We start from the raw sequence: 115764 nt of genomic DNA on the forward strand, positions 1-115764 counted from the left end.
ACCTCATCCCCAGCACTTCTGCTCCCCACGGGGACCTGCCTGGGAGCGGCTGTGTGGTGGCTGAGCTGCGAGGAAGGTCACATCAGGAGCACAGGGCATGGGAGGGGAGGCAGGAATAGGAGTTTCTGGCAGGAGGGAGCAAGCTGGGACTTGCCACCTTTCCAAGCTCATCCCCAGGGCCGCATCGAAGAGTTGTCCCTCCTGCCCAGCACGTTTCTCTCCCTTTTCCCCCCACTCCTTTGCCTGGCATGACACAGTCCTGGGTTGTCCTCGCTTTCCTGTGTGGCACTCCAGACTGGTGGAACCGATTCATGGTGAAAGATTCACTGGGCACATTCTGGCCCTTCTTTGCTCCTGCAATGTCTGGTTTTAGGGCTGTGCTGTGGCTGCCGTTCTGCATCACTCCCATCCCCAGAGCCCCTGTGACACACCACAGGTGGAGGAATCATTGTTGTGCTCCTCTCTGCAGGTAATTCTGGGTGTGCTGGTGATCCCTAACCCACTAAGTCGAGGCTTTTTAATAACCCAAACTGAGTGGCAGAGGTGGTGATGAGGTGAATTAGATTTCCTTGGTTTTGGTTGCATCAGAGTTCTTCACTTGGGCTGGACAAAGGAAACCATCCAGAATTCAGTTTGTACTTAAGTAATAAGCCACAAGACCGGTGAGGCCACGCCGTGTTTGGGGAGTCATGTGTAGCACGAGAGGGATGGAGGGGGTGTTTTGAACTCTGCTTAGAAATTCTGCTCTATTGGTTGCTGTTGCTGTGTGTCTTCAGGGTGTCATCCTAACGGGGGTGGCCTTGCTGCCACCATCGTGTCTGCCAGGGCTGCGTCTGAGAGGGCAAAAAGAGCAAACTGCAAGCTCAGCTCTTCCCTGGCCCCCCTGTCCTGTTGTTTCCCTGAATCCTTTTTCTTCCCAAAGTGGGAGCAGCCTGGCTCCCAGAGCAGCGCAGTCTGGTTCTTCCTCCCCGGCTGCGAGTCCGAGTGCTCCGAGGTTCCTCAGTGGGAGGGGCTGCTCCGAGGAATGCGACAGTGACGCTGTTGGAGCACAGCCAGCTCGGGCTGTGCCCGTGGTGTCCCTGTGTCACAGCGTCCAAGGGTTGGACATGGAGCAGCTGCTGCGTGCGTGGATCCACAGGTAATCCCTAAAGGCTTTTCCTGTCCTGGAGCTGAGCTGCTTCTCTCCTGACCCCCAAGCTCTTCCTTGGATGAAAGCTTCACAGCTGGGACCGAGTCTTGCTGCTGGAGCTGGATTGACTCTGGGCTGCCCTGGCCAGCCCCTGTGTGGTTTTTGAGCATCACTGCTGTTTCCAGTGGTACGTATTTTCACCTGGGGAGTACGATCTGGGTCCAGACCCTGCTCTTGCTTTCGTCCAGTGAAAGCCAAAGTCTGGCAGCTCAGCCCACCAGACCCTCCTCAAACCCTGGTGTAGCCTAAAGCTGTGTCCCCACAGCCACTGAAGGGAAGTAGGATGCTCTGGTGCTTTAGAAATGGAGTTACATTCAGGACAGATATTCTCCAAATTGAGAATAGGTGCTCCTCATCCCTGGAACTGCAGCATGTTAACTTGAGGCTAGAGAAGAGTGGCTGAGGTGACCCTCAGTCCCATTCAGGGTGGCAGAAGCAGCTGGAGAAAGAGGTGCAGGAGCAGAGGGCTGGGCTGTAAACTGGCTGGAAATGGAGCCCCCCTTCCATTTGTGTCCCAAGGCAGCTGCCAGGCCTCACATGAAAATGCTGCTACTAAACCAGTCAGGACTCCAAGCCCTCCTCATCCACAGCCCCTGGGTTTGTGGCCCCTCTGGATTTTCCCAGTGGGGTCTCCCACTTTCCCCCTCACATCCCTTAACTAAGGTTATACCAGGCAGATCTGCTTCACCAAGTTTTCCCACCAAACAGCAGGCAGGGCAAGAAATGCAGATGACTTCATGTGACAGTTTGGAAGGATTTAGGTGGAAACCTTCAGCTGAACTAAGGTGCCACTTTGGCTGCCACAATATTAACCCCAGGCAGGCAGGAAAAGGGTGGTGGTGCCTGCCTTTTTCTGCCATCAGGGCAGGGGGAAGCTGGTTCTATCCCTCTGTGCCTCCCACCCCAGCAGACCCCCAAGTAAGAAGGAGCAGGCTGTCCAAATTAGCTCTTCCAAAGGGTTGCAAGCCAGGCAGTAAAGTCCCTGTGGAACAGCCCAAATAATCCCTCCTCCATGCAAACAGTAAGGCAGCATGCAAGGAGAGCAATAGCCATGTTGCCCTGCCTGAGTGTTGTCTTCTAGCAAACTTCCAGGGGTTTGCAGCTTTTTTTTTCTCTTTTTCCTCCCTCTCTCTAATAAATGCAGAACTTGGCACAAGCACACGATCCCTGTATTCCCTGCTCACACCAGGACAGGGGCAAGTACTGAAGGCCAGACTGTGTGAAGGAGAGGAACAGGGTGAAGGGGAAAAGGAGAGGAAACAGGAGAGGAAATAGTCCAGGGAGAGTAGCAATGAGGTGGGGAAGGCAGGGCCAAAAGAATGGAAGGAAATCCTTGCAGAAATGGGCTATTTGAAAGCTGTTCCTTCTGTGCCTTCCTCTGTCAGATGCTCTAGATCTGGAGATGTGTGGGGAGGAATCAGCTGTTTTCGGGGGACATGTTGCTTGAAAAAGGGAGAGGGACAGAGGACTAAAAGGGTCCTGCTCCTGAGCCCAGAGCACCTGGCACACCTGGAGTGCCAGAGGATGAGATGTGGAAGTCAGTAGGTGTGCCCAGCCCACTGCCACACGCAGAACCCCTGTGGCTGCTGCGCATGAGGCCTTACAGCTCCTTCCCCCTCCCTGGCCACCTTGTTCTTTGGAGGAGAAGGAAGGGTGGGAGGGAAAACCCATGATCTTGCTGGCCTGCTGCCAGTTGCTAAGGCAGTTTCTTCAAAAGGGAGGGGAGCTGTGGAAGGAGGGAGCTGCCTGGAGAGGAGGCAGATGATGTACGCAGGGACCAGGCAGAGAGAGGAGCCTGCAGCCACCAGTGATGGAGACAAAAGGGACCCGGGGCTGAGTGGGAGCAGGGGGGAAGGAGCCCAGAGGAGAGGGGTGAGGTGGAAAGGGGCAGGGGGAGAAGCAGCTCCTTGCACAGCTCAGCCAGGGATCCAGCATCCCAGCAGACCTGTCTCAGTTGATGGGTGTGCTGTGGTTCACAGCAGCTCTGCGAAGCACTGCCTGTGGCAGGAGGGGATTTCATTCTCCAGTGATTTTTCCCTGCTGTGCTTCCTCTGGTGAGTACGAGATGCGTGTGGTCCAGGGAAGCAAGCTGAGCAGGGCTTGCTCCTAATGCCGGTGCTGGAGGAACACGTGTCCCTCGTGGATGTGCAGGTTGGAGGCAGGGAGAGTTACCTCTCCTGGCTGAGGCCACCAGCAGCCTGCTGCACAAGGGCGCTTTTGCTGTCCCCTCCACACCTCAGTGCTGTGTTTGGGTGTCTTTCTGCCCACACTGCAGAAACAGGAGCAAGGTCCCTGAAAGCTGGTGGCTGCCTGGCCTCAGCTCCCTGATCTTCCAGTTACTTGGGCCCCAAGAGAGGAGCTTGATGTGCCTCTTGGTAGCCGTGGAGTTGCTGCCCTGGCTCATGATACCAAACATCTGCAGAGCTGAGTGCAGACCTAGGCCGATGCTGCTGGAAAGGAACCACTGTGGTGCCTCCTCTGCCTGGAAACGCCATTCCTGGGGCACAGTGGCACCACCCGAGGGAGGGAGGGACTGTCCTTCGGTCCCCAGGGTACCCCAGAGCCCTGTCACCTCGAGAAGCAAGGTAAGCACCTCGCTCCTCTGGTGTGGTGTAGGTGTGAGATACCTCAGACCTGAACCTCATCCAGCCCGTGCCGAACTCCAGCCTGTTTCCCCCTTCCTCCTGCTCCCCTCACAGCGGGCTCAGAGCGAGGGCTGCCTGTGGACAAATGCCTGGAGCTGTCCTCTGCTCGGGGCAGACACTGCGGGGAGATGCTGCTCCCCACAGGGACACCCCATCTTAAAAGCCCAGAGCAATGGTTTGCCCTCGCTGAGGTGGGAAGTTGGAGGGTTGGAGTGGGTGGGAAGCTGCTCCTCTCAGGAGGGGGAAGAAGGGCTCTGTGCAGAGCCTGGATGTTCTGCGCTGGAGGCAGCTCTCGCTGACAAGTCACAAGTGAGGAAATAAACTCTTAAAAGGTAGGCGGCAACAAAACCGGGGCAGCTTCGAGAGTGCAACAGCGGCATCTCCGCTGGCCCTGCCTCGGATCCGTGCACCAGCACCTGGCCGTGTCCGTACGGGAGCGGAGCCCCGGGGCCGCGGAGCCTGGGTGGGAGCCGAGCCCCGGGGAAGGGTTCGCGCCGTGGCCCCGGCTGCGCTTCACCCCTGCGAGCGCAGCGCTTGCTGAGCAGACAGAAATCCAACCCCGGGGCCGGCTTTAATTCTCCCACTTCTCCTTCCTTAGCGATTCTCGCGGCCCGTGTCCCCGCAGCCATCCGGCCCCGGGCGGCAGCTGCTGCAGAGCCCGCGGGCCGTAACACGAGCTCCCCGCGGCCGCGATGCTGCGGGCGGGACGGGGAAAACTCGCCGCTTTCTCCCGCTGGCTCTCGGTTCTCCGGAAAGCCAAAATGGAGCAGTGGCGCTCCCGTGGGCGTGGGAGGCCGGGCGAGGCGTGCGCAGGGGGTGACTCATGAGCTGAGCACCGCAGCCGGGGCCGGCCCAGGGCGCTCCGGGGCTGCGCAGGCACCGCCACAAGAGGCTGGAGCCGAAGGCAGGGAGGAGGAGACCTCCCTCCTGGCTGGGCCTGAAAGCAAACACCAGGCACCTGGAGGAGTGGGGATGGGAGGAGGGCACTGATAAATGAGGCGGTGGATTAAGGTATCAGATGTTTCCTGCCGGGATTTAATGGCCTGGAGGACAGCGCATTCCGTGCATTAGAAGCGGGCAGGTCCCGCTCCGGGCCAGCCTGGCCGCTCCCCGGGAAGCCGCTCACGCCCCCGGGCTGCTCGGAGCTGCAGCTCCCACCTCAGCGGAGCCGAGCATCCCCCGGCACACGTAGGGCAGGAACGGGCACCACGGGCAGCGCTCTGTGCTGGGCAGGACAAAAGCCTCACGGCAGGAAAGGCCTCGCACCAGGCGAAGTTTCCCTTGTTCTGTCAGGTGCAGGCCGGGCTGTCCCTCCCCTGTCCCTTGCCACCTCCCGCGGGTGAACACCTCCCACCCCTCCCCCTGCAGCCCTCATGTGCTCCTGTCTTCCCCTGACCGCCCTCTTTCGTGGAGGGAAAGAACAAAGCCAGAATTTATTTTAATTGTTTATTGTATAATATAAAACTACAAAAGTAAGACTGCTCATTTCCATGTACATTTGTCCAATTGTTTTTATGATTACAGCCCATACCTACATGTGAATACAGTAATCTGGTTTCAGATGTCTGTAATATTGCATAGAAAAGGCACAGCTCTAAGGTCTGTGGGAGGGGAAGGGGAAATACAGCCTTTTTTCTTTTTTTTAAATTTTTTTTCTTTTTTTTCTTTTTTTTTTTCTTATTTTTTTTGACAATAACAAGCCCTGTTCAAACAACCATGCACTGAACATGTCACACTATTTACACCTTTTCCAGAATCTTGGCCTTTGTAGGCACTAGTATGGAGTACGCTCAGAACTAGATAGGAGTTGAGGTTGGGATTTTGTCTGTAATTTGTGTTTTTAAAGAGGTTCCAGAACTTGCATTAGTCTTATTTTCAGAAAAAGAAAAAAAAGTGCTTAAAAAAGAACTAATTTATTTTAAAATGTTCAGTCTCATTAATTAATAGAATATTGAAAGCAACTTACACAGAAGCAGGATACTGAAGCCTGACTGGGGAGTTGGGGGAGAAAAAGAAGAAAAAAAACCCAAACCAAAAGAAACCCTGTAACAAGAACAAAAAGTTCAAAACATGCCAGAATGAATTAAACCGTTTGTCAGACAGGACCCATTGCGATTTACTCAATTTAATAAAGTGTAAACGTGGGATTCAAAATGATCAGTTTTAAAATAACCCAGGCTCTTACCACGCGGCGTTGAGGAAAAGCCGAATCACCTCGCCCAAGGTCTGAACGTCTCCTGCCGGCGATTGCTCCAGCCGCTGCAGCGCGGTGTTGCTCTCCCAGCCGGTGCCGGTGGATGCCCGGACAGACGGCGCTGCCAAGCCGCTCTCTCCAAGAGGGATGTTCCGCTTCCTTCGCTCCCAGGGCTCCGGAGAGGCTGCGGAGCCCCAGGCCCGGCTGGTCGGACACAGAGCCGGGGGTTTGGGCTCTAAGCCGGGCTGTCCTGCCCAGCCCCACCTCCGGGTAAGGAAGTGGCTCTGGCACAACTCCTGGGGCTGGAGGGAACATCCTGCCCCCTCCTATGGGCGTCCAGCCCCAGGGACTTCTGCTGGGCCTCCCATGTGTGTTTAAAAAATAAGGGAAAAAAAAAAAATCACCTTTTCTAAACCTTTCCCAGGCCAGCAGGATGGAGATGATTGCATTTGCTCCTGCCTTCAGTGGCAGATTCCAGTAGCGTGCCAAGGGAGGCCCCTCTCAAGAACCAGTGGGGGGGTAGGAGCCTGATTAGGATTAATTTTGAACGTAAACCTGTCCCTCCTCCATGCCTTTTTTTGCATATTTCAAACAACCAGATCCATATTAGAAAAAGAGTGTAGGGAAAAAATAATCCTGTGATCCATGCATATCCTGACTGGAACTCAATTCATTCTTTCTGAATCTGGCTCCCATACCCTTTTTCATACAGATTTACATTCCTACAAGAGGATACATTCCTACCATACATTCTGTACATGTTACAATCCAGATGTTGTTAGCTTCACAATAAAATAAATATATTTACAGAAGAAAAAAAAAAAGAATAAATAATTTAAGAAAAAAAAAAAAAATCACTTCAAATCCAAAGCTCTCTTATTCTGCTCCCATCTTGTCACTTCATTGCACGTTAATGTCAATCTCCATCCCTGGTGTAGGTCTCAGAGAAATTCCATGCATGGCTGCTGTTGGGACCACAGCACAGGCCCAGCTAGAGACAGTCAGTGACTGTGCAGGGGGACAGCCACAGCTCAGCCTTCCCAACCTTCTGCTGAGTCCCACAAATCAAGTAGGTGTTTGTCCTATGGGAATCCTGTAGGGATTCTGCCACAGGACCTGCACTTCAGCACCAAGGAGCCACAGACACTGCCCGAGTGGCGAAGTGGATTTAGAGCTCGGCTCCTGCTCTCTGGGTACAAAAACTTCAACTGATTCCCCTTAAACAGCACAGATCTCTGAAAAGAGCACTGATGGGAGCATTTGCCTAGATGGTATTTATGCAGGTGTAAATATTTAAGTAATCCCAAAAAACAGGTGGCTCCAGCCATGGTAAGGCAAGCGCCTACCAAGTTGCGGTGTGAACCTGGTGTTGTTCCAGGTTTGTGCGGGATTGTGTTCCCAGATACTCGAGGTGCAGGGACAGAAAGGCTGTGGGTTCTCCTGCAAGTGCTGAGGACTGCTGTGGAACAAGGGCTGGGTGGGAGCTGGAGCGGCCCCCCTCCTCCCCACCCTCCCTTCCCCTGGTCCCTAAAGCTACACTTGGTCAATGGTTCTCCGTTTGAAGCAGTAACTTCCTCTCTCTTCAGTCTGTGTAATGACTGCAAATCCATCAGCATCCCAGTGCTTCATGGAGTTTAGCTTGGGAAAAAGGAGAAAGCAAACCCACCCCCTGGGCCAGTGCTCCCCGCCTCCCCCAGCCCTGTCTCTCCCTGGCAGATGAACTGGGAGCCAGAAGCGCCTTCCGCAGCTGTACATGACGAATTTCATTTCCATTAGGAGTTCCTTCATTGCAAAAATGTATTTGCTCTCATCCTGTGTCTGTGTGCATATCTATGTTACATCTATCTATATACTAATAAATATATATGGCCTGTTTTAAAGTGCCAATTTAAAAAAAGCTGCCTCCTTAAAAGGCAGGCAAGACCCAATTTCATCCATGACAAGAAGAGAGCAGAATTGACTGAATATTGCCAAATGACGTAAAACATAATTTAAAATTTCTTAAATAAATATAAAAGTTATTCCTAAAGAAGCCATAGGCATGTCAACAATATAGGTTGTAACCGGCACTCAACAACTAAAGTACCATTGGAAAACTAAAATGCCATAGCAACTTCAGCAATAGGCATGATACATTGCAAACATTTTTTCTTTTTAAATTAAATGTACACCACAAAGAACTTAGGGAAAAAAAAAATAAAAAAAAGCTATTGGTGCAGTAAGAAGACTTCTCAGGTGTTACGAGGGAGGGGACCATGCATAGAAAGCTGTGTCTGTATATTCCTTGTAAAACGGGTCTATAAAGTGTAAAGCAGGTAACACAGTTGATACAAGAACCCAACTCTATACGAGATGCCAAGTGATGTCACACGACTGGCTCCAGTTTCAACAGCAATGGATATTAAAGCAAGTCCATCCAGTGCAGGTACGAGATGAGCTTCACTGCAGTAATACTGAAGCTGCCTTTTTCAGCACTTAGCACAGTGAGGTGGGAGAGGGAAGGAGAAATGCTCCAAGAAAGGGCGAGCGGACGCTCCCAGCCCCGCTCTCTGCCCGTGCCCGTCAGTCGGGGAGATGCCAGGGAGGCTCTCGGTGGGCTCTGGGCTCGTGGCTCCCCCTCACACCATTCCCAGGAGCTCCGGGTGAGGAGGTGCCGATCTCCGCCGGGTTAAGGCTCCACGTCAGGCGGGATGGGGGCCTGGCAAGGCGGGCGGGCTTGGGGACAGCGGCCGGCCCCGGGGCGGGAGCTGCGGCCGCGGCAGCGCTCAGGACCTCCAGGAGTGAAGTTCCACAACTGTTTCCTGCCAACTGCTTCACATACGTGTTGGAAAAGGACATGGCTCTAAGTTTCAGGAATCACAGTAGTGCGCAGTGGGTACAGCAGGGAGCAAACACTTGTGAAACTCCGACAGAAGCAGCTCCCAGCCCTTTCTTAAAGCACTTTTTTTTTTTGTTTGCATTCAGGGAAACCGACTGCAGGCTTATTTGATCCAATTTTCTCTTTGCACCATACACATATAAAACATTACAACTCTGTATAAAAGTACAAGTGGTTCTTGTACATCTGAATTATGCAGGAACTATGTGAGCAAATCCTATCAAAATAGCTATTTTTTTGTGTGTATAAACAGCATTTGTTTTTAGAAAAAACAATACCATAAACTGCAGAATCTGTACAAAAATATAAAATAAATTTGGGCAGCAGTTTCTAAACAGCCATGTAAATGCAACACTTAAAGAGGAGCAGGTTAATGCCTCCAAAAGGCTGAATTGCTAAAGTCAACCTATACAGGGCTAAAATGGTATTGAGATTATCTAAATAATAAAATTTTTTACCTCTTGCAATAAAACTTATAGAAAAAATAGACAAGTATGCACATGCAATTTACAGCTTTCCCCAACATAATCCTTGTGCTTAGCTTTTACCTTTTTTTTTTTTCCTTTTTTCTTTCTTCTTTTTTTTTTTCTTTTTTTTTTTTTTTTTTTTTTGTAATAACATAACATTGTCTACAATACATATTCTTTCCTATACCAGGATATTCGGTCTTCCTTGAGGAACCACTTTAAAAAAAATACATTAGAAGTGGTCATACATGGATGAAGGCACTCCAACTCTGCTCGAAGCAAAAACTAGTGTGATCCTTTTCTTTTCAAAAAAGGCAAGCAAGGATGCATGCACAGTGCTGTGAATCGGGGCTGGGAGGGACTATGGAAATACTACCGAGTGTATATACTGGTACTTAAAATAAAATAAAAAAAAAAATTCCAACAAAAGAAAAAAAAAGTTGCTATATTTCTAATATTTTTTAAGACCCAACAAGCACCTCCATGATGTGGTCCAGTTCTGTGAGATCCATTTTGAAAGGCTGATTTGGAGTTACTGGTTGACTGCTGTACGGAGCGAGAGTCTTTAGGAGCTCATCTGCTGAGACAGGAGCCATTTTTGAGGCAGCCCCCGTGGCAGACGTGCAGGGGTCAAAATCATACATGGACGTATCAATGTCAGCGAACAGAATGTCATCCAGGGTCAAGTCTGTGAGGAAACCTGTGGAAGCTGTTATCTCAAAGTTGCCAGGCAGGGGGTCCATGAGTTTGGGCTCAGCCGTTCTGCTCTCCGGGAGGCCCTCGGGCTTGTGAATGTTGGACTCGCTGGGCTGGGCTTTAGAGTCGTCGGCTGCTGATTCAGCTGCTACTGCCTCTGCGGAGGTAGGTGCTGGACAAAGCTCCTCGATTTCGTCCAAGGCTGAGGAGAAGCTGTCCTTTACTGGTTGGAGAGCAGGAGGTGGCGGCTTCGTCGGACCATCGTGCTGGACAGCCGGGGAAGTGCAAAAAGTGTCGTCCTCGAGCAAAGAGGCCGGGGTGAGGCAGGACTCCAGGGGCATAGTGCTTACGAAGTCGGCGGGGAGCAGGGGCGGCGAGGCCAGGTGGCTGAACGCCGGCTGCGCCTCGCGGAAGTTGTCGCTGAGAGGGTCGGCAGGCTGCGAAGCGGCCACAAACATGGGCCTCAAGCTGCCTTCTTGTTTGAGTTCTTCCTGGATCCGCCTCAACATGTTGTTAATTAAAACTGTCTTTTGCAAGCTTGGCTCGGTTAATGGCCTGTGGTTATAAAGTTTCATAAGGGAAATGTTGAAGATAGTCTGACGCTGTAAGGTGTAAGACACCTTAGAGGGACCGTCAGTGGGAGACACCACTTTGCCTTCCAACCCATCTTCATGCTCGTCAAACTTCCGCTTTCCTCCTTTCCCCAACATATATCTGCAAGGGAAGAGAGGAGAGTGATGAAGGCAGCAAAGCAGGTGCACATCTGTCCCCATCAACAGCTCGGCCTTGGCCCACGGCAGCGTGCCGAGCAAGCAGCAGCCACCCTAATGCAGGGCTCTGGTCCATCCCTGTTTAGGCATGGCTGTGCTGGTAAATGCCAAGCAGGAATTCAGACAGCATCTATAATACTCAAGACCCGGCATGCTTGGCAGCAAATTCCCTCTTCCTTACATTAAGCAAATACCTGTCCATAGGAGCACAAGCCACGGGCTCTGTACTGAACGTTTCCTTACATTCCCTGACTGAGGCAGTGCTATGCCTGGGAATACACATGTAAAGCACCGAGGTTCTCACAATGAATTTCCTCTTTTTCACGGGGGAAGGGAAGTGAGGCTCAAGCAATTGTGTGCTGAGAGAAACTTCCCCAGCGAGGCTGGGAGATCCAGCCCTTTGGTACACCAGGATATAGACATATGGGTTTATTTAGCTGATCGCCTAAGGACTAAACTATCATCGCAGGAAATGCTGTTATTATTCTCAGAATTAGATAAATTACAGATGAAGAAGAAGATCTGTCAAGTCTTTTAGTCTAATCCCCAAGACCACTCTGCACTACACTCTGCTGCTGATCAGATGGCAGATTTTGAAGGAAACAAAGGGGATTTTATCAAACTCTCCCCGCTTTATAAATAATTTCTGAGCTAAGATTAAGTGGGGCAGTTTAGTCCCCAGTGCCATCTCTTCCAGGATGTTTCAGAGCACCTGGAAATGCTCCTCTACACAGCACAGTCCCAACCTCATTTTGTCACCATTATTTTTGTGACACAGAGATCCCCCCAAACACAGAGGAATGAAGGAGTCACTGAGCTGTGACAGCAGCACGACCTAATGTTATGCTATCTCATTTTCCCAGGTAGAGTGGTGAGGTGCTGGAGCTCTAACCTGCTCACTCTTTCAATATGATCACAAGCAGCTCCCTGTTCATTCCTGTATCCCTCCCTCCGTTTAACAAATTCTTCTGGCACGAAGAATTCTGCCTTGTTTAAAGAGGGGGGGAAAAAAGGTGGAAGAGGCTTTCTAGCCACAGGTATTCAGAAAGGAGTTGCAACAGCCATTCAGATTTTCACCCTAGACCTGACCCTTCTCACATTATGCAGCTATCATCTGGGAGACAAAATTTGCCTTCCTTACTTGAGTACAATTCCCAGTCCTCCTAGTGGGATTAGCACCTGCAAAACGACTGCAACTAGGCAAGTCTAACACAGTTTGACGATCACACACCAGTTCAGCAGACAGACAACGTAGTTAAACATCACCAAAAAATGACTGGCAAACATCTAAGAGCAAAGAAATCCTTGGAAAGCAGAAGAGGGGACAGAAGAAGTCAGGGTTTCAGTGCTACAAGAAAGCATTTGCTTGGTGGTAAATCCAAAACCAGATTGGGTGAAGTGAGCCTCTTCTGGTTAAAAGTAAGTCCCAAATCCAGATAATTTTCTACCATATTATGCAATTAATTAAAGAAGGGTGGGGGGAGGGAGCAGGCTGAGCAGAGCTGAGGAACAGGTAGGCTGCCATCCAAGCTCCTTGGCCAGCTACCAGCAATTCCTGCGCCTGGAATCTCGGGTGAACAAAACCTCTGAAATTTAGCACTACTGCCGAAGTCTGGTTTTTCTCTGCTCCCTAGTGTCACTTCCATGGACTGCTCCAGAGCTGTGCACATGGGTGTGGGGTGCGAGCGGGGGGCTTTGCTATTGCAGTGTTCACAGTAGACACAATTCCTTTCCCTTCAGACAGATGAGAGCAAGAAAGGGAGGATCAGGCTAGTAAGAATTAAAAACCCTGCCCAATTCCAACACGTTTTTAAAGCAGCAAGGGGTTAGGAGGAGAGTTAGCAGCTTTCTGTCCCTTCCTGTTATCTCCTCCCCCTGAAAAGAGACAGACTCTGTCCTAAAGACATACCAGCACTCCTTCCACAGTGCTCTATTTAAAGAAGACATTTTTAAATGGCTTGGGGACTAGAAGAGTTTGAAGTTTGTCAGCCTCTGCCAGGAATGTATAAAAACATTCACTGCACAAAGCAAACCTTTTCCCCCATGATAAAGAAAACAGCCCAGGCTCCGTTCCCTGTGCTGAGTTATTCATCATTGCCAGGTGACGCTGCCAAGCATTTCCACCGGGCCCATTTCCACCCAAAACTGAGGTGCTGGTAGCGAACACATTTTGAAAGCTGATCAGTAAGAACTATGGGATCATCACTGAGTAAATACTATGATAACCTCACTACGTCATTTTCCAGGAAGCTCAGAGATGATTCAAGATTTCCTGTATGTGTGACTGTCAAGCTTTTGCATCTCACTCGATCTTCACATAGCTTGATTCAGAGCTTGCCCTTTTAAAAGACAAAACAGATCAGGCAACTCCAAATCTCACCTACTGTCTTTTCAGCACAGCTTTCAGTTTCCTTTTTCCCCACTAATACCCTCTGAAGAGGGTTTAACCCCTAAAACACCAAAGCAGGATGTCAGCCTAAGCACAGGAGTTTTATTCCACCAAGGAGAGGGCTCAAATAGGCACTGCTAGACTTTCAGCTTTATAAAGTTTTATTTTATCCCCTTCTCCTCTGGCATGCCAACGGGAATTGTAAAGAATGTTTTCCTCCAGGTTCCATAAATCACTTCATTCATGCCAAGCGAAGCAAGGAGGTGATATCTTTTTAGACCAGCTGATAAGAGTTGGTAAAACCAGACATGCTTGGGGGCTTGAAAGTCTTTCTCTGGCTCTTCATAAAGGAATTTCATAGTTTCTGACCACTGAAGCTTAAGACAATGTTGCCTGCTTGTTCTTTACAGCTCAAGCCATCTCTACCCTCCTTCAACCAACCCGTTTCATGCCTGCATTACAGGGATCAGTATTGTATGTCTTAAGACACTGAATAACATTTAAAAAAATAAAAAAGGATGCTGTACAATACCAGCATTTGATCTGAATCAGTTCCGTTCATCTCAAAAGCTTTGCTCCTAGCCTTTCCAGCCAAACCTCCTGCTGGAAAAACAGAAATTCCAAACTTAAAAGATCAGCTTGACCAAAGATCCCTACAAAATGAGACAAACACCTTTCCAGGTGTCAAAAGAGAGTTGTCCATCCAAGTCATACCGCTGTGACAGGGGCAGCCAGACCAACACCAAGCCACCCAAATGTGGCACTGCACAGGCAGAGATGAAGGGTAACGCTCATGGAAGGTCTTTCATGCATCTGTTTTGGCCGAGCAGCAACCTCAGCCAGACGTATTTCTGCTGCATTTTCACCCATTTGCTGAGCATAATTTTGAGTCTGGGTGTTAAGAGTTGAGACTGGACATCACTTTGTTGTTGTTGTAATAAAGGGTGTTGCAGGTTTTGGCCTGCAAGTGAGTTTTCAATGTTTCTTAGGTATGTGGAACCAAAAAGTGTAGAAAGACAATGGAAAATCTGCATCTTTCTGGGGGTTGGGGCAGAGGGAGTTACTTGGAGATCTTCCCCAATATTATCTACCAGTTGGCTCCAGCTCTGGAAGACCTAGAACCAAAAGCTAAACCATTGTTGCTGAGAAAGATTCTACTTGCTTTTTTGCCCATTTAGGGCGATCGCACGCGCCTCAGCGCCAGAGAAACCCTAGCATTGTTTGGGAGTTGTCTTTTCTTAATTGAAAAACAAAAGTAGTATATTTTTTTTTTTTTTCTCATTTGCTGTCATTTAGCTTTCTTTTATTGGCTCTGCATGCTCTTCAGACAGAACTGGAAAAAAATGCAGTTGGGGCTCAGTGGAAGAGATAATCAGCCTGGAGCGGATGGTTCTCTGGAGTCAACCCTCATCGATTAAACACAGAAGAGCTTGTGCAATGCCTGTGTCTCTGAGCCCACTTAGCAATGAATCCTTTGCTCTCTGGAGGACAGAGATATGTGTAGATTGTGAGAGGAGCACTGTGTTTATTGACTCTGCTTCGGACACTTCGACACCGCTGGACTATTTCTGAAGTCTTTAATAATCGGCGTTTCAGCATAGAAAAGTACCAGATAAGTAAAAACTGAGAGGAAAAGTGATTTTTCTCACCCAATAATAAAAAATAACCTTTAATTTTAATTCCTGAGGACTTTTAACAATTAGGTTTAAAATACCTCTGAAGACTGAAGGCTCATCTTGGAAATCAATTCTACAACCCACTAGGCCCTCCCTGCTCATTGAGACAGACAGGAGGGGAAAAAAAGGAGGAGGAACTGAGCCCCAAGAGGAATAGCGGAAAAAGGTTTTGAAGAAGTCACATCTCCACTCACAGATTTATGCCATCCCCTCAGTCAGTCTAGAGGATGAACAGCTTATTAGAGTTGAGGTTACTTTTAGAACAAACACCACATTGCTCAAAAAGGTAAAAGCATCAAATCCCTGAGTCCACAGGCAACCATTCCTCTCCAGGCAGCCGAACACCGAAACACAGGTGTGAACCACAGGGGCTTGTGCCAGAAGAGGAGTTTAAAGCAGGACCAGTTACTTTCTGAAATCTTAGGTAATTAAAACTACAGGGAGTAAAAAAGGAGAAAGAAAGAAAAAGGCAACCTGGGGGAATTAAAATAAAATGCTACTTCATACATGTGCATGAAAAAGCCCAACAAAACCCCACAACACAAAAGCTCCCCATAAGAGCCCCCCAAAGTGCAATGAGAGCACTGAATTTATACACTTCATTCCCCTAAGTTTCACAAACCTCAGATGTAAGTGATCCTCACCAGGTTTTCTTGGAGAACCTATCCAGTGAATTATGGAAGTGCTTTCTCTGTCACTTCTGGCACATGAAATATAATTTTCCTCTCCTCCATCCTTCACTCCTCATCCTTGAGGGTTCCATTGGTTGTATCCTGGCCCAACGGCAGTCAATGGGTGTTTTGTTACTGACTTCAGCAGAATCAGGATTTGGCACAGATAGCTGCAGGACCAAAATAAAAAGGCCTTTTATGCCAACTGGGTTCAACTGGCAAGACAAGGGCCAGATCCTCTGAGCTAACAGAGGCAGGTTGAGCTGCTGTGAGGTATTTTAGTGCTGCTGGACCCAGCCTGAGGGACCACCTGAACTTGTAACCAGTCTCCACAGCTTCAAAGTATCTGTCCCTTAGAGCTACAAAGGCAAACCAGTAAACTTCCCTCTCCTTATGCGTTTCCACATCCTCTAAGGCCACAGCAGAGAAAGAGAGTGGTGACATCTGTAGAAGACCCCTTGGGGCAGGACCGTGGGCTCACCCACTACAGAACGATGCTCCTTGGCCTGGAGGATCCTGGCAAAGCACAGCAAACCTACCCCAGCAGGTGGAAACACAGACATCTGAGAGCACTGGCACCCTCCTCCCATTCAAAGTGACAAAGGAAAAGCAGAGGGGAAGGCCAGTATAAACCTGGCAGCTTCTCCCAGCCTCACTCACAACAAGGGGGAAAGCTGAACAGCCCAGGTGTCGAGGTTTAACTCCAGGGCTGGAGCAAATAAGCAGCATGGACTTTCAGAGACAACAGCCAGAGCTTGATGGAAATTGCCCCTCCTTGGGGATTTCATCTGCTGACACCAGAGTGTTTAAAGCCTGGCACGGCAGCATCCCCGGGAGCTGGGACAGCCTGTTCCATGCAGAGCTGCACGGCCACGCTCCCTCTGTGCTGCAGCTGGCCTGCAGGGTGTGAACCGACCAGTAGGGACGGGGGAGTGTTCTTTTTTATTTATTTTATTTTTTTTTTTCCCCACAAGGCTGCTTTCTCTGGATCTGAGGCACTTTTTACATGTTGGAGTGCATTGCATCCATGTTGCCTGGATAAAGAGGACTCCTGACAACGCTGCCTGGTAAGAACTGTGTCTCATGTCACATGTGGGTTAGGAAACAAATCCCACAACCCCCAAAGAGAGGTAGAGGGAATGGAGCTGTGCAGGAGTTTCTGCCCTCTCCAGAGCCAGTGCTCAGACATTCCGTATTTACAAGGTTTGTTTTCCCCGACACATTTTACATTAATTCTGGCTGCCCTTTTTTATATTTTTTATTTTTTTTTTAACTGAGTGATGTTTAATAAGCACTTACAAAACTCTCCTTTAGAGAATATTAAAAAAATTGGCCTCCTGGGCAGCTCTCTGCTTCCAGAGAGTACAGGGGATTGTTTTTATGTTTGCAAGTCTTCACTGCAAGGCTGTCAGTGCCAGCAGTAACTGTAAGTGGCAGGTATTTCTCACACACATTTTACAGGGACCTAACTCTTCCCCATCTCCTGTGGTGGATGGGTAAACCTCAGCTCTTCCAGAAGAAACAGAGAAGCAAGTAAAGCTCCGCAGAACTCCACTCCTGCGTTTAGCAAGAAAGGCAGCTTCTCTCCCCCTACAGAAACACAGCCTTTGCCCTCTGCTTTAGCCACTTCACACAGAGTGAAGAGTGAGTCAAGAGCAGCTAGCAGGCTGAGTGACAGGGGTCTTTTCTCCTCTCCAGTTAAAATCAAAATAAGAAGGAAAACCATAGGTGGGTGACTGTTAGAGGCTAATCTAAGTAGAAGTTAGTTAGGGACTGTGCAAGGAAACCTCTGGCAAACAGGAGACAACAGAGGAAGCTCAGACTCTCATTTGAGAAGCATCTGAAGTCGTGCAGGTCTCACAGGGTTTGCCTTTGATACTCGGAGCCTGGAGTCCCCAGATCCCCAAAGGAGTGTCCATGTTAATCAGAAAGTAAGGTGAAGCCTTCCCTAGCAAATAAGCAATGCAATTATAAAGCCAGTCAATAGTGTAACGCCAGCCAACGTGTTCCAGCGATATTTTGAAACTGTAATCTGATCCTACTGTTTCCATCCTCGTGCCTTGCCTGCTCTCCCTTGTTGCATACTGTACTATTTGAGGCCCAGAGGGCAAAGCAAGCTCTTGCTGTTTGTTCATGATCAGAAACTGCATTTGGAGCGAGAGCTCTGTGTGCGCCGCCCACACCACTTTCTTGAGAGTTTCTTAAACTTGCAGCCCGCCGAAGCCCTGCTAGAAGGATCTCTGCAAAACAACCAAAAACACAAACTCCACTTCTGCCTTCATTTTGCAGCTCCTTTTCACCGCGCTAAAAAAAGGCAAAGCCGCAGTCTAAGGCAATCTCTGACTCTGCAGTGTGTTAAGCCTTGCAGGAAACATATGCTTCTATTAAATTGGAAACAGTTTCTAATGCTGTCAGTTTGCTAAATGTAACATGTTCCCCTGGAAGAAGTGGAGCAGTTTCAATGTTTTTGACTAACTGCACACATCCAAACAGAGTACGTCTGATAAAGCTGGAATGGGCTCCAATAAATATAGCTTAGAATAAATTACTGCCTCATTAAGTAATTGTTTGGAAAAAGGACAGCAGGTTTTCTAGATTACAGCCATGTTATTAAGGGTGTTTATAATATTAGGAATTCTATCAGGGTAACAGAAGTTAATGCAAGTTTAAATCAGAGGAGCACTTGTTAGCTTGTTAAAGCATTAAAGACTGCCCTGGCAGAACCAGAAGGTGGACAAGACCACACAGGTTCTGAGCATGGAAAGCCAGGAAGGCACTCAGCAAACCACTGCAAGGCTGAGGGCAAGAGCAAAAGCCCTGAGCAACTCTGACAACTCCTTTTCAGGAGGCATGAGGGAAGATATACCTGGGTAACACACCAAGGTTGAAAAACATTTATTCGATATTCACATACAGGAAGGCAGTTGTCTTTACTGGAAAAAAACAGAACAGGTTTGGATAGCCCAGCAGAACTAATTTCTGTCTCAAAGATGTCAAAGCCAAAATGCCAATCCTCACATGTTCTGCTTCAGACAGGACTTCCCATGTGCTTCCTTATAAAACAGTGCCCAGAAGATGCAAACAAGCCCCCAACCTGCCCTTTTTTGGTCTCGTCCTTAACTGGAAGCTTTAGCAATCACACTCTCTACAGCTGCCAACCCTGCCACAGCCCTTCACAGGCCTGGTGCAAACATAGCCCTGCTGACCACCAACCACCTGCTTTGAGCCACATCAGGATGGAGTCTTCCCTTCCCACTACCAGGAGATGCTTTGTTAGGGTTACCTATTGAGGGCAGAGAGATTTTCCAGAAGCTGGCAAAGCTACCCTCATCTCAGGTCACCTCTGTACCAAATCTCCTTTACATCCTTTCCCAGGATGGCTGCACACACCAGCCACTTGCAACAGTGCCTGAGCCACCCCCAGGAGCTTCCTCCCTGGGGTTCAGCTTAGCTGGGCTCTGTGCCTCAAAGAGCCACCGAAAAGAGCTGGGCTGAGGCTATTTTGAAATTTGGGTCTCCATGTGGCAGTGTTAAGGAAGCAGCCAGTGTGAATTGAGTTCTGTCGTGCTGTGAACACACGGGCTCAGCACTCTGCTGAAGGACCAGTAGCTGCTTTATACACCCGGGCATCAGCAGCAGGAAATCAGAACTGCAGTGAAGCAAACCAGGCACAGCATCAGGCCAGATCCTCTGACTTTACTGATTATTCAGCAGACTCTGCTTGTTGTCACCCAAAAAATATGCGAGGGCTTCTACACACAAGCCTCCCTGGGATCAGCCAAGAAGCTCTTCTTGCTCCACACCACAGTTTCTTCCCACAAGTGCAGCACTCCAGGCCTCCTTGCAAGGAAGCAGGAGGTGCCGGTCCCACAGGCAGGACACCATGAATTCCCGTGTCAGCGGGCACGGAGCCATGCTGGAGCCAGTGCACACAGCTCCATGCTGGGAGAACCAGAGCCATCTCCTCAAGAGGTGGAGCAGCAGCAATTAAGATGGCTGTGTACTGCTCCAGGGCCCAGTTCAGCCAAGACTGCCTTCCATTCCTTCCCACTGCAGAGCCAGCAGGCACCGGCAGAGCGCAAGTGCTGTCTAAAAAGAGACACCTCGCTTGTAAATGAAATTCAAAACAATCTGAAAGACCTAGAACAGCTACCAGAAAGTGACACAGGGAAACACACACACACACACACACACACACACTCCCTTTTCACTGCTAAAATTACACGCCTGTAATGACAAGATGCTACTGGTCAGGCTCTAAGGGAGAATGATGAAATAGCCAGGCTGGCTGTGCATCCCTCCTCCCCTGCACTGGCGCACAGAACAATGGATTACGGCAACGTTGTGTTGTACTGTACAAGACATCTCTATTGGCACGCACGTGTCATGGGCTGCCTGGTATTTTTAGTGTATGTAGGGAGTGAGCACTGCAGACCCATCTCCACTGGACCTGTGCAATTCCTGCAAAGGTTAATGAGAATTGTGCGTGCACCCACGAGAGACGAGACCCCTTCGTGTATAATAAAGGAGGGAGTTTTTCTCACCTATGTATAATTACTTTGTTTGAATCCTATCATAGCATCTTTTCCCCGAAGAGACCTTGTTTTTCCCCCTTGTCACAGACCCTTAATAAACATGTGGAGGGGGGAGAAAACCCCCACACTACTGAAAGAACTGAATGGTTTGCCAAAAAGTAGGTTATTGCTCTGAAAACAGTGTTGAATAAATTATCACAGTCAAACTGAAAAGCAACGAATGGCAGTAGGGAAGAAGAGGAGAAAGGACAAAAAAAAACCCTCTGAAGAAATATATACTGCAAATGCACCATACAAATCCCAGCAATGACAAGTCATTTTCGTTTCAGGCTTGCAGATTTTATTTGCTAACCAGTTTCACACTACTGAGAGTTAGAAAAAAGAAAGGTGTTTCCCTAGCATTTTTTAAAGTAGCTTAAACACCACAAGAGTTATTTTAAACACTTTTGTTTAAATGAAATGAACACAACCCTGCAAACAAAAACATTCTATGAAAAAGAACCCACTCACCCTGCAAGTTTCTCTTAAAGAGGTGAAAAGTTGTTGGGTATTTCTCCACCACCACCAGTGAAAACAAAACAAATACAAAAAAAAAAGTAGTTAAAATTTGACACGAAAGTTTGCTCAGATGATGTTAAATGATGTTGGACAAGACGATAACTGCTGGCCTTTCAGTCCAGTGCACTAAAGCTCTTGCATTTGTTGAAATACAGCATATGTTTCCATGTCCTACAAAGGAGCCTTCTGAAAACAGATTAAAGGGAACTTTGGCCAGCCTTGAACTATTCTCAACCTGTAAGAGCTATGAGTTAGAGACCAAAGAGATTCCATTTTTCAAGGCACCTGCTTGATTTCACAATATAAAGTACTACACCGAAGAGATGTTCTTTAAAACATGGGACCCACGTCTCTTCTATGTGGAGTAATTTAAACATTTTCAAGTAAATAATTTAAACTTAGATGGAGACACCCTTTTAACAGCATATTTTGACAACATGTGTATTAAGTCTGTATTTTGAGGCATGTTTAGGACAGGTTAATTAACACAGAACAAAGAAACTTAACCACAAATTAAGATTTTGGAAATTGGGAGTGGAAAATGCAGAAGGAGAACAGCTCAGGAAACTTTCAGGAATGTCTGAAACTTTATTTCATATTCAGTCAGGCACAACCCATTCACCTCACCCATGATAGTGTTATACTGATTTCCCCACAATTAGAAGTCCCCATCCAAGCATACATATATCACGTGTGTCCCTCTGCCAGCAAGGGGAAGCAGAGCAGCGACAGGAAGCTTGACACTGTGTGTCACACACACAGAAAATATTCTCTCTCTTGTATTCATTCACAAGCTATTTGTGGAACACTTTAGTTAGGGAAGGAAAGTGGAAGGGTTGTTTAGAAGAGCCAGTTTCGCCAAGCAGATGGAACAGGAAGGGCTAAGGGGGAGCCAGGTCCCAGCAGGGTAACCCAAGCAGGTTATTGGACCCCTGGGAGAGCCAGCATGGAAGTAGCCCAGTCAAAATCCCTTCGACCGCAGCTCAGGCTCCTAAAGCCTAAGGCACTGTTCCGCCTCAGGGCCAGGAGCAGGCACAAGACCTGACCCACAGCAAATCAGGCCATGCCAAAAGTGCTGAAATAGAGTGGCTTGTCTCACACAAGGCCCACAGAGCAGTGAGAAAGCAAAATGTAACCACTGCTGTTCAAAGAAAACACTGTGGTTTGCACACAAACGCTGGTCTCCTATCTTAATGAAATGTATATTTGAAAAATATGCAAATGATATGCATGCACGTGGATGGGTACCTACGAAAGGCTTTTTTCCAAGGGAGAAAGAACGCCTGCAAAAACACATGAAAAGTAAAGTTTGCGGTGGCACCGGAAGATGATGATGATGTATTTCTGAATTAGGATTGAAAACTTCATTTTGCAGCTACCTGAAGTTAAGACAAAGCTGCCTTTAGGCATTTCAAACTAGTCAGACCTGCTATAGCAGTTGCACAGTCTGCTTCAAATATGCCCTCCACGCTCCTTTCAACCTCCACCCCAACATATATCCGCATAGTTTACCTCCAATCAAGGGTGGTTCTTGCTATAGCGCAGTTCACTCAACCTTATTGCCTGCCTGGCACGACAGGAGGGTTTCTTAAGACTGATGTTACTGGCTACTATAAGAAATGGTTTGAAAAGAGCCAATAATTGTCACATTTCCATTAAAGGTGAGTGTGGTTCAAACAGTATAAGGGTTTCTGGGGTGGGGTGGAAAATCTGGCATCAAGAAAACAGTTTTAATTGTTACATCTGAGGAAGTATTAGGGCAAGTTTAGATCTTTCCACCACTTCAGGGCTCCTTGAAAAAGGGAACTTCTTTTTTCTGCTACTTCCATAAGCTGCCCAGTTGTCAAAATAACATTAAAAGAAAACAACCCATGTTTGAACTTTTCCCTCTGTATTCTACCATATTAAGAATTCAATTTTTATTCTAACTTCACTGGAAACAAACTGTCAGATGAAATCCAACACACCTTACTGGTGTGAAAGCAAATAGGTTTTGGCTCCTAATAATTACACAGACTGAGACTCATGTCATTCAATGCCACATAAAACTCAGTTCCAGAGTGATATTAAGGAGAAATGTTTCTTTAAAATCACTGGTACTCAAAACACTGATCATATTATACAGGCTGGGAACTTCAGACATTCTATGGCAACATCTCTGATTTTATGTACCCAGCTGAAGAGGTGTAGTGACTTAACCAGCACAGGAGGGTACCAAACCTGGCCCCTCATTTGAAGAACAGTGGTCTGACCTCACCTAACAGAGGGCTCTGAGCAGGGTTTTAATTTCGATGCAGCAGCCTGAATCCAGTGTCACTCTGATTTGGTGGTGGCTGCTGTCTCACCTGAGCTAGATGAGCCTCCACCCTCAAAGAAAGGACACATGAAAACCAAAAACTTGCTCTCTGGTGACTTGACATTTCCTTCGGCCCTTTGAAGCCTTCCTGCCCCTAGTCACAGCTTAAAGCCCTTTCTGAAGGCCGGTAAGGCTGCACTCAACGCCCCTGGAGACTGCCCCAACTCTCCCTTGGAAATGCCCCTCGAATCACATCTCCCCCACCCTGAAAATCCCCTTTTCGCCAGAGGAATGTCCCAGCCAGCACATCTTCACAGCTCCTCCCGGCCACTTGGCAATCAATGACACCCAGCATCTGACATGCTCACCAGGAGCCATCGGTGAGGCAAGCATGGTGGCAGCACGGTTTCTGCCCTGCACAGTGACACACAGTTTAACACCCACACAGCCAAGAGACAGGGCAGGGACCCCGCTGTGACACACACAAGACTTTTTCCCCACTAAACCTCGGCTGTCTCTCAGCCACACGTTTGCTTTGGACCTCAGTTTGGGCTTCACTTCAGCACACCCAAGAGCAACGTTAGCACGGCATTTACAGGCCTTGCCTTCCTCACTCGTGTTGAACAGCCAAGCATTGTTATCTTATTTTTGTTATAGTGTTTGCATTGGTAATGCTGAACAAACCTGAAGCCTCCACTACAGCAAACACAAAAATTGACTCTGTTTATAAAAGAATAAAAGAACTAACACATGTTGAGAGTCTCTCTCCATTTATAGAAAACAGGCACCTCTTCATGACAGCAGTTTCTCTGACCAGTGAAAAGTTTAGAAATCAAAAGAAGTGGCAGAAAACATGCAGTTATATACCCCTGAAGAAAATGAGCGCTGTGCTCAGATTGACAAATTTCATCTTCCACAAACCATTAATTAGCAAAAGATTCATCAAGACTAAAGATCTGTGCTTAGTGCCAACCTGCTTACATTGAAGCTGGACCTTGCTCTCTCCTTTGAAACACTCCTGATCTTTGGACTTGGTAACTGAAAGCTGCTATTTCTGGCACTGATTCGTGTGCATGTTAAGGAACCACTGCAACTGGAGCTGTCTCCTTGTGAGCCAGTTACACTAAAGAGCTGAGTTAAAAGAAGGTGCCTCTCTTGCTACCTGGCCCTTATAAGAAATAGATCACCAGAAGACTACTTGCACTTTCAAAGTACTGCATTCTCCTTGTTTGACAGATTACACTTTAAGATGTTACATAAAAGCAAAAATAGTCACAAATACTTTGGATCACCTGTCTAGTGTTAGCACTGCCAGAGATGAACTGTGCTTTACATCAATGTGAAGAAAGTCAGAGTTCCTAAAAAAAATGTTTTCCCAATGAAATATTTATTGAAAAAATAAAAGCAGCTTGTGTGAACGATGGCAAAATCCTTCAAACTAGATACTGCACAAAACCTGCTGTACTTCATGGAAGCTAAAAAAATAAATTTTGAATATGAAGTTTGAGTGTTTCCTTGCTATTAGGACATTATCTCAAAGTCCTTGATGCCTCTCAGGCAGACAATCTGAGCACTTGGTATATTTATGTTATTATTTCCCCTGTGAAACTATTTCATCTTTCCCATTAAAAAGAGCAGGTGTATAAAGGAACACAATTACAACTCTTAATAAATCAGCACCTACAGATGTATTTAATGCTCTTTAAGACTGCTTCATCTACAGACAAAACCTGAAGGACCTATGGCTATCAAGTTTCTTTTTGTTTGTTTTCAATCAACTTCAGAGAAAAAGAAATGAGCCTGACACAAAAATCAAAGCAGTGTTTTAATATGCACAAAGTCTAGCTTCGTTCCTTAGCAGTCCAATCCAGTTCCTGCAGAAAAGGAGTGGGTGGTTGCTGCTACCAACTTAAATGGAAGCAGGATCAGTCACGAGAGGAGGAATATCTGGAGCTGTTACACTGGATGCTGCAATACTTGCCTGAACAATGGAAGTATTCCGAAGGACATGCTCCCGGATACCTGTCCAGCAGCACAAACTCCTAATCCTCCTCCTGCCTCTGCCACCACCACTAGTTCATCATGTTAAATCAGAGCCCAAAGATACCATCCTATAATGTAAAAATGCATGTACTTTAACTTCAGCCAGAAAGGGCTACTTTGAATTTACCCTGCTAAATTAGTTGGCTAATTTCTATAGCAATCATTTTAAAGAAAACACAATTCATTTTTATAGTTTGTTTTACCATGTGAAAGCTTCCTGTGCCCTTAGATGCAAACTGAGGTGCCTCTGTCAATTTTGTACCCTGTGAGAAGTCCATAAGGACACAGGAACCTTCACTTGTGCAGATGCATGTCTAAAATTATCCGAATTAGATAGAAAAGGTAGAAAGCGTTGTTTGAACTCACACACGTAAGAAATGTTCACTCATTTGAGCACAAGCACAAAACTGGTGTTCAGGGCAGCCAAGCCCTCTCCCACCCGTTTGAGCAATAATTCTAGAGTGGCCAAATCCAGCACCCACTGACGGCAGCGAGAGTCGCCCTGATGACTGCACCAGGCAGCAGATGAAAAAGCCTGGATTTCCCTGCTCCCGAGAGCCTTGGATCTGTCTGAGCACACGCCGCCACACGCAACAGCTCTGGCGTGCAGCACTGAAGTTCGGGTAAAGAAGCTGACACGGCCCCCCCCCCGCCCCCCCCCGCCCCCCCCGATGGAGATAAAATGGGAAAATTCGCTTTATTTTACACCAGCAGCTGACCCACAGCTGTAAATCCGCCACCAAGGGGGCCCACTGGACAGCACACAAGCCCCTCCATAGATTTCCAACTAAAGTGGCCCTGGGATTTCCAGCTATGTTTCACAAAATGCAAGAAATTACAGCAGGTAACTGTACTCCTATTTTCATGCTTAGGAAGAACTTATTTTTCCAGATCCTGATGTGAGTAAAGCTGCCAACGCTCTAAATCAAAGTGGCACCGCAAAAGGATTTTTTTCAAGCGTTCATCCACCCCGAAGAAAATCCTAATAAATACTCGTTTTTGCCGTCGCTTCCAAAAGATGAACCACCTTACTCACAAAATCCCCCCCAGACGCCTGTCTCTCCGTGCTGGCGGTGCTCCCAAGGAAGACCCATGCGCGCTATTGCTCAGGGAAAAGACAGGCTAATCCCCTGCCCTAACACCAACCCCTGAAAAGGGCCAGGCAGCGGGGCCAGCCGGGTCCTGCCCAGCCATATGTCAGCTTTGCTACAGCGGAGTGAAAGTCTCCCCCAGGCCCTTTTAGCTCTCCCGGCACTACAGCATGCACTTTTCGGGGTTCCCTGAAGCCCTCGCTCTCACTGAGAGAACGGAGCCAGGATGCAGCCCCCGGCTCCAGGGGCTCCCCGGCGCACACGCGAACTTACCGGGGTGGCGCGGCTTTCCTGGCGTCGGAGGGAGCCCGGCTCCGGAGAGCACAACCGGCCGCACGACCGGGGCCAGCACAACCACCTCGATAAAAAAGTATATTCCAGCTACCCGCACCTGCTTCGGCTCGGGATCCCCCCGCATCGGCGGGGGAGGGGGCGTATTTTAAGGTCAACTCCGCCGCTCTCCCTCCTCTGCTCATCTCAGCACGAATCCCTCCCTCCCCCCCCGGAGGAGAGGGGGAGGATCCCCGCCCCGGGCTCCTCTGCCCGGGCACCAATTTAAAGGTAGGGATAAAACAAGCCCCGATGACTCGCAAAGCCAGAGGGGGTGGGGGACTGTCGCCGCCCCCTGCCTCCCCCCCCGATGCCCAGCAGCCCCCCCAGCCCCACTCACCACATGCAGCTCCACCTGAGAACTAAAGCATGGAGAGGGGGAGGTCGGAAACTCTCGCCCTAGAGCAGCTCCATATGTCGCTCCTCGCCGCGCCGCTCCGGGGAGGGGCCGGGTGGGATGCGGAGGAGGAGGAAAGGAGGAGGAGGAAAAGAGGAGGAGGAGGAGGCAGGAGCAGGCGGCGTGAGGATTTAAGCCTCAGCTCTGCCCCGGCGGCTGCGATCACGCAGCATTATACAATGGAGGAGGAGGAGAGGAAGGAGGAGAAGGAGGAGGCACCACCAGCCCCGGCTCCCAGCACTTGCCGCCAGCACTGACGACAGGGGCGGCTCCGGCGAGCTCCTCACCCTCCGGCCCGCGTCAAAGCTCCGCCTCGGCCCCGGCCTTCCTCCCCCGCCCCCCCCGGCCCCCGCGGCTGCTGCTGCTCCTCCTCCTCCCCCGCTCCGGCTCCCCGCGCTGCCCACGCGTGCCCCGGCCCCGGGCGGGTGGCGCGGCCCCCGCAGCCGCCGCGGCTTCCCCGGGGAGCGCCGGGCCGGCACAAAGGCGGGTGCCAGCGCGCCCCGACCGCAAATATGACAAGTATCCCTGCTATCCGGTGGCGGGGACCCGGCCGGGGCACGGGGCTCTGCCAGCCCTGCTCCCCCCTCCCCTCCTCCCCAGATTGTCCCGCTACAACCCAAAATTCTCCCCCCGCACCTCCGGTCAGCCCCCGGCCTGGCCAAGCAGAGCGGGGGCGAGGGGGCGATGTGGAGAAAGCCCGGAGCGCTGCCGGCCGCCCCCCGCCCCGGGACCTCACCTGGGAGCCGAGGGAGGCGGCGGCCCCCGTCCGTGGAATCCTCGCTGCTAATTTGGGCTGTGCAGATACCACCGAAGCACAAAAATGAGGCCAAACGGAGATGTTCGAGCGCGCGAAGACTTGGGGGAAGGAGGGAAGCGCTCGCCACCGGGCGCTATCTGGAAAGAAGATGATTATTTTAAGTCACCTCAATGACTGTGTTTCCAAAGGGGCTGTAATCCCAGCCGGCGCTGTTAAAGCGATTCAAACACCTTATAGTTTTGGCTGTAGCCCCAGCAGGCATCTCGGATCGTTCCGGCCTTTCATGTTCCACTAAACCGGTTGTACTTCGGGACAATAAAGCTTTAACACCTAATATAAAGGCGATTATTAGCCATTAATACCACAACTCGTTTAGGTATTACGCTCAAACGTTCTGTAATGATTTGTGATCAATCAAGATGATGGTCTTGCTAGAAACTAAGTTCCATTTTCAGTTAGAAAACCGAAAAGGAAAATAAGGATACTTCTAGAAGAAAGGTTTCCTTATCCTGGAAACTGTATCTGACAAAAATCCACAAAGCAAAAAACACCACCAAGTAATTAGAATAGTGAATCTGCCAAAATAAAAGGAGACTAAAGTGCTGATTTTATGGATTCTTAAAATTAGAATCGAAAAGGCCCCATCTAATTGATGTTTAAACACCAGGACTAGCACTTGAGCACTCTGCTGAACTCACTAAAAAGGGAGACAAGGGCATCAGATCTAAAAACTGACATTTTATTTTGCCGGTTTGGAGGCCTCAGCACACCTTTCCCTTTCCATCCGTGCTATCAGCCATTCCTTCGAGGAGATCCAAGCTCTCTCATCCCGTATGGGTGGCACAGAGTTAGCCCTAAACCAATCTGCAAAGCAATTCACGGACCGCTTACTAGATTTTGACGAGTGATTCGCGAATTTCCCAGGAGCTGGCAAACATTAAAACCAGAATCTCCCTGGCTGGATACTTTCCAGCAGCAAGGCACTGAAATTTGGTTCTTCCGCCTGGGGAAACAAGTCTCTCCCTGAAATTACCAGCATCACAATAAAATCACTAAGTAAAAGGTTCAGCTTCTTTAGGGCTTGAGTGATACCTGTTCAGTGGGCTTCTGCCTACTCAAAGGCCACACAGAATATCTGTAATACTTGCACATTGTTGGCTGGGTTGTTTGGGTGTTTTGTTTTTTTTTTGCATGCCAGATTCACTGAATTTCAGGGCCTCATTCCGCCCTCCTTTACACCAGATTTGTAACACAGCGGGATCTGGCCTTGCGCAATTGCGCCGTGGATGCGCCCAGCCGAGCAGCGCCCGCCTTCCGGAGCTCAAAGTCCGCAGCAGGTTTACAGTCCCCGTGCCTGGGTGTGTGCACGCTATCACCGGCACCAGAGGCAGAACCACAAACATTTGCTAAATAAGCAGCTGGGCTCCAGCCCGATATGCACAGCCCTGATCTTGCCATGTTACACTCGGCAGTAAAAAGCCTGAGCCTGTGTCATTCGAGTTTTAAATGCTTCTGACTTCGCTCGGTTGCTCCAATTTTACACCAGCATAAGAAAAAGCTCACCGCCCCTTCTGTTTCCTACTGTAACTCTCCCGAGTCTTTCTTGGCAGGAGTTTATAGTCACGCTGTAACTCAGATTGTGCCTCTGAACACAGCTAGTACAACCTGCATGCACACTCAGAAGCACTCCCAGCTGAGCATAGGTCACCATACGAATCGATATGAATAGAGCTCCTTCCTGTGCTTCATGCACAGCACAGGCTCCGGCGCGGCGGGACGAGGTTGGGCTACACAAGGAGAGTAATCCCGCTACCGACTGCTCCTCACATGGCCTCACACCTGATTGAGAGAGACCTTTCTGGCCAGGAAAGTCTGCTGTGGAGCTCTGGAGCGGCCTGACCAGAAGGTGTTTGCAAGACCCAAATGCAGTTTGCCCGAACACGTCAGTAAGCGTGGAGAAGCAGCCTGCAACGGAGCCACAAAATGCTGTGCTAGGAAGTGTGTCGGCAGAGCTTTCCAGAGCCTGTGGGAGCAGGAGGGGGGAAAAGCCTGAGTGTCTGCAAGGAGGAGCCACCCAAAATGCATCCCATTTCAGAACCAGGCACACATGGGCTTCCCAGGGAGCAGTAGCACAGGTTTAGTTGTGCAGCCATAGCCTTGCCACAGGCCCTTGAGCTGCTCACATGTGAAGATGACACAGTAGAAGAGAAGGAGCTGAGCTGTGCCTTTCTGCAGCAGTACCTGACGTGGGCTGCAGGCACAGCCTGAGTGCAGCCCTGGCTTCGAGCAAGGATGGTCAAAGCCTGACTGGTTGAGGCCCGGTCTCATGAAGATCATTCAAAAACCACCCCTGCATTGAAGATAAATAAATGAACAAGGCAATAAATGAACAAACAGAAATCAAAGATTGGGGAGGGGGAAACACACACTGAGCTTCATAAATCAATTCATTAGGAACACTACAGACTGCCAGGTAATCTGCCCATCAACACGTGTGCTAATTAGGAAAGAGTGGCAAAGTTTGGTGTGCTGGAATGTTGGCATCCCTTGCATTTTTCAAAAATAGAGGGAGCGAACTGCTTCCTATGCTTCTAATTGCATCCTTGGCCTTTTCCTCTCTGATTGCAGTACATATGAATACTATGAGATTTCATCAGTTAATTGTTCAACACAACTTCATTTTCTCCATGGACGTCTTTGCTTAGGTGCATGCAGGAGCTGGCAGGCAAACACCTAATACTGCCCCCCAGAGCAGACAACTTTTTGCAGATAAAGACCCCCTCAGCACTCAGCTTGGGAAAAGCTAAACAAAGGGCCTACCTACAGCCAGAGCTGCTCGTTCCACTCGAGCAGTGCTTCTCACAGAGCAGACAGGCTCTCCTGGGTAAGGAGAAAGCACACTGCAAGCAAAGGCACGATTAAACACTGCTCACACCTTGCACTGTCTCTATTCAGGCTCAGCGCTGACCTCCCAGAGTAGGGCCCTTCTTGTGCGAGGCTCAGCCACGAATAAAAACAAGTTCCTCAGTAAAAAATTGGGGTGCTGCATTACTGCAGTCTGTACATGAGCAGAGAGGGAGCTGCACCTGGGAGCCAGGCTGCTTTCCTTGGGATTTCAATGGCTTTTTCCTCTTTTTTTTTTGCCGGTGAAACTCTTGTACTCTAACAAGGCTGTCTCATGTGTCCCAAGGCACAGGAGCCAGTAAAAACCAAAGGAAGGAATGCTCCACCCCTTCTCACTCCAGTTTTAGCTCTTTTTTCCCCCATCATTTTCTGCTTTAGTTCATATTTTTCTCCTTTAATGTTTTTGTAGCAGTAGGAGAAACACCATTCCCTAGAATGCATAATATGCTTAATTACCATTCTGAGTTAGTTCTCCAGGAAAAAAAAAAAAAACCCTACAGGAGAAATCAGTTTAATTAATGAGTATGACCAAATGCAGCCTTAGTTCTAATGCAGTATCATATATTATATGTCCAGTTGGGCAGTTGATCTTCTTTGGGTAAAATGAACAGCGATGCAAAAAACGAGGGAGCTCATGAATCAATATTCTGAGTGCAAGTAACCCCTTTTGTACAGTTATTCTAAGCTTCCTACAGATTTTGATGACAATGTCAGTTCCCAAATACCGCTTTTGGCTTTGGTAACGCAGGATCAGGCCTGTTCAGTCTAGTAATAGGAAGCTATTGCTTGGCAGTAACAAGGGTTGTGCCACATGGTAAATTTGTTAAGTAATTAAGAAAAGAAAAAAACAACCCTTAACTCCAGGATATCTCTCACACAGTCATACCAAATAAAAATCCCCAGTGTGTGCGAACGATGGGAGTAGCAAGGTTTCATCTGAAAGTAAGATTTGGTGATTTAGATGCTTTTTAGAAGGGCTACTCTTCACATACTAAATTATTAAGGAAATATTATGGAACAGGATTATCAGGAAAGAAAAAAAAAAAGGCAGTGTGCATTAGCTGGCTTAGTCAGAGGAGGTTTTGCTGCATTCCTCATGCACAGAGATGACTCCCTTCCTCTGTAATTCCCTGTGCACTCCCAGTCCTCTGGAGACTGTTGGTGTGCATCATCCTTGCTCCAGCTGAAAGACTGTCCTCTGACAGAAGTTCAGGCTGCCTATCATTGCTGTATTTCTCCTCATATCTTTCTGCCTTTTTATAAAAATCTGTGCTCCTTTCCAAATCCCATTCAGGCTGCATCCCCTACAAGATATGCTTCATTCCTGGCCCAGGCCAGACTGTTCACACTGGCACTGCCTGTACGGCACACAGGTTCCTAAAACAGCCTCCCCTTCCCAATCCTGCCTCTTGTGACACAGTGAATTGTACTCGGCACTGAGCTGAGTTTTAAACAATTTCAGGCTGCTTTTCTTTCCCTTTCAATGCTCACTCTGCAGTCTCTATCAAAAGCACAAGTCATTCTTTTCGGGAACACTTGGTTACTTTTTTGAAGAGAGGCTATGCTGATGTCCTGATATTCATCTCATACCATGGCCAGTGGATCAAGAGGGAAAAAAATCTGCAGATAAAACCAAAGCCTGTTTTAGAGCTGAGGAGGGAATACTTCTAATCAAGAAAAACCACAGAAACGGTGGTGAAAAATAGAGAGATGTCCAGTCTTCAGGCCTAATTAACCACTGGTGTAAACAGATGTCGCTGCAATCAAGCCAGAAGACTTCAGGCCACCCACCAGTCTTGAGCACAAACCCAACACGAGCCTGAAAATCTTAACAACGTGGGGCTGTCAAACATGCAAGCCACACACATCTCAGCACAAAGCTTGCCACCACGTCCCCAATGCTGAGGGACCACCTGCTCCTTGTTCACCAGGGGAGAGCAGCTCCACTGCTCTGGCTTACCCTGAGCATTGCACAGGCTACAACCCTTTCCCTGAAGCAAAGCTACTCCTACAAAGCTCTCTGTGGAGCCACACATTTCTGGAGCACAGATGCCTCCTCCCCACTTTTCCAAAGCACTCTTGAAACCTGAAGGAGGCCTGGGTGCATAGGCAGGTTGGAATATGTTTAGCACTGCTCAACCCTGCTCAGATGCCAAATGCTTGATAGACCAAAATGGGGCCACAAGTGGGGTGACCAGAGGCTTTTAGAAGTGGATCTTCCTGCTCAGATTTGTTGCATTAAAGCATTATACAACAGTTATAACGAGTTTGAGGCTGGGAGGGCACAATCAAAATGGTGTTGTGGCTACAGTGCTGATGTAGAATGTTACATAGCATTTCAGTATGTTATGCAGGACTTAAACCATGTCACTGGAGTTAAACGTCTTTGTGCTCAGATGCATTACCAGAAAAAAAAAAAAACAACCAAAACCCAAGCCAACAACAAGCTATTTCAATCCTTATTTACATGAAAACATGAGTTAATACATGGACATCCAATGCACTCACCTATAGCTGCTTCTTCTGGCTGGAATACAAGCTGTAAAGCACATTAATGCTTCTGCGAAGATTTAGCGGCCTGGGCCCTATTGTTTAAAACTAGCTTCTACAGCTTCTTAGAACCTCTAGATTCAAAGAATGCTTACCAAGATAGAGGCATATTCAAAGTAATTCAAATTTGCAATGGTAAATCCTTTCTCTGACTGTCCCAGGTGCAAAATTCTTTAGAGACGATGTTTATCTGTACTCCTTTTAGACAAAGGTTTCTGAGGGTCTAATTTTAAGTAAACAGTGAGTGACCTACACCACTTCTTAAAAAAAAAAAAAAAAAAAAGCAAAAAGCCAAAACCGACAAACCCCAATAAAACAGAAGTTGAATCTGTAGGGCCAAATTCAGAAGAGGAAGAAAAAAAAAAGGAGCTGGCAGAAAACCTAGCACAAGAACATCAAATGTAGCAGCATTAACTCCCACTGCCATTCTGTTCCTCTACAAATAATTGAAGATCATATAGAACTGAACTCATTGAGTCAGTGCAGTGAATGCACAAATCTTTCTCTTTTAACCCTTCACAAAATGTGCAACTTCTTAGATTATGTGCAAAGAGGCTATTAAAAAAAAAAAAAAAAAAAAGACGGAATGAGTACATCAGATGCTTTTAGTGACTATGCCTGTGGTAATGATTCATTTTGTCTTTCTACATTCCCTAGTGCTAGCACGGCTAAGAGTCAGCAGAAGCTCATACTGTATATGCAGGTAAACAGACTGTGGGTGATGTCTGCATTTCTTAACTCTACCTAAAACCACCCCGTAACCATCAGAAATGCATTGTATCTTTCTGAAGAAAAAGGGAACTGCACAAATTTATTTAGGTTCTCCTCTAGCCTTTTTTTTTTTAATGTTCTTTCACTTTAAAAGAAGCTGCTCGTTTATAGTGACCATTAGCCAAAGGCTAAAAGAGGTTTACACCTAATTAGTATTCCCAAGCAAGGATGAAACACTAAATCACTGCAAACCCACCCAGCATTTAGGTCCTACCAACAGGCCAAAGAAAAAAAGCTGGAAATCCACCATTTATCATCAGAGTCCCCTTCCTTTCACACCTCTTAATGGTTTCTTTCTTCCTCCCACTGGCTCTGAGGTGCTAATGTCCTTGAAATGTGGCAAGGGTCTGGAACAGGGGAGGGGCAACTCTCCTGCCTGGTCACACCCATATGACATAGCATGTGTGGGCATTTCCAGGGGTGCAAAAGAAAATACCAGGAAAAAGAAATAAAAGCAAGTAAAAAGATGTCCTGAGCAGGGATGGCACGGAGGTAGGGAAGAAGGTGCTGCACGTGGCATACGGCTCCCTAAAGCCTATGGTGGTTTTCTGTGACCGCCATAAGCAGGTTGCTCAAACGGTAATAATTGTCCCCTTTTATTTTTATTTTAGCCTTGGTGAGGGGGCAAAACAGAGACATAATTGGACACAGAGGGGAACAAATCAAGGGAAAGGAGCGGACCCATGAAACAAGGAGGGAAGAGCTGCATTCCCATTGATGGTGCTCCTACCAAGTCCAGGGTCTTCCCTTGCTTGACCTCTGAACAGCAGGCAGGAGAAGAAAATAACACGAGGAGTATCACTGAGGCTTTCCCTGCTTCTTCTCCCAGCCACAAACTTTCCCAGCACACGTGGGATGGGCAGAAGGCTCCCAAATCCCTCTCTCACAGAGATCGGCTTTCCTACAGAGGTTAAACTTTACAAACCAGTTTCTATCGGATTCATTTGTAGAAGGGAAGGTGCCAACGACTGAGCCATAGCTGCAGTCTGCAGAGTGAAGTACCTGCCCACCCAGAGCAGCCAGCCCCAGGTAGAGCAGAGAGAGGCACCAGCCCTTTAGGAAGAGCCGGGCAGAAAGAGGCACCCTCTGCCAGAGGCTCACAGCAAGGGACCGAGCAAGCCAAGGAGGGATGATTGTCCATCTGCTATCACTCGTGCCCCAGTGCATTTTCTAATCATCCACACACAGGAGACATTCCTGGTGTGTTTCCTGCTAAGCAAAAAAGTCGGAATAAACCCCAGTTACTTTGCTTGCTTACTTACTACCTACAGTAGAGTTAACCTTCACGTTAAATATTTTTCTTTTTTCCTCTCAATCTGCTCTTCTGCTAACTTTATTGTACTCTTGCTGGATGTTCAGCCCCTGCCACAAGAGCAAAAGAAGTTAGGCAGATGTCAAAGTGTTGATAATTTGACTCAGCAGACATACTCAAATACTATTGCCAAGCAGGTCAGCATACAGAAACTTTTTTTTGCTGGCAGTGCTTTTCAAAGGAAACTCTTCCTTCTCTGAGCAGCTGGGAAAGTGCAAGTGCCTGCTCCTTACTTGATTTGTGGGGTTCATAGGAAGACCTGGTCCCAAGAACATCTGTGCATTAGTCCTGCCAGCAAAAAGGGACGCCTGGCATTTGATGGGCTGGTTTCTGTTTTAAAACCAGAACAACCTACGCCAAATCACCTCTGTTAGAGAAACATTGTCATCCATGAGATATTCAGGTGAAAGACCTCAGCCTCCTAAGATCTTTTTGCTAGCTGCTGCAGCTGATGTGGGCACAATAATGAGAAGGAAATGCACTTGTTGTTTTGAACTTCACTTTCTTTCATTTAGCAAAGATTCCCCTTAAATAAATGGAAGTGAGGAGATCTTGGAATAAGCCTTAGCAAGTTTTAATCACACTTTTTCTTCTTGCAATCGAGCCGTCATTCAGTAGCTAGGTGGTTCTAAATAAAGAACTCTAGTCAACAACAGGAAATAACTCCCACAGAAAAAAAAGGGCAGAATACAAACTCGCAGCAACTCTCGTACATAGCTCACAACGGCCTTTTGTTCCATGCGCATTAAGTCCAAAATCTTTACTTTTCAGAACATGTTCTTACTCCAAGTAATTAAAACTTATTTTTAACTTGTCGCAAGTACAGATCCTTTCCTTGCCTTCCTCCCAAAAATATCATGTTAAGAGTCAGAAAATCACAAACTATTCCCATTTTCCCTCTTTCATTTAGTAAGTATGGACATTCTAGGAATGCCACATGATGACCAGGATTTTAAAATCTACTGATGGTGGGGATTTTATCTTCCTTCTCCCCCCCCCCCCTTTTTTTTTTTGCCAATGGGAGGTGCACTGTTGTGCTCTCAGCTGCAGTTTACATCCTTCACAATGTTCAAAAACCACTGCATGTTCAGAAAGTACAAAGCACCTGGTCTGTGGGAGGGGGATAGAGGAGAAACCACACATCCATAACCACTTATTAAAAACTCTGGCTAGTATCTACAATAATCAGCTTTTAAATTATACAACACATCACACATAACGGGCCAATGACTGAGCACAGGCACCAAGCACAACATCGAAAAACGCACAACCAAAATCCCTTAAAGAATACACTGGTTGATTCCATCTGGCTTTGAAAAAGTGTGGTTTTAGTGTGCCAAGGGGGGAATTTTAAGATGGCTGCTGCTTGTTGGCTGCTATGGATAGGTCTCTGCAGGAGGTGGGAGAGCTTCTTTAGGAACGTTGCTATCACTTGTGGCAAGTATCTTCTGGAACACAAACACAGATATAGCAGATTTTAGTGGCCAGCTGATTCCATCATCTCTCCATCAAATCACCTGACATGGCTCTGTCACACTGCAACTGAACTGCAAAAACAATTTCCATTCTAGAAATAGAATGAATTCTAGAAATAGAATAGAATTGAATTATACAGCTGCAAGAACCAGGGTTACAGTTCCAGGCTGGATTTTTGTCTCTGGAATATGTGCACTGGCTCAGTGTGCATGTGTGTGTACTGTGTGTTCATGGGCACATGCAGCCATCAAAAGTTTACACAAAGAGCAAATCACATTTGCTTCCTAATGTGCAATAAACACACAGGCTAAAGCAACTCCACATTCAAATCTAGCCCCAAATGGGTGGTTGTGTTTTGAAGTCCTCAACAGTGGGTTCAAATCTAATCTTGCAATTATAGCCTTTTCTTGTTTAGAAAATAGATGTCACTGCTGACAAATTCAGACTCCTTCTGAACCTTCAGAAAGGAATAAAAATTGACAAGGTAAAGTATCCCAGAGCAGCTGTCCCACTGTTTCCCAGCTCTCACCCATGAGGTTAAATACTACAGCGATTTCACTGGGACCAGCACACTTTAAAAGATGTAGTCTCTGTCTTTTTCTCTCTCTCGCTGAATGATATTTCTGCCCACATGCACTGACACATACCGTGTCTAACAAGGCTGTGATTCATTTTCAGTTCTAGTCATGCTCACAAGTGATGCAGTGCACTAGCTGTGCCTTCAGGATCTGCGTAATTTAGCTTCATTTTCTCTGCCCCCACCCTGCATTAAGTGAAGTTCCAACAAAGCCAAGTCATCACCCACCAACTCCCCCTCCCACCTGCTTGGGGGATGTGTACAGCAGGAATCTGAATAATAATAACAATAAAATTAAATTAGTTTTTTTAGAAAGAGAGAGGAGGGGATGAGAGCTTGAGAAATATCATGAATTGTTAGAAAGCTTTCTAACAGTGAATAATGTGAGTGAATAATGATAATGGGATGTATACTACCAGATCACTGAAGCAGCTGTATCAGTCCTGAATCATCTCCCCATACACGTTAAAAGCAGCACTGTGTCTTGCATCGTGAATATCCTGCAAGTTCATGCTAAAAAGTGATTGACAGTAAACCTGAATCTCTGATTTATTAAGGCAGGCACCTCCTCAGCCTCTCCCACGGTAGCCTCGTGGTGACCATTCGCTGGTCCCCTGCCCCTTGCAGTCACTTGGACCAGACGCGAATGTCAGCGGGAGCCGTCAGCACGTCCCAACTGCAAACCTCCTGCACTCAGTGGCCACCATCCATCACGAATTACACACGGTGGTTTTGTGATACAAATTACAAGCTGCTTCTGAGCTAAACTCCATGTATTTGAGGCATGAGGCCAAGCTTGAACAAAGTGAAAGACAGGCTTTTTATTTGATAAATCTCATTATCTCGCTGGCATTCAAAATTCATCTCAGACACAGAAATGCATCACAAAGTAGTTCTCTAGTTACTTGGAAGAGCCAAAACGCTTTAACATGTAAGTTAAAAGGTGTTTACACACCCACTACACTAACATTCCTAGCTCTCCTCCACCTTCAACCTGGAACTATGTTTTGATGCAACAGAAAACTTGATTTTCTAAAGAAAAACAAGTAAATAACATTTTTTCAGCAAAGATCCCTAGACAAAAGTGAGTCACTGAAGACTCCTTCAAGCAGATCTTAGTGATCTGCATGATTTCCTTAATCCCTGGCCAATGACACAGGATAAAAGGATTTAGCACCAAAAGCTAGAAGGCACTTCAGCACTACAGGTGTAATACTGAGATGGTCCTTGTCACCACAGATTTACAATTAACTAAATGAACACATATCACCTTTCTTCCTTTACATCTGTGTGGTGGGAGCTTTGCGTAGGTCAGGCAGAACCTTCCAAGCTAAGCAGCCTTTCCTATTGCTGACCCCCTCCATCCATGACCAACGTGAGCATGCCAGAGTTGAGATTAAATTCCCTACTTGCTGTAGAGATCCATCTCCCTCCGTTCCTCGCTCCCCAAATGCTGACTCAGTTTGACCGTGCAGCTCACCAGCCCACTTGCTGGCACATCCCACTTCAGGTCCTGAGAAAGAATCCAAGAGGGCACAGAATTTTGGGCTACCAAAGGCTTGTCCAAGCCTAATGGTTGGGAGAGATAGATTTCATCTCTCTGCCTTCCCATCAACATCCTCTTTTCTGCCAGGACTAGCCTGGGCTGATCAGGAGCTGAAGAAATACATTTCCTCATAGTAATTTGTTCCCGATCCATTCTCCACCTCAGAAGCCCCCAACTATACCAAAGGAATGAAGGAGTGACAGCCAGAGAAGGGCTGATCTACATTTCTGATATGTAACACATATGACTATGAAGGAACCAGGTCATCCCATGAGGCTGGTATCATGAAGGGCTCTGGGAGCTCTGAAACATTTGGAGGATAATTCCTGAGGCTGGATACTCGTTGGGAGTAACGGGTCAGGCAAAGAAAGGAGCGGACTGTCATTTCAGCAGAAGGGCTACTGCCTCATTTTGCAAATTGAAGAAATGAAGCACAGAGAAACTATGGCCTGGCTTATTGTGGAATTGAAAGCCAAGGCCGTGTGTTTTGATTTCCTGAGCTCTCCACACAAGTCCAGCCTTCCTCATCCACGAATTCATGCTGTAAACATCCTCAGGGCAGGGCCTACACCTCTCATTTGCTTTATGTTTGTGGCTTCCAATCTTCCACAGTTTGCAGATCCCTTCACGCTTTCCAATAGGGCTGTGCACTTAAACCTGCTGACAACAGGCTTGGCTTCCCTGGCTTTCCTGCACATCTTGCACGTAGCTCGTGGATCCTCGTGAGTCTGTTCTCTGTGGCCCTCTGCAGATTCCTGGACCCCTCTCTTCCTACCAGTCCCTACACACCACAAGAACCAGCAGCAGGCATTTTCAAAGTGGCCCTAACTTCATCTAGCTGCCCTAATTTGAGACAAAAGCACAGAGCTTCCCTGTCATTTCAGCATTTCCCATCTCAAGGTATGGGAGCTGTTGATCTCCCACATGAAAATGCATTATGCTGTCAGCCCAGCCTAAGGGCTGTTATTTAATTTACTTGAGGAGGTAAGTGAAAGCCCCTTCATGCAAATGCTTACAATGTGATCTGGAAAACAGCAGGCGTAATTAGATAAAATGGCAGCAAAGCCCACCAGGGAAATAATGTTAATTCATGAGGATTTTCCTCTCTACCTCCCTCTCAGCAAGGTTTGAAGCCAAGGAGGGGAAGAAAAAAATAAAAGAAAAAGCCAGAATGCTCCTCAATGATCTATCAAGTAGGAAAACAGGACAGCAACCAGTGGGGTCATCTAGAAGATGCCTCTGCATGACACTCCTAGCAGGACTGGCAGCTTATGCTCCTAAGTGATGCAGCACTGAAAGCAAAAATTGCTCTGTCACTCTCATAAATTAATCTGAGTAGAGACATAACGAGCCATCACCCCTAAATTTCACATCATCTCCTGACCAAGGCCTAGCTAGGCCATGGAGATTTGTCACATGGGAACATCACTGCAGTCCCCTGCCCCCACTAACAATAACAGAACTCTTTTGCAAGTCTTGAAAGAAGATCTGGCATTTCCAACCCACTCATGAATTCTTTCCCTCAAAAATATCCAGGAAATGGTTCTGACCAAATTGTCACAGCATTGGTGGTAGAGGGGATCATGAGGACACCCCGATGCCAGCACATGTGACACTGATCCAATGGAGAGAAGCTCTCCCAGTGACCTCAGGAAACCACAGCTCTGTGTTTCTGCTGCTGCTGCCTTCTCCCTCCCACCTAGAAGCCAGCCAGGAAAGCCACCTCCTGATTGCTGACCTGCCACTACCAAAATGGATTCCAATTAGCCAACTCACTCACGGCTATTAGGAAAGAGAGACATTTTTTGTTGTTGAGTAATTACTCCTCATGAAATGGCTTACATCCCTAGTTGATTAGGTCACAACACACTGTGAACAAATTGATGTAACAGAGATATCTTTAACCTGATAAATTAAGGCATACTTTCTCAATATAGAAAGCTTAATTGAAGCCATGCATGGGGTATTTACCAAAGGCATCTAGAAAAAGAATTGTAAGATGCACAAACAAACAATGGTTGAGATCCAAATACAGCAGCCCCTACACATCCAACTGGCATTTTTATTGGTGGGGGGGGAAAGCCAGTTTGTCTGCTTACTGTGAAGATAGTAAATGACTCAAAGTGAACAGAGTAGTTTGACATCAGCAGTTAAGTAAAGGCAAAATTCAGGTAGCACATGTGAAAGAAAAGAGATTTTGTTTGTTTGCTTCCTTACATACCTTCCCCCATCTATGAGCGGAGAAACCCTTTTTTTTTTATTTCTAGTCACAAATTTACTTGCTGAAGCAATTAGAGATACACAAAATATATAGAAAGCCTGAATAACTACATAGTAAACGTGCCACAGCAAGGGTTCCCAAAATACAGCCCATGAAGTACCTCCAGAAGAATCTTCAAGTCCGCCTGGGTTGTATTGCAAATAAGTTTGATTATATTTTCTCTCCCTTTCACCTAGTCTTAATCTTTAGTGTTCCTTCACAAATAAAACTTCATCTGCCTGGATGGAGAACAGCAGCCCCTCCACCATTTCTATCAAGTCATCCATTGTAGTACACTGGTTTATTTAAAACCAAACCCAATTGCCCAAGCCTGTAAATACCAACTGCTTCCTGAATTTGGGACTTGCCCATCTATTAAAAAGGAAGCCGTTCACTTTACAGACTGTGGCCCTAATCTTTCAAGCAGTTTCACCCGTGCTTAGCAGGAGCACGAGAGCACTTCGGTCCAATGTAAGCATTTGCTGAAGTGAGGCCAATGTTTCCTGTTGTAGTTAAAAGCACATTATACAGCGAGGATGGAAAAATATGTCTGCGACACAAAATCAACCCTTCTCTTCCCATTTCAGGATGAGGGGGTCGGGAAAGCACTCCCAATGTAAATGTATGTGACAAGGGCCTGGGTAGAGTGAGTGCCATGAACAGCTTTATACTGTGCTGGCTTTCTAAGTTGGGAAACCAACTGGGTGTCATTTAATCTCCCAGATTAAAATCACTTAGCGAATATTGTATTGTTTCAGTGCTCTCGCTGTCAGAGCAGCGTTGGGGGCCTCGCTGGCGCTCTGCTGCTCGCTAACTCACCACTAATGAAACCTCGCGCGGGAGCAGCTGCCGGAATCTGTGTCAAACTGCATCTGGCACCCATCTATCTTCCAGCCATCTAAATTCACCTCTGAAATCATACAAAAGCAGCCGCAGAGCTCCCTGCAGCCACTCCAACACACCAGGCTTTGTCTCATCAAGCCTGTTAAGCAATTTAAAGCAATTTATTTTTTTAATTTGCCTTGTGTTTTACAGCAGCAGCTTTCACAAAAGCAGTGAAGAAGTTAAGAAAAAAATTGGGGGGGGAGGAAAAAGGTGCACCCTTTTCTTTTTTTTTTTTTTTTTCTTTTTTTTTAAAAGAGGAAAAAAAAAAAAGGGCCTCAGTAGACTATCATTAAACCAGTTTTGGCTGAAACTGTATGTTTAGGGGTTTTCCAATGGAGACACTCTGGTGCCTGCAACACTCAGACAGGGAGGGGAAGCTTCTATACAATTGTTGAATTGTTGTCATGGCTATTAAATATGCTGTAGCACAAATACCCAACAGAGCTGAAGGTTTGTCGTGTATTGGCTCTGGAGAGGTATCAAAAATACTGGTATTAACTAGCAGATAACTGAGTTATACAAACACCAAATAAAAGATTCAGTCTAAAGTTTTAAAAGGTTTATTAACTTCACTCCAAACCCTTCCCCCCACCTCCTCCCAACTGGGGCTTACAGTACTCTGTAAATTAAAAATATTTTACATTTACTGTAGCAGCAATTTAACCGAGTCTCCTCTAATGTTTGGGGTAAAACAGTCTCTTCTCTCTGCATTTTCTGCAGAGGACAGGAGTTTTGCTCCAGAGTCTCGTTAGGCTCATGAGTGGCAGTTTGAGAGAGTGGCACAGTAAAGCCACGACTTGCTGACTAAAACAGGTCAATGAAAAACAGGCTAGTGACTGAAATTGAAACTTCTCATTTCTCTCAAGAAAAGGGTGTATTGTCAAGATAGAGTCTAGCATGTCTATTAAGCAACTTTCAGCTGTGCTCAGCACAGCAGCACCACCACAAGCTCCCCAGTGCGAGAGGAGGGGACGCGGCCCCTGGCACAGGCCCTGCCGGGACAGACGCCGTCCTCTCCACGCCACAGCCAGAGCCCAGCCAGCTGCCGGGAAGGAGCATTAAAGAACACGGAGCACAGAGGGCAGGGGATGTGCTGGGCTCCCCTCCCAGGCTGAAGTTGTCCATCCAGCCAAACAGGTCATGATGCAGGTCTCAGTGACACCCAGCCATACAGCATGGAGGACTCTAGGTGAGTGTGCCAGGCCTTCTGTAAAGGCAGTGGTGGGTGAGTTTGGGAGGCGTTTCCTAGACTGAATGCAGCAAACTGCGGAAGGAGCAGGAGAATCAGGATCTGTCAATCCATCTAATTAAGGAGCATTTTCCCCACGCAGATTCATACACATCTCTCCGGGCTATAGGGCCCTCATTTCTTGCCTCAGCCCAAAACAGACTGACTGTATTTTGCATTTCTATGACAATTTGTTCTCAGCATTTCTCAGGAAGAAGCACAATGTACATGTCCTATGGAAATGATCACATGCTTGTAGATACCTCTGTCTCTGCTGCTAATTCCATTGCGCCCATCCACTGTGCAGCTAACCTTTTGCAGCAACTGAAAGAATCTGAAAAAAAAAATGGAAGCATGCTCCTTTCCTGTGAGCTTCCCAAAGTAACCACTGAGACAAGAAATCACATTTTTGAGCAAAGGCTACTACTCCAACTGCAGACATTGCTGCTCCTCTACCCACTAACTAAAAAGGAGATTTAGATACGCCCTGCATAGGGTCACTTTAAAGGGATGTCCAGAATGAAACCAGCATTGCTAAGAGGCTGAGCGATTATCCTGGGCAGACCCCCTCCAGCCCTCAGCTGAGCTCAACAGCAGGACTGACAACAGCCCCAGGATTGTGGCCACCAGGAAAAGCCACAGAGATCGACAATTCATTTTTTACAGGCCAATGGGTTGACCTCTGGGCAGCAGTGGAACAAGTCAGCATAAAGGTGACAAAGCTCTGTATACCATTATAAATCATCCAAACCAACCAGCAGAAAATCCGTGTGCTGATCATATTAGCTTCTACCTCTCCTCTTTATTTTTTCCCCTGTGTAAACAGCATCCTCTCCCCCATCAGCTCCCAAGGCCCATCTGGAGGAATCATGAGGGGCGTTCTCACATCCTGCTCCCTGAAGAAGCTGGTCCTGCTCGCCGAGTGCTCACCAACGTCACGCCAAGCAATGACGCAAGCCATGACTGCTGTCCAGGTGGTGGGGTGTGACCTATTTCTGGGCTACAGGGGTTTGGTTTGGGAGGAATGTGCAATGTCTGGTGATGGAGGTGGGAAGAGGAGAAAATTGTTGTAAGAAAGTCAGGAATTGATCATATTCTGTGTCTTGGCTCTGTGTTTTTAGAGGGAAGTAAGAGGCCAAAGCAAAAGCAGTGCCCCAGCCTCAGGATCTTAACATCAATCTGTAGTGGAATTAAGAAGGAGAAAGCATCCCCACGTAGGAAGCAGAAATTTCTCCTGCTTACAGAGCTAACATGTTCCCCAAATCTGGTTTCCTTGATAGTATATGGCATCAAAAGGAGAAATACTTTAAAGACACAAAGACACTTCACGCCTCCCCTGCCTTCCAACAAGCACATTCATTCAAAAACAACCTGTGCAGCACCACTACCAGGTGTCTCAGGTTTTATGCATGAATAAGCTGTCCTGTAACTGGCACAAATGTTCATTTACCAAGTGAAGTATTTCTTCAGCCATTCAACTCTGACACGATATATGCAACCAAATGAGCTCCGTAGCAACAGGGTAAATTTTCACAGCTAATTTTCCCTCTTGCAGGGTTTTCTTTGGCATTGGGCTGAAGCATCATTGGTCTGCTTGTCACTTGATTTTGCCATATTTTAGAGTAGCTATGCTGACCCAAAAGGACACCAGCACTGTTCTACACAAACAAACAGTATTTCAAAATTTACAGCACTTCCCTCAAGTTGCAGTCCAGAGGGCATCCCACCGAGGTTGTGAAGAAAAGGGAATCAAATGCATTTGATTTGCACAATGCACAGCACTCCTTTAATTAAAGGAGACTCTCAGTAGGTCTGTACCTACTTTCCTGAAATCTTTGGGGCTTTCCAACCCTCCCACAACCCCTTCATCCATAGGGAATTCTCCACAGCTACCTGTGCTAGCATTTTGTCTTGTGTATACAAACCCGATTGAGCTGTGGTGGGTTTGTATTATGTGGCATGTGCACATTGCCTATCCAGAAAACAAAAAAACCTCTCCAAAATACCCCACTCCCTCTATTGATTACGAAAAACTCCACAGTTCCAATTTCCAGGAACTCCTAGAAGAGCAGGTAAGCCTTGGTGCCTACATCCCTTAAATACAATTTGAGGGGAATTATTGTTTCAATAATAAAGGGAAGCTTTTTTTTTTCATGGGGGAAACCAGAAAACCAAATAGAGCCTCTTTATATCAGGTGCTGTGTTCATGTAATGAGTTTTTCTGTGGTGTAACAGTTTTCAAAACAGCGCAGCCAAGAATTGCTTTTTCCAGTTATCTATAAATCAGGGTTGGAGAGAAAAGAAACAGTTCCAGAGTGTGGTATGCATCAGTCTGAGCAATTGCTCCAGCGAGTCATGCAGGTAAACAGCTACACAGCATCAATTAGCAAGGCAAAAAAAGGGGCCATCAACAAACCAGAGTACAAGAAAAAAAAAAAGCTTACAACTTTGCCAACTGGCCACTTAACTGTTTGAAGACAGGGGAAAGGGAGCTACCTCAATTTGTAGGGGTTACCAGAAGAAGGCACAGCTATCAGAGCATGGAGCATTACAGACAGAGCAAAGGGGGAAGCCTCCTGAATGGAGAGGAAAATAAGAGCTAGAAATTAGGCAGGGGGCTTGCAGGCAAATATGAGATAAAACAGTTATTTTTATATATATATATATATACACACACACGCACACACACAGCTGCAAACTGGCACAGAAAAAGCTCCAAAGCAAGGAGGTGGGGAGGGAAAGGCAATGGCAAGAGAGGGATCTAGACCTGATTATGGCAGAAAACAATTTGTTGTTTTGGTTTTTTTTTCCCCTGCATTCATCTGGATAAAAATAATAAGGACTGAAGTGTGAGTCCAAGAGGCCAAGGATGGGAAAATTTACCACACCAGAAGCAAAAGATGACCCAGTTAGGACAAGAGGTTTATGCGGAAGAAAATCAAGAGGCACGAAGGAAGCCTGGAAACTTGTGTAGAAAAGATAGCAGCAGGATTTAGCAACCATAAGGAATAGGAAGGGGGATGGGTAAGAAGAGGGGAGTTAAAAACAACAGAGTTGCAGCTATGTTTCATGGCACTAATTCAGCAAAGAAAGAGCCTCAAATGGATGTAAACAATGGACTATTCATTAGGGGTTTCATTCCCTGCAACCCAGCAAACTATTGTCTGCAAGTTTTAAATACTCTCTTCACACACACACAAACTAAATTACAGAAAATGTGAAACATCAGATAATCTCAACAACGTGTCTCAAAATCACTGCCCTCAAGCATGCACTATGCTTGGCAGACTCTTCTTCCAACCATCTGCCAGCACGTGAAGAAAAATAAATAATTAACACACATCTGGGGTCAGACTGTGAGCTACAGCACCCAGCCTGAAACTCATGCCTGAGTAAAGGACAGGCAGTGACTAACAGCACATGTGGATTGAGTTCTGGGGAGCCTTTCCAAGCTGTCCCACCCTAAGCATCCTGTCCACCTTGCTATGGGAGCCTCCCACACTGGCATGATATGTGCTTCTATCCCACACTACCCATCTGACACAGCAGCTGAACAAGCAATTCAAAGTTTGGGGCTACATTTCCAGTTGCAGAAGGTTCAAATTTCTCCTGATGCCACTAATCCAGTAAGGGATAGCTTGGATAGGTAGAAAATATGTTTGACATCTGGTTTTGCTCATCTGAGCTTCATCTGTTAGAGCTGTCCAGTAATACCCTTCCCTGAGCACCAGGGTACAAAACAGGGCAAGAAGGTGTGATCCAAATATGATTGCTTTGTTCTCAAAGGTGATTTGGCTCTTTGAACTGTGTCCCAGAGCAAGCCTCCAATCCACAGCCCCTCAAAGGGAAGGGAAGGGGTTTGTGCTTCCCAGGAAAGGGCTGGCAAGCATGGGAGGCATTTCTAAGGGCATGATAGAAGAAGAGGCAGATAACTTGGGCTTTCTTTTTCCTCATCTATTGAAGGCATCTGCATAAAGTACCTTCCACAGTGTGTGTCCTTCCTCTTCCATAGGCAAAGGCTCAAAGAACCTACCCAGTCTGCAGACCTGCAGAGCACAGGCAGCACATCATCACTCAGCAGCTCTCATGCCTGGTAAGATGTGACCCCTCTTTCAGGAACCTGGAAGACTGCAGGGAGAAGCTCCTGACAAGAGGCTGTCTCACAGCTTTTCTTCCTCTTGCCCAGGTCCAAAGGTACATTAGCACAGTGACTCTGCTCAGTGTTACATCACATTGCTGAAGTGAGCACCAGGAATTACATAAACATAAGGAGACCTTGGACTCCCTTCAGGTTTTCACCCAAATTCTTCAAACTCCTACTGCTTGCACTGAAGGTCTGTGGAGATGAAGGACACAATCACAGAATCTGTTGAGCTGGAAGGGACCCACAAGGATTGTCAAGTCCAGCTCTTGGCCCTGCACAGAACCATCCCCAAGAGTCACACCATGAGAAGGGACAAATCTTTTCTTATCCCTAGGTTTGGGCATATGGGTAACAACAAAGTACCTAAATTTTGTTCTGTCTGTTATCCAGAAGCGCTGTGTGTTTCACTGAGCAGTAATGGAAGCACGCAAACAACACACAGCCCACACAGGGAAAAACCGGCTTGGAAAAGTGGCAGGAGGGGAAGAACTTGATGGTTTTAATTCAATTTGTGTCTTTTATATTGCATGGACTCTCTTTGCTCATGCTACACAGCACACAAGCAGCACATACAACAAATCACTGTTCACCAAACTGGGAAAAAAAAAGACAGAAAAGCTGAAAATATACATACTCATTTATGGCTCTCCTCTGATCTCAGCATGCTTCACCATTTAGGGTTCATGGAGTATCTCAGTATAGCAAACACACACTGACAAATACTACAGTTTAGGGACACCTTCTCAACTGCCACATGGGCAGCAAGAAGCAAAATCCTTGTGTACAACACTGAAATTCCCGTTTCCGGCTCTCTGAAAAGCCCCCAAAGCTGCCCCCAGAGGCATATAACCTTTGGGGTTATAGGAGGCGAGTCCCAGAGCTTCTGCAGTTCCATACATGTTTTAATTTTAACCTAAACTTTCAGTGGGAAGGAAGACAATTTCTACTTCTTTTCACTGCAAGGAACAAAATGTGAACTGAAGGTTGGGCAGAAAAACTGAGGAAGCACAGAGAGCAGGAGTTTTAAGTCACGTGTGGTCTCCAGCATATGGACAACAGTCACACTTAAATAAGGAAATCAAATGTCCACTACTACCCTGTCCCAAATTAATCTCTGTACTGATTCCCAAGAATATGCAGCTTCAGAAGCTGAGTGTCTGCTTGCAGGAACAGGCAGAAAGTAGAAAACACACACACAGGGAAATAACAAGTTTGTTCTGCTCCTCTTTTACCCAAAGTCCTTTTTATTAAGTGCTTTTCACTGAGCTGTACAAGAAAAGGAAGCAGGAGAGGAAGGGGGTAGAGGGAGGAGGGAAGGGGGAAATATAACATTTCCCATCAGCTCTACCAAAGGAAAGGCATGGTGGGGAAACAGAAGAGCTGGCTGCAGATCATTCCAATCCAGACAAGTGCAAATGAGCAACAAAAAGGACTAACACATGGAGAACAGCAAAAGCAAAAGCAGCACACAGGGGAAAGACCAAGAGAATACATAGGAAAGGAAAAGAGGATGTGAGAAGGCTCTTCTGGTGGGATAAACTACTGAGGAAACAGCCGAACACATACCACCACTCTGAGACTCAAACAGAAGCAGCTGAAGGTTTGAAGAAAGCATCCTAACACAGAAGAGGTTCTGTCTGAGAAAAAAAAAACCAACATGGTCTTGAAAACCCCAACAAGAAAAGAAATGCTAGATAGAAGGTGATAATGAGAAGGTTAAAAAAAAAAGAATACAGGGGTTTGGCTTTCTTTTACACACTGCAATCTTCACTCAAGTTCATGTCTAACTCGGACAGCATAAAATCTCAATTTCAGCAAAAAAGATCCAAGTTTGAATTAGTCAGCCCATAAAGGATATTTAGTCACCACCTCTAATCAGCCTCCTATCACAGCCAAGGACATGCCAAATATCTGAAGCAGACTAGGTTTAAAAACTAAAACAGTACCAGAAATAGTAACAATTCCTGGCTGAGTCACATTTTAAGCTACACACTTTTCCCATTCAAAGGATTTAATCTGAACATTGCTATTGTTGAAACTTGTTGGTTTGCCTTATTTTGGTAGCTGGGATGAGTAGGAACAATATTTCCTGTACTACGGACGAGATGCTTTTTGATCGTTACAGGGGCTTTCCTTCCTCCTGTTCCCAGCCTTCAAACACCTCTATTGATGGGAATTTTCTTTGCAGTGTCCTTCCCAAGGACAGACCTAGAGAAAAGATGACTTTCCTTAGAGTTTTAACAGAGACATGGGGGCTGATGAAAATGTTCACTTGGGTGTATGCACTGTGTGAGCCAATGAAGCTGCAACCAAATGTCTTCACTCTTTCTCCTGTAACTTGATACCTGGCTTTAGCAATCCCTCCAGCTCTTGAATTAGGAATGGAAAATATGAGAGCTCTGTTTCACAGCAAAGGTTTAGAGACAGGGGAAGAAGAAAAAAAAAAATAGGACATATTAGGGCTACTTGCAAATAGTATTTGTTTTACACTGGACTTAAACACCTGACAACAGCACACGTAGGCTCTGTGTACCCACACATACCTATGGGCACCCATGCTACAAAGCACTGCCCAGCCCAGTCAGAGCTGGTGGTTGGAAGACTCACCCCAAATCAGGCCTAAAAACTGATTTCTAAAGCAATTCCCTTTACTTTGTACCTCTCTGCTCCAACAGCTCTGGGTGCAAATAATGGCATTTGAAAGCAAACAGCTACCGCTAGTGCTGAGGGAGCAAGATATTAAAAACTCCAGTAGCTGCTTTTGTGCATTACTGCAGTTTGTCGTGAGAGTAAAACAGGATGCTGGGCTGAAAGCTTTATGAAAATGGTGTCCCTAATCGTCACACTCATTTCCAAGTCCTTTGAAAAATATTTTTAAAGCATCTGTCTAGTTATATCTCTTGTTACGTGCTCTTAGCCACAAATTGGCAAATTTCAAATGCCAAAAGAGAGCACAAGAACCCTTCCCCAAACATCAGCTCTCTCAGCACTTTGTGGTATCCCTAGCCTTCCCAGACTGCTCTCGTGCACCAGGGAAGAGCGGAGTGCGCTCGCAGGCTCACCAGGAAAAACCTTTTCCCTGAGCATTGTGGCTCAGCCATTTCAGTGACACAATTACAGCACTTGCCAAGGAGCTTGCATCATGTAACATGCTGCGAGGCTTTTCACGGCAACGCGGCTCACAAGCTTCCCTTCGGGGGCCCATCCCCGAACGCCCTGCTGCAAAATGCTGCAGCTCCCAGCCCCCGCCAGCTTCTCCCACCTCCACAGGAACAGCAGCAGGGATCCTGCACCTCTTTTGCTCCTTCAGCCCTGCGGAGCTCAGTTTAACGCTGCTTTCCAGTGTTTACAGGGAAGGATGACTGTCACCTTTCAGAATATCACCAGTCGTCTTTGCAAGAAGGTTTTGATGTAAATCAGGTGGGGAAGTGACAGAGAACCAGCAAAAACCACTTTTGCTGTGTTCTCAGGAATACAAATTTGTGGTGCTGCCGCTTGTTTGACAGAGGTCAAATTTTACTAACACAGGATTAAATACTGTCTGTGGAACCATATGATGCTAATGGCAGGTAGTGCTGAAGATCCAGGTGGAAACAAAGCTTAACTTTGCCTTCTTTCTTCCGATTTACAGATCGGCAACAAGATTTCTAAAACGGCAGGCTACAGCCATGCCATGCCATGTATCAATAAAGCTGGAGCTTTGCTGGGATGGTGAGGAACGAGCAGTGTGCGCTGCGAACTAAAAGAGTACAAAAACCCAGCAAATTAAGCAGTTTGTTCCTGAGCTGAGGTTTGTAGAGATCTGATGAGCTGCAGGATATTGGCTCTCCATCTTGCTTCCAGCTGCTTCTACAGATGTCCAGGCTCCTCAGTGCCAAGAAGAGCTAGGAGGCTAGTGAAAGCAGCTGGAAGAGAAGGAGCCGGAGGAGGAGTCAGGCTTGCACCCTCTGGGGAGGGCACAAAGAGGAGGAGGAGGAGGAGGAGGGAAGCAGGCACTGCCCACACATGCTCTACAACCCTGGCTGAAGGTGCTGACCGCTGGGAAAAGGCATAATGTCTATGGAGAAGGGAATGAGGAACTTCAGAGTATTTTTTCTTTTTTTTCTTTCTTTTTTTTGCCTTTTTTCTTTTCTTTTTAAGGAAGCTAGAGAGGAAAATTAGGTCATTGAGTAGCATCTCTGCAAGAATGTGGGAGCAAGGAGGGCAGTGATTCAAGAAAGAACCAACAAGGAGAGGGAGGGAGTCAGAGAATTGGAGAGAAATAAAAGTGATCAAATATTAGTGGTGTATGCAAGAGCAAGAGAATCACTGAGCAGATGGGAGGAGGGAAGAAGAAATGATTAATAGGGAGTGTGAGGCCCTTCCCCCTCCCTCAAGCAGTACTAATCACGTGGAAGACAGCTAAAATCTTACTTCCTAATATTGCTTTGCTGCGGTAGCTGCTACGTGATGGAAGAGAGCAAGCCCACCCCCAAGACAAAAATCTCCCTAAAAGATGGGAACAAACCCCTCAGAATAACACAACCATGATGTTTTGGCTGCTGGTGCTAAAGGGACATCTGTCAGGATGGATCTGTCATCTCCTGAGAGCTGATACCTGGTGTTCCTGCAGAACCACCAAGTCCCACAGTGAGTCTAAAACCGCATTCCTCCTTTCACCCTGGTCACCTCTCCTGCCTCCAGCCTTAGAGAGGAAAATGACCGGCCTTTCCATGGAAGCCAAATGCATATGTTCAACTTCCCTACACCAGCAGCCAAAAATTCTCATTGCCTGACGTCAGAGCACACCTCTGACCAAGCATTTGTGGGGCCGCACCTGGATACGAGCGCGCTGCCTCCTCAGCACAAGAGCCCAGGGTGAGCTTTGCCATTCCAGCATCGATCAGAGGTGCAGGTCAGCTCTGCAGCTGCCCTGCTCTCCTCTCCTCACTGGGCCAGAGCCAGCTCTCCTGCAATGGGAAGCACAGGTTCCCTTCCTGCCATGTGTTTCTTAGGCTTGGCCATCACAATGCAGGAGAGAAGAAGGGCCATTGCCACAGACAGTTCCAGATAAATACATTTGCTAAAAAGAGGCTCCTGTAGATTTCTGGTGACAGCCTGTCACCGGGACTGCTCTGCACAAAGCTCCCACAAGACTCAAGTACACAGTCCTTTTCCAGAAATATATGCTAAACAGCTTATTCCTTCCCACATTTTACAGGTGCTAACATGTTCATCCATCCCCTCACTTATTTCTTCCATGGACTGAGCAACCCCAATACCTACACTTTCTCTGTATAGGTCATGTCTGCTAAATCATCCATTCATTCTACATGCTATTTTCCTCCCTCTATCTTTTTTTTTTTTTTTTTTTTGACCCACTTTTGAGTTGTTTTGCTGTTTTTAAAGGCTGTGAGCATAAAACTGGTTCAAGACTCCAGCTGAGACCTCACCAAGCTGAGTGGAAGGATCACTGTACCCTTTTGGTTATAAACCTCAGCTTGCCTTTTTCACAACTGTACGAGGCTGGTGACTCACAGTCAGCCTGGAATCCACCATCAACTCCATCTCCCCTCTGCAGAGCTGCTGCTCAGCCAGCCATCTCCCATTCTGGGGCTGGGCAGCCCATTATTCCTACCTACGTTAACAACTTTGTGCTTGTCGTTTTCTGAATAATCTCTCATTTTTTCCAAGTGATTTCTCAGCTTGGTCAAGATTTTAAATCCTAACCCTATTCTCAAGAAAACTCAGAGCTCCTCCCACGTCAGTATCATTCGCAAGTGTAATCAGTTCCTGCAGCAGAAAAATCCCCACAGCATGCCACTTCTGGGGAGAACACACAGGAATTGACCACTGTGGACACAAACTGGTCCTAGCATGTTTGTGACATTGCACCCCACAACATCCAGTCCCTGGAATTTCTCCAGGAGTAACCTGAGAGTCACAATAAAGTATGGAAGACAAAGTTGTTAGGGATATCATACAAATATGCTCTGCTCATGATTGGACCACTGTGCTCTGCCACAGGACACAATAAAAATAATTCAGATCAAGTGCCATGCTGCTATTTATCCCAGTGTAAGGGAGATGGCTGCAGCTGATTTAAAAAAAAAAAAAAAAAAAAAGTGCAAAAGCCTCAGCAAGATAAAAGTGAAAAGGAGCATTTGCCTGCTCATGATGGTAGAACATCCAGCAGAACTAACTGTGATGTCTCCTGCAGGAAACAGGCATATCCCCCTGAAAACTTTCACCAGCAAGCATCACTCCTTCTACAATATTCATCAAAGCCATTTCAATCCACACAAGACATCTTTTCCACTAGACATTGTTTCTCTCCAGGGCTTTGACACTACACTATGATGGCAAATATCTTTAGACTGATACAAAGTGAGCAAATATTCAACTGTGGCTAAAGGCGAGGAGGCAGAGATTGGCAGAAGCAGGGGCTGAATTTGCCTCAGACAACTGACCTGGAAAAAAAGACCTGAAGACATTTCACACCCAAGTTCTGGTCACCATATATAGCTCATGGGCAATATGGCAGAAAAGCACTTTGATCCCAGGCAGTGTTTTAGGGGAGCAAATTGCAGCTGTCCTACAGGACACCTCTTATTAATCCTGCAGCAAAATATACTGGGCTATAAATTCCATCAATTGCCCACTGTTTAAAGAAATTAATTTTCTTTAGAAGAGGAGTATGCTGTTAAAAACATGCCTGACTCAAGTATATCTGATCCCTCCCCAGTTTATGCAGATAGAAAGACTTTTGACTTTATTACTTTGGGAAAAGCAATGCTCAAAATGTGACATGTCCTTTTACTCCCAGAGCTGACATAAAAGACAAAAAACTACAAAACCTAGTCTGTGTTTGCTGTTTGAGGTTTGAATCAGTAGCAAATGGGACAAGCGCAAATGCCAGGAAGGTGAGGAAATCCTGGATCCTAGGGACCTCCAGCAGAAAAATATCTAGTCATAATTCCAGTGGGGGCTCTAACACGCTCCTTATGAATAAAAAGCTTTTTTTAGTAGAGTATATGGCAGCAAGATTGCCAAGAGATTATTCATAATCACAGCACTGCAGACCTTTGCTTCGGACAGTTTTAGCCCCAGAATGACCAACTCCAGCCTCTGAGTTCAGACAGTGCAAGCTCTGGTAAACCAGACAGTACCCATGGTGTTCTGAAAGATGATGACACTGATAGTCTAGAAAGGCACCCCAAATAGACCACTGAAAGCAATGAGAATGTATTTTATTTATTCCTTTATGCCAGATCATATCAAAACTACTGCAGGAGACTGCAGTAGAGACAAATTTAAAGTTTTTGTTTGTTTATTTATTGCTATTTAGGGTAGAGCAGACTCACCAAATGAAAACAACACAGTATGGGGGGGGGGGGAGAGAAGGGGGAAAAAAAAGTTAGCTCAATATTCTCCCTCATTTTTTGAGGTTTTCTTTCCTAAGCCTGACAAAGCTTTGTAGCTTTTCATGCTCCACACACCGTATGACTCTCCCCACCAGAAAGATTTACTGCATTCGGAAGTCCAGGGTGGAGTGCTCCAGCAGAACTGGACCAGCGCTACAGCCGGATCTAAAGTGATGTCAGGAAATGGGTGGGGGCAGGGAAGGGGAGCATAGCGAATGACACAGCCCACAATCAGGAAACTCACTTGGCAAGATTTGTGGAAAACCGGAGGTATACAGGAGTAAAGCCCCATAGAGCAGTGCTCCGGCTGCTCCCACCGCTAATCTGCTCCCGTTATCGGAGCTCAAAGAAAAGAGGACAGTTGCCAGCTCCGGAGAATCGGGAGCCGTGCCAGCTGACGACGCGCTGTGATCGGCAGCCGCCTGGCCCTGGGTGAGGTCTGCTATCATGTGATGAGCGCTTGATAGCGAGGGAACGGGAGGAAAGCACCCATTCCAGAGAACACCTACGTCTAGTTACCCAATAAAGGTGAGAAGGATGCAGGAGGAAGGGAAGAAGAAAAGCATCCTGGAGCTGTAAGGCAGCTACAGCAGACAACTATTACAGAGGTAGTTAGCCCAGAGATGGCAGAGGTCAGGAGACTTCACAGCAGCACTCAGGCAACATCTGCCCGAGCCAGAGGCAGCAGCAGCGCTACGCCACTTTCAGGGGAAAATGCGGTGAGACAGAGGTGAAGTAGCAAAGCCTTTAACACCTGCAGACAGGCCAGCAAACCCCCTAAACCTCACCAGAGAAGGAGAGACAGAGAAATCACCCCAGTGGATCTGGTTCACAGAGTTTGGGGCTCTCAGGCGACCAGCACTACTCCTCCTCAGACGGTGTGTGTGTAACAGGGGCTGGAGGGGCCAGGGAACCCGGGGAAGGAGAGGGCTGGATGTGGCAGAACGCTCCTAGGACGTGCTGCAGCAACTTGCAGAGGAGTGGGACTTTCTTGTTCTTACGCCGAGGAGTTACCTAGAGACAAGCAGCCTCAAGTACAGGAGCTCCCAGGATGGGAATATAACCACTGCAGCTTCAGAATGGCAACGCTGTCACTGCTGTCCTCCTCTTGAACTCAGAGATTCATGGGGGTCCAGCTCTGCACACACATCCATGTCTGGACACAGCCCTGTGCCAGGCATCTTACAAGCTAAACAGATATGTCAGAGGGATGGGAAAAGGAAATATAATCCTCAGGAATTAAACAGCAAAAGGAATAGCAAATGAAAGAGAGCAAAGGGAACATTTAGAGGCTAGGCACTCAACTCGGGTCTCCTGATTTGCCTTCCCATCCTGCAAACCCCTTGCTCTCCTCTCCTCACCTGTATTCCAGTCCACTGGAAGACACCTGTTTTGGGGGGGGGATATATAAAAAATTATTCTGCAAAGCACCTATGCTATTAAGTAGGCTAAGTACTAACCAAAAAGTTTTTCCCTCTGAAGAAACCAGTAAACCCAAAAACAACACAAGGCAGCTTCAGAAGCAAAAAAAAGGTATTAGCACAGCCTAATAATGACAAATTTGGAGCAGGAGATATGAGATAGATGTTCATATAACATGGACAAGAATCAAAGCAAACATATCCAAAACCAGGCTAATTCAAAGGAATGAAAGTCTCGGAAGTTACTGCTATTCTCGCAACAGTTTATGGTCATAAAACATAAGGTACCAAACAATCAAAATCAGGTCTTTTATTTAGGTCTTTTACTTAAGAGCACCTCAGCCTGGAAAGATACCTCTGTGGGCATCAGATGGCTTTCGGTGAGCAAACAGAAGTATGAGATGCATAAACAGCTCTGCACCACACACACAGACTCAAAGGGACAAGTTAGTAGATTTAAGAGCTCAACAAGGTTAGAAGCAAGAGGATCACAAATGGAAATTTTACCTACAGCAGGTCTGACTTTTCACCAAGGCCCATATGTAAAAGAAACAAAAAAAAGCCTCAAAGGCTACGCATGCCTTGGAGCATCCTACTCAGTATGCAAAAATGTTCTATTTCACATGCACAGTATCCCCAAAAACTGGATGTTTTTGACTACTTCATTTCACTACCAAGTAGTTATTCACTAAAAACACAGGGCTGAACCTCCTTACATTATTCTACTAAGCAAAATAAATTTAAAAAATAAAACAATAATTAAAAAAGCTTCCTTTCTCCATTATACCCACATAGAGAATGGTAAGATTACTTTAGCTGGTTTTTCTAATACACTTGCACAGATATGCACATCTAAGAAGTGAAGGCCTAATTAACATGTAAGTGCCGGTACTTTTTGATAGAAATTCCCGCTTCCAAACCAGCCATCCAACATGCTCACAAGACAACCCAGTCCTGCACACTCATGACAGATATCACTGATGGTTTGGCAATCTAATATCAGGCAGGCAGATGATTTAAAACCACATATCTGACTCTCCAAGAGACAGAAAATACTTGGATATGCTTAGTAAAAACACAACTAATGCTGAGATTGTATTCTTTTTGAGACTGTTTAATTAGGCTATGAGTCACACATTCTACAACAACTCACAATGAAGTCTGGAGAGAACCAAGCTCTGTTTACAACTGCAAGATGGTGGGGTATGGTCCCCTTGGCTTAGAGGACTCTATTTTTCCCCACTGATCAAAAGAAGTAAAAATTAGAGGCAAAAAATCAATCAGTTGTGGCTGTCTGAGTGGTATTTGGAAAGCTACTGTGGGCGCTATAACCTAACACTCCCTGTGTACACTGTCTCTGCCATGCAAAACCAGTACAGTGACTACCTGAAACTAGAATCACCAGTTTGGTTTAATTTTGTATGTCTAGTTATTGGAAATTCTCTCCCTCTTTAGGTGTCTGTGCTCCTGCTTAATTACCCCAAGTCTCTGCCTCTGGGCAGTGGCAACTCCTATAGTCACACACCCATATCTTCTGTTATGGGAAGGAAAACATCTTCTACCCTCTTTACACACCATGCCAAAACTCTTTTTAAAAGGGTCAGCAGGTGACACTGACTCCATTACAGTCAGTAGCAGCTGACTTTCCAGAGCCCAGGTTTCATGCCAACTGTTCAGCTGACATCCCAAAAAACATTATCATCTCCATGGAGTAATTAGCATGTTTTAGTAGCTGGTGGCTTCAAAAACTGCACAAACTTCAGCAGCCTTAGAAATATCAGACCTTCTTTTTGCCTTGCTTTGCAGTTTGAGTTGTCTTCAAATCTGAAAGCAAATCTCAGTTTTTCTTGGTTTAGGTTTGAAATCATGCACAGATACTGGATTTTGTGACATTTATGCCTAACTTCTATGTCAGGCTCATTTCAAATCACTGCTGAAATCTGTCCATTAAAAAAATTATTAAAAAGAAAACCTGAAAGTAAACAGATCTTTGACCAGTTTCTGAAACAGAAAGGGGAAAACGTAAGAGAAAGTGGTTTTGGCATATATAACCAACCAAACCCAGAGCTTTGAGAAGAGCATGTGTCTCTAGAAGGAGCACATGTCACTAAAAATATTTCTGTACTCATATGTACCTAAGCAGAGTCACTTTATACCTGGAATTTTATCCCAAGATCAGCCCTCCTCTGATCATAAGTAAGGAAAAAATTTGACCTGCTAGGCAAAATCAAATCAACTGAAAAAAAGCTGAAATGTGAATTCAGAATGTGTCAGAGAGCGGCAGCTCAAAGGACCAGACAAACTGCACACCAAAGCTTAAGCTGAAGTAACAAAAATCCAGAGACATCCTCTTCTCCTTGGCACCTCCACACACACAGCTTTCCTTGGATGAATTCATCAGTAATTTTTGCCACTGCAAACTTTTTGGTATATCATCCACCAGAAGTCTTGCTAACAGTATAAAAATCATCAGCAACCACAGCAAGAAAAAACTTAAAGGCTTGAGCTCCTTGGATCCCCCCAGAACGAGGTCACTTCAATTCAAGGCTGAATGACCCAGTCAGAAACCTGTAAGGGTATTCTGCCCGTATTTATGTCCACACAGATTAAGAAGAATGCTTTGTTAATGGTTTAGTCGGGGGTTTTGGCCTTTCTTTTTCATCACAGAGTTTTCAAAAAAACTATTAAACATGCTGTACTCGTAACAGATGAAAAAAGAAATGCATTAATACTTGGCTTCAGCATTCATTAAGAACACATAGAGCAGTAGAAGGCTTCCTGCTCATTGATACCATCAGTGTCAGACCTTACATTTCCATGCCTACAGCCATACCCCCTTTAGCTGTGATCTAGGCAGTTCCTGCAAGGCAAGCAGGGTCAGGTTGGGTTAATACGCAAAGGAGAGGCCCCTGGGGAAAGATCCAAGTGCTGCAGATACTAGAACTGGTAGTGATGTAGCAGCCCTGCTCTGCTCTCTCACGGACTGCCTACCCCCAGGGAAGCTGCTGTGCAGATCTGCAGCACGGTATCTCTCAGCCTCACAGCTCTGAGCAGATCCTCAAGGAGACATGCGACGCACTTATGCAACACACACAGCTCCGCTTTCAGAGCTGACACCGCGTTATCCATACAGGAGAGGATAACACAAAACACCCTTTACCTCACCCTGCACACCCCATGCCTTGGCTCATTATCTGTCCTATAACCAAATCTGGAGTAAGGAAAGTTGAACCAAAGAACGAGAAAGTTTTTGTAACTCAGGAGAGAAGAAACTGGCCAACAACCAACAGTCTGCACTCTGCAGAGAAATGAAACATCCCAGCCAGACAACTGTTAAACCCTCATGTTAAACCCTTTACCAGCTTCTGTTTTAGGTTAGGTTCTGCACTGTTTCTACAGGACACGGTGAAATTCTCCCGCTTCTCATCCCAGTGCCTTGTGTGCTGCCATGCTGCCATATACCTGCCACGTCCCACTCCACACCAGGCTGTGGCAGAGGAGAGAGGAACAGCTCCCCTGTACAAGCATCCACAGTACAAAGTGTGTTAGGGTCTCTGTCATTAAGTCAATTAGAGGTATGCACTCTTGAGTTATTTTTGTTAGTGTAATTAATGTCACATGTGGGAAAAGGTGCCTGGAAAGCACCAAAACTCCTCTTCAGCATTTATTTGTGAACAAACTCCAAAATCCTCTGGGAAAAGCTTACGGTAACCCTTAGTCTCAGTTAATAACACGATTTGGTTTATATACCCAGTGTACACAGGGTAATTCCTGCCACCCCTGTCAATTTGACTTGACTGGAGATGATACAAACTCTGAGAGGGACATGTTTCACAAAAAATCTTTGTAATCCTTGCAACAAAAGGGAACTCAAAGAGTCAGATGAGGAAAATCCCCAGAACTCTCAAATATCGCCCCCGCAGAGTCAAGGTGATTTCAGAGTCACGCAGCTTTAATAATGGGACTTCCTCAGGGACACAGTATTAAACATATAGAGAAAGCATTTGAAAAGAAACTGTATCATCAACCTGATTTCTAATCTTTTCACAGTACTACAAAGTTACTTCTAAATGATGCCAGAGTGATGATGCATTTTGCAGGGAGCAGGGCTGAGGGGGAAACACACTCAACTTCTCTCTCATTAGTATTTCCTACAGATAAAGTTCAGATTTTAATTTTTATTGACTGACATCTTTAATTTATCCATCCACTGGGTTGTTTTTAATATTAAAGAACAGTGCCTTTGATAGAATATTATATGAAAACCAAAAGAACTAACAAAACAAGCCCCAAAATACAGTTTTGCTTTCCCCTGGTCTTATACTAGGTAGTCCACTGGAAACTCAGCCTTCTCAAAAACATATATGAAAGTGGAGGGGACAGGAAGAGAAAGCAAAAGCAAACCACGGAAGTCCTTTACTGTTGCAGCTGCCTGCGGGTTCCAGGATCATTGCCACACACACTCATTGTGTACTCAGAAGGAAGAAACAACTGGATTATTCTATAAGGCTGATCAGAGTGAAGTATAGGATAGCGTAACTTCAGGTTTCCTTTTGATGTTGTTAGAATAAAATCTCCAGATAAATCATTACAAGAGTCTTTAAAAATTCTCACATCAGTAAATGGCACATAAAATTGCCTCAGGAACTCCCCATCCATCCCCCAAAAAACAGACCTGAAGCACAGCATCACATTACTGCCAACCTAAGAGCAAGTATCAAGATCACTACTTGTTAGGAGCTGACAAGTCTGAGATCATTTTTACTCTTAGATGCACATAGTTTTTCCCATTGACCTCACATGTGACATGAAATAGACCAAATCTCCACATATTCCTTTTTTTTTTTTTATTTGATGAAAAAAAAAGAAAAGTATTCAACCAACCAGTCTTAGGAAGAGAAACCCTATGCCTTACTTTAAAAAAGCAAAATCAAAATACATTTTGTCCACTTTATCCAAAGGGAAAGCTTGCCAACTCTGAAGCAAACCATTAGAAAATAAAGCAGGGTCTGCATCTGTTTTACAGATTCTACGTCCCTGTAAAATTATATACATATATACTTTCCCTTCAGGTTTCTCTGGAAAATACTGCCACCATCAAGGAAATCTGACAGAGTAAAGGGAAAAAACCCACTAAAAACCCCACCGCCTAGAGAACCGCAAAACATTGCTGAAAGGGAGAAACAAGTTAAAGAATAAATTGTGAAAGAAAAGCGTACTCTGTAACATCTAATTTATAGTAACTTTCTAAGTCAAAGCTCATAGAAAATGTTTTCAGATTCACATGTTGATCTGTTTATCCCCCTTGGCTATTTTGCTTAAAATAACATTCATTATCCACAAGGAGGAAAAGCCAACAAAGCCTTCCACTTGTGAGAGCTGGGGCCTGAGAAGGCAGGAGGAGCTGAGCAGACCCTGCCAGGCGCACGGAGCCCGTGCCCGGCTATTGCAGGCACAGCTCCGCTGAATTCAGTCCTGGCTCGGCAAAGCCACGCTCCGTGCTTGGCACAGGGTCCTGGCTCCTCTGCACGGCCCTGCCAGAGCCCGGCACAGCAGGAGGAAGCGAGCTCGGGCCAGCAGATGTTACTAACACTTACGCCTGTCACGAACAGAAAGGACAAGAAAAGTCTTGAAGAGGCAGCGACTTGTTTTCTTTGTCAGGAGTTGGGAGATGGGGCTGGGGGGAGGGAGCAGGACGGCACCTCTCAGGATTGCTGCTCATTCAAAGCTGTCTTTGTCGGCATGCCATTGCTTGACTATTACTGCTACCAAAAAAGAAAATAAAATCAGTATTATAATTAAAGCCACTCAGCCATTTCAAATCAACACATTACTGTAGTAATGAGAAAACTGAGTTTTTAGTGGCAGAAACAAACATTTCAGTTGCAAAAACTTTTTTTTTTTTTTTTATGTTTTTTTGGGTGATTTTTTTGGGTTTTTTTGGTTGGGTTTTTTTTTCCCCAAATCATACTATTTTATTTCAGGTGAAAAAAAAAATCAACAAGGAATTTGCACAGGTAAAACTGGGGGGCCTCAACAGGGAACAGCAGTACTATGGAGCTGAACAGAAGGCTGTGCCTTTAACTCAACCATCCAAATAGCACACAAATCCCTGTTCTTCTCAGTGTGGATCCACAAAAGTCCAATTTCTCCTGCTTATCCAGTCTATCTCTGCTCTGGTTTTCTTTATTTCTTCCTCCATGATGGGCTTTCATGGCATTGCCAACAAGAAGAAATCAGTAAATTTCCTGTGCTTGACACCACCCTTAAAATGACCAAACAAGAAGAACCTTTCCAGCCCGATGAAATGTCTGTGGGGAACTTTGGGATCCCTCTGGGTGGGATGGGTCTCCTGCTCAATGAGATATGAGCAAGGGAGGGTGTGAAGGCATCACATGCTCCACAGGACTCCCTGCCCACTAGGGAGAAATAATTAAAGAGAATTAAAAAAGGATGGAGCAAGCTATGGTGGCTATCTCTAAGCTATGGAACAGGATCACTGCACCTCCCTCCTTTTTGCTCTTGCTGGTCTCTTCAGCTGGACACCCACGTTTTATAGCAGTAAAATGTGAGGACCTGGGCAAGGTCCTATAGGAAACTATACCTGGAAAATGTTCTTGAATTTTTTTGAGCTTAGATAAAGTCAATGCAAGTTGAAAAGTTATTTTGTTCCTTCACTTTGTAAAGTGTCTTAAACAAGAAAACCCCAAATCCCCAAAATCTACTGGAAGCTGCCCTCTGCCTCGTTAAACTCACTGATGTGTGTGCTGTAGCAGAACAGGTCTTGGGAGCAGCTCTTGCAAGGCTCCAGTGGCAGAGGCTGGTAAGAATTCTCCATCCCTCAGTCTTTCCCAGAGCTATTTGTGCATTGCACCTCACATTGTGATCAAACATGGGGAGAATCCATCCTTATGACGATTCCTTACTACTCAGAAAAGTTGTAAGATTCCAGGAGCACAGAAGGGGCAAGGCCAGGAGCATGCAAGATTTCCAAGTACTGAGAAACCACTAAATCAGAACTTCAGCTTTAGTATTTTTATTGTGGTTTTTTAGCCCTTTATGTTGCACAAAAATCTTGAAAATATCTACCTGCAAGGATCCAAAATCATCTAAGTGCAAAAGGATGCCCTCAGCATCATTTCTTTAGAAGCCTTGCAAGGTTACTTTGAAGGGCCTGACCACAAGATGTTTCTGAATCTTTAGGGAAGGACAATTCCTTTCAAGTTGCATGACAAAGCTGTTTCAAAATTACACTTTGATAGCAAACCAGTCTATTTGGGAGCCTTTTTACGGCTTTTTCCATAAAACCAAAAACAAATTCAAGATCTTTTTCAACAGATTAAAAATCTGTATTATTGGATACCTAGCCACTCTAAAGCCAATATTTATGTATTATTTTGATACAGAGTGAACCATAACCTCAACAGCCATCTAGTAGACCGTGTTATACACAGGGACAAGCAGGGCTGAGTATCCCAAAGGCCATTCTGCAGGTTTCCAGCAAGAGGAAACATGCTACAACATGTCTCCAGCTTCTGGGTTAGGTCAAGGCTAGTGTGAGCAGTTCTGGCTAACTCTTACCACCAGTAGAAAATGCAAATGTTACCCACTTGGAGGCAGAGAGAACTGTAAAGACCTTTCCCACCACCTCATCTCCCTATTTAGAGCAGTAGCAGGCTGGTTAAACAAGATGAAAGTAACTGAAGGTAAAGAGAAAAAACAACAACATAAAGGACCTTTCGTACTGCACATCTCCTCCTGGGTAAGGCCTAACATCATCTTCAGGGAGGCTGCAGCCAAAAGATTAACTACCCCTGTGAGCCCCTGGTCCCTGGTTTAGTTTTTGGAAGGGGAAGTTCTGCTCAGGTTGTGACTACTACTCAGTACTGCTGAAGTGACCTAGGATGAGACCCCTGCTCAGCAGCCACTGTAAAAATTTCACAGGGCTACAAGTCCCAGTTTTCCCCTCTGTAGGCACAAGCCCAGAAAAGGAGGCTGGCTGCAGGGATGGCATTGTCTCAGAGCCTACCACCAGACACAGAGCAGGAAAGAGGTCATAAACAGACCTAAATCAACCTGTTCTGAAGTTTGTATACAGGTCATGCTGCCCAGCCTATGTGACATCTGCCTAGGAAGGACAGCTGAAGAGGTCTGCCCTTCTCCTACATGCTGGCAAGTTCACGTTTGCACAGGGCCTAAGCTGCAATACTGGAGCTGCATGTGGGCCCTAAAGTGTAGGAAGTCTGAGAGCTTTGCTCCAGCCAACTTCCCTTGAACAAATTCCTTACCTGAGCTGTCAACTATTCTGCTACTGCAAGCTCTCAAGCACAAGCTATCTGACAGCTTGGCTTTTGGTCTCTTCTAAAATTGTCCTGGGCTTTTCTCATAAATCAAGTGCAGTCAGGCCCTGCCACATCTCATCCCCTCTGGGGAGCAGGATGTCAATCAGCCACACGAGTCTCCAAGGACAGTCAGACTCACAGAAAGACAGGACTTCCCTGGTTTTTAAAGACCTGTTGCCCACCCTTTCCTTCCCCTCTGCAAGATCAATAATCTCAGTTGTATCGTTATGAGATATACAGATCTATCCTGTACCTGCTTTTGATGACTGAATTTACCAAGAAGTAGAGGCTCAGACAGATCCTCACTTTCTTGCCCACTTTCACAGAAGCTGTGAACTTTTGAGACTTGTGCCTCCCCATCAGATTTGGTAAAAAGGCTCAAAAACTACTAATAGGACAGACACAGTCCTAGAAAGAGTCCAATTTTTCTTTCCCTCTTGCATTCTTGTCCCTCCCTGCTAAGACAGATTTTATGATTAACCTAGTCTGAATGTACCCTAAAAGCAGATGTAAAAATGTGTACATTAGAAAATGTTAATATTGGCAGATATTCACATTCCTTTCCAGGGTTTCACAAAACTCTTAAATCCCTGGTGACAGGACCTAAATGGAATATGAACTTTTTGCTATCTTTGCAGCCATATAAGAAACAAAGCAGAAGTTGATGCACTATTATTTATGTCCTTGAAATACTTGCTTGGAAATGTCTCTGATTCAAGAACAGCCCATCAGATAGTTATTCTGGTAGGTTTATCAACTTCTTTTACTTTAACATTCTGATTTTCTGTCACACAACACAGTGATTTTCATGTTTGTTTTTCCTGTTACCAGAGCAAACCATTCATTTTTAACTGTTGATTTTGGCATAGGAGGACTCTAAGTTCATAATGGAAATGTGTTTTCAGCAGTAGTAGTGAACAATAGAAAAGTCTCTTTCAACTGTGGGGTTATGAGGAGAACCAGCTGTAATTAAATTTAAGTCATAGTGGCTCTGTTTCAGAAATGCAAGAGTCTTCACTAACTTTGCAGTCAAGGAGTTTGCAGCGTTTCAGGAAAACAGCTACTTTTCTGAAGGCCTTATCTGAAACCAGTACCACAAAATGGTCCCTTTATTCTAGCTTAATTTGATAATAATGACTAACCAAGTATCTTTCAATAAATCTTTTCTGGGTGTTGTGGCCACAATGTGGGGCCTCAATGACTTAGATCCTACTAACAGAAATGGAATATACAGAAACCAGCAAAAATCTTAGCATTGCCAGGCTCAGGTTCTTTGAACTACATCTACAACTGAATAAAGCAAACATCAAGAATTGAAATTATAATGAAAGTGCTTAATTCAACACATTAGAAAAGTCAAATTTCATCATCTGCTTGATTGACTGTTCTACAGCACTTTAATTGCTCTCCGACTTCCAACAGGGCACAAACGTGAATTCTGCAGAGCAGCCAGGACTTCAGAACCTGGAGAGAACAACTGCAGCTGATGAGCTGGAAATCAAAATACCCTTTGGTGTAAGACTTAAAAATCACTTCTCCACCCTGTATGAAGTTATCAGGAATTGCTCTATTATTTCTGTCATTAACCAGCCATTCCTCCCCCCACCTTTGCACCAAATCCTCTCAAGTGCAGCCAGAGATTATCAAACCCAGCGATAGCCTTTCAACAGCTCGGCCAGTTGAAAAATCTCTCAAGTTCTGCTGCTATCACCGCTGCGTGAGCTGACGTCAGGCTGTTGTTTACTGGAGATGGGATGGTGCCAATTTCCACTGAGCCGAAGACAGCCACGTCCAGCCTCTTTTGGTTGCGCACAAGCAAGAATTCCTTGTGTGTGCTTGCGTGCATGCGAAGAGTGTGCACGCGTGTCTGCTTGTGGGCACACACAAATGTGGTGGAAAAGAGACTGGCTTTTGTTTTCCACTGAGATACCAGAAATATGAACAGAAAAAAAAAATACAGCACTTCATCTTTTCTGAGAAATAGAAAAGCACAGAGAGAGAAACAATGCCAGCTTTCTTGTAAGAACTGTCACAGTATAGATGAAAACATTATTAAAAGCTTATGATATCCCTAAAATCCCTGCAAAGAAGTTTACACAGTCAAATAATTAAAAAAAAAAAACCTAATGCCTGTCCATCCATAAAAGGATTGAGGTGAAAATTTAAATATTTAACAGAATAGAAGAAATAGCCAAGTTTTACAAGGACTGTGTAAGTTTTCAGAGTAACTTCATTGCCTTCCTCTTTTAAGACTATGAAAGGATCAGAATTCTCTGCATCAAAATATTCTACATCATTAGTAGTCCGGGGGGGGGGGGGGGGGAAAAAAAAAGAAAAGAAAAAAAGAAATCCAACCATGGGTGACTTTTTTGTAACTTTTGTTCATTTATGTTATCCTCTGTAAAGGAACACATTACACAATGGCATCAAGTCCTGTTTTCAAGCACAACTTTTATATGGTACAAATATAATTATCGTAATGGCAGTAAGGTTCCATTTCAAGCTTTAAGTATTACACTGTCATTTCTGCCTGGGAAAACACTCCAGCATATTTGAATTTGAGGAATACTAAAAGCAATTATTGGCACCTCAGGTGAATTTTCCAGTATTTGCATCAATGTGTGGACTGCCACTGTCATCTGAGTGAAAGAATTAGCTGTACTGAAGATTTTTGGTTCCACTTAATGGTTTCTTCCCCTTAGCACCTAAATACACACTCCTCTGCCTTCTTATTTCCCATGAATATATTCCAAAAGGATCTTCACCTACACACCAACTCACCCTCCTGATGATTTTAACTCCATCTTGTCCTCTCTTCCCATGGAACATTTCTTTCAAGTTTAAATAATTTTTCAAAAGTTTCTATTGAGTCAATTATCTGAAGATGTTTTACAGACCATTAATACTGCTCTGCAGGTTTACCACAAACAACAAAAATAATTGTTTTCCTCTTCATTTAGGGAAGTACTGAGTTTGAGATCCCCCCTCTCAACATCAGAAATACAGTACACATGGAAAATAGACAAAAGTGGGGAAATTTAATTTGAACTATCAGAAACAGTGAACTTTACTCTGTGGGTCCAGTGTTCTATATTTTACTTGCATGTAGTTATAAAAACACCAGTCTGAGAATCAGCATATCCATTCCAACCCCCAAGACAGCAAAAACATGAAAGAAACCAAAATATTTAACCTTTAACATAAAAATTTATGAAGAAGGCACACTGACTACAGCATGCAAGTTAGTCAACACCTTGCAAATAGCCTTCACAAGAATTCCATCACTGCTGGCCAGTGGTATTAAACTGATATTCTATCAGACAATAAAACACATGCTGCCTTTCTAGTGTGACAAATTTTGAGAGTTGGTAACAGTTTTCAATATAAAAGTTTAGGAACTTTTACTCTGAAATGATACATAGCACCTCTTTACATGCCACTGACTGTTTGCTCTCAATTATTTCTCCTCAAAGATACCAGACAGGATATCACCACCTAAAACAAAACTGAGAACTGGCATTTTGAAGTCTAGACACAATTTCCTCTTTTGGAAGCCTCCTCATCTCTGTACCTTCCCCATATAACCACACTGTCAAGGTGGCCTCATCTAGACCTTTTGTATACAGACAACAGTTCAAAATAGCATTTATTTCTGTACACCAGAACGATATATTAATAACTTGGTTGATAACTACATTGAATTGTCAACTTTTACTTTAAACATGTTCATCTTTTCCTTCATATCTCAGGTAAAAGGGGATGCAGCATGGATCATACACACTGTTGGAATGCCAGGACCTGTATCAGTATCTCACACAACTTCCTTAATCCACTATTCCTTGATACACTTCTAGTGCTCTTGAAAAAAAATGCTCTGTTTCTCTGGTGACCTTGGTATTATGTTCTGCAGCTCCATCTTTTTCAACTCCTGTGTGCATTCCATGCTTTGCAATCTGTTCTGATGACAAGCTTTCAAAAAGTATGATTGCATGTATTACCTACACACACATGTATTATCTATGCATGGCAATACTCCTTAGGCTAGCTACCTACATTTCATATTGCATTCTGTAGGTATTGAAAATAGGTTTAGCAGTCTCCATTCAGACTGCAGTTTGACTTTTGTTTAGCTGTGCTCTTCAGCAATTTTACTGCTTTTTCATTAGGGAATAATTTTCACTTGCCTGCTACATGCACACTGCTCCTTGGAGAAAAAAAAACAAACAACTCTGTTTCTCACTGTGACAGACTTTTAGTTTTGTCTGTCTGTTATCAATTTTTGATAGTTTTCTGGTCTGGAGGACTACTGCAGAGATGTGTGCAGCATGCTTTGAAAAAGGGAGTTAAACAGTTGTAATTCCATTCTCATGATACAGGACAGACTCTGGGGGGACTGCAGCTCCCTTTCCCTCTCCCATGTTATATTCAGCAAAATGTGGATTCAAGACAACTGAAATAAATTTGAATTCAGTGAATAGCCACAAAGATTCTTGTTCTCCTGAAACTAGAAAACTGTTTTCAATCACTCTTTAACCTAAAGGACTTTAGACAATCCAAAATACTTGGGTTTAGGATTAGCCAAAATCTTAACTTTTCAAAAGTTAAATGAAACTTTCCATGTTTCAGGTCAAACCAATCCACATTTTTGATTCAGCCACAAGATCAAACACAGTTAATCACAGCTCTAATAACTTCTATTGCTACTCCTCAACTTGCTAACTAAAAAATAACTAAAAAAGTAAACTAAAGATTAAAAAAATAACTTAAAAAAGTTAAAAATAAAATTCCCATTAATTATTTTTACATTTCTATATAAGGTTAGAGAAAATGGTCTCAGCTGATCTCTTGCTCTCTCTAAAGAAGCAAGAATACCCCTTTCTCGAGTGGTATTCCTCACAGAGCATTCAAACAACTTTCTGGGAGTTTGCAATCTGCTTCATTTCTATCCACTGGAGCCTACAGTAAATCTTGGGGTTTGGGATTCACAGGTTTCATTTTATTTTGTCTGGCAAAATGTACTTGAGAATGGCTTCTAGCAATATCAAGGGAAAAAAGGAAACACTTTTGGTAGGTAAGCATTCCAACTGTATCCACTGATACACAGGCAGCATACCAAAGCATGGAGTGATGTGTGAGAACACAGAACATCAAAATGTCTACTATTGCCCCATGCAGAGCCATATAAAAATTGATAATGAAGTGAGCCTGACCAGAAGGCAGCCCTCAGATCTCAGCTGCAGACCTCTGAATTCAACCAGATCCCATGGAAGGCTAAGGTCTACTTTAATACCAATAAAATATCTTTCCAAAGACCCAAGGCACCAGGGAAAGACCACTGGCTGCATTCTCCAGCTTGCACACAGCCTTGGCATCACCGCAGGTCAAGAAAGCTGATTTTTTTTTTTTTTGTCACAGTCAGCAACAAAATTCAGAAAATGACTTCTACTGCCAACTACTCTTTCCACAGGCATTCAGACACCAAAGGGACTATGTGGACTTGTTGACTGCTTAGACAGAAGCTTGTCTGGACTTCCTGGAACAGAGAGGACACGGAGGGGCTTTGCACCTTCAGTGGTTCTTGGTGAAGTCAGAAACACACGTCATGAGCATGCTGCACTGGAGTTACACAATCAAATTACATGCTGTACTGAGTATCCAGTCTCCTTCTCCTTGCCATTCCCCCTCACACACAGTGGGAAAACCTACTTCAACTGGTCCCAGAGATCCCTCAGTAATCAAAGTTTTGGCTCCCCATTAAAAAGGAAAGGCTACTTCATGGTATTCCCTTCTTCAGGGACAGGAGGCTCAAGGTCATTGCAGGCCTGAAGGTCTCAAGTCAGAAAAATGGCACAACTTGTCTTCCCAGAGGCCAGCCTGCTTTGTACAGTGTGGCCATGCTGGAAGGAGGCACAGGCAGAGCAGTGTGCTCGGCACAGACATGACACTGGCCCCACGCACAGCTTCTGCTGCCTGTGCCTCTAAAAGTGCCAGGGCTGGACACAGTAAAATACCCCAGGGTGAGGGGAAAGCTTCAGGGATTTTAAAGCCACAGCTGCTACACTATTTGTACGGTGGAGAAAGGCCTTAGCAGGTAGAAAGATGCAGAAAGAGCTGGCAAAGGATTGAAAGTTTTTCCTTGCTGTCCTTTTCTAGGCAGCGGCAGATGATCCTGCTGTCTCAGGTGTCCTGAACAATAGCTATGGAGCCAGGCCCTATTTTGGTGGTAGAAAAGGAACTGGCTTTCTGGGGAGAGTCAGAGACAAGCCAAGCCAGTTTCAGACTGTCATTTTTCCTACTGGTTCATTCTGCTCAATTCACAAGCTAGAAAAACTGGAAAGGTAACCAGTCCAAATTAATGGGAACATCAAGTGAACTGGTTTGTTTACGCATTGGTTTAACTGGAATAGGGAGCACAATTCCAGCTTTGGGCACTAGCTTTGCAGACATTCCCTTAACTTACCTTTGTACCAGAGAAAGCCATATGCAGACCTGAATTATTCCTGGTCTATCCCTGAAAACACATCATGGTCTCTTGAATCTTCATGCTTGCATGGCACCCATGACCACAGCTCTTATTATTGGATGGCAACATTCATATCCTACCAGCTCACTCTTCCAAATCCATGTAATTAGGGGGAAAAAAAAAAAAAAATCAGGAACACCACAGAACAGGAAGTTGTCTTTTTCTTCACACTGTTCTTCATGCATTATTGTTGTCACATCTAACCTGTAGTGTTTCTTTTGCCCACTGAAAGGATATTTTTCTCATGGAAGAAAAAGTAGTTCTTTGGAGTCCTACAACTAGTAGGAAATAATCAATTTAAGACTAATGATTAGAAAATCCCCAGGTATATAGTCATAGTTAATTTCTACCATAGAGCAGACTTCACCAGATGCTCAATTGCATTTCATCCTTAAGAGCAAACAAGGGCTCCTGCAGATGAGACCTTTCCAGCAGAGCTGCTGCAGATGGGCAGATTGTGGTGTCCTGCTAACTATCCCTGAGACCACTGTGGTACAATGATTCTACTTGCTAAAAGCAATAACTTAAAGTAAGCGCCACAAAGGGAAGAAAAGTGACATGGATCTTGCACATCAGTCCTCTTAAAATTTTTTAGTTAAAATATTTTAGAAACTGCAGGGTGGAGCCACATTCTGCAGACAGGGAAATTCGAGCATAGTGGCTTTGCTGCAAAACTCAGTGAGAGAGGGAGTGCCTGATATCCCTGTACACACCAAGGGCTGGCCATCCTCACCATACTCCGTATTATCAGCAATCCCAGAAAGCAGCTGCTTCTGTGTGCACATTAGAAACCTGAATGAGAACATAAATGAGCCAAACTGCCTTGCACACTTTAAAACTACATCATGACATAACTGCAAGTCATTGCCATTAAAAGTTTAGGGAAAATAAAATCCCCACCTGCCACATACAGCTCTGTGGTCTACTGCTGAGTTTTAATGACAACTACTTGTTTTAGCATCCTGGAAAGCTGCTCAATAATAAGGTAGTACATTTTCCCTCCAGGACCAGAAATCAGGTACTGTCACTTATCTACACAAAAGGCATACACAGGAAAATACCCCAAAGCCATGTGCCTCGTGCAGCAATCAAAATCTTGGACACTCTCTGCACACATAAATTTGCTCTTATTACAATATATTTAAGTTGGTCAGCATGCTAAAAATCTCCACTCAAGATTTCTGGCTTTTCCAATTAAGCTTATACACAAAAACTTTTTTTCTTTCAATGACATTGCCATTTATTGCAAAGCTATGATGAGTTCTTATCTCATTGTGGTGCCCCGTGGTAACTCATTATTCACTGAACTTCATTTTTTGATGTATGATGAGCAGCAACATATACTTAAATAGTTCTATTTAAACTGGCCCTATAGTTGAAACAAATCATTCCAAGAACAGCACTGCATTACACTCAGAAGTGCTCAAAAGCTTAGGATACAATATTCTTCCGTATTCACAGAGCTTAATAACTTCAAATAGAAATTACTCAAGCTGATGTACCTCTCATTAAGTCAAAGTTCTTCCAAATGAGAAGAGGATGACTGATAGTCAGAGATTACCAGTGAGAGATCACATTATTTTTGGCCACAAGCAAGCCTGAGAGGGCTCAATCCCCCACAGCCCAACATGCTCGAAAGGCTGCAAAGCAAAGTCAGCATCCCTGTCCGAGAGCCCAAAATTCCCAGGTCTATCTGGTGCTGATGGGGAACAGAGCATTGACTACTCCTAGGCCACAGCTGCAACACAAGCTTTCAGATTTTGTGTAAGATGGAAAAACAAGACAATGCACAACAACAAAAATCCCCAGAGGCAGAAAACAACACATGTACTAACACGGCTCCAGGCCTCAACCCCACCCCTCCAGTTACTCTCCAGAGGGTAAAGTGAGATGTCAGGACCCTTCCAGTAACAAGAACTGCTGCTTGGATCAGGTTCTTTGATCTGCCTAACACTGAAGGGATTGGCTTGAGAATTCAAATTGGTCAAAGGTGCAAAGTCTAGTTTGGGATGTTTAGAAATACTTTGGAAAGCGAAACACGGTCACTGGCCTGGCCCTAGCAGCTTCCTACATCAGATGCTTCTGGCACACTGGTATTTCAGGAGAGGAGGAGCCAGATTCACATGTCCTAAATTGCACCTAAGTCACTGTATCTTTTACTTCCTTCCACCTGACTCCTGGCCTTCAAGCATAGAGCCTTAGGCACAATTTAGGTCATGGGAACCTGGTCTTCAGCCTCTGAACAAGTGGAAATACCCACAGCTGACTCGGACTAGAAAATACCAAACACTTTACAGGACAAACTACACCTGCTGAGTGTACTCATACACACATGGCAGAGCAATTCTTCTGCCTCAGGGGTCCCCAGACTGTAAACTCTGACCCATAACACAGAGAAAAGCAAAACTGAATTTATCCATATGGACATGGAGCATGTTCCAGCTGGACACTGCAGGTGAAGTGTGCAATGTGAACATCCTCCATCTGCTGACCATGTTCTGCAGGATCCAGAAGCCAGTTTTCAAAGCAAGAGAGTGAACGTAACACCCCTCATCTCTGTTACCACTGTACTGCATACTGAAGCTAAGCTACTGAAATGTTTCTGAAAGTATAGGGAATGTTATTTCCTTTCCAAAGCTGCTCTGTATCAGGAAAGATCATAATCAGATAATATCTCAGGCAGAGGTAAGAAAGATGGCAGAGTCAACATATCCAACCTTTTTCACATGAAAGCACCCACCCTGAAATAAGCCAAAAATGCTAATTGTGTTTATTGCACTATAGAATAAACAGCAATTATGAAGCTAAAGAAAGTAACAAAGCATCCCTGCCTGAAGGGTCTTCTCTGGGCTATCATGTATCAGAAAAAAGATAAACACAGAAGCTTGAGACATAGTCAAAGAAAAGCTCTCCTGAGATACAAAGTCCAACATTGTGCCCTAATATGCAAGAGTATTTCACTCTCCAGGGCAGAGTGGCTTTCGAGGACATTTCACATCCCAGATCCAGAGCAGCCCCCCAAAAGCACTTTGGGAGGCAGCAGACTGACACAGTGTTCAGCTTCAGTGGCATGGGAGGATTTCACAATCCCTGCCTGCAGTCACAACAGCTCCAAAGGAAAGGGGACAGCTGTTCTCACCCCAGAAGAGGAGCCCTTCTGCACAAAGCCTACAGACCCACCAGCCATCTCCCTCTACCCCAAACCCAAAGTATACCAAGGAACAGGAGAGTTCTTGAACTCCTGAGGTCACCATGTCACTGTGGAGAGTCAGCTCATAAGAGATGCCAAGAACAGGGCTGCTCCCTTTGCAAAGAAGCAGAAAGGAGGTTTCTCCATCCATGCAGTAAGACAGAATCCCGTCCTTCAAAAGCTGAAGTGCTTCATAAACAAGGCACTAAGCAGCCTGCATTCTCCATGCAGCAGAGCAGGACTTGGCACTCTCCAGTCAGGCTGATTTCCTCCCTGCCATTCCCACTGCGATCCAAGTCAGCTGAGGTCTTGCAGGAGCAGTGCCCTAAACCTCCTGACTATCCTGTGTGAGGTGGAGAGATGGCTCTCAGCTCCTGCAGCAGAAATGAGCCTGCCTTGCAGAACAGACTGGCTAAAAAGCAGAGCAGGAATGGGGGGCAGAGAGGTTCTTCTTGTCTGCAGAGGCACTCCCCAGGGAGGAAAAGCCACTGGTCCCTGCTCTGAGAGCAACTGATCCAAAAGAAAACCTTGTTACTGCACCAAAGACCCTGAGGTCAGGCAATGAATCCTGGACTCTCCTCTACCTCATCTCCAATCACCCTTCAAAAGAAGGAAGCAGCAAAGGCATGTCCAATCCCACAGATATGCATTTGGTGAGTTTCAAGAATGCCCCAAGGAGCTTCAGCAGAAGGACACCCAGTTTCTACATTTAGGTTTGAACTACATGCAGAGCTGGCCGCTCCTTGCAAGACAAGGACATTCCCAGTCATGGTCAGCAAAAGAAAAAGGTAACAATAGAGCTGTTAAAGGAGAGCACTGAGACTAAGGGGCCCTTCTTTCTACTGCCCATTCTGACACCACATTAAACACTCCTCTACCAAAAAAAAGCACAATAAAACCCTTTCTTGACATCACAGGAACACTTAAGACTAAGTAAAATGATTCAGGGCCTTGGCCTTCTTGCAAATCAAGTGAAAGACAAAATACATACAAGATAGTTTACATGAACAGATGACATTTTTAAAAATCAGACCTTCTTCCTTGTGCACTCAATACTACTATATTTTTCCTTGTTCTGTGCAAAGCAGAGGTTAGAAGCAAAACAAAGTCTTCTCCCACACTTGATATTACACTGGCAGTATCAGATGCCTTGCTGCCCATCTTCCCACACCTGGGGACATTCCACGAGTACCCCACTGTTCCCATCTACTCCATGTCACACTTAAGTCAAGGAAAACAGTTTATCAGTGTTAGTCCCCTTTCCCAGTTTTTGGGCTGCTGAGAAGGTGCCACAAACAAAAGCAAACAACATGCAACAGCCCCGTCCGCATGTCCCAAGGACTGGCTCTGCACACTGGTGCCTGCAGAACAAGCACATTGCAAAAGCATTATGTTTCCAGTGGCAAGATGGATGGGAAAAGTGCCAGCCACTTGCTATAACCCTTTTGTCATGCCAATTGCTGGCTGCTATGAGCATGTACTTTAGATACCTCCTTAGAAAAGAGCTCTGCATCTCATCCTTCCAGATGGAGGAGGAATGATTCATACACACATAAGTATGCTAGAATGATGGCTGAAGAGAAAACATTTTCTTTATGTTTTCTGTTTTGCATTACAGGCATGCTCAGGGCCTTAATCACAGCAAAAAAATTGAAGATGATGACACTTCATGCCCCAAAGAATGCTTGTGCAAAACCCCAATGCAGTTCTCCCTGGCCATGTCAAGCCTCATATTGCATGCACACACCTCACGTGCCTCATTCCCCTGCTCTCCCACTTTCACAGCATTGCTCTGCACAGAACGTGACAGAATAACTCCACTTACAAAGCCATCACATCACACAATCACAAATACAGGGAAAAGGATGCAAGAGACAGATCAGGACTTAGGAGCACCTAAACTGACCACAGACTGACTTGCAATGCAGAAGAAAAGCAAAAGGATGTCTTTTCTTTCCAGACACACCACGTGCCCGTTTCTTTCCTGGAGGACACTGCAGGCATCCTCCTCCCTTATCCTACCTGCACAGCACCTCTGCCACACACTTGCACTGCTCTCAATGGCTCTGCATCCTGTGAACCTCGCTCTGTTCTCAGCACTAAATCCCCACCCAGTTACTTTCCTCTGGCCTCCCTGATTTGTGAAGTCCTTGGAGCAGAAATTATCTGTAAGCACCTGGAAAGTACCTGAAATATCCCAAGTCCTACTGCAAATAAATAAACAAACAGCAGTGCACAGTATGTTTATTAAGCCAACCATATAACAGTCATCTCCGACATCAAAAATTAGGACTGTAGTTTCTTCCTACAGACAGTGGCAGTAAATCCACACTTTGGGGTACATCTGTGGACCAGGGAAATGTTCAGATTTGCTTTCTCTGCTACTCACCTCCCTGCTTCCCCCATCACATTATCCATTTCTGGAATCCATGCCTCACTTTTTATTGTAAATTATTCTAATCAGGGTTTGTGGCATGGCAGAAATCCAGCATAACCTTCAGAAATATACTTACAAACTGGCTTATATAGATTCTTTATTTCATAGGAGCCTTTCAAAGAGCCTGGTACAGAGTCTGGGAGGATTTGGCATCCTTTTTCAGCAGCATCCCTGTGGTGGTGACCCTTTCCTAAAGGGTGCTGGATGCATTCACTTACACTATTTCCTCTCTTTGTAAAAATCTCTCATTAAAGCCAGGAAAAAGTGTTCAAGCAGGAATTTTTCCTCTGCTGTTTTTCAAGCTGAAGTAGTGCAACTTAGGGGCAGCAAAGGGACTAGAGAGAACACCTGAAGTCCAATGCAGATCTTCTTTCCCACTCCATCCTCTTCTGAATGGGAAGATATAAGATAGGCTAGATAATTGCTCCAGCTCCTTCAGAATCAGGGTTCAAGTGGAAAAAAAAGGTAAAAGCAAAATAAAAAAATAAAACAAAAACTGCACAAAAGCCCCAGCAATTATAAGGATTCTTAACTTTTCTAAGGCAAGGAGCACAGGCTACTTAAGTAGCTCTTGAAAAAATCCCTACACTTTTTTCCCTCATGCTGCAATAGTTCCAGAAGGAATCTGGATCTGTGGCTTTCCCATAAAACTAATAAGGAGGTTCTGAACCCTACATTGGGGAGGGGCAATAAAAAAACCCCACAACAACAAGCAATTTAGACACAGAGCACTACCATCTTGTTAAATAATATGTTAAGAACTCATCTGCAAGTCTGTCTTGGCCAATGAGGGACATCAGGCAGGAAGATACAGTAATACTCTCTAGCATGCAATTAGTCTCTGCTGTAAGCACTTTAACTCTGGATTTCTTGGATTATATTATTGTTTGTAGTAACTATTATTATTGCTTCGTAGGAGTGATATGATAGCTGTCCAAGCACCACAATCAAATTATGCTACCAAGACATTTGGGCAAGGGATTATCACAGCAAAGGAAATGGATTATCACAGCTTTTATTCTGAACAAGGATAAGAACAAGATGACATACCGTTTTGAAAGTGGCAGGAGGGACAGAAGTAAACTGTATCTGAGATTTACTTTTTTACCTCCTCCCTCTTTTGGATTTTTCAAGATAGTCATGCTACAAAAATCTGCCAATCTAAAAAGACAGAAATTTTTGTAGAATTTGCACTGAAATATCTGAAAACAGAATAAATTTAAAATATTCCAAATCAAAGGACAGTTAAAACAGCCTCCTTGTATTGGCTGAATACTTGTTCCTGGGCATTTTCCCACTGCATATCTGCCACTACTTCCTTCACTTGACATCAGGCAACAACCATCACCACCACCAGGCCTAAAGACGTCAGCTCTGTTTTAAAAGTTTACTATCAGATTTGTTCCCTCTCACAGGAAGGAGGACTGCTCACCTTCCTTCAGTTGAGCAGGTTCAGCAAAGAACTGATGTGTTCCTTAGGTTTAATAGCTTAAAGGTTCTCTGAAAAAGGCTGCATCTTTGCCTATCTCATTTTGTACTTCAGTTTTCACACTGCATCTCAAATCAAGTATTAGCTTTTTTGACTTACAAATCTTGTTTGACTTTTTTTAATAGTATTTTGATATCTTCAATACATATGCACACACACTTTTGGTGCATGGTACTCAAGAGGCCAATTTCTTTGGCAACAGCCAAATATTCCAGACTGGATAAGGGAAAACACACTAGCTTTAACACCCCTGTGATTCAGTTTGAGAGGTCATTTGTAGCTATTTCATATTACTGAGGAGAAAAGACAAAACCAGAAAGGACAGCCAAATAAATAGAAGCAAAAAAATAAACTAAAAAAATAAACTTAAAAAAAAAAAAATCTCTGCAAAGATTAGAAGAAGCAAAAAACCTGCTTTGCTACAGCACAGGGCACGTGTCTGAAAGCTGATGACACCTGAGTATAATTTCTGGCTGTGGCCCTGACTCCTTCTAGATGACTGCACCAATTCAAGTCACACCTCCTACAGGCTCCCCCTTCATGTTCTCCATCGGACTACAGGTCAGCAGTGGTAAACCTTTTCCTTGCCAAGGACAGAGGGCACCAAATATTATTGGCATGAGATACCTCAACATGGACCTTGTGATTCTATAGACAAGCAGCAACATTGGTGGTTGATTAAGGTTAGAAGAAACAATAAGAAATTGAAAAAAAATCTGGAATGAAGTGGAAGGAATCAAAACAACAATAAAAAGGGGATTCAGTAGGACAGAAAGTAGGAAAGCAGACGATTAAAAGGTTCGTAGAAGGAAAGAAACAAAAAAAAAATAAAAGAGGAAAAAGGCATCCACATGAATATCTGACTTCATTTGACAGGTGAAGAACAGGGTGTGTTTCTATTTTTTAATAACAATATTGAAATTGGATAATCCAACAAACAATATTTTATTTTGCCCCACAGAAAATACATGAATATAGACTCATAAATTTTAAAGAAAAATACTCCAAGCTCTCAATGCACTTGTTTTCAGAACTAATGCTTTAGCCACATTAGCAAGGTTATGGACAAGACCACAGAGTAACTACAATTCCTTCTCTAAATAGAACATGCTTTTTCAGAGTCACAATCTCTACAGTAATTTTGCAGTTCTGCGAGACTATACCCTTGTTATTTATTGGGATTCCTCCCTACTTCAAATGGGAGGAGCTAAAGAGGTTTTGTTCTGGTTCAGCTATGATCTCTTTATCCTTTTTTCTTTTCCCCCTACCCTGTATTTCTGTGCTTTTTAACTGTCCTTAACTGGACACACAAGGCCAATGGCAGATATGAAGCACTGTGGATCACTACAGCTATGGGTAAATATTTTAGAGAATCAGGAATTTCATTTCAGATCACATTACTCCAACATCTCTGCCCTTCCTGTCACTTCACCTGCTTGTAACCATTAGAAAGCAGAGTGTCATTTCTAAGCTGTAGCTGAGCACTAAAAGCACCATGCTGGCCTTCCCTGGATCTACTTAATTAGAGATTAGCAGAAACAAAGCATAGGGAGAGTATAAACGTAATTTTGCCAGTTTATCAGCAAACAGGTTTGGGTTACCAAAGAGATAAGAGTAAGGCTGCTATTTTATCTGTGCAGCTGGACCCGTGAGTTTACCTTCACTGGGACCACACCTCCATCAGAATTCCCTCTGAAAAGTCAGCATGAACCACAGTATTAATTTTCCAAGTTGTCAACCTTTAGTGCTGTCTGCATCATACACTCAGCATTTTGGAGTGTTTCTCTTTGTACAAGAACGTGCTCCACAAGCCTTATAATATCCAAACTCTGTTACACAGGCTGCTGCTCACATGTCACAGAACAGATGCTCGCCACAGCATTCATGAAGAGGCCACAGGGTTGGACCTTCCTAGTCCCAGAAAGTCCACCAAATCAGTATCCACCACAAAGGCAGAGAGGGGTCCCCCAAAGTGTACCTTAGTGTGAATAAACCATTTCATCAGGAGTCATAGCATACAGCTACAATAAAACAGAATAATTTGAAATTAAACTTAAGTTCACGATCAATCGGGAAGAAGAGAAGAAAAAGCCTTGGAGCAGAAGACAGCCGTTCCCATTTACAGCTCCTCCCAATTAAAATGTTTTATATAGATCATCAGAACCTAATGCATCGTACACGTTCCACAGCGTGCAACATAAGGCTGCTGGTCTGTCATGTCTCTGTAAGAGCTCAGTGTGATGAATGATCTGGGTACTTGTCTCTCTGGTATAAAAGCAGGAAAAGCTTTGAGACAAAGAAATAAAGGCCAATGCATATTACACATCTTACAGTGCTTAATATCATTCTTCCTGACTCACACCTCTGAAAACAGTTAAGGTCACTATTTCTCGTTTATTTTGAATGTGGATTTCAGCATCAGTATCCTCCAAATCCTTGGGAGAATTTAATTTAAAACAGAAACAGGAACATCAGGAACACAGAGCATTTGGGCTACAACAAACAATGCCACACCATCATGTCATAAGAAAAATAAGTGACCTTCCCTTTTGCCTCTGCTGACAAACAGACACACGTGAAGCCGCTTGCAGGCCAGGATGTTAGTGTGATTTCTGGAAGAAAATCTAATAAATAAAGATTTAAGAGTTTAAAAAAAGCAAAAGAAAACAAACCTGACTACTGATTGCCAGAACTGAAAAACCTGCCTTTCCAAATCAACTAATGGTTTGGCAAGCCTATGTGAAAAGCAGACAAACAAACAGCATCTTTTCCTTTTAACATGGAATCCGCAATAAGAAAAAGAAATCAGCATTTTATTGATTTCCATAATGCCATCTCTACAGCTTAACAAACTCACTCAGCTGCTAATGCTAATTCACTGATGCTATGGAACCTTCCCATATAATTATACACCCTCCACTTCGCTGAGCCCCAGGGCGCTGTTTCTAACTTTCCAGAGGACCACTGCACCAAAAGTAGAAACAAAAAAATATCTCTTTCATTACCCAAAGCAAACTGCAAACCAAATTTTGCTTATTTAAATGGGAAGTTAGAGAGACTTGATTTTTAAGACAGGGAATAATCTGCCAGTCTGCATATATTTTCAGATGTGATTTCACGACAACCAATTCCCATTTAAGCTCTCCCCACCTCTATTCTTTTTCTTCCTAAGAGCACACAAGAATACAATATATAAATATTGCAAGAATTTTGACTTCTAGGGAGAAATTCTGAAGTCCTTCTCAGCTCAGAAGGGTTTCAAGAGGGTGATTCGGAATCAGACATGGAGACTTTTGTGAATGTCACTACAATTAACATTGCAAAAAAATTATAAAATGTTACCATTGCTACAGGGATGTATATTTCAAAGATATTTTTATTAAGCTTTTCTTTTAAAAAGACAACACTGGAACACCTTCTAAACGAAATTTAAGGAAGACATCTTCTCCAAGTCTAAAATCAAAAACGTCCTAAATAATTAATGAAGTATATTCTGCTATTTTTCTCCATTTCTCAAACAAATTCAAGCAGGCAGCTCCAGTATGTTTTAGTGAAGGTTTTGTTCAGTCAGGGACAGCAGAATTTGGCCCGATTGATCTAGTACAGTCTATCTGGAAAAAATGTAATGGAACTCTGCAGTGTAAACACCCTCCCCAAATGACTGTACCTAGAGTCCCCTTTCCTGCTCCCCCTGTTTGCCCAGCCTTGATATTTCAGATCCAACTATACTCGGTTCACCACATCCATCAAGATTCAACGTGCCATTCGAGCTAATATAACCTGATTTTGCTACGGTTTCCCATGCATATATTAACTTGGAATCGGCTAATCTATTTCCTCTGAGAATGGTGAAATGTGGGGATTTTTTGTTCAACAAACAAGTTGACAATATCAATATAGAGTTGGAGAGCCTCTAAAAACAATCTAGTTTGCATAATTAATGTTAATTACAATAACATCTCAATCAGTGACACAAAGGCTTAGCAATGAACACAGTCATATGAGGAAGTGAAAACATGAAACAAACATGAAGGGATCTTGTCTTGTTCTGAAAGAGTATCAAACAAACTTTCAAGAGATTTATAAATAAGTACAGAAAGACAGAAGACAATTCTGCTTTGTTAAGATGTAGTTTCTTCACAGGCTGCTTAGCACAGAGCTTTTTTTCTGAGATTGTAGTAAGACAGTAGATCTGAGCTATGGACCCACCAGATAATATTATCTTTCTACAGCATCACATCCAAGCCATTATCAACTGCTTTAAAGAAAACCAGCCGAGGGCCCGATCCTTCTGCCAGTGATTTCAATAGCAAACACTTTAACAATGCAACGTGAATGTCTGGGGAGTGGGGGCGGCTCTAGAGACAGAGGGGAATTAGGAAAACAACTCAAACTTGAACACCGCATACAGGTATGGAGTCCCACAGGCGCAGAGGAATTTCAGGACAAGATAATCAGTTTTTCAACAATCTTTTTCTTACTTTATGTAGCAAAAAACACACGGAAAACTTACCTGCACGTTTCACTTGGCAGCACAGAAGTCTTAGACAGAAGGGGGTTTTTGGTACGGTCACTTAACAAAGCAGATTTACATTTAATCCTCAGAAGTTTTCTTCATGGCCCAAGGAAGAATAGTTATCCAACACGTTGTCATTTCAAGGAAAGGGAATAAAATAGTTATGAAAAAAAGAAGCGCCACTCTACCTCACCCAGATTGGCACTGTAGTACACAAGTAGTCACACAAGCATCGCAGGGAGCACTTGCGCAGTAAAGTGCCACTCAGAGTGAGTAAGGGTGGTGTAATTGGGTCTGATGAGGGGAGGAATCACGACTTGTCACATCATTACTACAGGGGCCTTTCTCAAAACGTGAGCTGCTTGATTACTCCTCGCATTAATGCAAATCTGCTCTGTTAAAGAAGTTACACTGGTGCTAAACCAGTTCCAGAGGAGAAACAGGCCCACTTCACACTGATCCAACAGACCATGGTTGAATTACCCCTCCCCATAAAGTCAAAAATTAGGAAGTCTTCAGGTTATGTTGGGCAAGTTACCTCTTGGGAAAAGGGCTGATTTTCTATTTGATGTCAATATCACAGCTAATTTATTTTTGTTTCCCTCTATTTATAGATAAAAGCAAGACAAGATTTAGTAAAGATTCAGTTTTCTCTAGAAATTCACTGACCTGCATACACTTGAGTACTCACTGAGTAAAGGACTTATTTACAAGAGTGTTTGCCTTTAGAAAGAGAAACTTTATGTGGAGGATTCCCAGAATGATGCTGGCCTTTCCTCTTAACAAAAGTTATTTTTCAGATGCCTGAGATGGATGATTTTGGAGCCCTGTGAGGTTTGGTAAACCTTCAGCAATTAGTTTCCATGTGATATAAATTACAAAGATCGAGCAATTAATATTACTAAATAAACCCAGCAGAGTACTGAGGCTTTGGATGCCCTGCGCATGGAAGCACTGCTGTATTTGCTGGGGTTTTCCATGCCTGTTTTATTTTAGCTGTTCTGTACGTACAGAACCACATTCACGTTCTAAAAATACATTAAGGAGAGGGAAAAAAAAAAAAAAAAGAAAAGAAAAATCAATACCAGTGAAACAGAGACATAACCATTTCACATCAAGAGCTCCCAATACCAAGCCAAGACACCAAAACTCCCCGCTGCGGCTTCCCCCTTCCAAACACGCATGTTCTCGCCACTGCAAGTGAAGCCCAGGTAACAGCGAAATATCCAGGAATGACAGGGTGGGGAGGAGGATGGAGCACCTAGAAATACAAAAGGTGGGTTTCCCCGCTTTTCCAGGACGGACAGTGACCAGAGCCTGCCATGGAGGGGTTGTTCGACCCTGGCGGCTTTCGGGATACCCTCACGTCAACCATCACCACAGCCTCAACCAGGGCGGGGAAGAAACCAAAATAAAATCAAAATTACAATTGCCGGCAGCACGACACGCATTAGAAGTTGGCAACGACGCCGGGAGGTTATACCTAATTTTTTTTTTTTTTTTTTTTCCTCCCTTCTTTTGCAGTCCGAGCGGGCAGTGCCAGGCTGCGCCGGGAGGGGAATGCCCCAACTTTGGAACAGTTGTCGGTGGCCGCCCAGCACAGCCCGGGGCTGCCCCGGCCCGCGCCCCCGCACCCCCAGCCCCCTCAGCGAGCCCGGGAGGGCCGTGCCCGGCACTCACCCGCTCCGGGGGCTCCGCGGCGAGGACCGGCGAGGGAGGCGCCCGGGGGAGCGGGGGCTCGGCGGAGAGAGGGGGCGCGGGGGAGGCGAGGAGGCTGCGGGGGAAACACGCGGGGGAGGGATTTAAACTGCGGGGAGGTCAATGTAAAACGAGCGGCGGGGGCGGCTGTGCCCGGCTCTATCCCATGCCGCCGCGGCGGCCCCGGGCGGCGGCCGAGCTGGGGAGGGTGAGCCGGGTCGGCAGGCGGCGGGGAGGATATGACACGGTGACAAGTGCGGCCCGCCAGCCCTGTGCCGGGGGAGGGGGGCCGGGGCAGCCCAGGCAGCGCCGCCCGCCCGCACACGGCATTGACGGCGCTGCCGTGACTCACACACGGGAGTTGGTCACAGGGCGGCACCGCGCGGGCGGGGGCGGGGGAAGCGCCCCGCCCCCCGCCCGCCAGCCAGCCAACGGCACGCCGCGGCCCAGGGGATTGGCAGGGCGGACGGCCAATGGGAGCGCGGGCCGGCCGGCGGCGGTGGAGCGGCCCCTCCGGCCCAGCGAGTCTTCTGAGGACACTCCGCCGCCAAGTGCCGGGGGAGGGCCGGGGGGAGCCCCGAGGGGCGGGACCCACGCGCCGGCCCGGCCGCCGACCAATCAGCAACGAGAGCCGGGTTGATGGGCGGCGCCGGCGGCCAATGGGAAGCGCGCGGGGGCGCGGCGGGGAGATGGTCACGCAGGGAGCGGGGGCGGCGGCGGCCGCGGGCGGCGGAACCTCGGCGGGCGAGGCGGGGCCGGCGCCTCCGAGACCCCGGGGAGGGGAAGGGCTCGCCCCGGAGCCGCCTGCCGAGCGGGAGGTGGCCGGGGCAGATCGGGGCTGGCCCCGGCGCCGCCAAGGTCGTTTCCCTCGGGAGGAAGGAGAGCGGAGCCGGGGCCTGGTCCGGGGGAAGCCGGGGAGGCCCCGCTGGCGGCGGTGAAAAGCCTGGGGAGGGGGCTGGGAGAGCCTCGGCGTCCCTCGGGACACCGGGGGCTGGAAGTGGGAAGAGGGGGATTGCCTGTGCTTGACAGGTGTCACGGCTCAAGGTCTCGGTTGTTTTTTAGTTCTGACATTTTCGGAGAACAAAGCACATGCCAGGATCCGGCATGGTGTCAGAATCTGCCCGGGTGAATGAGAAAAATGAGAGCAATAGCACCGGCAGCGCAGTTCCTGTCTCCTGCTGCTGAGGGGGAATTGACAGGTAGGAGCGGCGTCAGTGGTGTAAAAAAACAACACTGTTACCGCAAATGATTAATACTGGAGGAATTTATTTTGGGGCACGAGGAGGAAGTAATGCCCAGTAGGAGTTTCCAACAAACACTGGAACCTTACCAATATTTTAATCCCCGTGAAGGAAATGAGATACTCAAATTGTGTTTCACCTCTTCATCTCTACGTACAAACTCTTACACTAAGATCTGCTTTTGGCAGTAAAGGCATAAAACAGCTGATAGACTTCTGTAAGATGATGAGATAACAGAATAAGGGACTACATTGGTGTTTTAACAGGCTGAAAAAATACAATTCTGTTTGCTTTAAAAACTTGTTCCATCAACAGACTGCTATAAATACAGATTTTTTTTCTTATTTTCACATACACAGTAATTGAAGAGGTGAAAAATGGTAACCTGCAATAATTTGTTCATGTTTTTCACTTCAGAAATGGTGGGACTAATTACAGTTTCTTTCCTGCTTGCTTTTATTGAGATTCAAGGGAGTTGGAAGGGAGATTTCACAGTTCCACATTTGAAGCAGGAATTGTTAAATCATACACTAAAAAACAAACAAACAAACAAAAAAACCCCACCCTCTCAGATTTGTGTCTTAGCACCTAAGGCTCCATTCTGCCAGCCTTGCCACAGTTCCTTGTAAGAAATCCAGGATGGACAGTATACAAATTGCTCTAATGTGAAAGGGAAAGAAAAGACCATTAAAGCCATCCTGTCAGAAGGAAAAAAAAACAGTGGTGGTAAGGTTTTATTTTCAACTAATCATTGGGAATAAAGAGGGATGTTTATAAGTGACTCCCATCTTTGAACTGATAACAAAAGCAGAGAATTTAGGATTTGTCATCTTTTTTTTTCCCCCTTGCCATTAGCAAGAGGTTAAAATACTTGCAGGGTTCTGCAGCCTTCAGCAGTGCTCACACTGACTCATGCTCTCAGGCTTCTGAACGCTGCACTAAAGGGAGCTTTGCATCAGGTCCTGTGCAATTTGGCAAATAGAATGAACAGAGCATTCACCATTCAATGATAGATGAAAAAAAAATAAAAAAAAAAAAATATATATACACACACATCTCTTCAGAGAACTGAAAAGGGTGGGAATCTCAGGGCAGACAATTGTCTTTTTGTAGCTGTACCTTCTTTGACAGCAATAATCTGACAGAACTGAGACAGAAAGTAAGCTTGTGAGTTTGGGCACGATTGTTTCTGCCTGGTGAAAGTCTGTAAGCAATCATCCTGTGCCACTGTACAGCTTTCCACGGGGGCTTTGCACACAGTTCCAGAGACAGCAGCTGAGGAAATATGTCATAGCATCACGGCACTGCAGCTTTCCAAATGTGCAGCAGGGTTTTTTCAGGGCCAGTGCTGGCTAGGAAGCAGTTGTATGAAGGCTTTTACTCTTAAAGTCTCCATTTCACAGCTACAGAGAAAAGTTTGAAAAGGTGGCCTGCCTACCAAACATGGTTTCTCTCAGGTGGTTTGGTTTGGGTTTTGCACGTTTGGTTGTTCAGGATTATGCTTGCTTCAGCTGAATGCAGCTAAGCTGCTCCTCAGTTAGACTGGGCTTAGAAGTTACAGTGCTTCTACCAAACTGTTTCAGGCATGCTTACAGGTCAACCAGGGCCTCTTAGACGAGGATCAGCTCTGCAGGGATAGCTGGTGTCCCGGCTCGGAGATCCAGGGCAGCTCTCCCCCTGTAATTTGTATGTGGGTTAAAACTGCAGGAAGTGTGTCATGGGTTTGGCTTCACCTGAGAGAACCAAACCACAAAATTCAGAGTAAAAGGAGCTTGGGCAAGCAGGTCTGCTGGAGGTGTACAGTGTGCCTGTAGCTGGGGTACGGGGCTTGATGCAGCTCTTCCACCCTTGTGAGCAGGAGGTAATTCCCCCAAAGCTCACAGGTTTGAAGTTTCAAAGCCTGAATTAATTCAAGGTCTGAAAAGAGGGCCTGATTCCTCCTTGCTCATCACACCCATGCACATCCCAAGCAGTCAGAAATCTTTGATCCCATGTAGGTGTCCTGCTGACATAACCTTCACTTTCAACTACATCTTCTAGGGAGCATCAGAAAGTGTGTATCCTGTTGAGGGGAACAGTTGCTAAAAATATTTGTTCTTCTGAGCATAATTGAGATTATTTTGTTGATAGTTTCATACTAAGACCTTGGAGCCTAGCTTTTTTACCGCACCACAGCTGTTTACAAAATAAGATTGTTTAGTTAGTTATTGACCTGAGGGAATACCTTTAAAAACCTGCAAATACTCACTTTTAAGTGAATAAAAGCAGTGAATTTCCTTCATCTATGTTTACTTTTTGAAAACATTCCCATCAATTAGATTAGTGGCTAGAAATGTTTATGGAAAGATTTTTAAGCCTATTTTAGAGTGTATTCATGGAAAGCAAAATTTTATCTCAGAAACACAGTCATCTTACCAGGTGTTAATTTATGTTCTAGGAATGCAAACCAGTATTACGTGTCTGATTTGTTCAGGATTTGTAGCTCTGCTGTTTATCCAGTCTTGTCTCCTTTTCTGCCACACTGATTCTGCTGTTCTAGGAATGGAGAATTGAACATTTTATTTGTTCACTTCACACCTTCTGCATTTCCTTCTGGAACAGAGGGCTCCTTTCTTGAGCAACAATGAAACTAAACCATTATTGCAAAGCAAACTTTGGGCCCTGGAATATAAAACCCCTCCCTGCAATATTTAAATTCCTTTGAAAACCATCCTCTGCTGTAGGCCTATAAACATTGTCCAGCTGCAGTGAGTTTATCAATTCTTGGAAACCATCTGTATTTAGCAAAGAAGTAGCAATACTGTGTGCTGAAACAGAGATAATTCCCATTTTATACATTTCATTTAGATATTGGGTACTTCTGATCCTTTCTCTGTGAACTGGGAACAAAGGTATATATACCAGTATACCAGCGTAATATGCTTAGTTTTTTTAAATGAGATTCATCTTTCTAAATAGTTATATGAAAAGTACTGGGTTTATTACAAGACAAAGAATTTAATTGTGTAGTTTGACAGATTGAGATTTGAGTTTAATGTCATTGCTACCATCACATAATCATGCTCATGTGCATTCTCCAGAAGTTTAGCATCACATTCCCAATCCCTTTGCTTTGCAAATGACCAGGAGAGAGGATCCAGAGCTCTTGTTGCAAGAAAACAGACCCTCCTTTACCTGAAGGCAAAAAAATCTGTGATGTTTCATCCCTAAATTCATGCCATTTATACACATTTGTAAGCTGCTCTTCACCTTGGACTGTGTTGGTTCTATTGGTTAGAATGTTTTCAGCTGTCCAGTGTCTGTCTCCCCACACAGCACTGCCAAACACCAACTTCTCCCATAACTTAAAAACTCAAATTACTTCACTGATATCTTGTAAATGCTTCTGCTCATGCAGCTTTATTGCCTGGTTTATAAACATTCCCAGCCTAATCCATGAATGCATAACACACGGAGTTGCTTGTATTATTCCACTACCAGAAACCACATGACATTTGCTGTATTAAAATACAGTAGTGAACGCTTCACTCCTAAGTCCAAGGTCTGAAATGCAGTTTAAATATGGGTTTCTTTCCCACAACATGTATTGTAGAAATTAGCAGAACTTTTATGTAGAGCTCTGAAATGCCTAAGGGGTGCTTCTGTGCAAGCTTCCCCAGCCATGTGTGCCACCTGCAGCACCTCAGCAATTACCAGTTGTCATCTGACTGCAGCCCATCCAAGGCAGAGCCTGTGTGGCTTTTCCTGCTTAGGAATGGAGTGGCAGAACTGCAGCACTGGCAAAAATACCATAAATTATAGCAATGAACCAAGCACATTCCTCTGTCAAATGGCAAGGGTCAGGTACTTGTAGCAGGGATGCTTTTATGTGGTCCACGAGAACAAGATTCACTTCTAGGAAACCCCCAGTGAGAAAATTTCACACACAAAAATCTGAGAAAACAAAGCTGTGTGTGGGCAAGGATGCTGAAATCAAGACTAAGTTATATCTTATGAGGTTTTTGTCCAGCTCAAGCTGCAAGTCCCTCAAAATCAGAATTTTATTGTAGGAGAACTACCAGACATTTATTGTGAGTCATGACCACCTTACACATTGGTGCTGGCAGAAAATGGGGTGTAAATGAAAGGAACAATTTTAGTCATATGGCAAAAGTGCTTTTACATTTTAATTGTGCTGCAGAAAGGTCAAGGTTGGATCTTTGTCAGTGGAGGCATAATTTGCTTTTTTGGTTTTATGAATGTTTCAGTTTCTCCAAAACTGAAGAAGTAGGAACAGAGGAATATATCAAAATTTTCCTGTGCAGGCTGTTGCTTCTGATCTGATTTTAAAACAGTCTTCCAGAAGCATCCTGAAATTTTACTGGCTTATTCCCACATTTCCAGGGTGACCATACAGTTCTCAAGGCAGGGCTAGAGCATCTCCAAGTTGAGAAGGATGCACCAATGAAGTGTCCCAGCTGTGGTTTGTGGCAAGGGGAATCCGTATGTAATTATTTGCCTCTGAAAAAGGTTCTGTAGGCTTTCAGTTGTGTGAGGAAAGGGGTCAAGGGGGTACATGGCTCTTCAGTACCACACCATGCACCTTCCAGCATACTCAGATGAGAAGGGGTGCTTTCCCTTTGCCAGGACACTTCCCATCCCCTTCCCATCAGCTTGTTTTGACCACTGGCAGCCCACTCACCTTGGCAGACACAGCAAACACAATTCTGTGAAGCCTCTAAAGGAGCTGCATAGAAGGAATAAGAGTTTCCTTTCCCTTACCCAGTTTTCAGTCCCACACATCCCACATGACCTGGTCATGACACAGCTGCAAGTGAGACACCTTTAGCAAGAGCCTCATTCACACTGAGTTTTAGAAATAGGATCAGAAAGTTACGAAGGGAGAAGCTTGTCAAGAAAAAGCAGAATACTCTTGGTTCTGTGGCCAAATGTTAAGCACAATCCCCAGGTTCAAATGTATTTTCATTTCAATGAGCTAAAGAATCACAGAATGGGTCAGATTGGAGAGGACCACAGTGATCACATCCGAACTCCCTGCTCAGGAAGGGTTGTCCTAGAGCACACAGCACAGCAGTGTGTCCAGATGCTTCTGGAATATCTCCAGTGAGGGAGACTCCACAACCTTTCTGGGCAATCTTTCCCAGTGCTTGGGCACTGCAGAGGGAAGTTCTTTTTGCATGTTCAGGTGGAACTTCCTGAGCCTCAGTTCCTGCCCGTTGCCTCTTGTCCCTTTGCCTGGCACCGCCGAGCAGAGCCTGGTCCATCCTGGGAGCCCTCCCTGCAGACACTGACAGACATTGATCAGGTTCCCTCTCAGTGTCTCTTCTCCAGGCTGAACAGGCCCAGCTCCCTCAGCCTCTCCTCAGAGCTGAGGTGCTCCAGTCCCTTGATCCATTGATTTCTGCTGGATCAGGAGCTCAATGTCTCTTATACTGAGAAGCCCAGACCTGGATGTGGTAAATACTACAAGTAATAATAAATTTGAGAAGCATAATGCATTAACTTTGGGACCAACTGTTTGCACCTGGGTGTAAACATTAAATAAACATAAACATAAACAAATAGGTGGTCATTCCTCTCCAAAGAGAAAGACCTTGGCCCTGTTATTTGCTGCAAGCAATCTGGGGATATGTCTGGAGTTGTTCCTGGACATTCTGCCCTGCAGTGGGAGAGAGCCCTGGAGCCTGCAAGTCCGCAGAGATAAGCATGGAACAGGGTGCCATACAAAAACTGAGGTAAAGTGATTTACTTAAGGATAAGACTGAGAAGACACTCCCACCCCTTGATTGCTTTAGCCCTGAAGTGCTGATGGAGCTGCAAGGAACGGAGCCTCTCAGGTGGGGCAATGGTTAATTCAGTGAGAAAGCAGAAGAATAGCTTGCTCCAGATTTAATTCCCACAGTCTTACCCTCTTACCTCTGTTGTAAACCTGGGGGCCTGAATGCAGACGGGAGTGTTTCTGTATAGAAATGCTTCTGACAATAAATATTGTGAAAATCAGCATTGTTTTGTTAAAAAAAGAATGGATGTGCACCTCCAGTGACCTCTATTTTTCACTTCACTGAGGTGGTTATAACTGGCTTTACTTCTCCATCAGTGCCTTTGCTGTGGACACAAGGCATTGTTTTTACCTCATTGCCCGGATCCAGGTGTACTGAACTTTTTACTCACATTTCCAAATGCTGCCTCTGCCCCAAACTGGAGCACACTGTGCTTTTGCAACAACAGCACTTTAAAAGTTATTCCTGTGGTTATTCATGCTGAAGGAGCACCGAGGGTCGATGTGTAGGAACAATTTCCGTCCACAGCTCTGCTTAGTCCTCACTGACTCACCCACCAGCACGGGAACAGGGCAGGGGCTGGAGGGACGTGGGTGACAAGGGTGGGGACCGTGGATCTGTCCTTCAGAGGGTGATCGTGGGAGCTGAGGGCTGGCCCTGCAGTCAGGAGAGCATCAGATGTCGTGGGCCAAAATAAGGGTCAGGGCTCAGCCTGAGTATCGGAGAGAGACACACAGGGAAGCTCCTGGCAGGAACTGGGGAAATCTGCCAAGCTCAGCAGAGAGGTCTCCCCCTCTCTGCTCTGTATCCAGCCCTGCTGAGGAACGGCCAAGCCAATGCCAGGAACTGGAAAGTAAAACTGCTCAGAGAGAGAAGGAAAAGAAAGAAAAAGAAACAAAAAGCAAAACGGGAAAGAAATCCAGGCTGAAAAGGAGGAAAGAACACCAGAGTGAAAGACCGGCATGCTGGAAATAATTTGTTCAGACTGAATCTGCTAGCGGAGGGGCAGAAATTTTGCTGTGCTTGGGAATGTCGCACTTGGACTCGCTGGTTTACTGACAGCATTTCTTCTGCTCCCCCTCCTGTGCTGAGCTAAAGCCAGTGAGCGAGATGGAGGGAGGGAGGGAGAAAAAGCGAGGCCAAGAGCTTTCTGCGGTCGGTGGGGGCCTATAAATAGCCGGTGAAGTCTTCTAATACCAATCGGGTGCGTCAGCAGGGCCCTCCCCGGCCCCGCTCCGCAGCAGCCGTGCCAGCGGGAGCGGGAGCTGCGGCGGCACCCGAGCCGAGCAGCTGCGCTTGGCAGGGATGGAGCCGGGAGAGGGAGGCCGGGAGGTGCAAAGGGGGTTGAAAGCTGTCTGCTGCAGGCAGGCTCGGGGAGAAAAGGGGGGAAATGATCCACGCGTCCCTAAGAGCCGTCTTGCCGCGCCCGAGTGTTGCAAAGTGTGTTCTGGTTCCCGCTCTTGCGAATGCCCGGTTGGCACTGATAAATGCTCCTCACTGGAATAAATGGGTGTTCAGGGTCTGTGCCTCCTCCTGATTTGGATGTTGGGAGGGTTTCTGAAGTCTTGCTGTGCTGTTTGCTCCCCCAGCCCACTCCTCCTCTCCCTGTAGTAAAAGGTCAGAGGAAGGCAAGGAGCTGAAGTTGGGCAGATGCACAGGCTGGTTCAGTGCCACCACTTAGCGACCCCTCCTCTGCAGGTTTAAATGCTGCTCTCAAAGCTGACTAAAGGCAAAACTCTGAGGGATGCTAGTGAGCATTTCTTGCCCAAATTTCCCATCACTGTCACCATCACTCCACACCACTGGAGAATGTCCTCCCATAAAACAAATCTGCTGCTCCTGCCTGGTCCTTTTAAACCATTACTGCTTAATCCAGATTTCAGAACTGGAGTGATAGAGGACCTGGCCCTTGCTTTCCTGAGCTCCTGCTCTCATCCCTGTAGCAGCAAGCTATGGTAAAGCACTTCTTCCACAGAACTTGTATCCAAGCTTAAAATGCTTGCATAATCATGGGGATGAATTTTTATACTGATTAAAATGAGACTCCAGCTATCCCCCCCCCCCTTTTTTTTTTCTTTCAAAAATCCTAGATTTTCTGAGCATCTGACCTGCTTCATATCAGTCATTTCTCCATCTCTTTTGTATTCCTTAATTCCTCTTTGGAAGGCTTGGCAAACTTGGATGCAATTTGATGTATATGTGGAGGAGCCCAGTTAATAGACTTCTCCTTATCTTTTCCTAACTTCCTAAATTTCAGTGACTCATAATGTCACTGATAAAAGGATGAGGATGGACTAGCCAAATCTCACTGGTTTCCATCCTCTTCCAAAATAAATTTTAAATCATGTGACATTGTTGAAGTTGCTCATGTCAATCCAGTGGAAAGAAGCAGAGTAACCTGCTGATAAATTCTTCTGATATGGGTCCATTTGCTAAAAATCAACCTGTTAAGCAGAAGATTCCAGGTCACAGGCAGGCAAAGATCTTTCTGATCAGCTAATGCCTTGAGATGTGTTCCTTTCCAAGGAAGGTGGTAATTTCTACCAGATTTGGGGCTCTCTGTGGGGCCCACATCAATATCCAGTGGAGGAACCATCTCTCCATGGCATCACACTGCACCCAGCAACTTGAGACCCCTTCAGGCATCCTAATTTCCTAAATTCCCTGAAGATGGTGAAGCTCTGGAGCAGTGTGGAGTTGGCTAAGTGCAGCCTATGCAGGAGGAGGTGCAGTTTTCTGTGGATATTTCAATAGCCAGCAGGTTTACCAGTGCAAAGCCCAGCACAAAAAGGGGATGATGAGGTTGTGGTTAATTTTTTTGGTATCAGTGGAGATCACATAGGAGCACATAAGGAACAGCCCATGGTGGGCTTTGCTGTGTCAAGAGACACTGCAGTTCTTGCAGTCTCAGATAAAATGACACTGAGAGAGAGGAGGACCTTCTCCACATAGAAACAGCTCACTTGAAGCTGGATCACTCCAAGCATCACTGTTTTCTCAATGTCTGAAAGCTTCAAAAACTTATTGTTGAGAGCATTTTAAAGGATAGATGGAGAATCCTGCCTCCCCTTCCAAAAAACCCACCTTAAAATCCAGTGAATAAAATACTTTATATCAAACTTCTGTCTAGTCTGACTTTTAAGAGAAGACAGCGGAGTTGGAAACAATCAATAAATGACTATTGTAATATTATGTAATCTAAAATGTAAATATAATAAATTGTGCACCGAATGTACGAGCCAGGCTCACCCTCGGATGTGCTCTTCTGTTTCCCTTTCCTCCCAAGCCATGTTCTGTACAGGTTGCAAGAGCCTGTGGTAAACACAATTGTGACCTACCCTGTTTTCTCCATGCCAGACAAGTCCCACTCCTGAGGATGTGATGTCTTGGGTGTCCATGTCCTGCTGCTCACTCCATCATGCAGAAATGACTCCACCATTCTGCTTTTCCAGCTCTGCCTGCTCTCAGCAAAACACAACTGCAGCAGGAGCAGCCTCCCCAGGCAGACATGTCTCAGCCCTCAGAAAACCTCAAACCCTGTTTCCCCATCTCACAGTACCTACCTCCATGTCTTTATTAATCTGAATAAATTTGGGTATGTATATTTAATTCACAGTGAAAAATAAAATGTGACTTAAAAGAGGTTTAAAACATTTTTTTTTCCCTAACAGTGAGTTCCATGCTGACAACAGGATGATACCAGCTGGGATCTACCTTTCTGATCTGAAAATATGAGGATTACTCACATGTCTAAAAATAAGCCATGCTGAAATTCCCTTGTTGGATTAAGATCTAAACCCTGCAATTGTCACTTTTCCCACCAGTGTCAGTGGCTTAACTAAATATACTGTCCACATTGCTGCCTGATATTCCCAGATTGTTTCTCTTTCCCCTTTCACTGGAACTTCCCCATGTTTCTCTGAGTTTATTTTACTTTTTAGTTGCTTGCTTGTTCTTTTCACCAATTCATCATCTTTCCTGCTACATTCCTTTCCCCAGCCATGTATGATCTCCCATCCTGTCCTTTCCACTTCTTCTCCAAGGTTTGCCACCCACTGCTTCAAATTTGGGAGAAGATATCCAAACTACAAATTTCTGCAAGTGGTGGAAAAAGTATATACAAATTTATCCTGGATTTGTGTCTCTTCCATGCAAGAAAGGGTAGAAGTATTCCCAGGGTTGGGCCAATTTGCTGGTAAGGACACTCTGACATCTGATAAGCGCTGTGCTGGCTCAAAATCATTTCCAGGTGACACACAATCTTATGGTTTACTCTGATGAAAAAAGTGGACTCATGATTTAGCCACATGTGGAGAAACAACTAAGACCAGACATGAGGAAAAGGCAAGGATTTCATGTGAATCCAGCATTTTATTCTGTGCTTTGAAATAAAGAAGTTCACAAACAGATTTTTAATCTCTTAAAGATGCATGGAGTTTGACAGCACCCACATATGAGGAGAATATTAAACACTCTTGAAGAAAAATTACCTCTACAGGTGCTTTTCCTGGGTGCAAACCCTCCAGCTCTGGTCTTTACGTAGGAGAAGTTAAGTCACAAACATCATTTCTCATAATGCAGAGAAAGCTGCCCCCATCCTTGCTTACAATAAATTACATACTCTGTCCACAAAGAAATAAATTTCCCTCTCTAAGCTGCTTTTTTTCCCTCTTGTTCTTCCTCACCACTGCATTGATCAGTGTCTCAAAGAGGTCTTAATTTGAGAATTTTCCTAATGCACAATGTGTGCAAGATTAAGCTTTTTTCAAGGATTTGCTGGTACAAAAGAAATATATTTCACAATAAGAAGAACAATTGCCATTCTAAATATCAAAGCACCATGATACACACTTTATAGTTCTGCTCCAAAACACTTTTGTTTCAAATTCTCTCTTTTCAGGAGCTGCTTCTTCTGAAATTTCTCACTGTTGTTAAGTAGCCCAAAGGGGGATTTTGTGCATGTGTGTGTGTGTGCATGGGAAGTTTGGCATAATTCATTCAGGATATTGAGGTAATGGGGTTATTCTAAGCATGAAACAAGCTAATTTTCATGCCTTTTGGAAGCTGTTCTCCTGTTTGCCTAATTTCAAATTGTTTCCCTCTTGAAAGGTTATTGTAGCTGATGTGTCTGATGTGACCAGGGCAGCAGACCTGACCAGCTGGGACTGATCCTGACATGGGCACCAGGCTCTTCTCCATCACCTGGGTAAATCCTGGCAGTGTGAGCACAAGCCACAGGTAGGGCTGAGGGAAACCACAGCCCGCAGTCTCCTCACACTCCTCCCAGCAAGACTACTCCATCATCTGGAAGTCTCATGGTACCCACCCAAAACAGATAGGAAAGTCCTTCAAATCTGGGAGGTGCTGGGAGTACAGGCTCATTGCCTCGCTGGGCTGAGTGAACTGGGATTTTTACAGAGTGCACTCAGACCCTCTTTTCCTTACCAAAAAGAGGAGGCAAGCAGCAGCATCTGCTCTTACAAAGGACACATCCTCCAGTCCATCCCACTTCCAGCATGTTAGTCCTGTTAACCACAGACTAGATGCTTTGAGTGTATCTAGAGGACTGGAAGTGAATGAAGCCTAAAATCCCACTTACAGCACAGGAGGTTAGGTGCTGAACTGGTTTAGATGCTTTCAGACCTTCCCATCCCATCCTTGGCAACTTCTGCCAAGCTCCTACTTGTATCTTAAGGGATGAAATTAGGAGGTTGACCCATGAGCATGCACACTGGGCTTATGTGCCTCTGCTGAAAGCCTTTGAAATCCTTTCCCTCAATTTGATAAGGCAACAATTTGCAACTGATTTATGCCATATCCCAGTCCTTCTCACTGTTATCCTGAAAGTTCAATTGCAGTATGCATGATTCTGGTGATGATTTATAATATTCATAAACCCTGCTACTGCTTCAGCTAAAGCCTGCATTCACCCCACAGTCCATGTGATGCCGTTATTATGGATATGTAAAACACATGACAAGAGATACTCAGTGATTTGGGGAGGCCAGACCCCCAAATTCCAGCATGATGGGAGCTGCATGTTGTGCCAGGCATAGGAGGGATGAAGGTTTGCCAAGGGAGGTTTAATTTCAGAGCTGTCCCCATGCTGCAGCTGGCAGGGGACCAGTGCAGCTCCTGGCATCCTCTCTCATCAGGGTGGCTCTGATTTATGCTTGGCTCCAGTGGCCCTCCAAGGGCTGTCCCATCCAGTGACATCCACTCTCTCCTGGCCATCTCCCATGATTTCCACCCAACCCTGGTTTTGGGCAGAGAAGTCAGGATTACTCTGCTTATACTTGGCATATTTCGAGATCCCAGTTATACAGGAGGCTGTAAGCTTTATGGCAGACAAAATATTTGTGTCACAGGTGAATTAATCAATTAAACTGCTATTGGTAGTGGAACTGAGCATGTATGTCCCTGGCAGCTGAGAAGGTGCATTCCCAACCCCTGAAGCCGACGAAACAAAACAGATTACCACTGAAAATTTAATTCCAAACTGTGAAATGACAACCAAAAGAAAGGCTTTTGTTTTCCATCTCCTTTTTTCCTTGAACTGAACAGTACCTAACTGTTTAACATGCAGGGAAGGATTATTTATGTAGGGCTCTTGTGTAGGTAAAGCGCCACGTCCTTGGCCCTCTGCCCACATAGCTCAGTGCGGGATCTCTTGTTACAAATTGCAGCTGTGTAACATAACAGGAAACGTGAGGCTTTAAGTTATTCCACTGGAAAGATTAATTATTTGGAAAATAGTTATGCAGCAGCTTTGTGTATTTTTGGAGCAAAGGTGAGCACCTTAAATTTAAAGAAAGTTGCTGGGAAAATAAAAAGAGGAGCTTTGGGGAGTGAGAGAGTTTTGGGACAATTTTATTTTTTTTATTTTTTTTTTTTTTTAGATAGTGTTTGAAATGTCTGCTATCATGGAAAGAGCAAAGCTGAGCTCCACAAAGGACAGCCCTGGCAGGGTGAGGGTGAAGGAGGATTGGAATCTGGACCTTGACCCTTCCCATCCAAAACCTCATCCATCTACTTAGGAGGAAGGTACAGGAATCCTGCAGACAGGGGAGACAGATGAGAAGTGAGTTGGAGGCGCAGACTCGGCGTGGCAGCTCCTGGTATCCCCAAAGTACGCTGGGACAACCCATGGTAAGACACAATATTCTGGGGACCCTCTTCCCTCCAGGCAAACACTCTTGAAAAGGCAAACACTTTGTCTGGAGGGGAACTTTTCCATGGGGCAGGGGATGGGGTGACAAGTGGTACTTCCTGCTCACCAAAGTAGTGTGGCCAGCAGGACCAGAGCAGTGATTGACCCTCTTATGCAGCACAAATGAGGCTGCACCTCAAACCCTGTCTTCAGTTTTGGTGCCCTCACTACAAGACGGACACTGAGGCGGTAGAACATGTCCAGATAAGATCAATAAAGCTGGGAAAGGGTCTGGAGAAGCTCCTAGGGAAGCACTGGAATAGGCTGCCTTGAGAAGTGGTGGAGTCACTGTCCCTGGAGGTATTTAAAAAATGTGTGGATGTGGCACCTGGGGACACGGTTTAGTGGTGGCCTTGGCTGTGCTGCGTTAATGGTTGGACTCAATGACCTTAAAGTCCTATTCCAACCTAAAGGAGCCACAGTTCTGTGTCAGTCCCTCAGCCTTCCCCGGGCAGCCCTGAGCTTCTCTATAGAGCCAAGCTCCCAGGATTTTAATTTGCTCCTCTGCATGTGAGCGATCACCCCAATTAAAAGAAACCACTCCAAGAGCCAACTCGCTGCTGCAGTGCCTAGGCATGGGCGACAGCCAAGTCCTCCCAGCTCCTCTGCAGATGCTTCCCAGTGACTTCACAGAGATCTGTGGCCAAAGCAAAATATCTCCCTGATTAGGATTCCTCTTAGATCCAAATGTGTTTAAATACTGGAGCCCTCTGGAGGGATGTGGTTTGGACAAAGAAGTGGTGGTTATTTTTAGGCAGCACAATGCACCTTTTAGTAAAGTTTTTCCACTCAGACACTTAATGCATGGCCATTTTGCAAGAGCAGCTGTTCCAGAGCTAGTTTTGAGCTAATCTGGTCTCCTGGGGCTGTTTCCCACTGCAGAGACAGGGATCTGGTGGTCTCTGTTTGTTCAGCTATAGCTGCCGATATTAAAGTCCCAAGGGAGAAACCCTTCAGCATGAACATCTCAATGGGTTTGGGGATGAAACTCATGAAAACCGTGACTTTTGGCCTGGCAGTTGTACTCTTGGGCCCCTCTCCTCTCCTGCAGGCAGAAGGAGCAGGCAAGAGGTGCTCCAGGAGCAACGAGATGTAGAATCCAAACCATGTCCATCATCCCTCCTTCAGTCAGCAGGCTGGGGAGGACTGTTTTCAAAGCAGCCCATTTTTCGCAATCCCTACTGGGAAAAGGACAATTAATAATACAAAGAAGATGCATTCAAGGTCTAAATGTCTCATAATTGATGCAGGACAGTCCATTATTTTTAATTTTTACGTTTCAGGTCCTGGCAAAGTAGAGCATCAGTTTAAGAAGGGGCATAAAGAAAGTTTCCTATAAAATCAAAAATGTTTCCTACGTTAGTAGCAAATCAAATAGAGAGAGCAGTCTCTTAACTTTCCAAGTTTTTTATTTCTGCCTCACTTGCTGCTACCTCAGACTAACCCAAATCTCCATGTTTGTCTAATATAAAACCCCACATTTTTGCACAAGCCACAGTAGTTTAGCTCTACCACAATAATTTGACATTCCATTATAGCAAATGTTACTATATGAAACAAAACACTGGCTATTTAATGAAAAAACAAGAAAAAAAAAAAGAGGAGGAAATTATTTAATTTAATGTAGCCATTTCAATGTGTTTGATAGAAGACAGGAGGCATATTTTTCACCAGCCAAAAAATAACACTAGTCAAAGGCTACTTTCTTCACTGCATTCGCACCTCATGTGGGTCTTGGCCCTTCTAAACCCATAAACACACTCCCAAAGCAGACTCCACAAAATTCTTCTGATCTGGGACCTGAAGAATCCCACCCTGCCCCATAGCCCACATCACCTGAGTGACACCTGGACAAATCATCTCTGGTATCACCACAGCACAAGTGAATTACAAGTCAGCTCTAAGCTACCTTGCATATCATTGCATACCACTAAGCTGTCCAAGAGAGGACCACAATCATTCAAATGGAAAGAAAGACGTGGAGAACACCAGCTCTAACTCCTGCTGGGAGAAATATCTCTTCTGTCTTCTGGGGCATCGACTACAGGGGCAATCCAGGATGACAAAATTCCTTCTTTGGGTTTTGCAGAGAACTGCTTGAAGTTGGGTGAGACAAACAGAAGGCAAAAGTGATGTGTGTGGGGAAAAGGTCAGTGCATAAACTTTTTCCAAGGAAAAAAGAAGCCACTGTGCCTAGCAGAAATGTGGTTAGGTCTGAGGCTAGCAAAGGGTTCAGCTGAGAAACAAGGACAGCATAGATAAGCTGAGAAGCTTTCAAGAAACCAGGTATTTTGGGCAAAGCAACCAATCTTCTACATTGAAAAATCACCTGAAGACAGAGGGTGCCTGGAAGAGCAAGCTTTTAGTATCAGCTCACGTACAACCTCATTGTACAGCCAGAATTGACACCAGAGAGATTGGTTGACATGATGGTCTTTGGAGTTTGCCAAAGAGCCAGATGTTCCTTGCCATGGGGGAATTATCTTCCTCACCCTGGCATCTGGTTCCTGTAGCTGCCCATAAAAGAAGGGGACAGGCACACTGTGCAGAGGGGCAGGTGGCACATTGCAATGGCTTTTTCAAATAATTACCAAGAAGAAGTATTACAACAATTTTTGGCTGAAACAATACAGATAAACACTGTGAACAAGTTCTGCGAGCGTGGCTTAGGGAATCACTGAAATTAGTATTTATCTCTCGGTATTTCAGAGTGCTGGGGTAGATGATTTCAGGAATGAAGGATTATTTGGCAATAAAGTCCTGTTTCTGGTGCTGAGCAAAGAGCAGATCCTTAAGTGAGCAGGCAGGCAGGCTATGAGTTATCCTGTGCCCACTCACACTGATTCATACCCTGAGGGCAGAACACCAAGCTCTTGCTAACCTTCCTGCAGGGTTGGGCATTTCAGAAACTACAAAAGAACAAGCGAAGGGCTTCAAAAATAAGACAGAAAAAATAATGATTATCTTCATACTCCATTCGAGCAATAAACAAAATGTTTGTGTTAGAGGCTGTTGCAAACCTGGTATCTCAATTATGTGCTGAGGTCAGACTGCTGCCTCCACAGAGCTCTGTGGGGTCCTTCCCTCCAGGAAGGCATTTTCCAGGTGAGAAAAGCAGTGTGAGCACAGGAACCAAGGCTCCAGGTGCAAATCCCTTCCTGATGGGGGCGGGTTAGCTGTTGCAGGTCCCCACGAGGCAGAAGTTACACCAGCCTCAGTGCTCCCTACCCTGATACGAGGGTTTCCAGCCACTCCTTCCTACCTTTCCTTGGCTGCTGCTCCCCCACCATCCCACTTTGGCCCTTGTTGATCTCCCTGGAGCTCAGAAGAGGCAACGGGAAGGTCTTAAGAAGAGAAGTCTGGAAAAATCAGGAATGCTTCCTAAAACCCTGGCTTGTGTGACATCCATCTGCTCAGAGCGCACATTAGCGGGTTGTTTCTTCTAAATTGAAAGCTGTGATAAACTCAGCTGCTGTCAGCTCCCTCACCATCTTTATCCTTCTGAGTTAATTGGTTGAGGTGAAAGGGGCTATTCCCACTTCACAGATAACTCCTGGCCTGCATGCTGGGGCAGACCTCTGCATCCTACTGTAACAGATCCTGGGCCTTTTTGATTTTCCCAGAGCTGCCAAGGGAGCAGGGAGGGGGTGCCAGTGGCACTGGGCATCCCTGGGATGCAGTTTGGACCACACGTGGTGGCCCTGCTCGGCTCCTGAGCACTGCTGGTGGAATCATGATGGAGCCTGGGGGACGTCTGAGCCACCAACACCAGCAATTAAGTGTAATTATCTAAGGGGAGGGAGTGTGTGTTACATGGAAACACAGTCCTGCCATGAGTGCTGATGTTCAGAGGTAAACACTGAGCTGAGTGGGGATATAAAAGTCAACTCTCTTTGAATTTATTTTTTTTTTTTTCACACAGGCCTGCTCACTGTTACAGAGCTGAGCTTTAGGGGGTTGATTTCTTTACAGAGCCAGCGTTCAGGTGTTTGAGGTGCACCCCAGTGCCCACCAGATGCCATAGTGGGACAATGACCTGGCCACGTCCTCTGTGCAGAATGACCTCAGCAAATCCTACCCATGGGGGGATTGGTGAGACACTGCCATGAGGAAGTGAGAAATCTCAGGAACTCTCGGTATGGTGGGAATTAGGGTGGAGAAGGTGAGTTGAGCATCCAAAGAATGGGTGAAGATGGGCCCTGAAAACTGGGTGTTCCCCATTTATGGTTTCTATGTGGTTTCAGTCACCTTGAGTGGGATTGAGCAGGAAAGGTAAAACAATGACCTAGATAACATTGCCAGGCAAAACAAAGGACAAGATGTTTGCTGGGGAGTAGCTCCTGGCTGGCTCCACTCAGGCTGCAAAGAGTTTACTCTTCTGAAGCCTAAATCTGAGATTAAAAGGAAGATCTCAAACATTAAAGGACCCCAGGGCCCAGCCAGGGTTTGGGAAGGAGGGGAGTGGAGAGGCTGTGGAGCCATGCCCACTGAGGAGAGCCACATCTTCAAAATAAATAAAAAATGGCTTTACCTGGATGGGGCTGGTTTGATGTTAATCTACCAGCTGGCAAGGCTCACGTGTTGAGACTGAAGGGGTTCAGGGGGAACAAAATCCCAGACAGATGTGCCAGAGCCAGCTGGAGGAATGGTTCCTCTGCTTGGAGGGACCACTGTGCCACCTCCCACTGGATCTCTCATGTTGGACAGCATGCAACACATCAAAAGAGATGCCAACACCTCCTCACCCTAAAAAAGGAGCACCTGGGGGGGAAAAAAAGCATTGCAAGGAAAAAATTTTGAAAAACATCTCTCTTTGGGTTGAGGAAATGTTGGTGGTATCAGATTTTCAAAAGATTTTCAAAAGTGGCTTGTAATTATAGAAAAAGAAGCCACGGGTTTGTGCCAAGGTCTCCTGAAGTTACCAGGGAAATGACCTTGGATCTGTCCCGACCAGGATTGAAGGGGATGGTGCATTATATAACCTCAGCTTTATATTACAAATGCCTCAGGACACTAGGGTTTTTACATATCAGGCAGAGTACTTGGTGAGAGGCTTTGAGGTGGGAATTGCAGCCCTCTATTTTTCTGAGCATCACAGAAATGTATCAAGGCCCTAGGGAACATTAATATATTTTATTGGACAAGCCACTAGAGCTGGAAACAGCTTGTCAGCTGTTGGGCACACAAAAGCTTCCAGAATAAAAGCAAAAAAACTTAAAAGCTTTTATAAAGTTCCCAGAAATCTCCCACTTGTGCCAACAACACCTTAAATAAACCATCAAAAGTAGCCAGACAAAAACTAAAAATACTCACAGAAGCCAAAGAAGTTCAGTAAGTGTGAATCAACTTTGGACAAATTATAGTTGCTTTGCTTGAAAGGCAAAATTTTTTCCTATACAATAAAAATCCTCCTTTTTTTTCCAATTTTCTATCAAGATATGAAAATTTAATGAAGAGATTGATTGAAAACCAGCCAGGCTCGACACAGATGGAACTCTGACCTAAGCAGTTTTTATTGATTCAAAACTCTAATTTTTTTCTAAAAATAGCACTATAGGAAATCCCTGTGGATTGGCAGGGTATTCTTGTGGTTGGTGGGAGGGCCTGAGCTATCCAGGTTATCTTGAATGAACAAAACCTGATGGTGAGAGAAATATTAATATTATGATGTTATAATAACTGGAGCATTCCAGCTCTGGAGCCCCATCCCATTTTGTGTTTGATCCTCTTCAGTGTCCAGGACCAGACAGCTCATAAGGCAGAAGCTCTTCCAGACACTGGACCTGGATTTCTGAGAAATTCAGTTGAAAAGACAAGTTAATTCAAGACAAAAGAGAATATTTCTCATTTTCTGTATCCTGCTTCCCTTGTTTTGTGAGTTGTAAGGAAGATTAGACAATTTCCTGTGAACCTGTACAGCTGAAGAATTACTTGATCACTTATTTCCCACGCACTTGCTGCCTGCTTTGCCTGTCTAGAAGGCATTAAAAAAATAAAAGCTTTTGCCCAAGTAAGAGGTTGGATATTACTTTGACATTTCTTATTCATATTCAAAATCTGCCGTGTTGGGTCAAGCTGTAGGGTTTATCCCTGCACCTCCTCTCATTCTGGACACTTCTGCATCAGAAGAAAAGAAGGATATTAAAAGCAAAGTCCACAGGTTGTGCTTCTTGTTTGCTCTGCAAAAGGAATTTCAGGTGAGGCTGACATCACAGCACAACCACAGGCACCAAGGAAGGATTCCATGATCCATAGGCCAGGATTGAAATGAGACTGCAGAGCAGCATCTCCTTCTCTTTGGGCTCCTTGTTGAGCTGAGGTTTTTGTCAAAGGCACAAACCCCCAGCCCCTTGCAACGTCAGACATTTGTTTAAGTCATGGCGGCTGCCAGAAGATAATAGCTGTCAGTGTAAAATTACAAATCATTCTGCATAATGCCATGCTGATTACCGTGAAAGCAGTGGCAGGATTTGAATTTTACTCCTTTTTTTTTTTTTTTTTTTCTTTTTTGCCTTTGTTGCTCAAGGCTGCAGCCTCACCGAGGCAGCATTTTGTGCTCAGGTCTGCGTGGCTGGCCCCGATATCACTTCTGCATCGCTCTTCTGCCATTCCACAAAAAGGTTCAGCGGGTACCTGAGGGCAGGTGGATGATCCTACAGCAAAGGATCCTTATGAAAAGGGCTCTTGCTCAGATTCACTTCAGCAACAGCACGGGGGAAGCAATTTTCACCTTCCTTTTCATGGAAAGCCCAGAGAAGGGAAACACCAAAGCCTGAAGTCACTTGCCCCTGCCTGCATTCACAACATGAGTGGCAAAAAAGGACTTTGCACTTGTATGTCTGGAGCCCTGGGGAGTGACACACCCAGCCACTCACCCTCATGTAGTGTGATGCTGCCATCCACCAGAGCTCAGCTAACATCCACCACCTCAAGTGTTTACCCTCAGTATTGCTCTGTAGTCCTGGCTACCCCTCCCACAAAACCTGATTTAGATTGTTTAAGAAGAGCTCAGGTTAAACCATGACATCAGTGTCATCGTGTTTTTGCAGTAGGAAGGTCCTGGAAATTTTGACCAGGGGGATAATTAATGAGGGATGCTTGGGAAGGTGCTATTTTGTCATGAGCATTTATCCAAAGGGAATCCTCGGGCAAGAGAGAATATTTTGTAGTCATGACAAAAGCTGGCACTTGATTCTACTTGCTGTGAAGAGAAAGAAGATCATTGTCAAAAAAAGATAATTTATTTCTCACTGCTAGAGAATAAGAGACTGCTTGACTCAGGGACTTTGCTGTGGGGAGTCATCTGGATCAAAAAATAATTAAGAGAGATGTAGAAATGAAGTATGACAAGGGTCATAGTTATGAAACAAGAAGCAGAAGATGGGCTGGTCTTTTCACCTTAGCCATCAGTAAACCCAGCTAATCCAACCACAAACAAAATGTATTTCAATGCCTCTCTCTGCCTGGGCAGCTGGGGCTGCTGCAATCACCCCTCCTGCAAAAAGCAGGAGAGTCCCTGGGGCATCAGTGTAGTGCTTGGACAGCCAGATGTGCCTGTTGGCTCCACACTGTGCCCTGCCTTGGTCAGAAAGGTTTTGCCAGAACTTGGCAGAGCTGGAGGTGTACTCCTTGCCCCATTTCATGCAGCTGGGCTCTAACCCAAATTCATTATATACATGCTCCACTCAGTAAACATATATGTGTCTTATAGATGTATATATGTCATCATCCTTCTGTCCTGTAGCAATTTAGGTGGTAAAACTGCAGTTCATGTGGTGTGTTGATAAAATTCTGTCTTTGCTGCACACAGTGCCGCTGATGTGAGGCTGTGTCTGAAGGGGAATGATAGACAGGGGGTTTGGGTGGTGCTCAGGTGCTTTGCTGATCCCCACTCCCAAAGATTCTTTGTGAAGGGCCTTTGTGAAGAGCCTGAAGATGGGACTTTTGGACCCCGGAAGGGGCTATGGGTCACAAGAACATGTGGAAAATATTCCAAAAATGAGGTCCTGCAATAAGTAAAAGGCATCAGGCCCTCAGAAGAGCTGACATGTTCCCCTCCCATGCAGGATCCTGCTCTGTGTAAAGTGGAATCCACCACTGCTTCACCATCAGGCTTCCCAAACTCTGTCAATGAAGCTTTCTGCCTTTTAACCCACCCCTGGAAATGCTGTCTTCCCTCTTCCTCGCACCACAGAGTTGCCAGCAGCGCCATTTCAGAGAGCAGAGAAGAAATGTTCATCTTCTTCTGCAACACCCTCAGTTTTTGCTTAGGTCAAGATGTGCTCATCTACCATTTTCTGGTGAATCACAAGCCAGAAAAAGATTCTGGATGCTTCAGAGAAGGGCTGCACGAAGCCCTCAGTCACCATGAGTCACTTCTCTGCCAAATGCTAATTTTGCATCTGAAGCGTGTTTTACTTTTGAGAGGACTTTTTCTTCTTTTTTTTTTTTTTTCTTCTCAGTTCAGTCATTTGAGGACACATCCTGCCTGGGAGGTGGTGAGCACCCAAAAATCCTGTGAAATTTGTGGGTGCTGGAGCTTCTTATGTGGGATTTGGGACTAAAGCTTCTTTGGCTGTTACTTAGTGTAGACATCCTGATTTCAGAGGAGCAACTTAATTTTGTAATCAGTACAGTGGTCTAAGCAGGATGTTAAAAAACAATCAGAAAAGGTGAAGCTTCACACAAGCAAGGAGGAGGATTTCTTAAGGGGTCCTTGAAATCATATCTTTTTTTTCCTTCACTGAACTATTTGCTGCCATTGTAGTTGAAAAAAATCTTATTCCCAATAGCAGCAATAAGAATGCCTGACAGATTTTATGGCTTTTTCAGGACTTTTCCTCTCTCATAATCTGTATGTTTGCATCCTTCTCCCTTTCCCTTTCTTCATTTCATCAAGCTAAACCACGTGAGCAGTAACTGCCATGGTAAATACATGTCAATGAGTTTAGAGGAAATAGAGCAGTGGCCCCATCACAAGCTTTCCTTTTCCTTGTGGGTAAAACTTGGTAGGTCTTGTTGGATCCACATAGGCTGTCATGTTTAAATGCTTAAACATCAGCCCTCAGTGGGCAAAGCCTCTGGATACACATTGACCAGGAAGATGAATCTTGAAGAGGACATCCTCCTCAGAAATGGAGTCAGTGAGGATGCCAGAGATATGACCCTGTTCCCAACAAACAGGATAGCTGCTGTACCACAAGCAGCCACGTGGAAGCTTCTCTTCTTCCTTCCTTTCCCATCTCTTTGAAGGTTAGAGGTTTCCACCTAACTGAGTGGTGGAGAAGAGGATGCAGATGGAGGACAACCTGCAGAGCCAAGCTGTGCTTGCTTGGTAGGGTAATGTGGAGCAGCTCCATTGGGGAACAGAAAGCCAAGGTGCAGAAGGAGACAGACAAAAACAAACAAACAAACAAAAACCCACAAAGAGGAAGCAGGATCCAGAAAATTCTTTGATCCCCCTCTCCCACCTCGAGCATGATCACCATACACTCACATGACCAGCTAAGTACCTGCTAAAAGCCTGAAACACCAAAGAAAACACAGCCCAAGAGGCAGTAGGAAGAATGAAGAGATATCCACCCTCCTCCAGGAGGTGTGGGACATAACCTGGCACAGGGAAACCCACTCTGCTTCTTGCTTGAAACGTGCCCATGTCTTCAGTGCTGAGACCCTGAGTGAGGGCTTCTAATGATTTATTTATATGTGGGATTGTCTCCCCTTGGTACTCACATATCTGTGTGCAGGGCTGGAGCTCACTAGTGAGAGGTGGGAAAGCTCTGTTAAATCATGAAGCCTCTCCCCTGAAGCGTGGGGCCTGTGCTCTCCATCTGATAGAGACTGATACTGTGGTTTATCTCTGTCAGAAGTGCTGTGAACACTTAGCGTCTGTCTCTTAATCTCGCTGCTTTCTTAAAATGCCACATCCTTGGGCTCTGCTGTTATTTCAGCAGAAAAAGGGAAAGGAGAGGGGGAAGCTGTGCTTAACCAGCACGAAGGAGGTGATCAGGTGGATGTGGTGGGAGTGGTGGATGTTCTTTGCCTCAGTTTCAGTGAGGCTTTGACTCTGTCTCTCGTGACATGCCCCTGGACAAAGTGCAGGTTAGAGGAGGGGATGGCAGGCTGGGTTGAAAGGAGCTGAATGTCTGGGTCCAGAGGGTTGTGGTTGGTGGCACAAAGCGCACTCGGGGGAAATGGAGCTGCCAGGGATTGACAGTGGAGCCCCCCAGTGCTGCCCCACATCTCTGTTAAGGACCTCAAGGAGAGAATAGGGATGCATCCACAGGGAATTCACAGACGATACAGGACCAGGTGACCTCCAGAGGTCCCTTCCCACCTCAACCCTGCTGTGATTCTGATTTCCTTTCTGACTTTTTTCCAATGAGGAAACCTTTTCTGCCTTGGGTGCCCTATATTCTTCTAGGAATCGTCATCCAAGATACGTGGCAAAATCAGCCAAAGATTTCCAGTGTGGGGAAACTGAGTCCTGTTCCCAGGGTTTCAAAGGCAGATATTCAGCAACCAGTACTAGCTTTGAACAGGTATTTCACTGCTCTTTCCCAAAGGGATGCTATATTAATCATAATCTCTGGAGGATTTCAGCAACTATGGGATTTTTTAATCCAGTGAACCAGAGCTGTGCTACAGCTCAGTGATATTAGCAGAGCCTTCCTGTATTACACCTTGACTGGAAGTTTTATTTCAACAGGGGAAACCATTTGTTCCCTGCCACCTCCTGAGTTGGTCAGACATTCACAAGTCTATTGCTAACCTGCTTTCTCTAATGAAAGCATCAATTCTCAGCAGCGATAGTTGTCATTAAATCAATAAGACACGTAACCCATTCTTCTGGTGCCTCACAAAAATGCTCAAGCAAATTGTTAACAAGATTTGCTAATGCTGGGGTCCCACAGTCCGGAAGTCTCTGCAAAAAATAATGGTGTTTGGCTCACAGAAGAGCTTTCCTGGTTTGCTTTGTTATCTGAAATATTTTAACCCTGTTTTCCCTGCAATTTTTCAGTGTTTGAAACCTGTGGAACAACTTTGCTTGGGTGGAGGCAGTTCAGGCTGGAACTAAACACTGACTGCAAATATCAAGGATAGCTTTCTGCATATAGTCAAACACTGCCACAAAGACTGTCAGTTCTTGGTTTGCCCAGCAATTTATTTTTCCCCCAGGAAAGCACAAAACTGGCTCCTTGTAATCCCTAAGGGGTTTCCTTCTCTCCCTGGGACCTATTCCTGCTATTTTTCCTAAATCACTTGAATGTAAAAGTATGACCTCTTGTAGTCTCCCAGCACTCTTCTGGGTGATAAAAAACCCATCCCTGGAAATCTGGAGGCCAGCTAGTGTTTTAAGGATGAAGAGATGACCCAAAGGTTGGCAGGTTGGCAGTTTTGCCTCCTGATTATCTCTGACATTAAAGTGCAGCTGACGTGGCTTTTCTCTTGAGCACTGGGTGCAGCATGTGCTGACATGTGAGTACTTCTGTGGTAAGAACCAGCCTTTTTTACTGGTTTTACAGGGTTTTGATGTCTGGGCCTAACCATCTCCCTGAAAGACCTCCATCCATGCTTGTGCGTGCATTGACATAGTGGGATTGAGGGTTGCAAAAATAAGGAACCTACTGCTGACCTTCTGGCTTGCAGGCCATAATTAATGTCTGAAAAGCATTGCAACAGCAAAACATAGCATGTGTGTCTGTCCAGAGAGGCAAGCAGGGAAGCAAGGATGGTAATGGTGCTCGAGGAAAAGGAGAAATATAAAAGTAGTGAACAAGCTGGCAAAGGGGCCAGGAGTGCTCAAGAAGGAAGACACAGGGAACCAAGCTGATGATGAAGAAGCAGAGTCTGTGCTTCAGAGCATAAAGGGGAGCAGCACAGGGAGACAGGAAGGAGCAGGACTGACAGGGAGATGGATCGGGTGGGCAAGCCGTGGATTGAAGGGGAAGGCACAAAAGGGCAAGGACAGATACACGAGGCTTTGCAATTAGCAGCTGTGATTTATGGTGGCTTCTTTGTCTCATCATCCTCCCCGGCAGATGTCCTGCCAGCAGGGGCAGTCGAGGGGTATCTAGGGAGGGGACAGAGTGGGGTTTAAATAGTCAGACTAACGAAGCAGTATGGAAATGACTTTCTAGTAATCTGTACAGCCTACCCAGGCAATTCTCATTAGCAATATCTAAATTAAATAGTAGCTGACCTTTTTGCAATAATTTTAGGAAATTTCTTCTCCATTTATCCCAACATCTGGGCTTCTCACAGCAGGTTTCTATTCCCTCAGAAAGAGCCTGAACACTCAAAGCTGGTTTGGGATTCAGCTGGTGGCTGGTGAGGGGCTGGGGGGAGTTAAATAGGAATGAAGGTGGCAGAGAGGAAAAGAGTCCTTTATTGGCACAAATCTGCTGCACTGCTCCCTGATCCTTTCTCCTCATCCTGATCATCCCCTTTCCTCTCTAGACACACACACAAATTTCTGTCCTATCCCTGTGCCAAAGCTCGAAGCATTGTGATTGGATGGCCATCATGCAGGGTTAGACTGTGAGGCTGATGGAGAAGCTCCAAACCAGGAAGAGGTCTTAGGTATCTAACTTTGATTTATTTTCAATGAGTTGTTTATACCTCTGCCAGATGAACACCGTCAGTAGGGAGCAATGGGGCTGCCCCAAAGGGAGCTACATCACTGCCAGTCCCTGCCACAGAGGAAGGGGCATCTGAAGGAGCAACTGGGGCTTCACTGAGGGAGGAACAGGAGACAAACAGTGAATTTGGGAAAGGAGAGGTGCACTCCCTTGGGAGCAGGGGTCAGGGAACTCCAGCATTCAGAGGGAACCAGCTGCAGCCACAGAAAAGGCGAGTGGTGGGGCAGGAGGGATGCATGGGCGACCACAAGCTCCTCTGCTGGGTGTCCCTCAGGGAGTGAGTCAGGACATGTGGGCTCTCTTTCCCATAATAGTTAGGGCTGAGGGTGTTTACCTTGTCTGCTTGGGCAGCTCGAGCACAGGCACCCTTTGTAGTCCTGCAGGAAGCCACCTGCAGCTCCAGGCTGATGGACTTCACTCCCAGGGCATCTCAGGGCTTGTGTCTCACTCAGGGGAATCAAGAAATAAAGCTCCTGGTATTGACTGTGTTAGTAATGACACCATAGACATTTATATAAAGGCAACAACATGAGTATATTAACTTTGCTTCACTGTTCAATTGCTCCAGGAAAGCCGATGTTTGGAATGAGCACACTTCAGTAAATCACTCCCAAACACCTAATTTTTTGGCCTACCTTAGAAATGAGACTAAATGTACTTTTTTTTTCCCCTCCCTTAATCTACTTTTGAAATTTCTGTTGCTGTTTTTCTCTTATCTGCAGGTCCTTTAGATGAGCTGCAGATACCTGCTTGTCCAGCTTGACTGCTTTTTCTTGATGGCCCACACTCTTCCTGGTATTCCTTGGAGGCTGTGGCAGCTCCCATGCCCTCAGAGGAGCTCAGGAGGAGCTTTGCCTGGGAAATGGGAATTTGCTGCCTCTTAGGCTGAACAAGAGCACACGCTGTGGTAGTAAAGCATTAAAATCTCCTCTGGCATTTTGTGTAAGAGATACAACCCTGAGGTTTTGTAGTTGGTCTGGGGAATGGGCATCCCTGTTTTTCCTTTAAGGGGATCTGTGAGCGGCGATTTAGAAACACAAGTCAGGTGAAATATAGGTATCCCCATTTCCAGTGGCAGCTTTTAAAAGAGTCAGGATACCCAAGAAAGGTGCAAGGGGACAGTGTCCCAGGCTTTCTTCTGCTAAAAACTCATCCCTGTGCTTGGAGGCAACTTCTCACAGCTGAATCCTGCTTCCCCCTGGAGCCAGGAGCCTGCAGCAAACTCTTGAGAAGATGCCTTGTTGGAGGTGCCTCAGTCAAGTATCCATGGATCTCAAATTAAGAAGGAAAAGTGAAGTGAATCCCTTTTTATCCTGGAAAGCAGAGGTTACTGGCCCTGCCTGGCTCAGTGGGGTGCTTCCAGCTCTCCAGAGAGAGAGCTGAGGTTTGCCCTCTGCCTGCTTGGAGCAGTTTTCACAATTTCAGGAGGGAGGGAAGCAGTGGGAAAAAGGATGGGAATGAATAAAATAAAGACAGGAGAGAGAAAAATTCTTTATGTTAATACTCACTGCCCACCTGAAGAAAGAGAAAGAAACATGCTTGGATGTTTGTTGCCCTTTCAAAAACACATAGAAATGAAAGTGAATAAATTGTTTAAAAAACAACACCTGCCAAACTGAAGGGGAGGAGGAGGAGGAGGAGGGGAGAAAAGAAGAAGACATCAATTGGAGGGAGAGTGGAAAATATTTTGATTGAAAAATGTCAACAAGCTCTCCTAGAAGCAACAACAAGCAGCAGTGATTGTGTTTGTACAAAACAAGCCCTTCTTCCTGATGTAGAAGATTGATTTTATTTTTCCCATACGAAAGACAAATAAAACCCCCCAGACATCCCAACTCCATCCACTGAACACCCCACAAAACTCTGGGTTGCAGAGAGGAGAAAATAAGGGAAAAAAACCCTCAGGCACAAAATATGACAGCAAGGTCCAGATCCCCATTGACCTAAAAATAGCCCTGAGGCTGGATTCTGTGTTGTCAATGATGTTTCATTGGAGAAGCTCTTCCTGCACATCCTGGCTCATAGCTCAAATCCAGGCACAGAAAGGGATTTTTGAGGTGTTTGGGTTGTTTGCAGGTTTAGTGCCTCACCAATGACTTCTAGGCTTTTTTATTCCCTAATCCTATGTGAGCATTGTAGGCCAAGAGAGACATAATCCAGACTCTTGAATGAATCTCTCAGAGTTTTGTTCTTAGACAGAAAATGAATTAGGTTAAGCGGGGATTAGAGGAGACACACCACATGCCCACTTGACCCCATGCAATCACAATTGTTTATGTGTGAGCTGGAGGAAAAAATGGTTTGGGAAAAAGAGTAGGTGTAAAAAATTAGCAGGTTTTCCAAAGGCAGGGGAAAAAAAAAGTAAATAAAAAGTAAGCTTGGAGGAAGAAAGGGGAGCCTTCTTCATATGGTACTGAATAGCCCTGGAGGTGTGGGGGAAAATATATCTAAGATGGAGACAGTATCCATGGAAAGATGGAGGCTCAGTGGCTGTGGATAAATCTGGGAATACTGAGACAAAGCTTGCCTGAGCTAAGGAGGCTGGATAGGGAGGGGATACCTTTAGGCAGCAAAAACCATGAAGATTGAGGTGGTGTTTTACAAGCTGCAGCAGTGGGTGGTGATGGCCTGTGGGTCATCTTCCTTAACCCTGGTGTTCCTCTGGCCCTGTGAGGCCAGATGCTGCCCTGCCTGCCATGCTGGAGCCAGGCTTGCTGAGCATGGAGCACAACGCTTGCTTTCTGGATTTTCTATTTTAAGCAGCTTCCGTCAGAGGTGAGGAGTTGAAAGTTGCCATGCCGACAGGGAAATTTCAGGCCCTAAAATAGTCAAAACTTGCTCCCACATCATGTGAGTGTGCCTGTGCTTCCTGCGAGGGAGGCGAGGACCCAGCTAGGAGGGCGCAGGATCCTTCCTATGCAGGGAGGGAAACCATCCTCTCGAGAAAACATCTGTAGGATGCTGTCCTTCTCCCTTCCTGTACCTATAGGGTAACTGGATAAATTAAGCAGCAGCTGGCAACAGACAGCATCAGTAATGGGGAGATCTTAATGATCACAGTAGTAAAAACAATGATTCTTCCAGTTTTCACTATTACTGCCACTGCTAGAGGTCTTAGGCACTGGATCTCTATAAGGAATCCAGTCCTCAGGGGGAGACACAGAGAGAAGAGGAAAATGCAAAGGGTGGTTTTTAAGAGGGAATACGTATTTCTCAAGGAGTTCTTGCAATGTGCTTGTGGAGCACTAGTGGTCCATCAGGATGTAAGAGATTTGCAGCTGAGTGCTGGGAATACCCAAAGGCTGCACCAAGCACCCAGCTGCCTCCTGTCCATCATGGGCCTGAAGTCTCCTGACATGCAGGGCTAAAAGGGCTTGGGTTTGCCTTTTTCCTGCTGTTCAATCCCATTTCACCAAAAATTCCCTAATGTGGATTTTTTTTGTACATTTTTTAAAACTGGAGTAGACCCTGCAGAAATGCCCAAACTATTCAAACCCCCAACACAGACCTGCCAGTGGTTAGGGGGCATTTTTGTCCATTGTACATGCTTGGGTGAGGTTATTCTCCAGACTCACAGAAGCACGAACACAAATGCTGTTTAAATATCCCTGAATGAGGAGAAAATCTATTCCCTATACGTGCCCTCATAAATGAGGCCCAGGAGAGCCCACAAAGCTCCTCGCTGCATTTTGACAGGGAGAAATCACAGCTCACCTTCTACTTCCCACATTCTGCCTCTTTTTCCCCCCTCCCTCGCTCCTGTTGTTTTTTCCCTGCTCGCCCCTCCAGCCAGTTGTCGCTTTGCAGTCCACGCTTACAAATGTAATTTCTTCTGATGTATGAATATTTCACAAGAGCTCCCTCCCGGGGGATGCTGCCTGTGAGGAGGAGGCAGCCTCTGCAGGGATGGAAACGGTAGCAAATGACAATCTTAATGAAAGATCTCTTCTCTTCTTCTCTGCAGAAGAGAACACCATCCTGCAAGAGCTCCCAGCTCACCAGAGCACGCCCTGCTCTCCAGCTGCTTGAATTGCCTTTGGCCATGGGTGGTGGATGTATGGAAAAATACAGCTCGGTCTTTTCCCAGGATACACAGTTCCATAGGCTTGGAGGGTCTTGGGATGCTCTGGTCTGAGCTCCTCATAAAACTGTGGGAAATATCTTCCCTTCTGTAGATGCAGAATGGCATAACCCAGAGAGTGACGTGGTGCTTTGGCTGAAATATTTTCCACCTGATGTCCGGACAGAGGAAATTCATCACGTAATTCCATCCATAAGTATGATACACATAAGTAGCTGATAATCAAAATATGTATCTATTGCAAATGACAAATTAAGTATCTTCACGGAAACATGCACATGGGCCCGTGTTTCCCTGCACCACCACATCTCCATCCCCTCCCAATCTCCTTGACTATCCCTTCTACAACCGCAGGCCACTAAGGGGGGCTGGCACCCAACTGATGTGTTTTCCCAGACACTTGTGACCTCCAGACCCATCCAAAGTTTTTCCAGCACCATCTCCTCCTCGCTGGATCTCCACTCAGTTCATCTCAGCTTTCTGTGACCCGTCAAGACTCAGAATGGTACACAAATATTGATTGATGTAGACAATATTCATATCATATATATATATAT

The 115764-nt window shown here is 45.4% G+C and overlaps 1 protein-coding gene and 1 long non-coding RNA gene across 7 annotated transcripts; one reads left to right on the forward strand and one right to left on the reverse strand.

Annotated features, from left to right (window-relative positions):
• Positions 1–5266: 5266 nt before the first annotated feature.
• On the reverse strand, positions 5267–84538 carry SERTAD2 (SERTA domain containing 2). 6 transcript variants are annotated; one of them, XM_058835219.1, is made up of 3 exons: positions 84237–84538; positions 27562–27719; positions 5267–10783 (listed from the first exon to the last, which is right to left on the reverse strand). In XM_058835219.1, exon 3 carries the CDS (start codon positions 10777–10779, stop codon positions 9835–9837), a length of 945 nt encoding a protein of 314 aa, XP_058691202.1. In that variant the 5' UTR covers positions 10780–10783; positions 27562–27719; positions 84237–84538; the 3' UTR covers positions 5267–9834. The 6 variants fall into 6 exon arrangements, with proteins under 6 accessions (XP_058691202.1, XP_058691203.1, XP_058691204.1 ...); XM_058835220.1 differs by lacking the exons at positions 27562–27719; positions 84237–84538 and adding exons at positions 15549–15745; positions 26769–27117; XM_058835221.1 differs by lacking the exon at positions 27562–27719.
• Positions 84539–84975: 437 nt separating this feature from the next.
• Positions 84976–94815, forward strand: LOC131577557 (uncharacterized). Its single transcript, XR_009277244.1, has 3 exons — positions 84976–85112; positions 85317–85453; positions 94633–94815. It is a non-coding gene; the product is annotated as an uncharacterized LOC131577557 (long non-coding RNA).
• Positions 94816–115764: the final 20949 nt, after the last annotated feature.

The sequence above is a fragment of the Poecile atricapillus genome, chromosome 3, assembly GCF_030490865.1.
Source record: "Poecile atricapillus isolate bPoeAtr1 chromosome 3, bPoeAtr1.hap1, whole genome shotgun sequence".
Classification (NCBI taxonomy): domain Eukaryota; kingdom Metazoa; phylum Chordata; class Aves; order Passeriformes; family Paridae; genus Poecile; species Poecile atricapillus.

Excerpts from the sequence above, each read along its gene's own strand:
- SERTAD2 (XM_058835221.1), bottom strand. The coding sequence starts at position 10,779 with ATGTTGGGGAAAGGAGGAAAGCGGAAGTTTGACGAGCATGAAGATGGG.